The sequence below is a fragment of the Chenopodium quinoa genome, unplaced genomic scaffold (genome assembly GCF_001683475.1).
Source record: "Chenopodium quinoa cultivar QQ74 unplaced genomic scaffold, ASM168347v1, whole genome shotgun sequence".
NCBI lineage: Eukaryota > Viridiplantae > Streptophyta > Magnoliopsida > Caryophyllales > Amaranthaceae > Chenopodium > Chenopodium quinoa.
The window spans coordinates 1784384-1928562 of NW_018744066.1; the positions used below are offsets into that span (position 1 = coordinate 1784384).

Below are 144179 nucleotides of genomic sequence, written 5' to 3' on the forward strand. Positions count from 1 at the left end.
TTAGCTTCATCCTTAGTTTGAACTTGTTCATGAATTACTTGAAATCTTTAATTGCTTTAACCTCCATGGATTGTGAGTAGTCTAAATTCTAGGGTTTGGGTAAACCCTCAATGTAGTCACTAATTACTTGTTGCATGTGTTAATTTGGTTGTTGTGGGATGTTAATTAGTTGAGCTTAAGTGGTTTAAATGCTTAGTTCTTGTATATGGCCATTGCTAGAACTATTTATCCAAGCTTTCTCAACGAAGGATCGAGAGATGAACTTGAGTTAGCTCCCTTATGCTTGATTGACCCGAAATGCCATGAGAATAGGGATTACCGGTCAAGGGAATGTTTATGTCGTCCTGATTATGCTTTAACACTTGTTTTATGCTATGTAACCACGAGAGTAGGTTGTATTCATGATTCAAGTAATCCCTCTAGCTTGAGAGAGTAGTTGGGTGCTTTAGATGACTTCCCCTAATTTATCCCATTAATTTACCTTGATTGATTGCATGCTAATTGTGATTTGTGATGAAATCGAGTGGTATAACCCAAGCCCTAGATTCCTTTTAATTTTGTTAATCTCCTCTTAGCTTTAGTTGAATTGAATTAGAAGAAGTTACTCAAAACCAACCCAATTTAGAATTCATTTAGCTTATTTAAACGGTAGTACTTGGTGGTTGATTCAACGCCTCTCTTGGGTTCGACCCTTTCTTACCCTTACTATTGTTAGTGAGACCAAGATAGGAATCATTATCTTTGGTAGGCTCGACGACGGCCTATCAAATTTTGGCGCCGTTGCCGGGGAGGCAAAGTCACATTGAATGTATTATTGTTGAATGAGACTAGATGTGTGTATATGTATAGTAGTTTTCTTACCTTAATTTTTGTTTATGTGTGTTTAGCTTGCGATAGTCATTGCTAACGTTTTTCTTAGCTTTGTTTGACTTTGCATGACACGAAAGAGTAAGAAATCACCGCTTATTCCCGTTGATCCAGAGCTAAATAGGACTTTGAGAAACGTGAGGAGACTCTTGCAAGGCACACCCGAGTTTTCCATTGTATATTCGGATTCCGATCCGGAAGAGGTTTTTGGAGCTAACGAAGAAGATAACATGGGAGAGAATCCTCCTCAACCATTGTTAACAGACTATGACCACCCCAACGCATTCCAACTTCGTAGTGGCATACGTCTTCCCACCACAAATGCAAACAACTTTGAACTTTCACCTCAACTCATCTGTATGATTCAAAGCGATCAATTCGGAGGTAGTCCTGATGAGTCTCCTTTTGCTCATTTGGATAACTTTCTTGAGTTGTGTACAACCATCAAGCAAAACAACATTTCGGAAGAGTTCATCCGTATGCACATGTTTCAATTCTCCCTCCGGGATAAAGCAAAACATTGGTTGAGAACGGTTGAAGAGGGATCATTGAGTACATGGGACGAAGTCACTAGAGCCTTTCTTGGAAAGTATTGTCCTCCGGAAAAGACCGCCGAATTAAGAAGAAAGATCACCAATTTCAATCAAGACATTGATGAAACATTGAGTGAAGCTTGGGAGCGTTTTAAAGATTACACAAGGAAATGCCCCCACCATGGTTTTACATCATGGATCATTGTACAAAGCTTCTATGACGGTCTTACTCCTATTTCAAGGGCCAACCTTGATTCCGGGGCCGGTGGTAGCCTCAAAAAGCTATCGGTGGACGATGCATACAAGATGATTGAAGAAGTGGCCAAGCATTATGCATATGGAGGTGATAGAAGGCAACCTCAAACAAAGAAGGGCGGAATCCATGATCTTAGTGCAATAGATCTTATTACATCAAAGTTTGATATGCTAGCTCACAAGCTAGATCAAGCCACCCTCACACCCTCAAGCTCTTCCTCGCAAGTCATGTCTTGTGAGACTTGTGGAGGAAATGATCACTTGTCCTCTTATTGCAACTCAACGAATCAAGAGCAAGCGGCGGCAATTGCGCAAAGGAATGAACAATACTCCCAATCCCACAATCAAAGTTAGAAGCCCCAACAAAACACGGGATGGAAGCAATACAACCAAGGCCCCCCACAAATAACTACAACCAAAATCAAACCCAACCTCAAAACCACTACAACCAACCTCAATCTCAAAACCAACAAGCTCCATACCGCCATCCCAACCAAAGGGATCAAAACCACCAAAGATCACAATATAACCAACCCGCTCCTCCTCCTCCACCTCCTCAAAAGACTAGCCTTGAGTCCGTTCTTGAAACTTTCATGACTCAACAAATAAGGAACAATGCGGAGATGAATGCAAACATCCAAAAACTCCAAGCACATAATAAGATAATGGAGGGCCAATTGGCTCAAATTGCACAACAAGTTGGAAGTTCATCCTCCAATCCTAGTGGTCACTTTCCAAGCTCAACGGTAGTGAACCCAAAGGAGCAAGCTAAGGCTATCACTTAGAGATCGGGAAGGGGTTATGAGGGCCCGGTTATGAGTGAAGAGGAGCCACAAAAGAGAGATGAGGGAGTTGTGGTGAGAAGTGAGGATGATTTTGAAAATGAAGTAGTTGAAGTTGAGAGAAAAGAGCAAAAGAGTGATGAGGGAGCCACAAAGAAAGACGAGGGAGATGAAGAAAGAATAGAAAAGCCCCCTATGAGAGTATATAAGCCCCCCATTCCGTTTCCTCATAGAATTGTAGAGAAGAAGTTGAATGAGAAGTTTTCAAAATTTCTTGAAGTCATGAGAGGACTTCAAGTGAACATCCCCTTTCTTCATGCTATGTCACAAATGCCTACCTATGCAAAATTTTTGAAGGATCTTCTATCCAACAAGAGTAGGCTTGAAGAGAGTGCAACCATCTCCCTTCCTAAGGAGGTGAGTGCAATCATCCAAAACAAGCTTCCCCAAAAGCTTGGTGACCCCGGTAGCTATGCAATACCGGTGAAGATTGGAGATTTGGAAGCTATGGATGCTTTATGTGATCTTGGGGCAAGTGTGAGCTTGATGCCCTATTCTATTGCAAAGACCTTGAAAGTTGGATACTTGAAACCAACAAGAATGTCCTTACAACTAGCCGACCGCACGGTTAGGCTACCTTTGGGGATTCTTGAAGATGTGCCAGTTCAAGTTGGAAGAGTATTTATGCCGTGTGATTTTGTAGTAATGGAGATGGAAGAAGATTCAAGAATACCCCTCATTTTGGGGAGACCATTTTTGAACACCGCGGGAGTAGTGATTGATATGAAGGAAGGAAGATTGACTTTGAATGTGGGAGATGAGAAAATTTCATTTTCATTCTCACAAACTTTAAAAAAGCCATTGATTGTTGAAGTTCATAGAATTGACACATTGGAGAGGGACTTAGAAGAGTTCCGAGAAAGATTGTATGAAAGAGATCCTTTACAAGCTACCTTAACGGGAAGCTTTTGAGGAGGGTGAAGAAGCAAAGGGGTATGATCTCTTGCTCAACCAACCTTTGGCCCACGAGGTGATAAAATTTGAAGTGCTTAACGTGAAGGCAAAAGAGGAGAGGACTATGCCTCCTCCTAAGGTTGAACTTAAACCCCTTCCCCCTCTACTTAAATATGCTTTTCTTGATGATAGTGAGAATTATCCCGTTATTGTCAATGCTAAGCTCGATGACACCTCTCTTGAGAAACTCCTAGTTGTTTTAAGGAAGTATAGAGATGTCATTGGGTACAAAATTGATGACATTAAGGGGATAAGTCCCACCATATGCATGCATAAAATTCTACTTGATGATGATCATGCTTCCTCGATTGAGCACCAAAGAAGGCTCAATCCCAATATGAAGGAAGTGGTAAAAAAGGAAGTTTTAAAACTTCTTGAGGCGGGCATAATCTACCCTATCTCCGATAGTAAGTGGGTTAGCCCGGTTCAAGTTGTGCCTAAAAAGGGAGGCATGACCATCATCAAAAATGATAAGGGTGAGACCATTTCTACGAGGTCGGTCACCGGGTGGAGGATGTGCATTGATTATCGAAAATTGAATAAATCCACCCGGAAAGACCACTTCCCACTCCCCTTCATTGATCAAATATTGGAAAGACTAGCATCACATAGTCATTATTGCTTCTTGGATGGATACGCGGGATTCTTTCAAATTCCAATCCACCCCGAGGACCAAGAAAAGACTACATTCACATGTCCTTTTGGCACCTTCGCATATCGAAGAATGCCATTTGGGCTTTGTAATGCACCTTCCACATTTCAAAGGTGTATGATTTCTATTTTTTCCGACATGCTTGAATCATCAATTGAGGTATTCATGGATGACTTTTCTGTTTTTGGTTCATCTTTTGACACTTGTCTTTCAAACTTGATTAAAGTGTTAAAAAGATGTCAAGAGGTGAACTTAGTTTTGAATTGGGAGAAATGTCATTTCATGGTAGAGGAGGGAATTGTTCTTGGTCATGTGATTTTTAGTAGGGGAATTGAGGTAGATCGTGCCAAGATTGAAGTAATTGAGCGCCTCCCACCCCCTACAAATGTGAAGGGGATAAGGAGCTTTCTTGGACATGCGGGTTTTTACCGCTGGTTCATAAAGGATTTTTCAAAAATCGCAAAGCCGCTCACTCAATTGTTGGTAAAAGATGCCCCTTTTGTGTTTACTAATGATTGTTTGCTAGCATTTGATAGGTTGAAGGAGGCCTTGATTTCGGCTCCTATAATTCAACCCCCTAATTGGGAACTTCCTTTCGAGCTTATGTGTGATGCTTCGGATTTTGCCGTTGGGTCTGTTCTTGAACAAAGGAAGGAAAAGAAGCTCCATGCTATCTATTATACTAGCAAAACATTGGATGAGGCACAAAGGAATTACACAACCACGGAAAAGGAGTTTCTAGCCATTGTTCATGCAATTGAGAAGTTTAGGTCCTACTTGTTGGGCTCTAAGGTCATAGTCTTCACCGACCATGCGGCCTTGAAATACCTCTTGTCTAAGAAGGAACCTAAGCCAAGATTGATACGGTGGGTCTTGCTCTTGCAAGATTATGATATTGAGATTAGAGACAAGAAGGGTGCCGAAAATGTTGTGGCCGATCATCTTTCACGGTTGCCTATCTTTGTAGGTGATCTTGATAACTTGCCAATTGATGATTCATTTCCGGATGATCGACTATTTGCTATCCTTCAAGTACCGGCACCATGGTTTGTGGACATTGCAAACTACTTGTCTTGCTCTATTCTTCCTCCCGACCTCACCCATCAACAAAAAAGGAAGTTTCTTCATGATATTCGCCAATACTTTTGGGACGACCCATTGCTCTTTAAACAAGGTGTTGATGACCTTTTTAGAAGGTGTGTCCCGGATGATGAAATTGAAAGTGTTATCACAATGTGTCACTCATCACCTTGTGGAGGACATATGAGTGCTAACAAAACTCTGGTAAAGATCTTACAATGTGGTTTCTATTGGCCTTCCATGTTCAAAGATGTGTGGGGTGTAGTGAAAGCTTGTGACCGGTGTCAAAGAACCGGCAATATTTCAAGAAGAAGTGAAATGCCATTGAACAACATTCTTGAGTTGGAGATTTTTGATGTATGGGGCATAGATTTTATGGGGCCTTTCCCAACCTCTTTTGGGAATAAATTCATTCTTGTGGCCGTCGATTACGTGTCAAAGTGGGTAGAAGCGGTTGCATCTCCTACTAATGATGCTAAGGTGGTGGTCAAACTCTTCAAGAAGGTCATTTTTCCGAGGTTTGGGGTGCCACGTGCCGTCATTAGTGATGGAGGTTCGCATTTTGCAAAGCGGTCCTTCCAAGCTCTTCTTCAGAAGTACGGTGTGAGGCACAAGGTGTCATTGGCTTACCACCCTCAAACAAGTGGTCAAGCCGAAATTTCAAACCGGGAGATAAAGGTGATCTTAGAGAAGACGGTGGATAGGTCTAGAAAGGATTGGTCTACGAAGCTAGATGATTCTCTATGGGCCTACCGCACCGCATTCAAGACTCCCATTGGCACCACCCCTTACAAGCTAGTATATGGGAAATCATGCCATTTACCGGTAGAACTTGAGCATCGTGCTCATTGGGCTATTAAAACGTTGAACTTTGACCTTCAAAGTGCCGGTGAAAAGAGGTTACTTGACCTCCATGCCTTGGAAGAGCTAAGATTGGATTCATATGAGAATGCACGGATCTACAAGGAAAAGACCAAGGCTTGGCATGACAAGCATATCAACAAAAGAGAGTTCAAGGAAGGTGACAAGGTCCTACTATTCAATTCCCGGTTGAAGTTGTTTCCGGGTAAGCTAAAATCAAGATGGAGTGGACCTTTTACCGTCAAGAAGGTGTTCCCATATGGTGCAATCGAAATTGCCAAAGAGAATGGTGAACCGTTCAAAGTAAATGGCCAAAGGCTAAAAGCGTACTTTGACGGTTTTGTGAATGAAGAGGCAAAAGTTGTTCACCTTGATGAGTTCGATATTCCTCACTAACATTTGATCCCGCAATGTCGTCAAGCTAGTGACGTTAAAGAAGCGCTACCGGGAGGCAACCCGAGTTCCTCACTCCCCCTCAATTATTATTTATTCATTTGTTTTATTTTTATTATTATTACCCCTTTTTCTTTTATTTATATATATATATATATTTTTTTTTGTAGGTATCTATAAAAAAAATAAAAAAAAAATAAAAAAAGGGGGGGAAAGAAGAAGAAATCGTGCACCATCAGGTATGCACGGACGTGCAGAACATCGCACGTCCGTGCAGACGAAGGCAGAACCTGACTGGTGAAATCTGAAGCTTCGCACGTCCGTGCCAAAAATAAGCACGTCCGTGCCAACCACTGCACGTCCGTGCACTCGAAGACAGAACAGATTGCCATTCTGCCAGGAATCTGCACGTCCGTGCCAAAATCAGCACGTCCGTGCAGATTCAACCTGCACAGCAATATGACGGTTTCTACTAAAAAATAAAAAAAAATAAAAAAATTATAATAGCAAAGACCCCCCCCCCCATACTCACAATTCTCACTCCTCTTTCACACTCAAACACTCCTTCCTCCTCCATACTCCATACTCCATACTTCATACTACTCCTATTTCTCACCCTTCAAACTCCATTTTTCACTTAAATCCCAGCTCTAAACTACAAATTTCACTCCTCTTTCAACATTCTTCACAAACTACTACCCCTTTTCACCATCAAAACCCCAAAGTACCAAAATTTTCTCAAACCCTAACTTTCAAAATTGATTTGGGGGTTTCTTGAATTTTGATTCTTTAAGCAAATTGGGTGAACAAGGACCATCAATCAACAACAAGGAGTACTAGAAAGGTTCATTTGCGGGTTCTACACCCACGACATTCTTGGTATAATCTTTCCAATCTCAAGCTCTTCCTTTATGGTTTAAATACTTGTTGGTTGATATTATGAGTAGTAATAGTTGAAATTGTTGACATTTTGTTAAGTAATTGTGATTGTTGTTAGTTTAGTAGTATAAAAGAAAAAAAAAATTTGCGTGAATTGTGAGCATTGAAATTTTGGTTGGTGATAGGTTTGTGTGAGTATGGATGCTTTTGGTGTTGGATTGTTGATTTGTTGTCGGTAAATTGTGCACATTGACAATTTTGGTGTTTGATTGTTTGAATTGATAAGATCATTGTTGGTAATTTTCAATTTTCGGGCTTGTTCTTTTTGTGTGTTGGTTAGGTGGAAGACTTAGAGCCTTGTGTGTTCAAATACTTGTTCATTAGGTGTTGTGCTTGCTTGAAGTGTTCTAAGAAAAATTTTGATCATGTCAAGAAGAAACCAACCAAGAAACACCTCATCCGCTAGGCTTAGAAACCCTCCACCTCTATCAACCGTCGAACCACCACAAGTGGACACCTTAGGTATTGTCTTTAATAATTCGGATTTCATGGACAACTACCTAAGAATTAGTAGGAGAAGAATTTGGCCAACGAAATTTTACAACCATGAGGTAGCCGAAGCCTTAGGTGTAGAGAATGATGTGAGACAACTTTTTTTTCAAACCGGTGTCTCAAATTGGTTAGAAATGCATGCTAACACCTATAAACGGCTTACCTTAGAATTCCTCTCCTCACTATATGTCCACCGAGATAACCGCAACAACCCCCGTTACCTGACCTTCCAATTGATGAACACCCATCACAAGATGACCATAGAACAAGTAAATCAAGCATTTGGGTGGCCAACGGATGGCAAATTTGGACCTAAGGATAAGCCTTCCCGAAAACATAACCCGGGATCTTTTTGGAGAAAAATCACCGGCCTATTTACTAGAGATCCTAGGACCGACAAGGCCACGGCCATAGTACACCCCGCCTTTAGACTATCCCAGCGCCTAATAGCTAATACTATTTTTGCTAGGGGGGATAGTTCGGGTGTAGTTTCTAACCGTGAGTTGCTTTTTCTTTGGCACTTGAGTGAGGGTGACGAGAGGTTGAACTTAGGGGCTTGGCTTGTAGACCACCTAGATGATGTATCCTCGGGGAGTGGAGTGATAACAATTGGGGGGATGATCACTATTATTGCTGCTTTTCTTGATCTTAATTTTGCAGATTTGGAAATCATTCCCGGACCAACGACACTTGACATCCTCTCCCTCAAGGCTATGCATTGGTTGGAGGAAGATGAAGAGGGTAGGACCTACACGTGGATGGTAAGTAGGCGCCCCTATGCAACTTTGCCAAATACGGAAGCCACGGTTATTTACGACCCCGAGAATTGGGTCTTTGAGCCGGATTTTGAGTGGATTCCGGGTGGAGAAGATGACCAAGCCCAAGGCGGTGAGGAACAATTCCAACAACAACAACAACAACAACAACAACAGCAACAACATCATCAACAATTTCAACAACATCAACATCATCAACAATTTCAGCAACAGCAATTTCATCAACAACACGAGTTCCAACAAAGGGACCAAGAGGGTTACCAAGATCAAGGTGTGGGTGAAAATAACCCATACCTCTCTTTTGAGCAGCAAGTAGCCAACATGAATGCGAATTTTGCCCGGATGACCACCGAATTCGAGACCTTAAGGAAATCAAACGAAGATATGAGGACTTCTTTTGACAACATGAGAACAAGTTTCGAAGGTCTCAGATCGGAGTTGGGCGATTTCCGCACTATGTACCGGCATCTCTACCCAGGGGGCTCAAGCTCCCAAGGGGGCCCGAACCAATGAGTTAGTTTCTTCCTCCCCTTCTCTTTGTGCTTGCATTGCTTTAACATTGGGGACAATGTTTATGATAGCTTGGGGGGGGAGTGTTCTCTCATGTGTCATTGGTTCGTGTTGTGTTTTCGTGTTTCCATGATTGAGTTTGCATGTTGGTTTTTCCCATTCTCTTCTTCCCTAACATCCAAATCCTTTAAATCCAAATTTGCTCCCTTTGAAATCCAATACCCTAAATCCAAATTTCTTATCTTGTGAATACCTCTCTCATGTGTCATTGGTTCGTGTTGTGTTTTCGTGTTTCCATGATTGAGTTTGCATGTTGGTTTTTCCCATTCTCTTCTTCCCTAACATCCAAATCCTTTAAATCCAAATTTGCTCCCTTTAAAATCCAATACCCTAAATCCAAATTTCTTATCTTGTGAATACCTCTCTTATCTTTTCATTTAGATATATAGTTTTTTTATTATAATTATTTTTATGCTTAGTTTAGCTAGCCTAATGCTGTAATTTTTCATTTCTTACTCAAAAAAAAAAAAATAATCGAAAAACAAAAAAAAATATATTGAAAAATGAAAAAAATTGCCCAAGGATGAAACTCAAATGACGACGCTAATATGTTTTGCTTGATTGACTCTTGAGTGATGAGTAAAAGTTCTTTTAGAAGGGTGTATGCAAGAGTTGGGGTCATTTAGAGGTCTATTAATCCTAGTTGCATTAGTGTATATGAAATGAAAGTCGATGAATGCTCAATTGCACGTCTAGCATAGGATATTGTTAAATTTGCCCAAAGTATGATATGTTTGAGTCAAATTGCGGTCCCTTGTGCCCTTAATGTGCCTCCTCTCCTCCCCGAAATGAAACTCTGATAAGGAATTAGCTCTACTTGTATTATGTGTAATAAGTGGCATAATAAGCCACACGTATTGAATAAAGAAAGAGCCGCTCACAGTTAAAAGAGGCGAGGGCAATAATGTTTAAAAAAAAAATAGAAAAGAAGGGAGAACAAAAAAAACTCCCCCAAAAAATTCTCAAAATTTTGATTTTCTTTTCTTTAGAGGTCAACTTGTGGATGCCTCCCACACATTGTCGAATATGTTGTTTATTGTTTCTTGTGAAATTCCCGAGTTAGAGTGTAATTAAGGGGCCTTGGGTGTGCATTTTGGGAGGTGGACTAGCATTTTGAGATTTTATAACCGAAAGAGGGCTCATTACAACTTTGGAATATCTAGGTGTGCTCTAATGAACTAGTAAAAGGCCAAAGGAAGTATCCTAGTGCAACCTTGTTTAGTTATCCTCTCTACCCCCAACTCATGTGTACATTTGTATGATCGGTAATTCTTGAAAGTCGTTCACTTGTCTTGCTTGTGTCTCATATCCCGATGAGTTGACTTGGGCGAAAAATTGAACTTGTGCGATTTTTGGCGATGTGTTTTGGACTGCGTGAGTTGTGGGGCAAACTCATTGGAAACCCTCACGAGATAAAAACTCGTCCTCTAAGGCGACTTAGAGGTTTAAATTGCTTCTCACTTGTGCTAAAAGTGATGATGGTTGTCACCATGCGGATTTGTTTATGTATGCTTCCCCCTTGTTGCCTCTCCTTGGATTGATGATTAGCAAATTGTTTTCCTCCTTTGGTTTGACATGTTTGTTTTGCTCGAGGACGAGCAAAAGCTTAGCTAGGGGGGATTTGATAACTTGCTATTTGATATGATTTTAGGGTGTTTTGAACCTAGTTTACTTGATAAAAATTGCGTTTTGGTTCATTTTTACTCTATTATTATGCAATTTTTGTGTATCCTATGCTTCACCGGTTGTTGGTGTTTTTGTTGAGATTCTAGGTTCAAAAGAACGACCAAATGGAGCCCATGGATACAAAGCCGAGGTTAGAAGCAAGAAGATGGTTGAAAGAAGCCAAGGAAAGGAGCAATATAGAAGAAAAGATGAAAAAAAGGGCTTAGAAGACCCTGCACGGCCGTGCTAGACCTTGCACGTCCGTGCAGGAGGTTCCAGAAAGTTTCAACAAGCTTCAAAGGCCTGCACGGACGTGCCAAATTAAGCACGTCCGTGCAGATGTAGCTGCACGGCCGTGCCAGACCTTGCACGTCCGTGCAGGAGTGCTCTAGAAACTTAGAACATTCTGCCAAGGCCTGCACGGATGTGCCAAATTAAGCACGTCCGTGCAGATGTAGCTGCACGCCCGTGCCAATATCTGCACGTCCGTGCGGAGCTGCTCGATTCTTAGCAGTACGTTCTGCCCCCTCTGCATTTCCATGCCGAATCTGGCACGACCGTGCTTATGCTTGCACGTCCGTGCCGAATCTAGAACGTCCGTGCAGACCTGCATTCGAACTCCTTCCTTGTTTTCTCCGTCCTTTTTATTTGGGGGTCATATAAATACCCCTTTAGAGCTCATTTGATGGGAGGCAGTTTTTTTTAGAGCTTTCCTCTTAGTTTGTAGTCTTAGAACATTAAATTCTCAAATCATTAGTTAGTTCTCAATTATTAGCTTGGAAACATTCAAATTCAATCATTGTAGAAGACAAATCCACCATTGTTGCTCACCTTGAAGCTTCATAGTAACCATTTCTTACTCATCTTTTCTACTTCTCTTCACTTTGTTGTTAATTATTTGCTAGTTCTTGCATGTTTAGATTGTTAATTAGCTTAATCCTTAGTTTGAACTTGTTCATGAATTGCTTGAAATCTTTAATTGCTTTAACCTCCATGGATTGTGAGTAGTCTAAATTCTAGGGTTTGGGTAAACCCTCAATGTAGTCACTAATTACTTGTTGCATGTGTTAATTTGGTTGTTGTGGGATGTTAATTAGTTGAGCTTAAGTGGTTTAAATGCTTAGTTCTTGTATATGGCCATTGCTAGAACTATTTATCCAAGCTTTCTCAACGAAGGATCGAGAGATGAACTTGAGTTAGCTCCCTTATGCTTGATTGACCCGAAATGCCATGAGAATAGGGATTACCGGTCAAGGGAATGTTTATGTCGTCGTGATTATGCTTTAACACTTGTTTTATGCTATGTAACCACGAGAGTAGGTTGTATTCATGATTCAAGTAATCCCTCTAGCTTGAGAGAGTAGTTGGGTGCTTTAGATGACTTCCCCTAATTTATCCCATTAATTTACCTTGATTGATTGCATGCTAATTGTGATTTGTGATGAAATTGAGTGGTATAACCCAAGCCCTAGATTCCTTTTAATTTTGTTAATCTCCTCTTAGCTTTAGTTGAATTGAATTAGAAGAAGTTACTCAAAACCAACCCAATTTAGAATTCATTTAGCTTATTTAAACGGTAGTACTTGGTGGTTGATTCAACGCCTCTCTTGGGTTCGACCCTTTCTTACCCTTACTATTGTTAGTGAGACCAAGATAGGAATCATTATCTTTGGTAGGCTCGACGACGGCCTATCAGATGTCTTGTTTAGTTCTCTCTTATTGAAAATAAGGTTGAACTAAATGAAGAAGTATGGCTAAAGGAGAAATAAATCTACAAGTTTAGAAGCAAATGTTGCTACTTCACAAGTAGAATCTACAAGTCTGGAAGCAAAAGTTGCAACTTTACAAGTAGAACCTATATTTCACCTTACCTTGTTAGGCTAGAATCAAATAAATGTTATTCATTCTTGCCATCATCAAAACACCATTCAATGTTAGTACTGACTAAGCATCGAAGATTAAAAAACGTGGAATAAATGTTATTCTATGCTTCATTGAGTCATAATGTGTTTTGAGTTGCTAAATAGGTTCAAAGTTCTATATGATAGAAATAATTAAACCATTTCTATATATAAATTGTCTCTAAAATGTCAAAAATTCGAATGAAAATGAACATTGCATGCGGAAGATCCAAAGGGATGGACTTTCAATATCATTGTTATGAATCCATTGATATATGTAAATATCATTCTAATTTGAAAGTATTGAAAAAGTCACCATTTAGAGAAATGATGATGCGAACTCGAGGTCGAATACATATCGATGTAAGAAAACCAAAGGTTCAAAGGCTAGAGACGGAAAATGAAACTTCATTTGTGATACAATCACTACTTGTGCTTAGTTGAAGCATAAGAGTGAAAATTTTGAAAAGTTCAAAATGTTCAGTATGAAGTTCAGTATCAACTTGACAAGATAATAATTGCATTACAATATGATTGTATTGTGAAAATTTGAGTCAAGACATTTACTTAGCAACACATTCAAAATATTGCGATATGATCGTAATAATGAAAATTTAAGCCAAGACCTTAATGAACATCCAAGAGTTATGAAATCGTTTTACGACAAACTCCGAAAGAAAACCTTATGAAGTGTTTATGAAGGGAGCTATCAATCTATATGAGATATATTTTGATAATGGATAAAATTACCTATCTTCCAACCATTATTCAGGGGATATACTTTTAGGATAAGCTACAAAACTAAACAAACTACATAGGTCAAATCAAATTGTATCAAACTTCATATGTGATATGGATAAGAAGAGTTCTATAAAGTCTTTCTACAAAGCAATGAATAAAAGTTGTATTAAATCGTTTAATGCACGATCAATTCCTATACAGAGCACATGGTACTACCACACAAATCATACTTAGCACAAAATGTTTGTTGCTCAAGTAGGTGCCCTTATGGAAATTGTTCTAAAAGGTCAAGTGGGAGTAGTATAAATCTCGAAAGAGTTCGAGAAAAGCAACAAACAAACATGGTTCAAACCATGGTTGGTTCACCCTATGCTAAAAAGTACCTCCTCAAAAAGGCAAGTGGGAGTATAAGAATCTTGAAAAGTTCGAGAGCCTTGAAAGAGTTCAAGAAAAATGATTTCGAAAATCTTGAAGAAATTTGAGAAATAATCGAATCAAAGCAACAATATGAGCATGATTCACCTCATGTTACAAATGACAACGCGTGGTCTCATTAAGTGTAATGGGAATAATAACCATGTGTCGAAGGTAGTACATTCCAAGTGTGCATCCTCAATTGTCGTTTCTCATTGAAAGCTAAACAAAGTTGTTGTATGAGTTTCAATTGTTGCATAAAAACCCACAATGATGACTAGAATATGTAAAACTTAGCCAAAGAAATATGATTTCATATTGACTAAGAGTTCTAAAACATTCGTTTTGGAACATGATGATTATGCAAGTAACAAAGATGATTTGACAAGTTATAACTCCAAGTGGTTTAAAAACCAGGAAATCTGAAATAGATTCTAAATTTGTAATCAAGTGTATGACACTTGAATAATTTGCCTAATTGGGTGAGACCCATTATAAGCAAAACAGACAAGAAAGAAAAAAGTTTTCTAACTAAAGCAAAGACTTATTAAAGGATTCAACTAATTCATAGTATGACTATGACTACGATGAAAACTTTATATTAGTCATGTTGCAAAGATCTATTAAAGATATTTTAGTGATTACTACCTTATAAGATTTGGTAGATGGACTTCAAGACACTTTATTGAAATTCTTCATGAAAGAAGATTTGTATATGATACAATCAAAAGTTTGAAGATTTAATAATCGTAGGGATGCATAGCATCATGGAGTTAGTGTTCTAAATTTTGAGTTAATCAAATTGTTTGATGTTCTCGTAAAATGAAGAAAAAGTCTTGTGTGTACAAGATGTTTAGTGGGAGCTATGAAGTCTTCTTGGTCTAGTATAAAGAGCAAATTATTCATTGCTTGAAGAGTCAAGTGGTGGGTAGTGCATTTTGTATGAAAAACCTTGAAGAGAATGATGAGTACATTTGGGATTCAAAATCTATAGAGATAGGTTTTGATTGATGTTTTAGTTTGGTTAAGAAGCTTATATTGATAAGATTCTTATAAGGTTTAAAATTATATTGAAATGAATTTCAATCCCATGTAACATGGCACATTTCTAAATGATTCAATACTTTGAGAAAGGTTGATGAAACTAAGGTTTTGAGTGCTGATCCTTATGCAATTCGTAAAGGATGCATCATGCATGCCATGGACTATACTCATCTATTTTATTCACGTGTTTTAGAACAAGTGATGATAGATTTCAATCAAAATCCAATATAACGTTGGAATACAAATTAGAAATTCCAAAGTTCCTTGCGAAAGGACGAAGGAAAATTCTTAGTGTATGGAGATGAAAATGGTTATAAAATTTAGAAATTGCAAAATTCATGTTTATGAGAATGTCTCATGAACTCTACTTACTAAACCCCTTCCACTTCCAAAGCATGAGAAACATGCTAATGAAACTGGATTGAGGCAAATGATGTAATTAGAAGTTGCATTTGTTTTTGGAGAAAAACAAGTTACATGTGTAATACATTCATTTGCAGAATTATGTTTATCAATTGAAACAAAGTTTCAACCTTATTTAATCGTGGTTTCAAGATTAAATAAAATGTCCAAAATAATTATGGATTGATGGGCTCATCAGGTTAATTTATTTAAATAACCTGGTGAATGAAACCCCACAGGTGAACAAAATCCATACATTATTCCAGTTCCTAGTCTAGAGTCATTAAAGTGGACATAAATGATCTCTTTAAATGGACTAGCATGTAAGATTGATTGGATAGCGCTGTTTCTTGGGCTATAAAAGCGTAGTGAAGCTCAGTCAATCACATGGGTATGCATGAATGATGCATGATCGAACTACAGACCTACTTTGAAGCTCAAGTATAGAGCTTCCAGATATATTAGTGGATTCCTTTGACATGAGTGGAACATTGATTTCATTCAATAATTGATGTAACTGTGTACATTCAAACGTCTTCCCGTAACTGGAGATTATAAAGGGTGTTTCCTGGTTACCTCATGATTTGAGTGGGAGCCTTGGTTTCCACAAGATTAGATTGAGTCTACCTATTAAATAGGAATGTGTCTTGGCCCCTTGAAGAGGGATAATTCAGAAAATGCATGGCCGTGCTCAAATGGATTACATAGTAATCATTTGTTTTGTAATTCTAACTCAGTTTTCAAGAGAAGATTTGTAGATTAATATGATCACGACATGAGATGCAATCATATTATCAAATCGACACACATTGACTTAAGGAATTTGAATATTGCGCATTTGTCTCAGACAAGTGGGAGATTGAAGGAATTGTGTCTTCGATAAGTGCAATTACTAGATATATCAAGGATCACTATTATGGAGATAATAAGTTCGTTCTTTTGGGTCTTCATTATCTGTTGCTAGACTATGATCAATTATCTTTGGGCTAGTCAAATAGTCCAAAGCCTACTAGAATGGATCCTATGAGGTCACACAACAAGGGTATTGGGTTAAGCAAGTAAGAGGCCCATTAATGGGCCTCATGAGCAACTAACTAATCATGAAATGGATTGGGCTAGCATAGTTAGATGAGAATTAGGTTTTGGGCTTTTGACATGGGCTCTTATTTATAGATGAGATCTATAAATGCCTAGGGTTGCTAGTAAGCAGTCATAATTCACACACAGTGTATTTTGACATCAAGGCAACCAATCCCAAAGATCCTAATTCCTCTCTCTAACTCACGACTTTCTCTCTCCTCCCCTCGTCCGTACGGCCGACCACCTTGGTGGCGCGTGTGGTGGTTCGTTGCTCGCACTTCTCCATAGAAGGTCAATTGAAGGGTTCAATTGCAACTAACTAGCATTAGTGGAGGTCTTAATCTGTGCCCGTGGACCAAGTAGAGGAATCACGCTTGAGGTTCTTTATCTCCCAATGTTCTTGCTCGATCGCACGTGGAATCACGCTTCAAAGGTATGATTATATGTTCTTTATGTGTTATGCATTAGATCTTGGGATTAGGTATTGTATGAATATGATTCATGTTTTTCCGCTGCGTAGTACCTATAATTCCCTACAATAATGGCCAAGAGTTTTGAGTTTGGGGTCGTTCTTTGCACAAAAGGGCATTCTGCATCAGACATCGTGTGTTGACACGACTCAACAAAATGGTAGAGTTGAGCGTAAACATCGTCACATTTTAAATGTGGCTCGTGCTCTTCGGTTTCAGGCAAAGTTGCCGAAGTATTTTTGGGGTGAGTGCGTTATGACTGCGGTCCATCTTATTAATCGCACTTCAACGACGGTTTTGAAAGGTAAAACCCCTCATGAGCTTTTATTTGGTCAGTTACCTTCGTATCATAGTTTGCGGGTTTTTGGTTGTCTAGCTTATGCTGCTAATCGTCCTCGGATTAAGGATAAGTTTGATTCTCGGAGTCGTAAATGCATATTTGTTGGGTATCCTCACGGAAAGAAGGGGTGGCGTCTCTTTGATTTGGAAACTAACGAGTTTTTTGTTAGTCGTGATGTTCAATTTTTCGAGGATAAATTCCCATATTTGGAATCGCTTCCCGATGATCGACGGTTGTTGTGGGAAAAATATTTTTCGACTCCGCCATTGTGGGATGAATTTGATGAGGTTGATGTTGGTATAAATGGGGCGTATGTGGGGGATGAGACACCCGAAACAGCCCACACAACAACCCGGTTGCGGCAGCAGCAAACCAGCTACAACCGGGCTGTGGAGAGGCCTGCCAGCGCCTAGCCAGCGCCCGAGCCAGCAGGGGCTGACATTCCAGCTCGAGCTTCTGGTCAGCCCGCAGGAATGCCAACGCCCGCTGGCTGGCAGCAGCGTGGCAGCGCACAGCTACAGCAGGGCAGCAACACGGAGCACACTGCCCAGCCACCCCCTGCCCAGCGCCAGCTGCGGCAGCCTACTCCGCCACCTGCACAGTCCCTGCAGGTGGCTGCCTTGCCGGAACATTACCCTACCTCGCCGGAAAAAATTCTGGCGACCTCCGGCGAGGTCGATAATCATATTTAAAGAGCAGGAGTTGTTCTAGAGAGAGCATTGGTCGATGAGGATATTTTTATTTCGCCGGAATACTTAAGGGGGAGTTCGTCGGATAATTTGGGTCGTGGACATCGCGAAAACGACCTCCGACGTGGCATCGGAATTATGTCACTCATACTATAATCTCTGAAAATATATACCCCGCTACTTCAATTGTCGACCCTCCTCAGTCACATTCCTCAGGTAAACATTTCCCTATAGCTTGTCATGTTGAGTATAACCGTTTTTCTATGAGACACAGGTGTTTTTTGGCGACAATAACCAAGGGAAAGGAACCGTCTTCTTTCAAAGAAGCGGTTAAAGACGTCGTTGGCGCAAGGCAATGCAAGATGAGATTGATGCTCTAGAACGCAATGGCACATGGACCGTTGAGGACCTTCCTCCCGGCAAAAGAGTGATTGGCAATGATTGGGTGTACAAGATCAAGTACACTGACAAATCAAAGGTGGAACGTCTCAAGGCTCGTTTAGTTGTTTATGGCAATCGACAGGTTGAAGGCGTTGATTATAATGAGACGTTCGTTCCTATTGCTAAGATGGCTACGGTACGTATTTTATTAGCTGTTGCAGTATCTTTGAATTGGGAGTTACATCATATGGATGTTCATAATGCCTTTCTTCATGGTGATTTGGATGAAGAAGTATACATGCAGTTTCCTCCAGGGTACGGTACTCCGACACCTGGCAAAGTTTGCAGGTTGCAGAAGTCTTTATATGGCTTGAAACAAGCCCCGAGACAGTGGTTTTCTAAGTTGTCGAGTGCTCTGCGAGGTTTTGGGTTTAAGAATTCATATGCTGATTACTCAGTTTTCAGTTATGTACAAGGAAGTGTCTCTTTGCATGTTCTTGTATATGTCGATGATTTGATTATTGTCGGCTCCTCACATGATCCTATTGTTCGATTTAAAGCCTATTTATGCAAATGCTTCTATATGAAGGATTTGGGTTTGCTAAAGTATTTCTTAGGCATCGAGGTTGCTCGGAGTCCGGAGGGCATTTTTCTTTCTCAAAGGAAGTATGCTCTAGATATTTTGACTAAGGAAGGAATGTTGGGTTGTAAACCCATTGATACTCCGATGGAGCAGAATCATCGTCTTGCTCATGCTTCCGGGGAGCCGTTCGCTCATCCGGAACAGTATCGTTGTTTGGTCGGTCGTTTGGTTTACTTGTCGGTCACTCGACCGGAGTTGAGTTACTCAGTGCATGTTTTAGCTCAGTTTTTGAGTGTTCCTCAGGTTTCTCATTGGGATGCGGCCATTCGTGTCTTGCGCTATCTTAAGGGTAGTCCGGGACAAGGTATTTTATTGAGACCTACGACAGATTTACGCTTAACGGCGTTTTGTGATAGTGATTGGGCGGCGTGCCCGTTGAGTCGGCGTTCCTTGTCAGGTTATTTTGTTTTCTTAGGTCGTTCCCCTGTTTCTTGGAAGAGTAAGAAACAACCTACTGTCGCCACATCCTCGTCAGAAGCCGAGTACAGGTCTATGGCTCTTACTTCTCGTGAGTTGAAATGGTTGAAAATGTTATTGTTTGTTCTTGGTGTTAAGCATTCAAAGCCTATGCAGTTGTTTTGTGATAATCAGTCGGCTTTGCATATAGCTAAGAATCTGGTATTTCATGAACGTACGAAACATATTGAGGTAAATTGTCATTTTGTTCGTGATGAGTTGGTAAGCGGTAATATCTCTACCTCCTATGTTTCGACAGGTCATCAGTTGGCAGATATTTTGACCAAGGCTCTTGGACGACAACAGTTTGGTTTTCTATTACGCAAGTTGGGCATTCGCGATTTGCGTGCTCCAACTTGAGGGGGAGTATTAGAGTTTGGATTGGTTTATTGGTATATTTATGTTAACTAGCCTTCTGACTCGTACAATGCACGGGTTATTCAGAAAAAATTGCATTGAAAGATGAATTATGAAAATCAATAAGCCACTATGGTTATAATGTGTGATAAAAAATATGATTAAAGAAATTTAATTTTTGGAATTGTAATTGAAAATGGGGATTAATTAAAGGAAGGATTAAAATTAAAGAGAGAAAAGGGTGGAGGGGTTTAAATTAAAGAGAGAAAAGCAAAAGGTTGAATTGAAGAGGGGAGATGAAGATAAAATGTATATGGAAGATGAAGCGAAGTATATAAGTTTAATGAAAGAATTAAATAAATATACTTATATAGTGTAATAAAAAATTAATTAATGATGTAAGAAGACATGTGACATTTGGATTAGAGAAAAAGATATTGAAGTGTAATCGGATGGAGACATGTTTCCTTGGTTATAGTTTTTAAATACTAAGTATAGATATTGTATTTATGTTAAGTTTATCTTTTTGGGAGTTTAAGGCTAATTAGGTTTCCTAATGTATTGAGTATATATATGTGGTTAATATAAATACAAAGTTTAAGCCGTTTTCTCCAAGATTTCATTCAGTTTAACATAAATGCTCAAATTATCCATCCATGATTCTTATAACATACAAAGTAATTAATAATGTATTTATTAATGTAATTAGGAAAGGAAACGTGATTAAGTGATCTTTGCTTTAGTATATAGTAGATACGAAGATAACATCATTTCAAATCCGCGCAATAAATAGCTTGCTATGTGTCTTGGAATAGTTGGCAGCTAAACCTAATATTCAAAGCACCATACAGTAGTTAACATGTAAAGATGAGATAGATTTGATGTTCGATGGTAAATTGGAGTACGTACCATATCATGTTTCTTTTAGCTAGGGAGTATTACAAATGTTTGGGATAAATTAAACCTTGTCTTTTATCATTAATAATGTTCTTTATATATATAGTACAATCTAGAAAATTTTAATCACACGTGGAGTACATACGTAATTCTTGATATTACATACAATGTACTCATTATTTTAAGTGTCCCATTATATGGTACTGTAACATTTTTTGGATCAATGCAACTTATGCAAGTGCCAAGTAGTTGTAGAAAACACATAAAATTTGTTAGTAAACGCTCTTAAGGGTATAAAGTGTTTGAATTTTTTATACGGAATAGTTCATAATTAAGAATATGAATAAGGTATCTTTTAATTACGACAATAAGGTTATTTGATAAATAGAAGTTGGCAAAAAGCTATACAAATAATTGTTGTTTTGTAAAATTGATATAATTTGGGAAAATTAGGGTAACAATCATGTACAATTGATATCCTACAGGACATATTATTTCTAGCGAACTCAAAGACCACCATAGATATTTTTAAGGTGATGACCGATGAGTAAATGCGGAATATAAAGTCATTATTTGCGTCCTAACAACGGTTGTTAACTGAGAAAATTAAATACAAGCAATCTTATCACCTTGATAAACAAATGACAAAAAACAATACATGAAATTTGTTTATCAACTTGATAAATTTGGACTCTCTCCAATTAACCATGTACATATTTAAATTAGTTATGCATTCAATAAACGACTAATATCCCAACTCCAAAACTAACTGAAAAAATGAGCCCATCAAGTTTCATATATAAACCCTTTATAAAAAAAAAAATTGAATCATCCTTTGTCCAAAAAAAAAAAAAAAAGAACAGAAAACAAAAGAATCTATTCCTCTTTACTTGAATAGTTCCTCTAAAATGACCTAGAGTGAGAAGAAAATACAAATGAGATAAGAGCTATAACCCAGATAATTTGGGTTTTAATTGGAAACTTTTGAAATAAGTAAGCTAGCTATTCAAGAAAATGATAAGGGAGCATGAAGGAAATCGTGGAAGACGAAATATAAAATATTAGTTAGTTGGTATAAATCAAGACGAATCCAATAAGATCCTACACAACTATAATTTTATCTTACCAAAAATCATAAAAGTGGTCAAAGAAGAATGTGTGAACTTGTGAATAGTGAAAATATCTATATAATGGAGCGATTAGGGGTGATAATAAGGATGACCTAATTGTGAATAATTTGAGCTTTGCATTGGCTCTGTGAGAGCTCAGTTCGTCAGCTTGGGTTTGAATTCAACTCGAGACCTTATCAAGATTTGATTATTTATTTATATATTTATCCTAGATATTACATAATACTTCGTAATAAGTTTGTAATTTCATCATATACTGTATAAGAAATCAAACTCGTAAAATTAAACATCTTAAAAAGAATACAAATAACCAAAGGATAATAAGTCAAACTTGTTCGTGAACAATTCGATATCTTCTCAGTCAACACTTAGTCAAAACTCGACTCACAAGATTCAAGCTCGGCTCGAGTTCGAAAAACTAACGCACCATACTCTAAGTAGTTCGGGCTTGGCTCATCCCTAGGTGCAAATTTTTCAATCTATGTTTTCAATTTTTTAAAGCCCAACAAATCCTCTTTCAAGCCCAATTCCCATATTTTTATCGTCTAACAACTAAAAAGTAAAAACTAACAACCTATTTTCGAGATTACCATTTCAAATATAACCGCTAGTTTTCTCTCCCATTCAACACTTAAACCTCCAAGAAACCCAGAAATTCAAATTCTCTTCTTCACAATCTCATTTCCGCACAAAATCAAAGCAAGAAATTAAAGAAAAAAGATTATACAACTTGGTATTTCGTTGATTTTTGCTTGGTTTGGAGATAAGTTTGCAGAATATTCTGATTAAGAAGTCAATAAAACAGGGTAATCTCTTATTCTCTGTATTTTTTTCTCTTAGTTCGCATTGATAATCTTTTTAAATTAATAAAATATTGATGTTTTATTAGTGTTCCTGAAAAGGGTTTTAGATTATGGAAAATGGGTTGTAATTACATTTGAATTTGGATGAATTTTGTGGGAGTTTTCGTTCTTATGTTGTTCTGTTTTCACCCTTTTCTTGGTAGCAATTTCACATTTTTGATGAAATTTCTGATATTTGATTAAATATTTCGTTGATATGCTATACATTTCAAGAAATTTTGGTAGAAATTTGATCATGGATGAAAAATATGTTCCTGCCATTTGATTATCACCCAAATTTGATCATAATCATATAATTTTCCCAAGACTTTTCTACCTAATTTCCCTGAATCACACTCTACAGCAACTTTCACCATTCTATTTCCACTCCGGTGGTACGATTATTGGGGCTGTGTATTCATTATTGTTTACTTGCATTTCTGTGAAAATATCACTTTCTTGAGCAATTATTTTGATTGAATTTTTCTGATGTTGTGTTTAATTGCAGGATTATTCTTGCAGTAAGAAATGAAAGAAATTGGACTGAATCATCAACATGTTATCCGAAAAGAGAGGGGTGAAGGGTTACATATTAAGCAGATTGTGCAGTTTACAATCTTGTTTGTTGTTTGCTTCTGGTTGCTGTACCAGATTTACCACTTACTTCATGCAAGGGAAGACTATGGTTACGAAGATGTCGATAAGAAGGTACGAAACCAGCGGATAGTAAAGCTTTTCGGGCGCAAGGGGGGTCTCAGGCCATCTGACAATGCTGAGGGGATAAAGTTGTATGCAGTGGACTATGACATAGGGAAGAATCTCAAAATTGACCGCGGTTGGAAGTTTTTGGGGCGTAAAGGAGGTCTCGAATTATCTCAGAATGCTGAGGGGATTGAGTTGTATGGAATGGACTTGATTGGAGAAGCTGAGAGGATAAAACATGTAGCAGACGATGATGAAGAGAGAAATGTTCTTGATTTTTCTGAAGTAATTGATGAAGAAAATGATGAGTCATCTCAAATGGATGCTAATGAGACCTTAGATTTGAATGAGCTAGGAGAAATTTCAGCTAAAGAGGGTGAAATCCGGGAGGGGATACAGGAGAAAAAGGCGGTCAATTCAACCAGGAACGCGAGTAGAACACTGATGTCAGAGAAAGATGGGATAGTTAAAGGTAGAAATAGAGCTGAGGTTGTGTCTCTAGTCAATCTTGGTGCTGTGATCTTGAAAAAAGATGATAACAATTATGAAGTTTTTCGGTTTAATGATGAGACTGGACCGCCAAAACATGATTCTGCACCATCTAGGAGGATCAATATCCAGGTTGAGGGTTCGATTAAGGGGAACGTTTTAAGGTTGAAAAATCCGAGCAATGGAATTGAATCATGCCAGAAAATTTCTCTACAGAATAGTACTGAAAAACAAAGGTTGAATAAGTATGACAGGAAGACATCTGATCATGAAGAGATGACAGACTCGAGTCACTTGACAGTAGTTGCTGATAAAGGACTAGGAAGCATGCGAGAACTGCTTCAGAGAGAAAGGTAGCTCAGTGACAGTCATCCTGCTTCACAGTCTATATAATGTAATAACTTTTCCATACAACTATACAAGACTACAAGAGTATGGTTTCGTATTATCTCAACTAGAGTTGTGTGTATAGAAGAAGTAATACCATTTTTGTATTCGCGTTTCACTTTGCTTAGACAATCAGCATTCTTTTGTGTAGTTTGGTGAGCCAAATTGGCAATTACAGTTTTACCTTGTGAACCAGAATCACTAATTGCAAATAATTGCTTATTCGAAAAAAAACTAGTCCAATTTTGAATGTTTTGGTGCAATTTGATTTAAGCCATTCTTAGAGATACATATCAAAAATACTGGCTCCATTCAATATCAGGCAAGGTAAATGGGCTGTCAGTTCTTTGAGTCCACTCATTACACATTCTAATCTAACAAAGAACAACAAAATTAGTATCTATATGCATTTTCCGTGCAAGTAGGTATCAAACAGCAACAATATCAGACAACATATATAGGTATCTAGTTGGAAGTAGGGTAACAGCAGGATGTTGACGTACTCGTTTTACACATGTTTAATCTTTGTCTTCCTCATATCAGTGCCATACCATGATGTGTTGCTTCATATGCACCATCGAATTGAAAGATTCTTCAATGAGCATTGACGAGGTCCAATGAGGTATCAACATCATCACATGGATGATTGACTCATTCCATACTAGAAATAATCACGGGGTACATTGCTTCTAGCTCTGTTTGATTTGACGTAAAACATTTTCAATGAAAAATCATGGAAAACCATTTTGCAAATTAGTTTTCCTTTGTTGGGTTCCTTACATGAATTGTTTAAGTGAAATTAAAAATAGGAGCGGAAAGGTGAGGATAGGTGCGAAGAAAGTAAAAAGGGGGTAAATTGGAAAATAATTTAATTTCCACCTTACCACCCCTTCGCAACCAATCAATCTAAAGCCTTAATCCCATAAGCGGGGTCGGCTATATGAACCAAACATGATTATTTGCAACCAAACAAAGGAAAATGAGGGAAATTTGGAAACACGTTTTTTTTTTTTTCATTAAATCAAACACACCCTTTATGAATAACTTGCCTCAGATTCAGGATATCTCAAACTCTTTGAGCTGGTTATATATAGATACTCCAGCACAATCAGCAGGCTCACCTTCAGCTTCAAACTCAGTCTTTTTAACAAAAGAAGTAAGAAGGTGTTATGTTATGGAAACTGTTAGTAATCAACCAAAATGGGAAGGAAAGGCACAGGCAGAGCTAGCCGGTGCTAAGGCTGAAGAAGTCTGGCCTTTCTTGGCAGACTTTAGTGGCCTGAACAAGTGGTTTCCGACTCTGAGCACGTGTATTAGAGTAGAGGGTGTTGAAGGTCAGCCTGGCTGTGTCCGTTACTGTGCTGGGTTTAAGACCCACATAGATCATGCCGATGAGAACCATGTGAACTGGACTAAGCAAAAACTGCTGTCCATTGATCCAGATAGCATGACCTTTAGCTACTCGATCATTGATGGGAATGTCGGGTTCAACTCATATGTGTCTAAGGTGAGAGTGATAAGGCAGGACGATGGGTGTGCTATTGAATGGGGTTACGAGGTTGAGCCTGTGGAAGGGTGGAAACCCGAGAATTTGGATGAGTTTATTGGTAAAGGCTTGAAAGTTATGGCCAAACGGATGGAAGAAGCTCTCAAAGCTGGTGTTATAAACTAGTGGATTAACTCTAGCAATTAGTTAATTATGGTGTTTTATTTTGTTCCTAGCGTTGTAATTGTCGTCTTTGTTTTGTTTTAATCGTCGTTTGATCTATGTACTACAAATATTACTTGGAATAAAAACAACAATCACGGCATTGAAGATGGTTCAAGTCGATCTCATATTACTTACTGCAATATTGGAAGACAATAACTGTATATATCCAGAGAACACATCCCTTCCCATTTGAAATTTTTGTGAAATGTCAAACGACAATCAATTTATAGTGTACAATGAGTTCAGAAGAAAATGGTAACTCTTTCAATTGATACTAATGGTCACAGAACTAAAACCTTGAAGCTTAGCTAATCTTCTCTGTTTCATAATTTCCCTCATCTTTTCAACCTCCTCCCACATATCTCTACTAGCATAGATGTTTGATAAAATAACGTAAACCCCATCATTCCATGGCTCTAGCTCGAGAAAATGCTTCGTTACCCATTCTCCCATTTTAACATCATTATATTTCTCACTTGCTGCCAACAAACACCCCCAAATCACAACATTTGGCTTCATGGGCATGGATTCCACCATATTTCTTGCCTCCTCTAACAATCCTGCTCGACCAAGTAAGTCAGCCATACATCCATAATGCTGCACGTTAGGCTCGATCCCATAACCGTTCTTCATCATATGAAAGCAACGTTTTCCTTCATAGACCATCCCACCATGAACACATGCACTCAACACCCCAACAAAAGTCACATGATTAGGCATCACACCAGCTTCTACCATTGCATGAAAGAACTCCATAGCTTCATTGGCAAGGCCATGTGTGGCATAACCTACTATCATGGAAGTCCACGACGACACATTTCGTTCATCCATTTTCGAGAACACCTCATAAGCCAAGTCCACCCTCCCACATTTCCCATACATATCAATGACTGAATTCATCATCAAAACATTTTCTTTGCCTTTCCATTTCACTTGAAAAACACATTTATGCAATTGTAGTGCTAGCTTAAAATCCCCTAACCCTCCACATGCCGAAACAACACTAATCATTGTCACACCATCCGGCTCAAACCCACTTCTCCTCATCCTCAAAAACACATCTAAAGCATCCCTAGAACGCCCACTTTGGGCTAACCCAGCAATAATGGCATTCCAAGAACCTAACTTTCTCTCAGGACTTTCATCAAACACCTTGTATGCATCCCCAAACTCACCTACTTTCACATACATATTAACCAACCCACTTTGAACAAACTCATCACATTCAATTCCATGAACAATTGCAACCCCATGAAGTTGCTGGCTTGTTTTCAAAGAGTAAGCTTGTCCAACAGCTTTAATGGTGATGGGCAGGGTATAATGATCAGGTAAGACCCCTGCTCTAGACATAGACAAGTAAACATGAAAAGCATAACATGGGGAGTTTAATCTAGTGTAAAATCTTATGAAATTGTTCCAATAAAATGGGGCATTGTTTAATTCTAAGTAGTGGGTTCTAATTACTTGAGCATGAATTTGATGAAGTTGAAGTAAATTTGTGCAATTTGATAACAAGTTTTGAATTTTCTCAGCTGGGTTTTGTTGGGGTTCTTGTAAAAATGTTTGATTGATTGGAAATTGGTCAATTGATTCAGATGAAGTTGCTGCTGCAATGTGAAGAAATATGGTGGATTTTGGCTGTGGCAATTTGTGGAGCCTTAGCGGTAAGAGAGAGAAAGAGATCATGCGTCAAAGTGGCATGTAATTTTGTGAACTTTGGGTAGTAGTAGTGTTGTATGCCCCAATAGAGCTGGGCATGGGACGAGCTAACACTTTGGTCGATCAAGCACAAGTATTAAAACGGTTCGAGTTTGACTCAAGTTTGGCACAATGTTAAAGAACATCATCTTTTTTTTGCCAAGTTTGGCATGAGTTTAATGATCGATTTATGTGTTGGTCTGTTTATTTTTTACCAAATTGCAAAAAATTATGAATCATCAAAAGGATTGTTGACATAAGTCACATAACACCACAATACCAGTGGTTCAAGGCTCGGAGCTATACATGAGCTCTTTTATATAGGACACAAGCTCAACATGATACAACACGACCTTTATCGTACATGGACTTGCACGGTTAGCTCGCTCGTGCACTCTTGCTTTTTATGTTATCGGTTTTTTTTTTTATTTTTATTTTTTTATCCACTTTTCAGTTTCCACTATTACGCTGTACCCCCTTCCCTCCTCTCTCTCTGAGCTTGCTCTCCTCCATTAAAGCGTGCTCTGAGCTTGCTTTCCTCCATTGAAGCTACCCTGAGTTCTTTATTGAAGCTGAGCTTTATTTCCTCCATTGAAGCAGTTCCTGAGGTAATATATAATTTTTTTCAATCAAAGAATTTAGCTTCACACTATCATTGATTTAATAGTTCAGTATAGTCAATTTAGGGTTCTTCTAAGGTGCACTTTTGAACTATTGGTTATATTTACTCAAAATTTGGAAAGTGCAATTACGTTGGTATGCTTAAGCGAGAAGATTTTTATGTGATTTTTTCGAGCCTAATTTGATATTTGAGTCCAATTTGGTTGCTAATGTGTTGCATTTTTAGAGCCTAATTTGAAAATCGAATCCAAATTGGTTGCTAATGTGTTGCATTTTTAGAGCCTAATTTGATAATTGAATCCAAATTGGTTGATAATGTGTTGCATTTTTAGAGCCTAATTTGATAATTCAATCCAAATTGGTTGATAATGTGTTACATTTTTAGAGCCTAATTTGATAATTCAATCCAAATTGGTTGCTAATGTGTTGCATTTTTGAGCCTAATCTAGTCTACAAGGTTTTTCTTCCAGCCTTAATCATATTGAGGCTATTGAGCTCGAGCCGAGCCTAGTCCTATTTGGACTTGGTTTAAAGGTTTAACTCTCCTCTTAAGAGGTTTGATGATTAACTAGGCTTCACTAGAGTCACTACCATTGAACCACTTCAACCATTTAGCCTAATTTCGTAGGCGTTTGTTTATAGCCCTTTCATGTTAAAAATGGAAAAACTACGGAAATGGGCCTTTCTCCCTGGCCAGGGCGGCTGCCCCTCCGTCCTTTGTTCAGGGACAAGCCTGCTTTGTACAACAACAACAACAACATCGAAGCCTAATTCATAAATTATGGAGTGGGTTGCATAACCAATTGACCATGAATTACCTTGCATTTGAGGATATGCATAATTGCATAAACATGTAATCTTTTCACCCCTTGGGTTGAGTTTTTTTTAGTGAAGTCTCTATGTGTATATTTTGTAGTGGATTGCATCAAGTTATCGAAAGTCGAGAACAAGTTGAAGCTGAGTGTATGGCATCTTGGGCTACAGCAACCTTGCCTCTTAAAGAGCTTTCTTTGTTGCCTGTCGTTTCTTCTAGAACAACAGGAGGTACTTCATGCTGCACGACAGGCTACCTTAAACCTTTAAATCTTAGAAGAAATGGAATTGTCCGTCCTTATGTGACTCTAAAGTACTCAAATGGAAGAGCCAGCGTGGTTGGCTCAAGGCAGACTCCTGGCAATTCAAAAGTTGAGGTATGGGAAGATCCTGAGGACGGAAGTGAGAGTGACTATGATGATGAAGAGCAGGAAGCGGAGGAAAATGATTTGGATTTTGAGAGTGACTGGGAAGAAGATAAAGACTCTTCAGTTGAGACAATTACTGGAAAAGATGAAGAAATGAAGTATGAGGATGAACTCGCAAAAGGTTATAAATCTTTGCTCCTTTTGTTTTGTTTTTCTGTAACTAGCCCCGTCCCTAAAAGCAAAGCACTAGGACCACATGTAACATGTTGATGAAAGAGTAAAGCAATGGGAGTACATGATGACTTTAAAGGAAATGAAGCATTTTTTAGGGCATATTCTCAAGAACAATATGGTGCATACTTGTAGGGAATGCTGAATGTATATGTTTTAATTCAATTCTAGTACCCCACTGAGATTCTGTGTAATACAGGATGTAATAAGGAGAGATAGAAGAAAGAATATATGACAGTAAGTTGGAAAAACTTAAGCACTCATCAAGTAAACATTTCACAAGTTAAACAAGTTGGAAAGTTTTGTTTGTATTAAGGGATATCATGATATGTGCAACTTTCATTACTGATGTTATTGCATGTTACAGAGTAAATAAAATAAGTATGTGGGTCACAAAGGATATGATCTATGTGTATGAAGTTAACCAGAACATATGAATAATTTATGGTACATATTAAATTATAATGAGTTCATTACAATTGAGCTTTGCCGCCAGAATTACAATCAGTTAGTAATTCATGTGAGACAAATTATATTGAAACTAAAGTGGATTTATAAACCATCATTTCTGTTGTTGCTGCGGAATAGTCAATAATGGCTTATTCGGTTTGTGAAGTAAGATTAGAAACATCTGACATGAACCATCATGCATGAATTTTGAGGCAGTAGAACTTAACAATCGATTTAATAATTTTGGTTGTTATTAATCAATCTATTTATATGGTACTTTTTCTAATCCCTACTCTACACAAGGTTAGCCTAAAACACGTTTGGATCTTTCCAACCATTGTAGGTATCCATACTGCATTTTTTGTTGGTCTCATGCACCAAATTGTCGTGGATTTCAACTTTTTGCTGCTGTTAAATGAGTGCACTAATAATTACAAGGAATCAACTCTTTCTATTTGTTTGTAGCATTCCTGCTCATTTAAGAGAAGCAAGTATGCTTGTATAATGTGGGTAGACCTTGCACATTCCTGAAAGTATCTTGTAGGCTTGTAGCATATTATGTATATATATTTTGAGACCTAGTTAAAAAAAATGTATGTGGCTGATTCAATAATGTTTCATGATGTCAAACATCTTATGTGTTCGTGTTCTTGTATTCAAAACAATTAGGATAAACAAGTCCCATTTATCTTTGTAGATGGTATGCTTAAGGAAATAGGTTTAGGTATATATGAACCTCCATCTTTGCAATGTTAGTCATTGTTTTAGATTTTGAAGCAGCTTTATATGTTTGATTTATTTGAGTATTTTTTCATGTTTAACATCACCCAGAATTCTTCTTGTGTTGTAAACATTGACAATGACTAGTCTTCAGAGATTGAGCATCTCTTGGAACCAGAGGAGTGGCTAATTTTGCAACAAAATGCAGCTCCAAATCTTGAGAAAATATCAACTGTAAGTATTTGGAAGTATCCAAAGCTATCCCTATGTTGTTCTTTGAATCTGTTTGCTTCCTGGATTGTAGATTAGTTCAAGATTTTCTGAATTTTTAAATACTGTGTAGGCAAAATGGAGTCCTCTTCACAGCCTAGCATTGTCAGGACAAATTCATTTTCTTGACCAGCTACTTGAAAATGGTGTCAAGATTGATCTTCCAGACAAGGTCAGCTTAATTTAACATGTAACATTATCTCTGGCTAGAGTAGCTCTTTCATGGATTAAATTATCAAAGATTTTATGAGCAGGATGGTCTGACTGCTCTACATGTCAGCATTATTGGTAAGAAAGAAGCTGTTATTAGTCATCTCATAAGAAAAGGTGCCAATCCTCATATTAAGGATAAGGTAAATCTTCCCTTGAATGTCTGTCTGTAGACTCTTTAACTTGCAGAAATAACTATATGCTATTTGCTACAGAATGGTGTCACCACTCTTCACTATGCAGTTCAAGTTGGTGCCATACAGACTGTGAAATTACTTATGAAGTACAATGTAGATGTGAATGCCTCCGATGATGTGAGTATGAATTTGTTTCTTGTCCTGCATTGTTTTGCATCTTAACCGAGCTCATTAACTTTGTTTCCAATTCCCAATAACAGGAAGGGTGGACCCCCTTACATGTTGCCATGCAAAGTAGAAACAGAGACATTGCAAAAATCTTGTTAGTAAATGGTGCAGATAAAATGAGGAAAAATAAGGTAAATCTATTGACATTGTATCATTTAAAAATCTAATAGCTTGACACGTATGATGTGATCCACATTCTTGGATTCATTGAACTTCCATGTGTCTGTATATTCTGCATTTTGAAGAGATTGATGTCCACCTAAAATGACCTTAACCTTCATTTACTCTTCTCTACTATACTAAGCTAACTCATGGGAGTTTATTGTCCACATAAAAAACCTCAAATGCCTTTACTTTTTATGTACTCTTTTAATATAGTTGTTGTATGTGTTTTTGAATTTTAAAGCTGGTATCATTTGCATTTTGATCTAAATTAATACTAATGGATCTGCCTGTACTCAATTGTATTATAGGATGGAAGGACACCTTTGGATCTGAGCATAGCTTATGGAAAAGACTTCAAGGCGTATGATCTTACTAAGTTGTTGAAAATGATGACTGCTAACAGAGATCTGTAGCTGGTGAACATGATTCCATAAAGTGTAGTACATGTCAAACATCCTTCAGATATTCAAGGTATTTGATTCTCCCATGGATATCAAGGTTAATTTGTTCATCCTCTACATTATAATTCCAAAAAATAATAGAAGACTAAGGGCAGTTGTAATCTTATATATTTTTTTTATCTATTTATTTTAGTGGGCGGAAGTATTCTTGGATGTGGTTGGGAGACATAGGTCAGTTTTAGACCAACCATTAGGTGCTGGGGTTGCTTTTGATCATCTACTTGGCCAATTTGAATGTATCACAGTTTCCTTTAATCTGTTTATGCATATGCAGTCAGCATTGATAAGCAATCATCACTTGTGCATATCACCAATTTCACTCTGACTGTGTCGAGTTAATAGCTACTTCATGCATTTAGTCTATTTATGTGCTTATTTGGAGCATATAGGATGACCCCTATCCTGCAAAATCCTCTATGATTGCTTGCATGTAAATCAGGAGTGTCATTTGTCCAAGATTCTGTTGAAGATTTACTCTGTATATGTTTTACAAGTGAGTTATCTTTTGCCTGCTTCTTTTTGTGCCATTAAAACTTCAATACCTTTTTATTTAATTTAATAGACACTAAAGCCAATTAGTATAACTTTGAGGAGGTTTGTTACCCTATACTGTAGGCTATAGGTTGTTAGTAATTTGCAGTGTGCTATACTAAGAATCGGAGCAGAAAATGAGGGCTTACTATACATATTCTCGTCTACATTCCTGCTAGAGTAGTTTTATTCTCTCCCTCTATACTCTTGACCTACATGCCAAATAGCAGACACTTACATGATGTAAGTTACATCATATCCAGATGATTTAAAAGTAATTTATTTTACTGGGTTGCCAGGTTGTTGAACTACAGGATTTTCATGTTTCTATTATGCTGGCTTGCTGCTGATAAGGCTGTGCTTTTGGTTTAGAAATGTCTAATGTGTTCAGAATGTTTCTGGAAACTGAAACTGTACGTTGAGAATGTCAATCTTGTGCACCGAATAGCCAGTTGTTAAAGCAGGCGACATGAAGATCATCCTAGTGTACAGCATCTATCTTCTTTCAAGTGTGTACAAAGCCTGCAGCAGCAATGGCCGCCCGTGCAAAGAAAGACTGAATAAGAACATTACTGAGGGCTGAGGCTCCCCAAGATTGTATCTTTAGCATTGTATGCAGAAACTCAGCTAATGTTGCGAGGATATACAGATACTGGGGGTATTGTCAATTATGAAAAGTTATTTTTGTTGTTTGGCAGATGAGATGATTTTTTTTTCTTCTTATTTTTTTTTATTATATAGAAATAAGCACAATATTAAAAATCGCTTATTCGCTTGATATGTAATTGTTTTTTAAGGCATGAACTTAGAGTTTTGGTTTGATTGTATTCAAGTAGACGACTACAGTACACGTTTTGTGATCCGTACATGTTTTATGATCCGTAATTATGACTATGAGAGTGCAAATTAGGGTTCGTTTGACATCACTGTGGTTTTCTGTTTTTTGGTTTTTTGTTTTTTAAAATTATATGATATATATCATGTAATGAATAAAAAATTAGTCAAAGTTATTAAAATTATGATAATTTTGAAAACTGACAACCAAAAAGTGGAAACACCTTTTTCTTGTTTCCTGTTTTTGGTTTTTAGTTTTTTCAAAAACAGAAAACTAAAAACAAAAAACAATGCCAAACAATCCCTAAAGTTATTGGGTTATTGCTAGACAATCTAGTGTTAGGCTTAGAGCTATAATCATTGTCAATATAGTCATTCATTAAGCTCTAGCTTTAGCGAAGCTTAAATACAACCAAATTCCTTGCAAAACAGTTACCTCAAATGCAACTAGCAACGACCTAACAAATAATTTGAAACTGTAATTCAACTAGAAAGAACAACAAAATTGATTGATATTCGAGGACTATATAGTATTTCCTTCGTCCTAAAATAATACGCCCATTTCTAACGGGTCATATAGTTCGCACTTCGGAACATACATAGTAAAATCGCATAAGGAATAAGCATATGCTTCGTTAATCCGCAATCTAATTCCTTACCATTTCTTCCACCATTTCTTCCTTTTTCCAGGTTTATTACAACAAACAACACTCCATCTTTCTCTCTCCTCCAAGCTTTCTTCCATGGAAGATCACCAAACCCTAATTCAACCTCCAGAATCTTCCGACGATCACCGCTCGGTAAACGCCACCTCCGCCACCGCCTCCGACGACGGCGAAGAGGAGGAGACGATCACCTCACTCGATCTAACGAGTTACCAGCTCCATGACCTCGACTCAGTCGAGTTTCCTCCGAGTCTTGTCGAGTTAGACTTGACTGCTAATCGTCTCTCTCAATTGGATCCTCGAATTACTCTTCTCTCTCACCTCAAAAAGCTCTCTCTTCGTCAGAATCTCTTTGATGATGCTGGCATTGAACCTCTCTCTAATTCTCATGCCATTTCTGGGCTCGAGGTAAATTTTGCATTTTCTCTGTTTTTATGTCAATGTCTGTTTTTCTTTGTTGATAATCAATTTATCGATTTTTGATTTGTTTGTGTAAATTTTTGAATTTATGAATTTCCCCCCTTTTTTTGGGTATGAATTTTGTTGATCAAGTATAATTTGTGTAGCATTTTTAAAATTTGTTTGCCTTTGTGTTAAGCCTTAAGCCCCATTAATTTGTGCTTAATTTGGATGATTTGGGAAAACCTCAAATTCTAGGGTCAGTGGATTGTAATAGCTAGGATTGTTTAGTGCTGCGTATTAGTAGTATTACAATTAGAAGAAACTCGGATTTTCCATCTTCTGTCGCGATGTGAGGCAAGTGCATTGGAGAGAAAATGAGAGATTTATTGATTTAAGTTTTGTTGAAGGAGTGAGGCACAGTGTAGAGAATTAGTTTACACTCCATATTTGACAAATGCTGATTACTACCTCTATGACGAAATCATAATATCTTTTTGCTTGGTTTAACTGTTGTTAGATGATAAACCTTACCCCTTCTATATATATAAAGACTTTAGCTTTATGTTTTAGCGTTCACTGTTGTTAAAGCGTTGTTGTTAAAGCATTGCCTCTTCTTTCTATTTGGAAGGCATTCTTTTTCCCCATTCTTTACTATTATAATAGCAAGTAGCAACCATTTATTAGTAGTGTGTTTTTACTTTATTTCAATTTCGGGATTTATATCAAGTCATAATACATGTTATGTTGACTTGGTGATTAGTATACAACTGTACATTGTCAATTTTTATTAGGTATGTCTCTAAAGTTAATAAATTTTTAATATAGAGGGTATAAGGTAATTATCAATTGGGAGTAAAAGACTATAAGCATCTTGTACAATTAGGAGTTATAGGACTATAGGAGCCAGAATTGATGCTACTATGATCGTATGATTTCCAGTCCCTACTTAGAGTAGTATATGGCCACGAGACAATGAGATCTAGCAACACCAATGGATTGGCTTGGCCGTGTGACCCCTCATATTAAGGCGGCTGATGACTGTCAGTTGATCCTTTGCTACTTAGTATAGACTATTAATTATGATGGGGGTGATTTAGAGGAGGATTTTCTTAGTAATGAAATTTTTTGTATTCTTTTCTATTTTGAGGATATTGTAATGGAATTCCATCTTGTCATTCCATCATGTGTGTTTTATAATATGTCACAACTTCTGATTTTGACTGGTGTCACATCAGCTGTTATGATTCTTTGTTAACTTTGTTGAGCATATTGATACGTTTGAATTCACATATTACCTCCGGATCATATTATATGCAACTTTGGAATTTTTTACATCTCACAAATAATACCCCAAAGTTGCATATAATACGATCCGGAGGTAGAATAAGATAATATAACACTCACTGTATTTTCACTATTTGCAACTGCAATTCAGCCTTTTCTGTTATTTTCGTGTATGTAGGAGCTGGTACTTAGAGACAACAAACTTACAAAGATACCTGATGTAAGCATATTTAAGAATCTTCTGGTGTTTGATGTATCTTTCAATGAAATACCCTCTGCAAGTGGGTTGTCAAAGGTCTCAAACACTCTCAGAGAACTTTATGTGTCCAAAAATGAAGTCACTAAGATAGAGGAAATTGAGCATTTTCATGAGCTGCAAATTCTCGAACTTGGCTCCAATAGGTTGCGGGTATGTATCCTAACCATTTTATCAGCTAATAGCTGTGCAATTACTGCAGAGAATTCTAGACTGTTTGCAGATATTTACTATATGTGAATCACAACTTGCCTCCTCAGATTGATGTGAGGGAGTGAGGATTGAGGTTTTCTAACAGTTGTTAATTTGCCCCCAACTTCTGTAACTATAGCTTCATTTCCCAGGTGATGGAGAATCTAGAAACTTTGATTAACCTGCAAGAGTTATGGCTTGGTCGAAATCGGATCAAAACTGTCAACTTATGTGGATTAAAATGCATTAAAAAACTTAGTTTGCAGAGCAACCGCTTGACATCAATGAAAGGATTTGAGGTATGCTTTTTTACCCCTAATCTTTGTAAGATTAGTAGATTGCACTTTGTCCCTTTTCGAGATTCTCGCTTTTCATGTTTTTTCTGTTGCGAAAACAAAATTTGTAGGAATGTGTAGCCCTTGAAGAATTATACTTGAGCCATAATGGAATTACAAAAATGGAAGGGCTATCAACGTTGGCAAACCTCCGTGTCTTGGATATTGCATCAAATAAGTTAACATCAATAGAGGACATTGAAAAGTTGACAAGGTACGTTGATTATCTTAAGTACTAAGTACCAAGCACTATACATGAAACTGGTGGTTGGCCATCTGGCCACTACATAAATATTAATTTGTCAATTGTTTTCAGGTTGGAAGATCTGTGGCTGAATGATAACCAGATTGCCTCTCTGGATGGTATGGCTGAGGCGGTTGCTGGTTCGAGGGAGACACTTACCACTATCTATCTTGAACATAATCCATGTGTATGTGCCTTGTCTTAACCTTGCTCTCCTATTTTGTGTGCTAGAATATGAACAACAAAGATTGTTCTCATATTAGGCACTGTTATGTGGTTTCATTGATAGAGGGGTAGGAAGATGAGGGGGCTGGAGAATTCAGCCCCAGAGAGTAGGCAGCATATATGGCTCTTAATCTTTTATTAATTGCCCTCTTGATGTCAATTCTCTTTTTCATGTGTCTTAGAAAATCTTGTTTGAATAAGTACTTAGTACAACTATTAAGCTTGCAATTCAAATCATCTATGGCCGGAATATTGTTATAGACTCCTGACTGTGTGCTGCTCATCTTTGTGACCCCTGGCTGGTGGAAAAAGTAGACTGTGATAAGACTAAAAAGTTGTCATTAGTTTGGATAATAAATTATTGGCATGATTTTTTGCTTTTTAATTCAGCTCCCTTGTACATTATGTATGTAATTATCTTTCAATTTCGTACATTGTGACTTGGAAATCATCCATAAAAGAAGTTGGACTTCAAGGCAGCTGAATCTTGCTACCCATCCTTTTGAGAGGTGCATAATCTCTGTGATATGTCATTATTTGAATAATTATCATCCAAACATGGAAACTCAGTGAGGTCTGTTCCTAACGGTAGTGATTAAGTTATTGTTTGCAAAGGTCCCAAGTTCTAGTCTTGCAACCCAACTTCATTCGTTTTGTTAGCCTTGTCAAAAAAAAAAATAATAATAAATAAAAATAAAAAATCTGAAACATATCTTTGATCTGTTTTAGCTCTCTCTGGTATAAAGATAGAGGACGGCCACTAGAGCTGTCAATTCGGGTAAACAGGTCAGGTTTGGGTCGGGTAAGATTTGGTCAGGTCAACTCGGGGCGGGTCATTTCGGATTAATCCATAACCTAAGCGGGTCGGGTTTGGGTTGGGTCATGCTTGAGTCGGGTCACGTCGAGTCATACTTCTTGTCGGGTTTGGGTTGGGTTTAGGTCGGGTTAATAACAAGTCGGGTAACATTCGGGTCGGGTGAACAATAGGCCGGGTTTGATTCGGGTTTTCACGGGTTAAAACGGGTTAGGGTAATTCTCGGGTTCGGTTCAAGTCAATAATTTACGGGTTAGAATCAGGTCGGGTCATTCTCGGGTTTGAGTCGGGTTCGGTTCAAGTCAATAATTTGCTGATGATAATCAGGTTGGGTCATTTTCAAGTCGGATCATTCTCGGGTTCAAGTCAGGTTCGGTTCAAGTCAATAATTTGCGGGTTATAATTAGGTTGGGTCATTTATAAGTCGGATCATTCTCGGATTCAAGTCGGGTTATGTTCAAGTCAATAATTTGCAAGTTACAATTAGGTCGGATCATTTCCAAGTCAGGTCACATTCCGGTTCAATTAACTAAATAGATAATTATCATTTTTATCAAGCTAATTATTTCCTTTGACTATAATATATATGGCAATATACTAGGGAATTATAGTCTATAATTTAGGAAGATAATTATCTCCTTTGACCATACAACAAATATATACTATATTTGACTCTTAAATTTGAGGATGATGCTCCTTTCTTTTGTTGGCCTTGACCGACTTGGTCTCCCTAGACAAAATGTTTTGATCAACAATAATAAGGTGGTCTAAATTGCATTTAAGGTGATTTGAAATCGGGTGAGGAATAATTTGGGTTGAATTTAGGTCGGGTAAATAACAAGCTGTGTAACACATCGGGTTGAATTTTTGGGTCGGGTCAATAACAAGTCGGGTTTAATTCGGGTCAGGTCAATAGCAAGTTGGGTTGATTTCGAGTTGGGTTTGTAATAGGTTGGGTTAAATTCGGGCCGGGTTAGGAATGGGTCGGTTTGAATTCAAGTCAGGTAAGTAACAAGTCGTGTTAAATTCGGGTTTTGACGGGTTAAAACGGGTTTGGGTCAATTTCGGTTCTAAGTCGGGTTCGGTGCAAGTTAATTAAATTGGCCGTTGTAAACCTGTAAATTGGCCGTTTAAAGGCAAATTGGATGGTTCCAGATACCCAATTAGACTTCCGGAGGATATTAGAGACCATGATAAAATTTCGGCTATTTTTATTTTGGACCAAAAGAAGTCAAAAATTTCCAAATTGAAGGCTAATGTCCACGCTTTTTGAGAAATTTTGGAGATTTCGGGGCCAAGTGTCGCAAAGTCTTGAGATTTTAGGGAATACATCTGGGGGTCATATAATGCCGTTTGGAACCATAGATGATCATTATATGTTGTCATAGATGTTTGTGGTAGGCTTGAGTTAATGAAATCGGTGTAAGTTGTAAACCGGTAAATTAGCCGTTTAAAGGCAAATTGGAGGGTTCCACCCACCCAATTGGATGCCCGGGGACCATGGTCAACATTTCGGTAATTTTTATTTTCGGGTGATAAAAAGTCAAAAAATTCCAAAATTAAAGGCTAAGATCCACGCTTTTTGAGAAATTTTGAAATTTTCGAGGCCCGGTGTCGAAAAGCCTGGAAATGTTATGGGATACATCTCGGGGTCCTATAATGCCGTTTGGAACTATTTATGATCATTATATGTTGTCATAAATGTTTTCGGTAGGCTTGAGTTAATAAAACCGGTGCAAGTTGTAAATTGGTCGTTTAAAGGCAAATTGAATGGTTCAACCCACCCAATTGGACTCCCAGAGGGTATTAGGGACCATGGTAAACATTTCGGCAATTTTTATTTCCTGGCAAAAAAAAGTCAAAATTTTCTTAAATTAAAGGCTTAATATCCATGTTTTTTTTTTAGACATTTCGAAGGTTTCGGGACCGAGTGTTGAAAAGCAATGAGATTTTAGGGGATACATCTCGGGGTCATATAATGCCGTTTAGAACCATATATGATCATTATATGTTAACATAAATGTTCGTGGTAGGCTTGAATTAATGAAATCGGTGCAAGTTGTAAATCGGTAAATTGGCCGTTTAAAGGCAAATTAGATGGTTCCACCCACCTAGTTGGATTCCCAGAGGGTATTAGGGACCATGGTAAACATTTCAGCAATTTTTATTTCCGGGCGAAAAAAAGTAAAAAATTTCCAAAATTGAAGGCTAATGTCCACTTTTTTTTTTAGACATTTCGGAGGTTTCGGGGCCTGGTGTCGAAAAGAAATGAGATTTTAGGGGATACATCTTGGAGTCATATAATGCCGTTTGAGACCATAAATGACCATTATATGTTGTCATAAATGTTCGTGGTAGGCTTGAGTTAATGAAATCAGTTTAAGTCGTAAATTGGTAAATTGGCCGTTTAAAGGCAAATTGAATGGTTCAACCCACCCAATTGGACTCCCAGAGGGTATTAAGGACCATGGTAAACATTTTGGCAATTTTTATTTTCAGGCGAAAAAAGTCAAAAAAATTCAAAAATTGCAGGCTTATATCCACGTTTTTTGAGAAATGTTGGAGGTTTCGGGGCCCGGTGTTGAAAAGTCTTGAAATCTTGGGATTATATAATGTCATTTGGAATCATATATGATAACTATTTTAGTCATAAATGTTCGTGGTAGGCTTGAGTTAATGAAATCGGTGCAAGCTGTAAACCGGTAAATTGGTCGTTTAAAGGCAAATTGGATAGTTCCACCCACCCAATAGGACTCTTATAGGGTATTAGGGACCATGGTAAACAAAAGGCTAATATCCACGATTTTTGAGAAATTTTGGAGGTTTTAGGCCCGGTGTTGAAAACTCTTGAAATTTTAGGGAATACATCTCGAGATCATGTAGTGTCATTTGGAACCATATATGATCATTATTTGTTGTCATAAGTGTTCGTGGTAGGCTTGAGTTAATGAAATAGATGCAAGTTGTAAACCGGTAAATTGGTCGTTTAAAGGCAAATTGGATGGTTCCACCCATCCAAATGAACTCCCGGAGGGTATTAGGGACCATGATAAACATTTCAGCTATTTTCATTTCCGAGCGAAAAAAAAAACTCAAAAGATTTCTAAATTAAATCCACGCATTTTGCGAAATTTTAGAGGTTTCTGGATTCGGTGTCAAATAGTTTTAAAATTTGAGGGGATACATCTCGCGGTCATATAATGCCGTTTGGAACCACTTATAATCATTATATATTGTCATAAATGTTCGTAATAGGATTGAGTTAATGAAATCTGTGCAATTTGTAATCTGATTAATTGGCCGTTTAAAGGCAAATTGGATAGTTCAACCCACCCAATTGGACTCCCGGAGGGTATTAGGAACCATGGTAAACATTTCGGCAATTTTTATTTCCTGGTGACAAAAAGTCAAAAAATTTCCAAAATTAAAGGCTAATATCCACGTTTTTTTTAAACATTTCGAAGGTTACGGGGCCGAATGTCGAAAAGCAATGAGTATTTAGGGGATACATCTCGGGGTCATATAATGCCGTTTAGAACAATATATGATCATTATATGTTGTCATAAATGTTCGTGGTAGGCTTGAATTAATGAAATCGGTGCAATTTGTAAACCGATAAATTGGCCGTTTAAAGACAAATTGGATAGTTTCACCCATCCAATTGGACTCCCAGAGGGTGTTAGGGACCATGGTAAAAATTTTGGTAATTTTTTTTTCCAGACGAAAATAAGTCGAAAAATTAAAAAATTGAAGGCTAATATCCACGCTTTTTGAGAAATTTTTGAGGTTTCGGAGCCCGATGTTGAAAAGAAATGAGATTTTAGGGGATACATCTTGGGGTCATATATTGATGTTTGAGACCATAAATGAACGTTATATGTTGTCATAAATGTTCGTGGTAGGCATGAGTTAATGAAATCAGTTCAAGTTGAAAATTGGTAAATTGGCCATTTAAAGGCAAATTGGATAGTTCCACCCACCCGATTGGACTCCTAGAGGGTATTAAGGACCATGGTAAACATTTCGGCAATTTTTATTTCCATGCGAAAAAAAGTCGAAAAATTAAAAAATTGAAGGCTAATATCCACGTTTTTTGAGAAATGTAAGAGGTTTCGGGGCCCGGTGTTGAAAAGTCTTGAAATTTTAGGGAATACATCTTGGGATTATATAATGTCATTTGGAATCATATATGATAACTATTTGTGGTCATAAATGTTCGTGGTAGGATTGAGTTGATGAAATCGGTGCAAGTTGTAAACCAGCAAATTGGCCATTTAATGGCAAATTGGACTATCGGAGAGTATTAGGTACCATGGTAAACATTTCGGCAATTTTTATTTCGGGCGAAAAATAGTAAAAAAATTCCAAAATTGAAGTCTAATATCTATGTTATTCGAGAAATTTTTGAGATTTCGGGGCCCAGTGTCGAAAAGCTTTGAGATTTTAGGGGATACATCTCGGGGTCATATAATATTGTTTTAAACCATAAGTGATCATTATTTGTTGCCATAAATGTTCGTGGTATGTTTGAGTTAATGAAATCGGTGCAAGTTGTAAATCGGTAAATTCGCTATTTAAAGGCGAATTGGATGGTTCCTCCCACCTAATCCGACTCCCGGATGGTATTAGAGACCATGGTAAACATTTCGATAATTTTTATTTACAGGCGAAAAAAAGTCAAAAATATCAAAATTTTAGGCTAATATCCATGCTTTTTGAGAAATTTCGAATGTTTGGGGGCCTGGTGTCCAAAAGCATTGAGATTTTAGGGGATACATCTAGGGTCATATAATGCCGTCTGGAACCATATTTGATCATTATATGTTGTCATAAATGTTCGTGGTAGGCTTGAGTAATGAAATCGGTGCAAGTTGTAAACTGGTAAATTGGTTGTTGAAAGGCAAATTGGATGGTTCCACCCACTCAGTTGAACTCCCAAAGGTTATTAGGGACCATGGTAAACATTTCGGAAATTTTATTTCCGTTTTAAAAAAAGTCAAAAATTCTAAAATTAAAGGCTAATATCCACGGTTTTTAAGAAATTTTGGAGGTTTTAGGTAGATCTGTTAATTCGGGTAAACGAGTCGAGTTTGGGTCGGTAAGAGTGGGTTGGGTCAACTTGGGTCGGGTCAATTCGGATTAATTCCATAACCTATGCGGGCCCTTGGGTCATGCTTGAGTCGGGTCACGGTGCCCCATACAACTTATCGGGTTTGGGTCGGGTTTAGGTCGGGTTAATAACATGTTGGGTTACATTAGGGTCGGGTGAACAATAGGTCGGGTTTAATCCGGGTTTTCATGGGTTATAACGGGTTAGGGTAATTCTCGTGTTCGAGTCGGATTCTGTTCAAGTCAATAATTTGCGGGTTAGAATCAGGTCGGGTCATTCTCGGGTTTGAGTCGGGTTCGGTTCAAATCAATAATTTGCGGGTTATAATCAGGTCAGACCATTTTCAAGTCGGGTCATTCTCGGGTTCAAGTCAAGTTCGGTTCAAGTCAATAATTTGCAGGTCATTATCGGGTTGGGTCATTTTCGGATTCAAGTCGGGTTATGTTCAAGTCAATAATTTGCAGGTTACAATCAGGTCGGGTCATTTCCAAGTCAGGTCATATTTGGGTTCAACTAAGTATTAATTGGTAATTATCATTTTTATCAAGCTAATTATTTCCTATGACTATAATATATATGGCAATATACTAGGGAACTATAGTCTATACTCTATAATTTAGGAAGATAATTATCTCTTTTGACCATACAACAAATATATATTATATATAACTCTTAAATTTGAGGGTGATGCTCCTTTCTTTTACTGGCTGGACCGACTTGGTCTCCCTAGACAAAATGCTTTGATCAACAATAATAAGGTGGTCTAAATTGCATTTAAGGTGATTTGAAATCGGGTTAGGAATAATTTGGGTTGAATTTAGGTCGGGTCAATAACAAGTCATATTGATTTCGAGTCGGGTTAGTAACACATCAGGTTGAATTTTTTGGTCGGGTTAGTAATAGGTCTTGTAAAATTTGGGTCGGGTCAATAACAAGTCGGGTTGAATTTGGGTCAGGTTAATAACAAGTCGTGTTGATTTCAGGTTGGGTTAAATTCAGGTCAGGTTAGGAACGGGTTGGGTTGAATTCAGGTTAGGTTAGTAACAAGTCAGGTCAAATTTGGGTTTTAACGGGTTAAAACGGGTTTGGGTCAATTTCGGTTCAAGTCGGGTTTCGTTCAGGTCAATAATTTACGGGTTACATTCGGGTCGGGTCATTTTCAGGTCAGTTCATGTTCGGGTTGTGGGTCTCACATACTCGTATCAACTCGGGTCTAGAGTTGGTTTCAGGCGGGTCAGGTCGGGTTTGGGTCACCATTTTTTTCGGATTCAGATGTTTCGGTTAATAATCGGGTTTGAGTCGGTATTTCGGGTCGGGTCAACTTTTGACAGCTCTAACGGCCACCCCAAGCTACTCCCTTTAACCCATGATTTCCATGAATGGGGGAAAGGAAGAAATACATCAGTAATAGAGAGTTTTTTTCTTGTACTACCTCCAATTATTTTTAGTTGCAACTTTGGGGTATTATTTGAGAGATATAAAATATTCTGAAGTTACAACTAAAAAAAATCGGAGGTAGTATTTGATTTTAAATGGGTTAAGAAGGAAAACTTCTAGAGTAGTGTACTAATGTGCCTTATCCGTCCCAAAATTTCTTCCTATCAATTAAGATGTAAAATACCCCTCCCTCCTTTCTGTATTTAGAGCTGAGGTTCTCTATATACTGTTTTTTCCTCTTCATCACATCAATCATTTTTTACTCTCATAATTCAAGGCTTCAAGCATTTTTATCTTACTATTTTTCCTCTTTATCCCCTTACAATTATTTATTATTATCTACATTCCTGAGGGCCTGCCCCTACTATTTTCCTGAATCTCCGTTCTGAAGACTAGCAGGGAGATCAGTTAAGAATTGAGTGGGTGATATACTACGTATGTTTTTAATTACTTTGGCATCCTTTCACCTGAATGAGCCTCTTTGCTGGGTGGTTTTGTATGTTGTTGGGTAACTTCTGCGCTCCTTACAACCTTACTAGATATCTTATTGAGCCTTATTGCCCTCTAGAGCAAATGGGAGTTTAATTAATTGGTTCAGAGTTGTTGACAAAGAATGTCTGAATTGACATTAGAAATTTGACAAGGGGGTGGTTGTGATCCACTATGATTGACTAGTAAATGTGCTAGCCCCTCGTTTAGATTAATTGTTGCAGTTTAAAATGAAACGAATATGAATCTTGATACAAATTATGGGTTACCTAGCACAATGCTTCTGATTGGACCTTGACCAAAAGTGGCATCTACTTGTGATAAACTCAAGGTTATTTGTGCTCTTAATCTGCTCTATGTGGCTTTATTTTGTTTGTTTCAATGATATTATCTTGCTGCAGTAATTGCCTTACTAATCTTCATTCTGTTACCTGTCAGGTAAAATCTCCCAACTACACGGACACCTTGAGACAAATCTTCTCAAAAATCCAGCAGATTGATTCTCAAGTTTTTGTTTATTAAGACAGTTTTGATCACCTAAGAGTGTATACTTTTTATGAAAGTTCCAGAAATTACAGTTCTGATTATCCTGGGACAAATTATGAAGACGAAATGTAGATTGAGTACAGCATAGGACCAAAGTGCATATCCACTATAATTACCGAGACGATGACAATCTAGTAGCTTTTATTTTTGTGATGACCTTTTCCATGAGGCTTTTTCTTGTGACAAGGTACTTCAGCTACAGTCCTTGTACTAAGGTGTCATTTTAAAGAAGTATTTGAACAAAAGCATGTGGATTTGACTTGAATCATAACATTATGTATGCTCAATTTTTTAACGATGTACTAACTCAAGATCAAGATTTTTGAGGGTTGTAATTGTAATATTTATATACTTTTTCTTAATTAAGTCTTTTATGGGGTATGCGTATGCCTTGTGATCTATTATTAGGCTCTTAAACACACGTTTCCATATTGTAGTACCATTTGTATTCTCAATAACTTTGTCTACATTGGTGTTATGTGATTAGCTAAGCCGCTCATGTATTGAATTTTAATGCAATGGCATTTGGGGTCTGAACTCTGAAGTTCTGAACACTAAACCCTGAGTTTGATAATTTGGTGTTGGGATGTGATGCCTGTTGGGAAGTGGTAGTACTATTTTCAGGGGCAGTTTGTATCTAACAATCGAACCAGTCGCTCACTACATATTCAGACAACATGACTAATGACTAGCTTTCGAAAATCTACTCATGAATGAAGAATGATTCAAGTGCATATGATAATTCGACTGGGATGGTGCATCATTGCATCTTGTGGTATTGTACCATGTTGACAGTTTGACACCATACGGACATGGAACCACACTGTACCGAGTATTACTCGTATTAGTATTGTACCATATTGACAATTTGACACCATATGGACTTGGAACCACTGTACCGTGCATTACACGCGTAATCATGCACACCTTCAACGAGTGTAATACAAAGTTTGGTCTCAAGGATCCATTATGGTAATCCTTTTGTAATTTCCAAGGAACAAGATGAACTGATACAAAGTATGGACTCAAGGATCCATTATCTTACATCTTTGGTAATCCTTTTCTAATTTCCAAGGAACAAGATGAACTGAGAAAACATACCGTGTTCGACTAATATTCCTCTTAAAAAGCAGAAGTGGTGTGGTCACACGGCTCACACCACAGCCTAAAACCACCACGCTCCCTGGTCATGATTCTCTAGTTTATGTTCGAATGCATCCATTAATTCAATGAAATTAGCAAAATAACAGGGAAATTTTAATGAAACTACGAGCCCTCTTCATCTTACTAAATCTGTCTTAGGAATTAAAAGCATGCTAATCAGATGAAATCAGATCCCCCCAAGTTATCAACTACAAGTCTACAACAAATAATTCAATTATTAGCGGTAATTATTAGAAGTAGAATATAAAAACATTTACAAGGGAAAGAGTTGCATCTCCCACATTCTATAAGTTATTATTATGGAAGTCAAGTCCAAGGTTAACACCAAAATATACCATCACCATGGTTGATCTAACACTAAATATATGAGAATTTACAAGGCCTGTAATAATCAAAACCCAAAGATCTTTAGCATCACCATAAAAAACAATCAAATGATTATTCCCAAAATCAACCTCAGCACGGCCTGTAATAATCAAAACCCAAAGATCTACCTTTCAGCAACATTTAGAGAACTTCAGCAACATAAAGAAACTCGAGTACAAGATCTACCTTTATGCACACCTTCGAGCTCTAGCTGTTTTATCACTCAGACTAATAACACAAAGGTATTTATTAAGTGGCTTCTTTCACAGCGATAAGCTTGTGGGTGATCAAATCGCTGTTGCTAAAGAAAGACAAAGCTATGAAAGTTTTCTAGATTAACAAACTTTTAGCTTCTTAAAATATACCTTTAATTGCTCTAAAATGAACACAAACACAATTAACAAAGTGACTTAACAGCAATAAAAGATTCTAATGTTGTATAGTTTCCATGTGCCAAAGATTCTAATGTAGTATATTTTCCAAGAGCAACTTAGCTAGTGCATGAGTAGTTTGCTTGCATTCCTAGGATGTTCCACAGATTGATTAAAAACATCCTTCTGCATGATCTGATTTACCTCTTTTGCTTACATGATCGAGAAAGTGTTGGCCCTAAACAAATTATTTAACTGTACAAGTAGACTAATTTACGATTGATAAGCAAAAACTCCCCAAATAATGCAAAAAATCACGATCATACATAGAAAAACACTATCATAATATCAATCTCATTCAAGCAATTTAAAAGAGGAGTCTACTATTCCAACTATTTAGGTTTTTAGGGGTATCAAGATCACACTGTAATTCAACTAACTTATAAGAAGCAATAAAATCATTCAAAATACATTGTAAACAGAATCTCATTCTATTTCTCCTTACCTTTTTCATCTTTCATTTCTTTTAGCCCCAATAAAAACAACAAAGAATATTAGAATAGAAGCTCACCAACTTATGGACTAGGCCAGGCTGCTCATCAAATAGATCAGCAAAACAAAAAATGTGAAAAGATCAGATACGAATTCTAAAATATAGATAGCAGCAGTGCCTATTCTTCAACATTAAAATCGACAAATGGCATCAAACTTACTACCTTAGAAGGATTTATTCTAACTTCTGTATTGATCTTCATGTACTTATATGAACATTATCTATTTTTATTTTTTTTTGAAAAAAAAAAAAAGAAAAATAGAAGCTTACAAGGGCAAAAACAGGATCAGCTAATAGAAGAAAAAATTATACAAATGCAGAATTAACACCCCTTGTCAAAGTCAATCCTGCTTCTCCTGGAGCCACCATCATAGCCTTCTCGAGTAGACCCAGCGCTTGCTTTCATTGTACCTCCCCCACCAATTTCCATGGCTTTCTTACCCTTCTTCACTTCAGTGAAAAACTGATCCAAACCGAATAAATCAGCCTTCTCAGCAACTTGCTCAAACTCAACAGGCCTCTCTCTCTCTTATTACTCTTCTCTGCAGTTCCAGTGAATCCCTTGTCGGGTTTGAACCTCTTGGTGTTCCTAATCTTCTCAAGCTGTTCATCAGCTCCGCCATACATGTCATTATCCATATCTTTCTTCGGCTGGTATAGAGTGGAAAGTGTAGCTTGGGCGGTGAATAAGCCTTTGTCATATACATTGTACTGGTCATCAGCAGCAAAACCAGATTCCATCCCCTTCTCTTGGTTGAACAATCGCTGATCATACATGACTTCACCTCTTCCAGACCCAACAGACGCCATACCAAGAGCAACCTTCTCACTAATATCACGATCCCTATCTCTTGTAATCTTACTCCTCCTTCCCGTAGCAGCATCTTTGGCCTCCAACCTTCTCTCCCTCTCCCTCTCTTGTCGCCTCTCCTCACGAATTTTATCACGCCCCAACCTCGCTTCCCTCTCCTCTTTTACCTCCCTTGTAACTTCTCTATCTCCTCTACCAACATAATCAGATCTCATGTCATCCTCATCCATATCCATATTTCTAGCAGGTGCAGCCACAGGAGCTGCAATACTACTCCTCTCAGAACGTGCTTTAGCAGCCAAAGCACAGTGCTTCAGCTCCCTCTTTTCATTTTCCTTCATCTTCATCTCCTTTAGCACCTTTGATCTCATTGCCAAAGCTTCTCTCGCCTTCTCCTCTGCAACATACAGGGATTCAGTAAGCTTTGAAAAATCGTCACTGATCTGAACATCTTGAAGACCCCTTCCATCAGCTGCAAGCCGCTTATCCAATGGAATGGCAAACCCCTTAGGATTCTTCCAGTTCGAAATGCAAGGTGGAATCTTCCAGTCTTGCTGATCTTTCACAGTCACAGGACGAGGTGGTGAATGCATGACCATCACAGGTGGTGACCCCGAGGCCCTAGGAACCCTCTTATGCTTGAACTTGGGAGGTTCAAGAGGGTCCACCGGCATCTCTACCAACCTGATAACTCTCTCTTTCGCACCAGAATTAAAAGCCTGAGCTTGCTGCAACGGCTTATACTTAATAAACTTCGAATCAGATGAATGCTTAGGCACATTCTTGGGCTGAACAGCACTCAACCTCACACTAACTATCCTCTCAATCGCAGCTTTAGTAGCTTCAGTAGTCTCTTCAATCTCCTTTTGCAGCTCTTCTAATTCTTCCTTCGAATCAGACTCCTCCCCCCTCAAAATTTTCGGCACAAGATCCCTATATTGCGAATAAACAATTTTCGACGCATTTTCATTCTGCTTCACTACATTATCAAATGCCACATTCCCTTTACTATCCACAGTAACAGGCAATATCCTACAAATTGGTGTCTTATCCCTGCCCATTCCCATTCCCAAAGGATACTGAACAATATAAATCTCAGGGAACGCCCCACCATCACCAAAATCTTCGGGTTTTCGAGGTTTAAACCCGGCCCGATTTAAATAGGGAGGCACATTATATCCCTTATCAGCCAAACCCTTTTCACCCTCTTGAGCACTAAATCGGTTCTTGAACCACGGATCATTAGTGTGATCGTATGGCGGCATTTTTCAATCAATCAAACAAAGAAAATACTCCAGAAAACTTCAGATTTATGTCTAGATTCCAAGAAATTCACTGCCAATCAACAAAAACGAAAGAAAATCAATCTAATGAATGAAACACCGAATTATAAAAGAAAATATGAATGAATCAAAATCACCAAATTATAAAAGAAAATATGACTTAATTACCAAACTATGATCGTTAAAGTGTTCGAGTATTTATAACCTAAATTCTTTCCAAAAATAAGTATTTATAACCTAAAAAAGTTGAATAATCCGAACCCTAATAAAACTATACCGACAATTAAATTAACCGAAGTGCGGAAATAAGCCCTAAATATTGAAAAATATTCAATGATTAAAAGAAATATCTTACGTTGGAAGCTGCACCAATGGAGGAGGAAAACGAAGAATACAGAGCCCGCTTCAATGGAGGAGAGAGAGCAGCGCAGAAAGCGAACAAAAAATTCAAATCGGGGCAAATATAAGGGATTTGTTAAACATCGCCCACAAATTACTACATAAAGCCCACAAAATTCACTTAGTTTCCCAAAATTGCCCTTGACCTTAAAAAAAAAACACTCACACTCTCATCACTCACACTCTCATCACTCACACTCTCATTGATCATCTTCTTTCAACCTCTCTAAAAAAAAAAAAAAATTCAAAATAACGGCAATGTCGAGGCGGCAAGGCAAGGAAGTGGCGGCGGCGGCGGAGGGAAGGATGTCCCAAGGAGGAAAGGTATATTTTGTTTAAAAAAAAAAAGGGGGGGGGGAACCGCCGTGAACGCGGTGGGGCGCCCTGGCTGGACGCCCAGCCAGCGGTGGTGGCGCCAGATGCAGACGCCGCCACCAGTTGGCTGGCGCCTGGGCTGGACGCCACAGCCACGGTTGTGGCGTTTATTCTAGGCGCCGCAGCCGTGGCTATGGCGTCCAGCCCAGGCGCCAGCCAACTGGTGGCGGCGTCTGCATCTGGCGCCACCACCGCCGGCTGGGCGTCCAGCCAGGGCGCCCCCCCCATTTTTTTTTTTTTTTTTTTTAATTTTTTTAAAAAATTGTTTTTAATTTATTTATTTATTTTTTATTGTAATATAATTTTGAATTGTTTTTATGTTTTGTTGTTTATTTTTATAAATTTTTTCAATTTCGTTGTATTTTTTCTACGTTTATATTTTGTTTACAATTATTTGTATGTTTTTAGTTTATTTGATTTGCGATGATGATTATTTATCGTATAAATTTTTGTATGTTTATATATTTTAAAATTTTGTGTAGGGTCGTCATGGTGCGGGGAAGAATATAGAGCTTCTTAGTAGAAGTTATTCAGTGGAGAGGTCGGGGCATAGACATGTCAGATCCCGTGGTATTTCGGCCTCAGTTCGTAGAGAACGGATCCACCGTCGGGATGAGGATGACGATGACGATGATGATGCTGAGGAGGGTGACCAGGAGGAGGGGCAGGAGGAGGGCGCAGATGAGGATGAGGATGTGGACGATGGCAGTGGACCGTATGATGATTACGGTCCATTCAGTCAGAGGGTTGATGACATGTACGAGACGCATATGGTGGAGGTGCGTAAGGGTAGGGGTGGTAGGTTTGTTAGTAGATCTGGCACATCATCTGCGTCCACTGTATCTGGGGCAAGCAGGAAACGGTCGAGGGCCGGTAATGATTCTTGGGTTGTTAGGAGTGAGGTGTCCGGTGGGCCTGTTGACGGGAGTGTGATTCCTAGCTTTCTAGGACACATAGCTGCCCGTATTTGGGAGGACCAGGAGAGGCCTTCAGTTACGGGGTTGTTGAAATGTCATACCCGGGAAAAGACTTGTAGCTTTTTGCGTACATGGGCTGAGGCCTGGCCGGCGGAGAGCGAGATGTTCGAGCGACTGGAGGGCACTGGGGTGAAGCACGTTCCTGCCACCATGCACGATAAGATTGACAGTACGCTGATCACGGCTTTCATTGAGCGATGGCAGCCGGATACAAACTCTTTCCACCTTCCGTTCGGTGAGATGACGATCATGTTACATGACGTCGAGGCCATTCTGGGGATTCGTGTTGAGGGTAAACGACTTTGTGCTGTGGCTGATGCGGATCAGGCAGATTCGCTGGCGGAGTTGTTGGCGGTGGACAGGGCTGCACTGTACACCGAGGCGCTAGGTGTTTGGGAACACGGAGGTGTGAAGATCAGCGGTGTTTGTACCCGAGTGCACGTAGGACGCCCGACGCACAGCTGAGTGCTTATGTTTTTCTACTCCTCGGATGTACCTTGTTTCCGGATAAGAGCGGCGGAAACAAGCTCAGGCCACGCGACATCGTAGAGGCGTGTGACCCCGACAGTGTAGGCCAGTTTTCCTGGGGATCGACTACGTTGGCGTATTTGTATCGCCAACTAGGATTTGCGAGTCGGGCTGACGCGGCAGGTATCACTGGGTGTCTGACTCTATTGCAGACCTGGATATACGAGTACTTTCCTGCATTGCGACCACATCGTGACCCAGTTCCTATTGATGAGGGGATGCCGCGTGCTTGTGCGTGGAGTCCGCGCTCGGAGAAGAAGTCCGTTGACCGCCTCCGATCGATACGGTTATTGCTGGACAGGCTGTCCCCCTTAGAGGTAACGTTTATTTATAGAGTCTACATTTTATTATTTGCACATATTATATTCATGTTATTAAATTTTATATGTTGTTATTGTACAGGTGAACTGGATGCCTTTCGGCCCGAACCCTAGTGTTAGGGTACCCAGGACCCTGTACACGGGACTCATTCGGTATCGTGACATCGTCGAGGCGTACATGCCCCAGCGTTGTCTTCGCCAGCTTGGATTTGTCCAAGTTGTCCCTCCTCCCCCGGCGTGCCCGATGAAGGCGGTCCGACCTGCATCGTCGAGGGAGTACGTCGTGGAATGGCCGGATATCATGACCGGGACGTGGGACCAGTTTCCGATGGTGGCCCGCTTATGGACAGCGGAGTTGCAGCGGCCACCCTCTGGGGTTACTCCCATGTGTGACCATTACTACATGGAATGGTTCAACCGGTATTCGCACCCGAGGTTGATCGCTGATCTCGACCACAGCGATGATGATTATGTGCCACCGCCTACTGCCACGGAAGCGATATGTCTTTTATTATATTTATCGTTGTCTTTTAATTAAGTTTTATTTGTTGTTATTGTATTTCATCTTCTGTTTTTTGTTGTATGCAGTGGATGGGAAAGATAATGCAAGACGTACAGAAACTCTCTCTTGAGAAGGACAGCATGAGTGCAACAGGGAGAGCTGTTGTTGATAGTCTGGAACAGACCCTTGCGAAGTGGGAGTCGTCGTCGAGGAGGGATTACTGATGGTTATTGTATTTTATTTATAGAGCATTATGTTGGACATTATGTTGTAAAATTGTAACATTTTAGATTGTTCTTTTAGCTTCCAACTTAAACATATTATCAGTGCTGTTTTTAAATTTTGATATAACCGTTCGTGGATCCGCGCAACTTACCCATGCAACATATAGAATGCAGTAAGCAATACAATATAAAATATTAATGTTCTCATTAAAAGAGCAACGTACAAATAAGATTACAAATAAAGAATGTAAACATGAAAAACTAAAATGCAGCTAGGGTGTTCCATTCGTGGATCCGGTCATTATATAGCGCATCCCAACCCTCTACGCTCGTTGTGCGAATGTTGTACCACCGAGGTATAATCGGTGGCACCGGAAAATCGGTTGACATGTCTAGTCGGATGAAATGTCTGTATGACGACCCAAGAAACGCAATAGCTAGCTCTCTGACCGGTGTGGTGACAGTCTCACGCGACCGCCAAGGGAGAACCGTGGTACAAGGATAATAAGCTTGACTATGCACTCCCAGGCCGAAATGCATGACTGCGCATTTGTAAATGTTTGCAACGGCAAACAGATCTAGGGGCGTGTCAAAATAATGATTTTCGCCGCAAGGTCCACCTCCCCACCGGATACGCCGCAGAGCGTCATCCAAGTCATCCTGGTACACATGACGATAAACATTTCGGTTAGAGGCAATTTCGCTGTACATCAACTCACGCACCAAACCGTAGTTGTCTTCGCCCATTTGAAAAACATCAGCCACGACCCGAAATCCGCAGTTACCATCTCCGATTACATCATTCCACCCTTCCAAGTACGACATGATGATCGCAGGTATCCTTTCCTTGTACGGAAACTGATCAACATCGTTTCTTCCTATTCACCAAATAATTAATTATAGACAGTTAAGAAGGCAAGAGTAACACTTTAAAACTATGTGCAATAAAAACAACCAAAACGTACCAGTTCTCAGGGGCATATTCACAGACGATGAAGATTGACTACGACTAGATGACGATGTCCGACCACGAGAACGACCACGACCAAGACCACGGATATACTCAAACGCACTCCTGTTCCGCCGTTGTCGACCTCGAGGACGGTCAACTCCTTCGGGTTCCTCATAATCTAAGTTAGACGGGTGGAACATGTCATGAAGCACATGAGTAGCGTCACGAATAATAGAAGGATGGCTGGAGGACACTCGGTCGTACATTGAACGGAACTGCTCCAACTCTTCCTGTTCACGGTCGGCCGTTTGATTGTCTGCATGCTCACCAATAACAAGCGTCCTCCAGAATGAATAGACCTGATCAACATGTAACGACGCCCTTTCTTCTGTAATAACGCGATGAATGGTGCATGCGCAAGGTAATCCATGAGTTACTGAAATAGTACACCCACACCGAGTATACACTTCGTCAGCCAAGTCCCTCACCCTGTTCAGCTCAGTGAGAATCAACCCCAAGCAGTAGTGCGACACACGACCATGGAGAATCTTAAATATAAAATGGCTATACATCGTACCATGTCGTCGTCTGGAGTCCTCTAGAGAGTTCCTGATGTCGTTCTTCTGAGTTTCAATTGACTTGTTCAGTCTAGCGAACAGTGTATCCAAAGCAGCGGTCGATGAATCAATCCAGTCCTTGGTAGCTCTATGAGCGCTCTCAACTCTACATGTTGTAGTGTTCCCAAAATGAAGTACCTGGTTTGTCCAATATCTGACAAACTTTTCCCTGTGAGGGACCCATTGATGCATCACATAGTCCACCAGTGCCGGACACCACTGGTACGAATCCCTGAAGTTAGCCAATGCTCGCTCATACGCTTCCTCTGTGGTAGCCTGTAGGATCTTCCGCCACTTACCATTCACCAATCTCTCTGCCATTTCCAAATTCTTCTTGAAAAGGTTGTAGGCTTTCACTTTCACGCAGTTGTTGATGTGCCATGTGCACAATAAGTGGTTCGATTCGGGAAACAGCTCTGCTATGGGGGCAAAGAGACCTCCCTCACAGTCGCTGACGATGGCTGCTGGATGAACATTAGGCCCGATGTAGTTTCTCAGCTTCTCCAAAACCCAATAATAACTTGGAGCCGTCTCATCCCTGATGATTGCATGACCAATCAGAAAGTTCTGGTTCGTTGGAGCCATCCCAACCATCTCAACCAGAGGGAACTTGTACTTGTTTGTCTTGTACGTTGAGTCGATCAAAATCACAAATGGCCAAGACTTGATCATATCAGCACAATCAGGATGCACAAGGAAAAGATGAGTCACCTCCACTGTATCTTCATCAGAATCAAACCAGAACAGGTAACCACGTGATTGTGCCTGGTGTAGCAGCTGCTGTATAGGGTTCCTTCCCTCTGACCGTTCAAACCTGAGTTGCTGTCTGACGTTGTAGATGTGTCTTCGGTTTGGATGGTCTTCTGGAAATTTCTGTAACACAGATGCTAATATTTTAGCAGGCTTCACTTGAGCATCACTCATTTCTTTCACAACTAGTTTCGCAGCAGGACTTAAGCCGCTCAGTTGTCGATGACCCTCTTCATATACTATCATCTCATGGTTGTGATACCCCCATTTAGAGTAACCTATCACTTCCCAACCGTCACGACTCCGTAGTTGTCGAACCTTTACTCTGAACTCACACCCACAACCTTTCCGCTTTGTGTCAAACCGAGTGGCTGTACGAAAATCTCTTTCTTCTCTTTTGCGATAACGGTCACATCTCAAAATGCGATCCATTCTACCATCCCGTTGAGATTTATGAGTTGCTACTACCAAGCAAAATCCAGCTGCAATTGCAACTTGTTTTGCCCAATCAATCGCCTGTTGAGCTTCTTCGAATGGACCATCATGTCCAAATATCCCACTGTAATCATTTCCGTCTCCACCATATTCCTGCATCAATTATATATTACAATAAATACATTTAACGGATAATACATTTAATTTCTATATTTCCACATAATTAACACAAAAAAAAACATAATTATATATAATCAAACTTAATTTTTATAAAAACCCAATTCGAATTTTCAAACTAAATTTAAAAATATACCATTTCGAATTTTCAAATTTAATTTTAAAAAAACCTATTTCGAATTTTCAAATTTAATTTACAAAAAACCCATTTCGAATTTTTTTAAAAAATCATTTTCGATTTTTTTTTTACAAAAAAGTTAAATAAAAAACAACAACAAAATCAAAAAAGAAAAAAAAAAAATTAATTATTAAAGGTGGCGTCTGCCAGGGCTGCCACAGCCACTGGACTGGCGCCTGGCAGGGCCGCCTCACCCAGTGGAGTGGCGTCTGCCCAGGACGCCAGTCTGGTGGTCTGGGCGTCTGGGCTGGACGCCACTCTGGTGGTCTGGGCTGGACGCCACTCTGGTGGTTCTGGCGTCCGGCTTGGACGTCCAGGCTACGGTTTTGGCGTCCACCCTAGGCGTCGGATCCACTCCGACGGTAAACCGTGAATTTTAACGGTGACTTACCTCGTTTTCCGTCGACGACGACGTACCTCCGGCGTCCCCCGCATCTCCGGCCTGCCATCCGGTCTCCCCCGGCGAGCCAGTACGGCTCCACATTTTTTACACCGAGATTATTTCTATTTTAGAAAAAGGGCATAATGGTCAAATCATAACATATTTGTGGGCTTTATATGGTAAATTGCGGGCGATGTTTAGCGTTTCACAAATATAAACGAATTAGTTTTTTTTTTTTTTTTCGGGGGCTTTTTCCCCTTTAAACAATTTTTTTTTTAATTTTTTAATTAACCTTTGAACAATCTTAAATATTTTAAGGAAATTATACCATGTATAGGAATTTACAAAAATTATAAATAAAAAAAAATGTAATATATACCCGTATATTGATTTTCTTTTGCACAAATAGCCCTTCCAAAAATAGGCTAGCAAATTAAAAATAAGTTCTATGTATATTAAATCTCAAAGACAAGCATTGTAATCTTCATCAATGTTTCCACACAAAAATTAATAATTTGTGAGCAATAGTATTTGAACCCATGACCTCATCTTCATTAAAGTTAAACTCTAACCATTACTCCAACAACAAATCTTATGATAATAAAGTTGTAGTAAAAGAGTTATTCATGTTCATAAATACAAAAATTTTAATAGCCAACTTATATGTGTATATTTTGACAACAATATAATTATAAAATTAATTTCATTTTTTTCCATTACTCAACCTTTAGTATAAGTTATACACTTATATTTAAGTATTAAAATGTGTAACCCAAATTTAAATAAAGGTTTTTTTTTTAACTAAGAAATTTGTTACTAGAAGGAATTTTAATGATACGATATAATATTTAGTTACTTCATATTAATTAATAATTAACAAATGGTCGATATTGTTTTTATAAAACCACCAATGTATGTAGGTGGCTGGCATGGGCGGTTGCCGGATTGGCTAGGTGGTTGGGCTTTGGCTGGTGGGTTTTGTTCTTAATTTGTTTTAAAAAAAAATTTAAATTTTTTTTAGCCAATTGATTCGTGACACGTGTCACTTTAATAAAATAAATAAATAACCCATTCAACCGGTAACCGGTATTTGGGATTGAAGAAAAAGAAGACACCCCAAAGTTCGGATTATTCCAGAATAAATGAAAGTTGGGATTATTTTTTCTAAATTTTCCTTTTTAATATAGTATTTTTATATGCATACAATGACCCGGGGCAGCGCCCGGGCCAAAAAACTAGTTAGATAACAAAAGATAAAAACCATCCTAGAAAAGATGGGGCAAATACAATTTTATCTTGGTGAATCATCCAATGCGACTTGTATTTAGGAAATTACACATATACCCCTCAACTAGTACATGAAAAGACGCATGTAATCCTCCTTTGGTATTTGAAAAGACGATTATATCCCATATAAACAAATTTTGTATATCTGGAAGATAAACCGGGTTTAACTCAGAGAATAAAATTGAAGAATAATACTTGTTCTCTAAAAGACACTGCTTAAAACATAATTCAACAAAGAAAATAAATCTAACATACTTTTAAAAATAAAGAAAAATAAAATAAATAAAAAAAACCTTGTAAGCCAAATCTAAATCCTGTTAGATTTTTTTATTTTTTTTAAAAAAAAGTCTCCAAGAAACACTTCAAATCTAAAAAAACATTAAAAAAAATGGTTCAATAATCCTCGATATGCATCAAAAGGCTCAAGAAAGTTAAATTGTGGCCGAACTAAGGTCCTACTCACTTCACCTTAAAAAAATGTTTAGTAAAACCGATTTCAATCAAGTAAAAATCAAATAATTTCAGTTCAGTTAAATGATTTTAATACAATAAAATTTATTTCAATTCATTAAAAATAATTTAATTTCAGAAAAATAGTTTAGCAAAAATAACATAAATAAACCCTAGCCTAAATAAATATCAAATAAGCATTGTGCCATGTTCAATTTTACCTTATTTTTGCTAAACTTATATTACTACTACGAATTTTTGTTAATTTTGTGTTCTTATGCCATTTGTCATATTTTTTATTGATCCATAATAGTTATTTATGACGAGATGTGATAATTTTGTGTACGGTAATTTTTATTTATTTTTTTTAACGTGATGAACCGGCCTTATTTGGGGTTTTATTTGGAGGTCTTGAAGTCTACTCATCGAGTCTTCCGATGAAAATCATCAACTACTAGTCAGTAGTGAGTCACCCAAAACCCCTGCGCAAAATCCCTCTCTCGACCTTCACTCCTCTCTCCAATGGCGGACACTGAAACCGCCAATGGATCTTCTCTACGAAACGCCTTCGGAAATGTGCTTGCTGTCTTCATCCTCATCTTGATCGGAGTTCTCGCTTTCTCGATCCGTCTTTTCTCTGTAATTTCTTCTTCCTCTATTTAGATCTAATCCATAATTTAGGTCATTCTAATTCGCTTTTTTTCAATCATAGATTTGGTAATTTCTGGTTTAATTTCATTCTATGTTAATCTCAAATGCAATTTGGTATAATGTGTTTATGTGTATTGCAGGTTATCAAATATGAAAGCGTCATTCATGAGTTTGATCCTTATTTCAATTATCGAGTTACTCAGGTTTTTGATCTTTCTTTTGTGTTGATTTTCATGGCATTATAATGTTTTTGTAGATTTCTGACATTTTTTTAGTGGTATTTTTTGAATTGGATATGCGACTTGTTGGATCTCTCTTGGTTTATGCATTTATAAGCTCAATGAATCATTGAAGAGGCTTAAATTATGCAATTTAGGTCATTCGTTGCTCGATTTTGATAGCTATTAGGAAGTGTATAATGCATGTGTGCTTCTAAAATATATCAGTTCAGGGAGTATTTGACATTTTATTGAGATGATTAGTGGGAATAAGGCTGTAGTAATTATACAAATTGTGTTTTAATCAATGCTGAATTTTGCAAGTTAGGTTACTAGACTAGATGACCAGATTTACCGCTGATAGCAATTAAAAATTGTACTCCGTATTATGCATTTACGCGACTAATAGGTTAATAGTAATGCCTTGGTGGAAGCTAGGCATTAGTAATGCTAAATTGTGATTCTTTCTTGCTGAGGGTTGAGCCTTTACAGAAACTATTATTCTAAGTGCTTACATGACTGAGATTCTTCATGTTATCAATGTGGATACTGAATTCCTCATCATCTTGCTCTGCAGCAGATTTTGTTGCTGTAGTTGCTTTTAGTGCGGACGTTATTTGTCTACCTTTTTTTTTCTTGACTAGTATAGGTTATTTGAAATACAAATTGGCTGCCAAGCTTTAGTGCTTTCAGGAATATCATGATATCCTCTATAGATAAATAATCTTTAGTTAATACACAATCTTTGTTTCTATGGTCGTTATATTTGCCAAGCTCCCCTGTTAACCGAAGCAGTGAACTAATGGATTCAATCTTAACTGTAAAGCCCCAGTGTGTGTGATGAAAGACTCATTAAGTGAGGTTAGAAATATGTATGACATGATATACTTAATTGTTCCAAGTCTCAGCAACCTACAAACTTACATTTTGGAAGGACTGTAACAATGACAAATAAAATATCCAATAGTATAATAATTTGTGAACCTTTACTGTTTTATTGAGTAGAAGAGCATCTGTCTCCCTTGAAATCTATTATGTGGACACTTATATACAGACATATAGTGCAATATATGAATTTTGTTTTGTTGTTATTTGTACATTTTATATAATTCAAATATGTTAGATTTGACTTTGGGGGTACTTACTTATATATCTTAGCAGAATTTTTTTTTTAACTTCTGGTTGCCCATTTATTTTAAGTTATTAAAGCCTTTGTATTGTTTGTGGGTTGTGAGAAATGAACTAATCATATGTTTATGAAAAAAATGAGGAGATGGGACGATGTTTTAACTAATCATATGATCACTGATTTTTTGCTGAGAATCTAGTCGTTTTTTCAATTGAATGAAAGTAGAATATTTTCAATGGATAGTACATTTTCTAATAATGCATAATGCATTTCAGTTCTATCAACTTAACCTTGTTTGTCTAAGGTAGTGCAATATCACTGTAGTCTACACCTTGTTTGTTAATCTATATGCTCTAGACCTCTCATATAGTTTCCTTTTTTTTTTTCACAATCTTTTATTGTATTTAATATTGTGAATGGCTGAAAGCTGATGTCTTACACTGTCAATGAATGGCAAATTTTCAGTTTCTCACAAAGAATGGCATATATGACTTTTGGAACTGGTTTGACGACAGAACCTGGTAATTGTTTTTACAATTGGCTAACCAATATATATAAATTCATTTATTTAGTTGCCTTTTCCTTTTGGATTTGTACTGGATGTTTTAAAATATTTAGTGTGATTATTCCCCTTTCAGGTACCCACTGGGTCGTGTGATTGGTGGAACCGTTTATCCTGGATTAACACTGACGGCAGGTACCATGTGGTGGTAAGTTTTCCATACTTTAATCAAACTGATTTGTCCCAACTCTGATCTGTATCTTATCGTGTGCTTCACTGATTAATGTGATCTCTGTTTATATTCTACTATTTCCTTTTCTTGTAATTTTTTTTAGTTCTTGACCTGAGAGAAAAGGAAATAACATTGTTTTGTGTTGATAGGTTGCTGCATTCTGTGAACATCCCTTTGTCTGTGGAGACTGTCTGTGTGTTTACTGCACCAGTATTTTCTGCTTTTGCATCATGGGCAACCTATTTTCTCACAAAGGTCAGTTTTTTTTTCATTATCCTTAACTAATATATATATACTGTTGTGCCTCCTTCTTCTACCCTAATATAAGTGAGAGGACCTTTTTATTTATTTAACTGATTAACATTGAATAATTTGATTTTTCAGGAAGTGAAGGGCCCGGGTGCAGGTTTAACAGCTGCATTACTATTGGGCATGGTAAGCCTAGGATTTTTATGTCTAATTTTTTTCATATGGCAATTATATCTACTTCATCTATTGCTTTCTTATTTTTGTACATTTTTCTATACTTGTATCATTCTTATGTGCATATTAGTATGTTGTTTACCATTTGATTTTGTTTAAGGAATTTGAATAGCTCCAACATACGGACTCTTAATATGCATAAAATTCGTAAAGCAACTGTCATTTCTCTATTTTTTTTTTAAAAAAGTTCATGTTTTTGTTCAATGTTCCTAATTTTGCTTAGTTGGTAATGGGAAACTTTCTTCAAATTCTCAAAAAAGTGAACCCAATATTGGTATAACCAAATTCAGAATTGCTTAGGACAATGCAATGAACTATGAATATGTAAATGGCATAGGCCCCTCTTGATTTATACATTGAGAAAACAATTTTGGTGAAAATATATATTTTTCTGTTATTGATTTGTAATCAGCACTTATGAATTCTTTACGCTTTTATGTTTTGAGAAAACTTCTTGAAACCATAGGTGTCTGAAAGAGAGACTCTAAGGCTTTGTTCTTTTCACCTGGTTTCTTTATCGATTAGACTGATTGGAACTACTATGTTTTATGTCAATTTTGCTAAGTAAAACTGATTGGAACTACAATGTTTTAGTCTTCAAAACTCAAAAGGTAGGTTTCAACATAAATTTGCTCCCAGGAATTGAAACTTTTAGAATACCCTGTCTTTGTTAAGAGTTCAGACAATTTACTTCTTTGAAATCAGGAATTCTAGCTCAGACTACTGGAAGAATTGGATACATTCTTTTCATTTCTTAAGGGCAGAGTTTTAAGTAGGTAATGTGTAGAAATATAGAGGAAACCCTTGTTCATCTTATGTTGATTTATTCAATTACTCGTAACCAAAAAGTGAATTATAGTTTCTAGCCTAGAAACCCAGAACAGAAAGGTACAGGTTTAGCTCGAGGCTGCATTGTCCTGTATGAAATGTATATTTGTTTAACTATTCCTAAGTTTCTTTGTACCTTACACATGTCCAAGCATATGATGAATTTCAATTGTTGTTTTTTCATTGCTACTTCTGTTTCTGTTAAAGCCTTATTCACTCTGTTCTTTTGCAGGTTCCATCCTATATATCTCGATCTGTGGCTGGCAGCTATGACAATGAAGCCGTAGCTATTTTTGCATTGATTTTTACCTTCTATCTTTATGTCAAAGTAAGTTTTGAGCCCAACTTCTGCTCGTGATTTTTTTTTAAAAAAAAAAAATTCTATCTGGATTTCTCTTCTTTAATTAGTTAAGGCTTCAAACTCATCTAGCTTGGCAATCTCTGTATTTTATTTATTTTATTTTTTAGTTTTATATTATTATTATTAACATTGGCCAACTTTTTGAGTGCAGACTTTGAACACCGGCTCTCTGTTTTATGCAACTTTGAATGCCATAGCATACTTCTATATGGTAGGTTTCCTGTGACCTGTCTTGATCGTTTACCTTTTCAATCGAGCTCTTTGATGTAAGTTATACTCTGTTTCTTTAGGTTTGCTCGTGGGGAGGATACACCTTCATAATTAATCTTATTCCCATGCACGTGCTCCTTTGCATTGTTACTGGTCGATATTCTAACAGACTGTATATTGCATATGCTCCTCTGGTAAGCATCTCTAACATTGTTGCTTTTGTTTGTGTAATACCTATAATTTAACTTGCAAAGTTTAAAAGTTGCCAGTTTGCAACTGTTTTCTGATGGAATGATGTGCTGGATTTTTTATTCTGTTTTGTGTGAAAAGAAAGAATGTTGATTTTGTATGAAGTATTATTATGGCCCTGCTGAGAAGTGAAGAAGGTACTTGAGTAGAAAATAAAGACTTGTAACATCATTGTACGGATAAGGAAGGCTGCTTCTATTTATTTACAATTCTTTGCTAATAGACTGACATTTGTTTTGTTCATTCTGTGTTTCTGTCTGTATACTTGCATTTAATTACTCTTTATTTGTTGTTCTTGTAAAATTGCATAAATAGTTTATTTTGCACAAATCATGTGACAAACAACTGAGAAGAACTTGAATATTCTTTTAGCATCAAGTAGCGTATCAACCAAGCCAATCAGTTTATACTCTAAAACCATTTTATTAGATTTCCTTACTGTCTAAATTTAAGTCCATCTCCAACAGAGCAAATGATTCTCTACATTTTGACCATGAAAAGGGCTTAATTAAAATAGCTTATTAAAAGGACTGCGCTTTTAATTTGTTGTGAAGTAGCAGATTCTTGTTGATATCATAGTAAGGGTGAGTTAGAAATAGCCTTTAAGGCTGTGTATATTTAACCCCTTTAATTCATTAAGACGGGAGCCTCTTTTGAGTCATTTGGTTGATGTTGCATTTTTTATCTTAAATTCTGTTCGTGTGTATTATTTTAGATTAAATTGGTTGTTTGAATCATCATGAATGCAGGTTGTGTTGGGCACATTGTTAGCTGCATTGGTTCCTGTTGTTGGTTTCAATGCCGTCTTGACATCAGAACATTTTGCATCATTTTTGGTAAGCTTTATATTGATGCTTACTCTGTGGTTTCTTTTTCTGGTATACAGCACAGCATACCAAGTGAAGGTCCATCAGGTCTATAATTACTTCAAGCAATTAGCAGATGTTTATATGAATTATTTCTTTCAGAAAGTGATATGGTTTTCGTTTATATTTTTGGGGACTTCCTTTTGCCTATCGATGTTGACAAACTCCCCCTGTGTCGAACCCACTTGAATAATGGCTGGGCAGGTGAGGACTTACTCAGAAGTCAGAACCCAACTAGGCAACTACCCCAAGGCTCTATCTTGTGACGCTTTTAGTTTGAACTGCCAACTGTGAAGAAAATTTAGAAATTTGCACAACTAAGTACTACCTACAGCAGTCAAGTAGAATAACTATTAATATAGTTTGGTAGTGGAGAAAAAAAAAAGACAATATCGCCTAGTACAGGTCTCACCTAAGCAGGATATGAGATGTTTGAGTTGTATGCAAATTCAGTACAAGTCTCACCTTAACAGGACGTTAAGTGGTTGAGTATTAAGCATTAATTTCCTATGAAGTTGAAACTAGGATATTTCTTGCTATCAATAATTTCTAATGCATACGCATCAATCATCAATTATCTAAGATTATTGTATGAAGTGGTAAAAAAAAATTGATATGTATGACGGTATGGGTTGAAATGTTATTCATAGGCTTGTTTATCATAGAAAACCAGTCTTCTAGACTCATACCTCTACTTTCTTTTGGGATGTCTGATTCATGAAAGATGACTGCAGGTGTTCATTATTATCCATGTGGTCGCACTTGTGTATTACATCAAGGGAATCCTTTCTCCTCAGATGTTCAAAGTTGCTGTAACTCTTGTAGTAACTGGTGGCCTGTAAGCAATCCTTTTTTTTTTTTATGCTTGTTATGTTCACCAAGTTATAAACTTAAATTATGAGCTTCCTTCAACACTTGTTTTAGTCACAGAAAAGAGGGGATCTGACACAATAAAGTTTCAGCTCTACTATGTTAATTCTTTTTAGTTGGTTTCTTAAGGGGAAACCATTACCCTCTTTTTTCATAATCTTCTAGATTGAATCACGAGAAATTCATGCTGAATTGCTGGTATTCTTTCTTTGTGTATTTTTCCTCCCTCTCTAGCTAGGGAACCCCTCAATGAATCCGATTATAATCATTATATACCCTTTTTTAAGCTTCTTGAGTCTATTTCTTAGTTCAAGATCCCTCTTACCAACTGGAATTAGAGAATTAGTAGATCTGTTCCGCCTCGAATGAGAATTGGCTAGAGTTATGAAATTATAATTTAGAATCTGTTGATCGAGTCGATTCCATGATTATAAGTTCATATACCACTAGCAACCACGATATTCTCTAGGAACAACTAAGCCTCAACTCTGGTATTTTAGGGAGTTGGCCAGCATTAAATTTGGAATTCTTGGGGGTTGGCCTGTCTCATGTATTCAGTAGGAGCTTTGGCCTGTGCGCTACCCAGGAAGATCAAGCTTTACCGTTGAATAAAAAAAAACGTTTCTTGGCATTGATTGAACTACTTGTCAAGCTTGTTGTAAAAGAGTGAGTAGACCTGTTTACCTCTGTTTACCCATCACTGTAATTACTTGAAAACCAAACCACCACTTCATATACACGAACAGATTAGCTGGTATTTATTTTAGTATCAACATGTAATGCGTGCTAAATTGCTAGTGACAACCTTGCATGTTCTAATGACCAAGTAGTAGTATACTTTTCCACTCATCATCCTGCATCTGTAACACGGAAGCCCCGTAGATGGTGTCATTGTACCAAATAACACATATTTTTCCCATTTTAATAAAACTTTCAAACCTTTATGCTATTTTGTTTTATCTTTTAACTGATTGAACAAGTATATTTGCTGTTTCAGGGCAGTTTGTTTTGCTGTAGCAGCTATACTTATTGCGCTCGTGGCTTCTAGCCCAACGATGGGATGGAGTGGGCGAAGTCTTAGTCTCCTTGATCCGTATGCAACTATCCCTGCTATATTCTTTTATAGTTTAACTGATAGTTCCTTGAACATTATATGCAGATGTTTTTCTCTCCACTACCTTTTTTTTTATGGTTTGTGTAATTAGCCAATAACTGAAGAAAATATTAATTAAATGGGGGCTAGTGAAGGAAAAATAAATAAATAAAAGAAAGAGGGGTTCTAAACAAGGATGAAAAAAAGGAGTGTGTAGGTAAATTGAGTATCTTTTCTTGACGTGTTTCTTCATCCTAAATATGAAAAGGATAATAATGGATTTAGGATATTTTGGACTAATTTGTGGGATACATTCTTCTTCTCTTTTCCTCCATCCTTGAACCTGTATATTTAAAAAGTGCCTTATTCCTGCTGAACTTTTAACATGACGTCTGCACTGAAGCGTGAACCCCTAATGGTGTGGTAGTTATACATACTAGACTGCTAAAGTGGAGGGAGGGAAACCCTTTGTCTTTTAAGATTGGTAATATATACACCCAAGGGATTAAATCAGGAATCTTTCCATAAAAAATCTTTTCACTTTTAAATCCTCCATAAGTCTGAAGTCTTTTTTAGTGTGGAGAACTAACTCTTGTCAGTCATATCTATGCATGATCATTCTATTAGGATGATGGCTCTATCACTTCTCCTCGTATAATAGAATGATCCTATACCCACATTGGCCACATACTTGTCATATGATGGCTCTATGGATGATCATTTGTTGTTTATGATTGGTAATATATACATCACAAGAAGTATATATGACCTGTGGAACCCACATGTCATGAAGTATTTAGATATTGGACACTCTCAAATATGGCCTATTGCTTTTTAATGTTGTGATGTTTCCATTTTAATGGAGTCCAGATTTTCTTCTGAGCATAGACAATTGTTCACTTAATGCTTCTTCTCTCTAAGTTTTCTGGTTATAAATGCTGATTATGACATTCGTTCTGTTTTTGCTTTGTTCTTGGGGGTTGGGCGGAATACTACAGAACTTACGCAAGCAAATACATACCGATCATTGCTAGTGTTAGTGAACATCAACCGCCTACATGGCCATCTTACTTCATGGACATCAATGTATTGGCATTCTTGGTTCCCGCTGGAATTATTGTAAGTTGTATTTGTATTATTTTTTTCTGCAGTTAATTCTTAGTGATCCCCTTTAGCTCTCTCTCTCACTCATCATTGTGAAATCATCCACTTTTCTGTAATGGTCTATGTTTCTTGTAGGCTTGTTTTTCACCACTGTCTGATGCAAGCTCGTTTGTAGTCCTGTACATTGTGATGTCAGTATACTTTTCAGGTGTTATGGTGAGAAAATTAGCAAGAAGTTTGACTCTGCTTTTTCATTGGTAATTGTTTTAATCCCTGATTGCTCACATTTTTTTATCTGGATATAGGTGCGGCTTATGCTAGTACTTGCTCCGGCAGCGTGCATAATGTCTGGAATTGCTCTGTCGGAAGCTTTTGATGTTTTTGCTCGGTCCATCAAATTTCAGTTGCCCTCATTGTTAGAAACTCCCTCTGATGAGGTAGCTATGAGAATTTTAAAACATTCAAACCATTTGAATTACTTTTTATTCATCTGCAGGCTAAACTTAATTGTTTTGTGTTAACTGTCAAGGCAGGAGAAGTGAGTTCTGGCAATGCTGAGATACAAAAAATTGTGGCAAAAACTGATAAAAATGAGGATGCCATAAAAGAGCGGCCTTCGAAAAAGGGAAAGAAGAAGGAAAAGCTAAAGGAAAAAGAAAAGGAAGTTCCTGAGAGGGCTCCCGTGAGGTCCCGTGTTGGGAGAAGGCTTCTTGTTTTACCCTTTGAAGCATCTCTAATTGCCTTGTTCTTAACTGTCTTGCTGGGTGGTTTTTATGTGGTATGGTTACTTTCCTTATCCATGCTATTGATTATCATCTGCATCTTCAGCACAATTCTTTTTACTGCCAGAAAATATGTTTGCAACTTGTGTCACTGACTTCATTACCTAAATTAATGACACATTTGGTAATCTTATATTTTGGGTTTCATCATTACCCTTCCATCCAAGTTAATTCTTAATAAAAGGAACCTTATTTCTTTTCCCCTAGCTCTTGCCATAACAAAAATTATTGATTACTTTTTGGTGGCTGTGAAAAACTGAAAATTAGTTTAACACATCACATAACTTACAGTAAATTTTTATTTAGGGAGTTTAGCTTTAGCTTTGAGGCAATTTTTTAGAGAGGCTCCAGAACGAGAGATGGTTAGCATGAAATTCTTTTGTATTCTGAACCAGACATTGCAAATAGGTTTGTGGAATTTAAAAATGGGCTCATATGGTCATGGATGCATCTGCTGCATTGCATTTCAGTTTTATTCTGTTTACCAACCTCTGATGGCTTTATCATGATTATTTTTACCCATTCTCCAGCATCTTTCTGTTTTGTTTTGATCTGTTTGAGTTGGTCTAGTGTATTGCTGATTAAATGTTTGAGTGCTTTGTAGGTACACTGTGTTTGGGCAGCAGCAGAGGCATACTCAGCGCCATCTATTGTTTTGACATCTCATACACATGATGGTCTGCATGTTTTTGATGATTTCAGGGAGGCATATGCTTGGTTAAGCCACAACACTGAGGTGGATGATAAAGTAAGTGGTGTATTGTATCCATATGATCTTTGATTACTTTGATTTTACCTTCATATTCTACACTTATAAACTCGTGTTGTATGGAAAGGAATTCAATTATTATAACATATATGATCTATGTGATATTAGGTTTGATCTTTTGCATGTGCTTGTTAAAGTTTGTTATACTGATGCTGTTGATTTATGGTCTCTTATCAGCTTCTTGTGGTCTCTTCCGTTATTACTTCATAACTTTTAAGCTTTGATCAAACCAATACTATCTTAGAAACCTACATCATACATATTCCAAGTAGTTTGTCAGCCTTTGGTGGAAGATGAATAGTAGTTTATGCAAATGTCTTTTATCTGAATCAAATGCTGGTAATCACTAAAATATAAGAGAGGCCATTCATTGCTGTATTTTAGTTATCTTAATAATCCCATGTACATTTTCTAGATATGGGGATAAAATCCTAATAGACATATCCTTCACGACCCCTCAATTATTCACGACCAATTGTTTGTTATTCACACGTTTCAAATTGATTGCAGTAGTGCTTGGAAGACTTCATGAATTTTGTTAGCAAAATTTGTGAGATTGTGTTTGCTCATATGTATGATCCCTCCTCTTCTGTAGTTGATTAATATTTAACAAGGGAAGTATGTAAATTATATCATATCTTGGATTCCAATTGTTAGAAGAAACAAAATCCTAACAAGAACTTCTCTGCAGGTGGCATCTTGGTGGGACTATGGATACCAAACAACAGCCATGGCCAACCGTACTGTCATTGTTGATAATAACACCTGGAATAATACTCACATTGCCACTGTTGGAACAGCTATGTCTTCTCCGGAAAAGGCAGCATGGGAAATTTATAACTCTCTGGATGTTAAATATGTCCTCGTTGTATTTGGAGGTTAGTTTGCCACTTACTGCTGTTTCTTTAATGATATTTTTTCGGTCATTGAAAATAGAATGTGGGACATAGAATTGAGATTTTATTGTGCATAGGTCTTGTGGGCTACCCCAGTGACGATATCAATAAATTCTTGTGGATGGTTCGAATAGGAGGTGGTGTATTTCCTCATATTAAGGAACCTGATTATCTGGTAAGAACTTTACATTACTTCTAGCAATTAGTAAGTTTAACCTAGCTAGTCTTTAACTTTATATTGTCTTCTATACGATGATCTCTCTTTTTGGGTTATTCATCCATCCTCGTTATCTGAGTAAGATGCATATGCTCTATTGTTCGTTGTTGCTTACTTTTTTTGTCATTAACATTTCTCGTCTCGCTAAATATAAAAATTGTGCTGCTGTACAGAGAGATGGTCAGTATCGGATTGACTCTCAGGCAACACCAACGATGCTTAATAGTTTAATGTACAAGCTTTCATACTACAGGTTAGGGTGAAGTTGATCTGGAATAATTTTCTGATATCTCTGTTGCCTTTAACCTTTTCTATATCATTTCTACAATCTTAAAACTTATTTTGCCTGATTCAGATTTGTAGAAACAGATGGGAAAGGATATGATAGAGTTAGGAGGACTGAAATTGGAAAGAAGCATTTCAAGCTTACTCATTTTGAGGAGGTACTGTAATCTTATGCTATTGTACACCCTATATTTTAGGGAGTACTGTAATTGAGTGACAAGGGTACCAAGTACCCCCTCGTATGACCACAAAAGCTACATAATAGAAACAGATTAAGAATTGTACAATAAAAACAGATTTTTCTGGCCATATTATCGATTATTTCTGATTGTCCAATCCTTCAAAACTGAGGATGCTGTCTGGGTATTTTTTGTGTCCTCTAGGCATTTACATCTCATCACTGGATGGTAAGGATTTATAAATTGAAGCCTCCAAAGAACAGATTAAGAGGAAAGATCAAGAAATCAAAATCGGTAATTTCATTCAACCGTTACTTTCTTTTTACCTTGCTGGCCAACCAATATTTAGTTCTCACTAACGGTATTCTTGCTTTTGTCAGAAAACAAGCTCAGCTAGCTCAAAAAGAAGCAGCACTGTGAAAAGGAATCCATGGCAGTAACTTCTTCTTCCATTCCTTGTTGCATATTTATAGAGTAGGGAAGTCTTAGGTCACTCAATTGTAACCCATAGGGCTTCTAGAGAGAAATCATAGAGCATTGATTGAATCAAAGAAATAGTTACCTACGACGCTTAGTCCTCCCCCCTCACTTTTACCAGTTAGTTATTTACTTCATGGGGAGAGAAGGCTGCTCCAATTTTCTACTCTGGTTGCGTGATGTGGTGTTTTTGGCATGTTAATGGAAATGCGTAAGCCTGTACTAAATATTAGACCATTGAGAGATATTCTAAGTAATTTACACAGAGTTGTTTTTTGCAGCCAAAATGATTCTCCAATTTTGAATTTCAGTTGCACAGCTAATTTTCACTCGTTTGTATGAGCTCATTGACGCAGGACAAGAATTCTATTCTATTTCAAGTTACAGAGCTTCAGCTGAATAAATCAAATTCGAGATTGATTAGGTTTGGAGTCCTTAATTTCCCTTAACTTCACCCACTTACTTGCATCCGGTCAGGCTGTTTGGGTATATTTTAGTTGTAGAACCATGGTACAAAAGTGAATTTCAGAAACTGCAGTTCTAATACGATAAACTTTATCCCATATTATAGTCCAATCTGACTTAAATTTTCACATTTTACAGAAACAATGGTGTGGTTAAGTCTAATGCTGTGTTTCACCTAGAGCTGTCAAAAATTGACCCGACTCGAAATATCGACTTAAATCCGATTATCAACTGACCCGTCTGATTCCGAAAAAATGGTGACCCAAACCCGACCTGACCCGACCTGAAACCAACCCTAGACCCGAGTTGACCCGAGTATGTGAGTCCCGAACCCGAACATGAACTGACATGGAGATGACCCAATCCGAATGTAGCCCGTAAATTATTGACCTGAACCGAACTCAACTTGAATCGAAATTGACCCAAACCCTTTTTAACACGTCAAAACCTGTTACAAACCTAACCCGAAATCAACCCGACTTGTTATTGACCTGACCTAAATTCAACCCCACTTATTATTGACACGGCACTAATTTTACCAGACCTATTACTTACTCGACCCAAAAATTCAACCCGATCTGTTACTAACCCGACTCGAAATTAACACGACTTGTTATTGACTTTACCTAAGTTCAACCCATATTGTTCCTGACCTGATTTAGAATCACCTTAAATGCAATTTAGACCATCTTATTATTGTTGATCAAAGCATTTTGTCTAGGGAGACCAAGTCGGTCCAGGCCAGCAAAAGAAAGGAGCATCATCCTCAAATTTAAGAGTTAAATATAGTATATATTTGTTGTATGGTCAAAGTAGATAATTATCTTCCTAAATTATAGACTATAGTTCCCTAGTATATTGCCATATATATTATATTCAAAGAAAATAATTAGCTTGATAAAAATGATAATTATCTATTTATAGTTAGTTGAACCCGAATGTGACCTGACTTGCAAATGACCCAACCTGATTGTAACCTGTAAATTATTGACTTGAACATAACCCGACTTGACTCCGAGAATGACCCGACTTGAAAATGACCCAACCTGATTATAACCCCCAAATTATTGACTTGAACCGGACCCGACTTGAAAATGACCCGACCTGATTATAACCTGCAAATTATTGATTTAAATCGAACCCGAATCAAACCCGAGAATGACCCAACCTGATTCTAACCCGCCAATTATTAACTTTAACCGAACCCGACTCGAACCCGAGAATTACCCTAACCGGTTTTAACAAGTGAAAACCCGAATTAAACTCGACCTATTGTTCACCCGACCCGAATGTAACCTAGCCTAAACCCGACCCAAACTCGATAAGAAGTATGACCCGACGTGACCTGACTCAAGCATGACCCAACTCTAACCCGACCCGCATAGGTTATAGAATTAATCCGAATTGACCCGACCCGAGTTGACCCGACCCACTCTTACCGACCCAAACATGACCTGTTACCGAATTGAGAGCTCTACCCGAAACTTCCAAAATTTCTCAAAAAGCGTGGATAGCAGCATTCAATTTTGGAAATTTTTTTACTTTTTTTCACCCGGAAATAAAAATTGCCGAAATGTTTACCATGGTCCCAAATATCCTCCGGGAGTCCAATTGGGTGGGTGGAACCATCCAATTTGCCTTTAAACGACCAATTTACCGGTTTACAACTTACATTGATTTCATTAATTCAAGCCTACCACGAACATTTATGACAACAAATATTGATCATATATGGTTCCAAACGACATTATATGACTCCGAGATATACCCTATAATTTCAAGACTTTTGACACCGGACCAAGAAGACTCCAAAAATTCTCAAAAGGCGTGGATAATAGCCTTCAATTTTTGAATTTTTTGACTTTTTTCGCCCGGAAACAAAAAAATTTGCCGAAATGTTTACCATGGTCTCTAATACCCTCCTGGAGTCCAATTGAGTGGGTGGAACCATCCAATTTGCCTTTAAGCGACCAATTTACCAGTTTACAACTTACGCCGATTTCATTAACTCAAGCCTATCACAAACATTTATGACAACATAAAATGATCATATATGGTTCCAAATGGCATTATATGAACCCGACATATATCCGCTAGAATTTAAAGACTTTTCGACACCGGTCCCCGAAACCTCTAAAATTTCTCAAAAAGTGTGGATATTAGCCTTCAATTATGGAATTTTTTGATTTTATTTTACCCGAAAATAAAAATTACCAGAATGTTAACCATGGTCCCTAATACCCATAAGAGTCCAATTAGTTGGGAGGAACCATCCAATTTTCCTTTAAACGTCCAATTTACCGATATATAACTTGCACTAATTTCATTAATTCAATCCTACCACGAACATTTATGACAACATATAACGATCATATATAGTTCAAAACGGCATTATATTCATCCGAGATGTATCCCCTAAAATCTCAAGCCTTTTCGACACCGGGCCAGAAACATCCAAAATTTCTCAAAAAGTGTGGATATTAGCCTTTCATTTTGGAATTTTTTGCCATTTTTTGCCCGGAAATAAAATTTGCCGAAATGTTTACCATGGTCTCTAATATCCTCTGGGATTCAATTTTGGTGGGTGGAACCATCTAATTTGCCTTTAAACGGCCAATTTATCGATTTACATTTTGCATTGATTTCATCAACTCAAACTTACCACGAATATTTATGACAACATATAATGACCATTTATGATTTTAACTGGTATTATATGACCTCGAAACGTATCCCCTAAAATCTCATTTCTTTTCGACACAAGCCCCGGAACATTCGAAATTTCTAAAAAAAGCATGAATATTAGCCTTCAATTTTGGAATTTTTTTACTTTTTTTCGCCCGAAATAAAAATTGCTAAGATGTTTACCATGTTCCCTATTACCCTCTGGAAGACCAATTGGGAGGGTGGAACCATCATAATCTCCTTTAAACAGCCAATTTACCGGTTTACTTTGCACCAATTTAATTAACTCAAGCCTACTACAAACATTTATGACAACATATAATGATCTTATATTGTTTCAACCGGAATTATATGACCCTAAGATATATCCCCTAAATCTCAAAACTTTTCGACACCAAACAGGTAAATTTATTCCCCTACAACGAACATTTAAGACACCAATATGATCATCATATATGGTTCCAAACGACATTATATGAATCCGAAATGTTCCCTAAAATTCCAAAAAAATTCGACACCGGGCCGTGAAACCTCTATAATTTCTCAAAAATCGTGGATCACTTCAATTTTGAAATTTTTTGACTTTTTTCGCCCGAAAATAAAAATTGCCGAAATTTTTACCATGGTCCCAAATACCCTCCGGGAGTCCAATTGGGTGGGTGGAATCATCCAATTTGCCTTTAAACGAACAATTTACTGATTTACAACTTGCACCGATTTCATTAACTCAAGCCTACCACGAACATTTATAACAACATATAATGATCATATATGGTTCCAAACGACATTATATGACCCCGAAATGTATCCCCTAAAGTCTTAAGGCTTTACGACAATGGGCCCTGAAACTTCTAAAATTTCTCAAAAAGCGTGGATATTAGCCTTTAATTTTGGAATTTTTTTACTTTTTTCGCCTGGAAATAAAAATTGACGAAATATTTACCATTGTCCCTAATACCTTGGATGTTTCTACAGCGGTCGTTTGAAATATGGCTACCTTATTATTTTAATGATAAACAATATGAGCAATCCATTTATTCACACTATAAATTGGACACAATTAGTGTGAATAAATGATAAACAATATGAGCAATCCATGGTCCCTAATATTCCCTGGGAGTCCAATTGGGTTGGTAGAACCATCCTATTTGCCTTTAAACGACCAATTTAATTACCAGTTTACAACTTGCACGGATTTCATTAACTCAAGCCTATAACGAACATTTATGACAACATATAATGATCTTATATAGTTCCAAACGGAATTATATGACCCCGAGATGTATCCCCTGAAATATTAATACTTTTCTACACCAGACCCCAAAACCTCCAAAAATTCTCAAAAAACGTGGATATTAGCCTTTCATTTTGGAATTTTTTGGACTTTTTTTCGTCCGGAACTAAAAATTGTCGAATTGTTTACAATGGTCCCTAATTCCCTTCGGGAGTCCAATTGGGTGTGTGGAAACTTCCAATTTGCCTTTAAACGACCAATTTACCGGTTTACAACTTGCATCGATTTCATTAATTCAAGTCTACCACGAACATTTATGACAACAAATAATAATCATATATGGTTCCAAACGGCATTATATGACCCCAAGATGTATCCCATAGAATTTCAAGACTTTTCGACATCGGGCCCCGAAACCTCCAAAATTTTTCAAAAAGCGTGGATATTAGCCTTCAATTTTGGAATTTTTTTGACTTTTTTTCGCCCGGAATTAAAAACTGCTGAAATGTTTACCATGGTCCCTAATACCCTCCAGGAGTCCAATTGGGTGTGTGGAACCATTCAATTTGCTTTTAAAGGCCAATTTACCGGTTTACAACTTTCACCGATTTACCGGTTTACAACGACCAATTTAATTAACTTGCACCAAACCCGACTTGAACTGAAATTGACCTAAACATGTTTTAACCTGTAAAAATCTGAATTTAACCCGATTTGTTACTAACCTGACTTGAATTCAATCCGACCCGTTCCTAACCCAACCCGAATTTAACCCAACCTGTTACAAACCTGACCCGAGATTAACCCGGCTTGTTATTGACCTGACCCAAATTCAACCCGACTTGTTATTGACCCGACCCGAATTTTACCATACCTATTACTTACCCAACCCAAAAATTCAACCCGATCTGTTACTAACCCGACTCAAAATTAACACGACTTGTTATTGACCTGACCTAAATTCAACCCGAATTGTTCCTGACTCGATTTCAAATCACCTCAAATGTAATATAGACCACCTTATTATTGTTGATCAAAGCATTTAGTCTAGGGAGACCAAATCGGTCCAGGCCAGCAAAAGAAAGGAGCATCATCCGCAAATTTAAGAGTTAAATATAGTATATATTTGTTGTATGGTCAAATGAGATAATTATCTTCCTAAATTACAGACTATAGTTCCCTAGTATATTGCCATCATATATATTATAGTCAAAGGAAATAATTAGCTTGATAAAAATGATAATTATTTATTTATAGTTAGTTGAACCGAATATGAACTGATTTGGAAATGACTCGACCTGATTGTAACCAGCAAATTATTGACTTGAACATAACCCGACTTGAATCCAAGAATGACTCGAATTGGAAATGATCCAACTTGATTATAACCCGCAAATTATTGACTTGAATCGAACCCGACTTGAATCCGAGAATGACCCGACTTGAAAATGACCCGACCTTATTATAACCAGCAAATTATTGACTTAAACTGAACCCGACTCAAACCCGAGAATGACCCGACCCGATTCTAACCCGCAAATTATTGACTTGAACCGAACCCGACTCGAACCCGAGAATTACCCTAACCCATTTTAACCCGTGAAAACACGAATTAAACCCGACCTATTGTTCACCCGACCCGAATGTAACCCGATTCAAACCCAATAAGAAGTATGATCCGACGTGACCCGACACAAGCATGACCCATCCCAAACTCGACCCGCATAGGTTATGGAATTAATCTGAATTGACCCGACTCGAGCTGACCCGACCCGTTTACCCGACCCAAACCCAACCCGTTTACTCGAATTGACAACTCTAGTTTCACCTCTGGGAATCGAAACAATTTATTCAAGCAGTGGAACTCAAAAAATGACAATTTGTATATATATCATGTCATAAACTACACTTGAACAAATATCTTCAGGACAAAAATACATGAATACAAACATTTATTTTAAGCCACCCCACTTAAGAAAAAAATAGAGCTATAATTATTTACATGTGTCAATAAATAATAAAATAAATAATCAACGAACATTATTGCACAAAATTATCTCAACTGTGTATCCTCGGCAACTTACTGTAAGCTCTGATTAGCAATGCAGGATCACTTGTATAATGTAAGAATTAAGCTTCTGCCCATAACGATAGAAAAAATATACAAGGCAAACCCAGATTCTGCAGTCAACAGCGCTTTAACTCAGTTTTGTGGGCAAACCATAGGTTTTCTTGAGAAACTTTGCTGCCACTTCATCATCTCGGTGACAAAGTATTCTTAGAAGTGTATTCGGCTCGCTTACATCCCATTCCCCAGTAGTTGGGGGCATAGGTAGTCTGGATTTGGCAGAAGGGCCATAGGTCTCTGCAACTGCTTGCTTGAATTGCTCAATCAAGGACTCAGTGTCCATGCGGAGGAGAGGAAGGGTAGTTTTCAAGGTTGTTGCAAACCTGTCGATCACTTCAGAAGGCAAACCATCCCCATTGGACCAAAACAAATCACGGAGGGACTTGAAATCCTCTTCAATTATGGCGGAGTCTTGTAGAGTGAAAGCGCGAGAAGGTCCTCCAGCAAGCAAAACCAACAAAAATCCTTCATATGAAGCTTTCATAACCTCGGTGATGAGACGGGTTCTTACTCTATCATGCACCGTTGTTGCAATAGTTTCTAAGTACTGCTCGAGTTCCTGAAGGAAAGGCTCGATTCTAGAAGATGAAGCCTCACCAGCATATAAACTGTCCCACAAAACATGGTTCAGCTCATGGAAAACAATTTTGTAGCTGGTTATTTCGCAAAGCTGATGGATCGCTTCAAAAGAAGCAGCGATGGAAAGTTCAAACTTTGTCCCTAACCCTTTATAGTCAGTAGATCCTGAATTTTTTAGATAAGTAATGGTCTTTTTCTCCAAAGCATCAACTCCAGAGCGGATACACTGCATTGAGTTGATGCGGACACATAACTGTGATACCCCACAAAGATCTCCCACATCTGTACTACCAACCTGTGCTCTTCTCATGGGAATTTGGGACTTTTCCTTCTTCTTGAAAAACTTAGAACCAGCTGAACACCTCGTTAAGCCAGGCAAGGTAGGCATGAAATTTTTCCGAGTCCCTGCAGGTGAAAATGGAAATAAGAAGTCTGGGTTGCAGATAGTTATAAAAATGATCACTACACAAGCATAAGAGGACTATAATTCTTTATGACTTACCACAACCAGATTTGGTCTTCAGTATGTAATGCTGTAGGCATCTGTCCAGACTAATAGTCAGGTCAGTAATCAGGGCAGGCTGCATAGGTATGGGTAACAGGAAGAATGCTTCCAAAGTTTCATCCACAATACGGAGAACTTCAATAACAGAGGGGGCAACTCGATCCTTATTTGCTTGTACATTCCACACCTATAGAAAAGAATAAGCCAATAAGGTCAATTTAACACGAGAATTTGAAAATGAGAACTTTTGGAGAAAAAAAAAAGAGAGAGGGGGGGGGGGGTCATGTACCTCCTGTTTAAGATAGTTGTCAACCCATTCTTTCAGCCGGTCAACTCTGGTCCTTATCCATGATTTAACCAATGTCCCTATAACAGCTTCCGTGTCGTAGGGAGGCATTTCCTTTATTATTGACTTCCCACCATCGTCACTTTCCACAGCATCTTCCACTGCAACCTGTACAAGTTGCTTTTCCAGCCTATCAGCAGCTAAGAGAACTTGAACAGCATCAGGTGTTAACTCATTGATACGAGCAACAAATTGCTTTAGCTCATTGGCAAAGCAACCATGAAGAGTTGCAACAGCTATACCAGCTGAAAGAGGGTTCCATCTTTTAAATATAGGGCTGTAAATCTCCTTTTCATTTAGTGCCAAATCAGTGACTTCTTGTGCAAGGAGTGAAAGAACAGGTATTGGATTTTGCTGGTTTTTCTTAGATGACTGCTTGCTCAAGTTGATCTTCTCCATTTTCTGTGTCACAGAATAACACACTCTATGAGTGTAATGGAATGCAAATATATAAAGAAAAGAAATAGAAGAGTTAAAAGACCTAGCCTAAAACATGGCAAGATTTAAGTATTTAATGTACCGGTAGCTACAGGTTAAGACTCGCCTGATGCGAGACAAAAACCATAGGAGAAATTCATTACTTAGACCACCAACAGATGAGAGATGCAAAATAAACAAATTAAGTTGAATTTTTTCTGCAGACAATTACATCTTCAAAAATTGTAATCACAAATGTTCACTTACATAGTTCAGTTTAAATTTAAGCCCAGGCTTCCCAACAACTCAATATCTCAAGACTAATTGGTTGGCGGCAATTGACTAGGTCAGGCAAGAATGTATGCAGATAAGCTGACTTTATGTCAGATATATATAAAAAGTTCTAAGGGTTAACCTGAGCGAAAGCAGTCCGAATAGATGATCTGATGTATGTTTCAACCCTATCACGAGCCACATTAACTTCTTTCTTCTTCTTCTTGCGATACTCATGAGAGATATCCTCTACCAGTATTTTAGCTGAAATTACCGCCAAAGTAGCAACACTTTGCATCAACTCAATGTTATTACTTCCAAAAGTATCATGGTAAGTCAGCAACTGCTTCTCTGCCCAACCCAAAATCGCACTTAATGAAGAACTCAAAACCTTGGAATAGTCGAGATCTTTCATACTCTTGGCATCATTTTCAACTTCTATTAAAAGATTGCTCGCCGCAAACAAGAGGTCATCCTCAATTTCACCTGTCTCCACATAGCGATGAAACAGAACCCACAAAAAGCAAATGTTATGCAGCTCTTGATTCATGCCAAGAATCACCCAAGTCTTCTTGATCAGTTCCAAAACCTCGTCTACATCTTCAATAATAGAAGTCTCATCATCTACATCAAAACAAGCCTCTAAAAGCACCTGATATATCTGAAGATTCAACGGAAATCCATCTGCCCAATGGCACATATTTGAAGCCTGATCATCAAAGGATCTGCATGCAAGAGTCATTACAACATTTCGAAGTACTTGCATAAACTCGCTATTCTTTCCCGTTTCTAAAGGCTTCTCCGAGGCCCCTCTGATTATCTGCCTAAGCCGCTGGGCAGAAGTGTCCAACTTATCCAAGGGAACATAAGGATGCAGAAGAAGCCCAGCTTCAAGTAACTTCAAGTTTCTCTTCTGAAATGTCTCAAACTCTTGCTGATTCGGAAAATCAGACGGTTTCAATTGCTGCAATAGCTCCAATGGCACCACAATCGACTCTAACCGTCTTCCTAGCTGATCAATACAATTAACAAGACCAAGAGAGAAAATCATAATTAAACACCTAATCAGTCACTGCATCAGTAATCAGCACACTGTACTACCATAACTCAACTAAATATTACTACTTTCACACATTATCTCAAACATTAATTCTTCACAAATATAGTGTAATCCAATAAACAAACAATTAAATGCAAATATTTCAAAACTCTGATCATAGTAAACCCAAACTCGAACAATTCTTATCAAGCTTAACTCGAACAGACTAAACTCGACTCATTAACATCCCTACATCTAAAACAACTCACTATCATAATTCAAATTCCATCAAAAAAATTCAATAAAAAAAAAAAAAAAAAAAAAAAAACAAACAAACTTCAAAGTTTCCAAATTAATTAACATACCTGACCAGCAGCAATTCTAAGAAAAGCCCTACGAACCCTAGAATCAGTCTGCTCAGAAACCTTCATTTGAACCCTAATCAACTCTCCAACAGTTCCCCCAGATTTTCTCTCTCCTCTTTTCTTACTACTACTGCTACTTATCCCAAGTGCCTTCTTCACTTTACTCGCCGCAGCTGACGTCACTGACCGTTGCAACGACGGCGATGACGTCAACGATGACGTACTCCTATCTCTCTCCGTTGACGAACTTCGCTCCGATTGAGGGATATAAGTCAAGGGCTTTGACCCAGTTGAGCTCCGGCAAGCTCCGATTAAGATCTCATACGCCGTTTCTCGGAGCTCCGATTGTGTAATTCCAGCACCCAATTCTCCAATTGGACTCCAGAGAATTTCCATTTCATTTACCATTAATTTATCTTTCTATTTTGTGGGATTTTTGGTAGTGAAATTGGGTTAATTGAAATGGGGTTTCTTATTTTGGATTGAATTTTTCTGGGTTGATTGGAAATCGACGAATGAGTGGGAAAATTCGATGCTTTGCTTTGAAGAAATGGGAGTTTGATAATGGAGATTTGGTGGGGAAGAGAGAGAGAGAGAGAGAAAAGAAAGAGTGTTGAAAGAGAAATAGGGGGGTTTAAGGAGGAAAGTGATGAAGAAGGAGAGAGTGGAAAAGGAAAAACAGAGGAATTTTGAATTATTCCAAATTTAACACCTGGATTTTCTCAAGGATGTACTGTCTTTCTGGCTCTAGTTTGATTTGTATTTGTATTTTTTCAAAAGTCCACCTTCAATTTAATATTTAGTCCGTACCTATCTTTAAATTTAAAAAAATAAATTTAAATTATACTCTGTAAAATCAAAATATAAATGGTCAAATTAATACACCATTAACTACTCCATAGTAAGTGTGGGAATGCTACTATAAATAAATAAATAAAACGGAAAAAAAAGACACATTATGTATAAACATAGATTAAGAATAAGTTTAGAATTTTGGCGATCTAAGTACATAAGTTCAAGTTAATATAAGTTTAAATAAATTGGTTTGAAAACATAGAGTGTTTGTGACTTTTTTAAATAGGTTTTCTACGCGACGTGTTTGTTGGATGGGATTTTACAAAAATTTACACATAGTGTATATCCTTAGGCTTCATCCAAAAACCAAAATAATAATGATAATAATAATAATAATAATCCTTAGGTGTATTAAGAGAGTAAACAAAATAACAAATTAATCATTAGCTTAAGCATCAAGTTACTAAGTAAAATCACTTCAAAAAATAAAAGTAAAGATACTAATTTTCTATTACAATTAGTCTATATGTATATTGTCAAATTATTATATAGGGTAATAAAGCTGCACCAAAAATCATCTATCGTAATAAAGAGATGGAATGTGTTACGCTATTGATTTTCTATATTAATCAAACCGCTAATAATGAGTAAACATGCTACTTTAGTAAAACTAGTGTTTTATCTAATACATTCCCTCTCTTGAATATTTAGTTTTAAAGGGGGGAAGAAAAAATTGGAAAATGAATTTAATTTTATTCCAAAAAACTTGTAATCATTGAAATACCACAAATAGGTAAATCATCAATCGTGCAAAATCTACATCTCTTGTATTGATTTTGTCCAAGTCTCAAATGTGATGCAAGGCTAAGCAATTTAATGGATTAGATAGGATAAGAAGACTTTAAAGATTGCTTTTGATGTTTTTATTTAGATTTTTGTTTAGGTTATGTTGCTTGCTGATTCATAAAGAATCTGCAGCCAATGTTTAAATAAAGATTTTGAAAATACCCTTTCATTCCGTGCCAATTATGTTTTCAAGTGGGAGACAACCCCAAAGGCCAAAGCTGACCATTGCTTCATTTTACTTCCTAACCTGTTTCGTTTATCACGCTTGTCAATGCAAAACTTTAACAATCAATAACTTAAATGTTTCGTAAGTAAAAATTATAAAAGTTAAATATTATGATAGTACTTATTGAGATGAATCCAAAAAATCATACATGAATATTTTTTTTCCTTACATAATTCACAAAATAAGGTCAAATGAGGGATGATAAATAGTGTAAAAGTCAAAGCTGGTCAAGTAATTAAGAACGGAGGGAGTATTTATTTATTTAGTGTGAGAATGTTGACAATTGTACAGGATTATTTATTTATTTATTTATTGCATGTGAAAAAAATTCATGAAAAAACGAAGGAATTTGTTATTGAAAAGGAAGAAATTGCTAAAATTAGCAAAGACAGTGGTTGAATTTTTAGGGAAATATAAGGAATTTTGTAACTGGTAAAAATTTTCATCCTTATCATATATGCATGACCAATTGTGGTTCTTAAGTGGATCGGAAAATTTATTTATCTTCCTCTCTCAATTGGATTAGATTGCCTATCTACGTAATTAAATTAGTTTGCCTGCAAGAGATCAAGATCCATTACACACATACAACTTATTACTCCGAATAAAGATGATACTCATGAAAAGCAATTATAATTGTTATAACTTATACACTAAGGAACTTAAGCACCAACATACGTGATAAAGTTTGTACATCCATAATAAGACCATAACGACCACTAAACATTCTTACTTCATTATATATTTAGTGTTGTAGAAAAAGAATGTTATGTGACGTATGAATTATGATTAGGAATTTCTAAAAAAATGTTTTATGGTATAATAACAATTTCCCCCCACATAATTAACCAACTAGCAATAAAGTAGTTTGACATTATCTTAAGTATGCCAAAATATACCATGTCTTGAGTAGATAGCATGACTAGGCACATCACCAACTTACTTGACTGTATCATCATATGACTAACCAGCTGCATGATAATATATTATACTTAGCTAGCTTAGGTTTTGATTGGATTCTTGTAACCACCCAATTAACTAATTAAAATTTAACACGATATTATACAAATGATTATGATTATACATTTTATATTATAGAGTTACTAATTAAATAATAATTCCTAACTTTAATTGTTTTATATTATTTTAATAGTTTAATTTGGCCGATTTTGTGAATCTATAAGCTATATCGTTTTAATGGTTGTCACATGCTCCGAACTAATTAGTATTGTTATTAACACTAGTTTGGTGCAAAATTTCTTGCATATTTTGAATAACCACAAATAATTATAAATAATTAAGCCAGATAAATCCAACTGTATCCTAATAATGAAAGCTTTTAATTTGTTGCCCAATCTAATCATCATTAAATTACTTTTTGTGATGAACCAAGAATCTTGAACTTTGCTAGCGTAATTTATATTCTTTTACTAAAGTTATATAGAATAATATAACATACTTAGATGAAGGACGAAGTGTTAATCTATAACTAACCATTATAAAATATGCAAAAGAATTTACTGTAGCTGGTGAATAGTACTTTGTGGTGCTATTACAGTCTTGCCCCTAAAATTAAAGAATTGCCAATTTTGCCCCTTTTACTTGTCCCTTACTCTCTCACCGACTTCCTCACCTTCTTCCTCACAGACTTCCTTCTCTTTCCTCCTCATCTCAAAAAAAAAAAAGCTCGGAATTCTTAATGGAAAACAAGGAGAGAGAAACCTAGAGAGAGAAAATATGTCCTCCTTCAACAATGATGGCGATGAGCTCAAAATCACCGATCATCCTTGAAAAACCATGGCGATGGGATTCGCTTCTTCTCAGTGTTTCAATTTCATCAGTTTTGGCAACGCGGTTGCTAAGGTTCATTTATCTTTCTTGTTCTAATTGGTTCGATACTTTGATGTTCATCTCCTCGATTAGATTTTTACCTTTTATATGAAGGTTGTTTTATTTATTTCTAGGCTTTTCATGTAGTTTTTTTTTTTTTTTTTATTGAATTTGATTTCAAATGGTTTCCTAAAGCAAAGATGTTCGGAGGAATGTTCTAGAAGAAACCAAGCAAGGAAGAAGCTCTGCCGCAGCTTCGATCCCACGGATTGATGTTCGGAGCATGGGTTGTTGCTATTCGGGTCACTCCTTATGTTCTTCAGTATTTTTCCAGAAAGAGGAGATTACTTTGGATCTTTGATTCAACCCCACCAAAATTAAGGTATTAGTCTTATAAGTTTTCAAGATATTGACTTTATTTGATTATTAATTTCACTATTTTACGTTATATGGGTGTTTTAGATGTTAAAAATTTAATTTTTACAAGGAGGAAGATGGACCCAGGTTTGGTGGATTCGAGTTTGAGGTGAAGATACTCAGGTATTATTGGATGTTTGTTCTTTTTTTTTTTTTTATATTATTTTGAAACATGTTTTGATATTATATTATAGAGGACTAACAGTTTGATGTATCTGAAAGTTTAAAGTTTCGGTCATATTCAGGTTAGCAGTGCGAGGCATGAGATTCTTTTCGAAACAATCCAAACCCTCACCGATTTTACTTTCATATTGACTAGAGCTTATGTTTCAGGCGAAGATGGATGTTTCATGGATGGTGAGTAAATACCTAGATTGTTTAATTAGCAATCAATTTTCAGGGTTTATGATGCCTTCTGAATATACTTCTGATTTACCAGTCTTTCATGTCATGGATGTGTATGTCCAGAAAATTCAAGGTGAAGGACTTATTGACCATTTATGCTAGGCAAGATTCTAAACATTCAATTTTTGCTACAAATTTGCTTCTTAAGATTAATATAATGATAATCTGTTGTAAGATAATATGATTCATTTCTGGAAGTAATTTGGTGAAATCTGAAGTAAAAAAAAATATGTTTTATTACATTGTAATTTATCGAGTAAAATAATATAGGCATAGTGGATTGTTGAGTCGATTCAATTGCTAAAGATTTGCTTGGTGTATTTCTTAATGGGGTTTTGTTATTTTTTACTTCTGTTTTTATGATAGTGTGATTTCTTGGGATCTGATATTGTGATTGCAATTTTTAGTTGGGTATTTGTTAAGCTTTGATTTTTGTTGTAATCTACTTTGAAGTTGATTTAGTAGTGCTACCATTTTTGATATGAGGTTTGAACTGTAAGGTGAAAGATTGATTTGTTAAGGGTTACTTAATTTCGAATTTTTTGATTGGAGATTGATTTTTAAAATTTTTAACATTTATTAATATTGAATTTTATGAACTAGGTATTAATAAAAATGGGGGTTATAGGTGACATTCCGGTAGCAGCTATTGAGGATGTAGAGCGCTGCTAAGTACTTATGTGATGTCTTTGCAAAGGTATGAATTTCAGTGGCCTGTTTGATCTGGTTTGACAATATGATCATGTTTTGATAAATTTGTGTGGTTGGAGTCCCTAATACAATTTATACCACAAATTAAGATACATCCTAAATACATAGTATTTAGATTTCCGTTCAGCACCTATTTTACACTTGCAAATTGGATCTTGTTCATTTGTATAGTTAATATGTTGCATAACATATTTAAAATTGAGCAAGCTTTGTGTGTGCTCGCTTGCAATGTTGTTTTTCAATTTATATTAGAAAAGAATAAGCATATATAATTACTTTATCTCCTTTGCACAATCATACAATTTCCCTATTCTGTTTGAAGGTCATGGAGTCTTGAAAGCAGTCTCTCTGTTAGTTGCGTAACCTATATTTTCCCGACCCTGATTTCATAATAGTGTAGCATGTTATTGATACTGCACGTTTATGTATGTTATAGACTTCATAGTTTTATTTGTAGTCTTTTACTTATGTACTAAGTCCTAGCTCTGAATTTATGAAAAAGAAAAGAGTATATGTTGAATATTAATGCGAATTTGGCGTACTATACAGTAAGCGTCTTCTTTTCTTTCTTTTGCAGTTTTATCATCAGTTTCAGGGCTTCAAGTTGCGGAAACGAAACTAAATGAGGGTTAGTTGCTGTACTGACCTTCTATTCTTTGTAAACGCTGAAATTCTTAGTTATGCAGCTCATGTTGGAGCATCCAAATATATTGTTAGTAACATTATTGTCTGATTTGTAACAGAATTGTTGATCTACAGGTACAATTCTATCTCCCCTTTCTCTTTCTTGTTCTAATTGGTTCAATTTTCACCTAACCTTTAATATGAACAGCTTACTTGTTATTTTTTTCCATATCTTTTCATTTTCTCCCAATATTTTATCTTTTTAATATGCTTATATGCATATGGTGTTTGCTGCCAAAATTTATGCTGTCAAGTTAGATATTGCTGTTGTGAGTGACTATAGAGGGTAGCTGTTGTTTCACGCTGTTGCCGCTGCTATTCTGGTGCTGCCCTGTTACTGCTATTCTGTTCGTCCAAAAATCATCGACCTGAAGTTGTTTTTAGCTCATAGTCCCTTCATCAATGTTTTAGATCTCGAAAAGTTATTCAATCTAGGCTCAAGAATTTCTCGATTTGGAGTTTTGTGCTAGGAATTATGCCTTCTGGAATTTACTACGGTCTGCTACCCTGGTTCTATCGCAGCGGGTTGTTATTGCTCATTTGATGCCTATGTGGTGTTGTTGTGTTGAGTTGGTTGGGGTGCTAAAATGAATGCTTGGGCTTCTCTTATTTATTTTGTCTTCCCTTCTTCCTTTATTTACACATTAGTTATAAAGTTAAAATGTGGGCAATTTTGATTAATGACTATTTGGATAATGACTAATTGATAATTTGCCAAAGTGATGAGGGATTAATGTGTATGTTAAATTTTCAAATGTGTGAGTGACTAAAGTCAATTAGTTTAAATGTATTGAAGGGTTTAAATGTTTATAAAATAGATTTGATGAACGAACACTAATCTCCCCAAGTTTATTCATCACTCTTAATTAACTTCTTATTTCGTATTACATGAGCCTTTTGTTGTTTTTATTAAATGAGGTGAGAAAATATATATGTAAAGGTTTGTACATGTGGTATGTCTAGATAAGGGTTGTGTTCTACTTATATGAATGTAATAACTTATCAAGTGAGTTTGGGAAGTATTAAGGAGTCAACAAGGAAGTCATGTTCGATATGATAGTCTCCTTATAATTTATTATTATATACGTGAGAGTAATTTACACCATACAACTGATAACTTGAGAATCCTTTATCTTTTCTACTGTAATATTTGCAGCAATTGCAGGTTGGTGCAAAATAACGCAGTGCTTGAAGTTAGTCTTGTGCTTCTATAACAAAAAAGAAAATTCAACTGCGTGGCCCTCCTTGATTTCATATCAACTTAACTACCGAGAAAGCAGTCTGGACATCCTTGTTAGAGTAAAGAGGTTAGTCTTTCAAATATATTCACTCTTATCTCCTATTTTTGTATGGCAACTATGTGTGCCGTTTCCTGCTTAAATTTAATGATGGTGAGCAGGATCGTGATCCTTTGTATCTGAAGTAATAATTAGTTTTTATTCAAAAGATGTGCAAAGTTAGATCATTGTTAGACCTTGCATTTCTATGAATCTCCATGAGTTTGTGAGGTGATGGATTCTAAAAGTATATCAAGCTATTATGTTTGAGATTATTACAATATACTACTCTTCTAGACTTCTTGTTCTTGAGCACTTCAGTTATTTTACATCTCTGCTTGCTTACTTTATTTTCTTGATTGTATTTATTAAAAGCCTGCCAATGGCCCAATACTCATTAAAGCTTAGAGAGTAGTCATTACTTTAGGAAAATACAACTCATCACGATCACCAAACAACGTAGTCATGACACGAAATTGAATATTGTTTATGTCATTTGTCATTTATGACTTTATCGATCCTATAACACATAATGTGTGCTACAAAACTGACACAAGTTTCTGAAGTGCACATAAGGAAATAGATGACTTAATGTTCCGAAGATTCCTCTTACTTGTAATCTTGTGAAGAAGACGGGTTCCATGTTCTTAAAGTATTTGAAAAGGAGGCAGACTTTTCTGCCTAAAGTTTGTCATAAGATAAGATCGAGAAACATTATGACCTTTCCCATAACAAAGTTAATCTAGGAGGCATAGATAAAAAAAAAAAAAAAAAAAAAAAAGGACACCCTACTATGATTGCGTGATTGCGTTCTCAGGTGGGCATTACCTAAATTCCAAATCTGGTCGGAGGTCTTGATGAGTTTAAGCGTACGTCTCTTCCTGTTTCTTTGATTATTTAGATTGCTCACTTATACTTCAGTTGCAACTATCTACATCAATGTTTCTGCTATTCATACTTGTTTTGTGTGTTTTTATACAGGTCTTCTTGTATAAAATCTTGATGATCTGTGAGCAATAATGTACCCCTCGAATCTGTCAGCTAGCCCTGATACAACAACTGAGTTGTAGTAACTCTAAAGTTACTGTAGTTCTCACTCGCTCGCTCTGCTTTGTTGAGTTCCAGGGGGAAAAGAAGAGAAGATCGAGAGGAAGACAATCTCAGAGAAGTTCTCAATCACTGTGCTCAAATGCTTTTGGAGCTCCGAACCTCATAATAAGTATCTGTGAGTGACTTCTTGCTTTTATGGATTTTTGCAGGGTTTTTTTTTTTCTTTGTTGTGCTTGTATGAATTTAACTGTATTTTATAACTATCCTTATTAATCTTTAAAGAAAGATTTTGTTGACCTACAAATTTCTGAACATTTAGGCTTTGTTATTATAAATAGAGAAAAAAAAAATCAATTCTTTATTTTGTATAATGTAGCCAGCAAGCTTACACTCTCTTTTTCTAGCAGCTCACTAAATTGTTGCTTCTTCGTGTTTCTTCTGCACATCCTGTATGCCTTGTTCTTGAGTAGGCTTGGGATGAAGGCATCATTGGCATTCCAGAATTATGGTGCTGAATGAATAGTGGGTTCTATGAATTGTTTTTGGGTTTATTTCTTAATATATACTGCTTTGGTAAAACCTCTCATCTTCTTATGATGCTTTGCCTTATACAGTACATTTATATTTAGATTAGAGAAATTGGCAACACATTATTCTTTTCGTCAAACATGATAGACAATGAACTTGGTTATTGCTTATATATATTAAGCATTTTTGGTTAATGGCTGCTCGTAAAGGCTCTCATGGGAAGACCCACAATTTTCTATGGAATGCTTATTGTGAGATTTCTTATATTTGATTTCTGATCGGACGTGTATGCAGCTTAGTGTTTTTTTTTTCTTTTTTTTTCGCATTATATATTTATATTGTGCCTTGTGGATATAAGTCTAGACCATGTTTTTCCTCATAGATCTATCGCAGATTAAGTGTATAAGCTGTTAAAGGCAGCTAGAATAATAGAATTAAGTATCTTGAATTTAAAGTATCAGCTTTTGCATATGCCTTCATCATCATTTAGATATCTTAAATATTTGTCGGCAAGTTAATACATTTGTTCTTTTTTGTTTGCTTATCTATGTAACTGATATATCTGCAGGTTAATTATTTGGTGGTTACAAATATCTCTTAATATGGGTGACATTCAGAATGCTCCTCGTTCAGAAGAGGAAACTACTTGTAGGTTTCTTTTGTATGAACTTTAGGTATATATATGAACTTCACGTAAAATACAAGCTAATTGTTTATCGTGTTATCATATGTGATTAGCTCTATTTTTTATTCTACTGTTTTATGCAGATAATTTTGGGATGAAGTGAGCAAGCCTGAAATATTAGGGCCAAGATGTTACTTGTAGCAGTGGAGCACGTGCTTAAAGGCGCCAAGAAGACAAGGATACAACCAGATGAAGCATGTGTGAGATGGTGATAGTGTTATAGGTTGAGGTTATGGGATTTAATTTCATTTGTAGTATAAGTAGTATTTAATTTATATTTTTAAATGGTAGAAATGGGATGAATTAGATACGTAAATGATGAAGTAATGCAAGAGCATATAAGTGAATATATGAGCATAATGTGTACTTGTTTTCAACTTCAATATGTGTATTGTGATTTTAGTAGAGAAATTATATCTTTGTTCTTGAGGCTAGGTATCAAGTTGGTGCTTTTTTTTTTTTTTTTTTTAATTTATTTATTTTGAGAAAAAGAGGTTAATATCAAGTTGATTAATAATACATTTAATACAAAAGAAAAAAAAAAAATAAACACAAATTTATAAGGTATAATGAGATAGTTTGCGTAGAAATTCAAGTTGATTGTAGTAGTTAGTAGAAATTATATCTTTGTATACCTATTTGATTTAAAATCAACTAAGTTTTAAGATTTACAAGGTATTGAGATGCTTTATGTAGAAATTCAAATTGATTAGTTAATACTACATTTTAAACAAAAAATCAACATCTTTCTCTTTATTATTATGTGAGGAATAAATGCTCAAAAGATGCATTGTATTAAAGGACGGAGGGAGTAATATATTTTTTTAAGAATCTTTAAATTATAGCAAATTCTAGATAACTTCACTTATAACAATTGTTTTTCATACATATTTCCCCATAGACACTTATAAATTCATGTATCCTTGCTATTACAAAACCCGAACACAACCACGAATATCACAACAACCGAACACAACCACGAATTTACTTATCTTGCCATCGGGGGGGCACGCGCAACGCGCGTGCTCCAACGACTAGTCATAATAAAGTAACCGATTAAGGCATTCTAAACCAAGCATGCATGCTTGATGGAGATGTTAATGTTGAATTCACATTGTGACTTTGTTGTCATAAGTTCGAGCTTATTGTCCATTTTAACGTGGTCGATTTAGTTTAGCAACGAAAATCAAAGAAAAGTAAAAGTGGGAATTCTACATACCTATGTGAGTATGTTTACTTTTTTTTTTTTTTTTTTTTTGACGGGATGTGAGTATGTTTACTTAATGAGGAGAAAGATAGAGTAATGTGAGATTTATTGTACCTCCTTCGTGTTATTAGATGACATATTATGGGGTAAACCCAAGTTGTTCTTCTTGTGAAACAACTTTTGTTTCTCAAGAGGGCGAAATGGGAATTTCAACGTGAAGAGTCCAAATATGGTCCACTTGGCATTTGACAGCCGTTAGGCTGGCGTTTTCTTAATAAGATAACGGAAGAAACCCTAAAGTTAGGCTGTCGTTATGTAACTGTTTATTTTACTCTTCTTGATGTTTTTTTACCCTTTGGGAGTGCTTTAATTGAACGGAGGCAAGCAATACGACGGAGGTACGCGGCGACGAAATATAGAAGGTGTATATCTATTATCGATTCGAAGTGATCTTTGTGAAAGGTGAGCTACCCGTCGATTGTGTTTGCTATTTGATTATGCAGTGAATTTTGAATTTGAGTGATTGAGTTTGTATTATCTATGGATTCGGATTTGGGTATGAATGCTTTGAAATTGATATGATTTTGTGAATATTTGATTTTGGTATGAGTTTTATGGAGGATTGAATATTTGATTTTGAAGTAACTGTTTATTATCGAGTTTTCGGTGGATAAATTATTCAATTTTAGTTGTTAATTGTGTTAATAAGATATTTGATTTTGTAAAAATATAATTGGTATGAGTTTTATGGAGGATTGAATAAGCTGAAAATAACTGTCTATTTTTGTGTTTTTGGTGGATAAATTATTCAACTTAAGCTGGTAATTGTATTAATAAGAGAATGTTTTGTTCGTAATGAAAATATTTGACGACTGAATCAGCGTTCTGAAGATGTCAAATGGTAATGTCTCTATTGAAGCCAAGGTCAGTGAAGGTCCCCGTTTTTGCTGGTTAAATTATAAAGTTAATGCAAGGTTTAGTTGTGAAATTATTTATGTGGTGTAGGTATGTGATGATGGTGAGAGCAATGGTGTGATGAAGAACAAGGTATGGTTTATGGTTGTCCTTTGTTATGGTTCTCCTTGTATGGTTTGTTGTTTAATGTTTGTTTTCCCGGCTAATATATGCAGCAAGTGACTGAAGTCTCGATGCGTAAGACAATTAATTTGTACCCTGAACTGTTTAAGGACAATAGTTCAAGTGTTGGTGGATGTGCTAAAGGTAGATCAGAGGTTAATGCTTTGCATAGGAAGGCTTGTAGTAGAGTAAGTGAATGGTTGATGATCACAGGTGCCTTGATTTATTTTTTAATAGGTTATAATTTGTATGCTGAAATGTGTTATTCCCTGTCTATGCAGCCCCCTAACATGAACTGCCGAATAGAGTCATTTGGACGAATATATCAAAAATTTGATGAGAGAAGAAAACGGTGGGTTACTGAAATGGGTTTTTGTGGTCTGTTACACATGTCTTTTGGTATTCATTTACCCAGACAACTGGCTTATTGGGTAATGACCTGGATTGACCCGTTAAGTGGTAAAATGATAACCCCCAGCGGTGTTGAGTTTAAGTTCTCAAAGAACCAAGTTAGGTGGGTGTTAGGGATCCCAAATGGTGCTAGATCTGTGCCATCCACCAAAACTATGACTGAAGAGGGCAGATTGAAAGTGCAGAAAATACTTTTGCGTTATGGGAAGTCATGAGAATCTAAGTCTAGCAAACCCCGCAGTGGTACAGTGTACACCTCTGTAGGGATACCTGTTACAGCTGCAATGTTGGATCGTTTGGAAGGATATTTTGAGGAATCACAGGAAGAAGAGTTTAAAACTCTGTTCTTGATTGTGGCCTTGGAGATGGTATTATGTCCCACACAATCTCCTAGACTTGCGGCTAATCTTTTACCTTCACTAAGTTGTGCAATGGATGCTGTTGAATATGGCTGGTGTGGTTTGGTTCTTTCAAAATTCATGGATAGTGTTAGTAGTTTTGCGCGAAGGTTTTATGCAAATGGGTTTGCAGGAGGATGTGGTGGTTGTACAATTTTAGCTGTTGTAGGTGTTTTAGCCTTGTATTCTTTCTTTATAGGTAAATCATCTTTTTTTTTGGAAAACGTTAATTTATTTCCCATTATGTGCAGATATTTTATTTGGACCGATTGGATAGAGATCCTGTACAATGGGATGCATTTCCCAAGATTAAGGTATGGGACATGCAGCAGATTGGCATAGCGTCAAAGTTGGACAAGTTATGTACCGGTGACTTTGGCAAACTAGGGGTAACTATTATGTAACCCCCATGGCCTAGTTATGTGTTGTTTGTATGTAATATGATATTTTGATATATTATGATATATTAGTAATGACTGGGGCAGTTTGTATGTAATATGTGTGTGTAGTCGTTGGATGTTGCGTATGGTGAAAGACATCCTAGGGAAGCCAGGGATACAGAAGTCCCTTCAGACCATCGAATAGTCATCGTGAGTCTCTATTTATGGGTTAAATATCGAATATTCAGTTGTTTGTGGGTGATTAAATAGTAACCAATTGTTTGTGTGTAAATACAGGATGTTCCACAAGCAGATGTTGGGTTTAACTCAAAGAAAAGGAGGGGTCGTTCTACAACTCGATCTGACTATAAGCGGTTGAAGTGAGTGAAGTTGAATAAGTGTTCAAATAAGTCGTCTGTGTTATCCAGTTTTCCTAGTGTGTCTGTTTGTTTTCGCATCAAAGGACTTGGTGAATTTTATGAATTCCTGTTTGAGTTGTAACAACAATTGTAACAGTTTTCCTACTTGCCCTTGTAATCTTGTATTCATTACAATTCCATAGGACCTTGTCCATGTATTCTTGCATTCTTTACAATTCCGTGTGTAATTTTTTTCAATTACAATTCCATGTTATATAGTTGCTTTAAATGTAATTTTATTCATTGTGTATTATATTCATAAATGAATGCAAAGAGTCATTTGGAATGGGCAAATGAACTATAAAATATTAATTGGGCCTTTGTTGGCCATATATTATAATTTAAAGAAAACGACACATTGTTAGCCCAAAAAAGGAGAACTAAAGTGGCCCACAACTTCACCTTAAATCTAGTGCAACCATTTGAAACTGAATAACCACAAACAAAACATCAATTTGGTGGTTGTGCAATTGGGCCTTTGTTGGCCATACATCAATTTTTAATACAAACTAAAACCGCAAACAAAACATCAATTAATTTTGCTGATAACCCATGTTGATCCCATGTCATCTTGCTGCTGTAGGTGAATACCAATATTCCTACTAAAGATGATAACAGCATAACCACCTATAACTCCACACCGAGATCTCCCCTTGATAACCCGAGTTAATTGAAACCCTGGTCTCGGTAAGAATCAGAATGTGTGGGTAGTGAAGTGAAATTACATGCTGTAAATTCTGTGAAAATGTCTTTCGTGCCATGTCTCGGCAATTCCATGTAACTATTCTAAACGACGCTGTTGTTGTTGCTCTTGTATTTTAAAGTAACTTCAAATTTAGTGGTAATCTTTCGTCCATCTAAGGGGTTCTTACTTGTCCATCTTGAAAGAAGCGACAACTTCTTCCACAAGAAATCACCACCCACACTTATTATCTTGATGTCGTTGGGGTCACTGTTTGTATGCATAACATGTTCTCCTTCCCTCAGTACACAACTTTCCCTTATGCGTGGTAACACCGAACATGGGTTTATTATATGTTTAATTGACTTTGGAATGACATGCTCGTATCCATCTCCCTTAGTACCACCTTCTTCCAGCAGGATACTTCGTATTGCGATTTTGATAGGCATTGGTAGCGTAGCTAGGTCCGACAGATCAGGAATATGCGCAGGAGAAACCTTATTCCCCTTGCGTATTACAACAAGGTCACCCTTGAACTGACCACCGGTGGCTATTGTAGTTGCCACATTGCGAGCTGATAATAGTTGTGTTGGAACGGTTTCACCATCACTGATCAGTAAAGACTTGATCTCCCCCAAGAAACCTCTTCCATTAAAGTGTCTCCGCCAATTGGCTGCGGAAGCCTTCTCTAAAGGGCTAGTGTTTCGGTGTGTTTAATCAGCAATGGAAGTGGTTGGTTTGTGTTGCATACAAATAATTTGCTATTTGCGTATAAGGCTATTGGTGTTTTTGAATCTACACTCTTAATACTCCTTACCGGGACTGGTATTTCCTCTAAATCTGGTATTTCGTGTAAATCCATGAGCGCGTGTATGGTGGTGGTTGAACTAAAGCAATTTGGGTTGGTTTATCTCTCCCATATGAAAAGTGTCTATGGAACAAGTACTTAGTTCCATTTACCAAGATTTTTATTCGCCACAACTTCCCGCCAAATCAGGTCAACAACATTCAGTCAACACGATTCTCTTGTTATTATAATGGGTTTGGGCCCATAACATTTTAACATCGTTATCCTATTTGCACGGATAATGTAATCCAAAAAACTCCACCAATACCGAATACAAATAGTAATCCTATATATCTCCATTGCCAAAGGGTTATAGATATTGGAATTACAATGAACCAAAAATGTATCAGCATTTGCAATCCAATTGATTTGATTTTTGATGGCGGCATACAAATTGGAGAGGTGACTGAAATATTTGGAGATAGTGGGGTAGGTAAGACCCAAACATGCTTGCAGATTTTGCTTACATGCTTGTTAGAGCCGAAAGATGGAGGGTTGTATGGGTCATCAATATACATACAAGCTTGTCCGGTGTTCCCGGCTGAAAGACTCAACCAAGTGAGTTTACATATATTGCGTAATAAGTTGGCAGGTGAAAATCCACTTAGTTTGGTGCATGTTAAAAAAATAAAGGTGGCTGACCAAATATTTTTGGTGTTGAACCAAGTGGAGTTGATGGTGTTGAATTCTCTTGAAGGATGTAGGCACACCAGGGTTATCGTTCTTAATTCAATAGCGTATTTATTCAGGCATGAGCACGACAACACATGCAAACGGTTCAGTGAGCGTAATAGAATGCTATTGGTTGTTGGGAAGAAAATGAAATGTATTGCACCCATATATACAGATAAAAAGTAGAATTTCTCTTCACTTCTTCTTCTTCCTTCTTCTACTTGCCATCTTTACTTTTATTTTTTGTTAATATTTTGTTTCCCTCTTTGCAGAATCTCTCTATCTTCTTCTTCTTCTTCTTCTTCTTCTTTTCCTAATCTCTTTTTATTTCTTTCTCGATTTTAATTCATTCTTTTTTTTCAAATTCTTATTTTTCTCTCTCCTCTGTAATTTTTTTTCCATTGACTTTTGCATTTAACGTGATGGAAATTGTTGATATTTTTGAAGAGATTAATCCAGGTTAGTTAATTATTATAAATTCATTGTGACCAATATTAATTTATTTTTTATTTTGGGATGAATTTGTGGATGAAGTTATTGTTTTAATATTTATTGAATTGTTAAAACTAATCTGATCGATTTCAATTCGTAATTCATTATGATCGATTTTAATTCATAATTCATTATGATTGATTAATTGATATTTTTTATTGTTCTTATTAATTTGATCGATTAATTTAGTAAAAAATTCGAACGTCACAAATTTTGAACATTTAGTAAAAAATTCTGAACAATTGCGAATTTTGAACATTTAGTAAAAAATTCTGAACAATTGCGAATTTTGAACATTTAGTAAATAAAATCCGAACTGAACATTGAAATTTTTGAATATTTATTAAAAATATCTATACAATCGCAATGTACCACGCCTATGCATTTGAACATTAAGTAAATAAAAAAAAATCAACTATTGCAAATTTTGAACATTTAGTAAAAAAGATCCGAACTAAACATCGAAAATTTAGAACATTTAGTAAAAATATATGAACAATCGCAATGTACCACGCCTATGCATTTGAACATTAAGTAAATAAAAAAAATCAACTATTGCAAATTTTGAACATTTAGTAAAAAAGATCCGAGCTGAACATCGACAATTTTGAACATTTAGTAAAAATACTACATCACAATGTACCACATTTAAACTTTTGAACATTTAGTAAAAAAACTTGAACGATTGCAAATTTTGAACATTTAGTAAAAAATCCGAACATCGAAAATTTTGAACATTTAGTAAAAATATATGAACAATCGCAATGTATCACGCCTTTACTTTTGAACATTTAGTAAAAAAATCTGAACAATTGCAAATTTTGAACATTTAGTAAAAAAAATCTGAACAATTGCAAATTTTGAACATTTAGTAAAAAAAATCCGAACATTGCAAATTTTGAACATTTAGTAAAAACATCTGAACAATCGCAATATACCACTACACTCCTTGAAATCGATCAGATTAGCTTCAACAATTCATCATCATCACTACATGTAGAATAATTTGTCGAGTCTCTATAAATTTCAGTGAAGGTAGACAAATTACTACTCTTAACTCAAATCATAACTCTTAAATTTAATTGTATTTGTAAGAAACTTAAGAAATTTGCATAAATTTACGTACTTTGTACGAAATTTAAACGAATTTAAGTGTTGTTTACACAAATTACCTTTTTTTTCCGGAGAATCTTGTTGAGCATGAGCTTCCATGGTTGATTTTAGTTTTTATTGAGAGAAAAAATAGAGAGATGAAAGAGAAGGGATATGTTGCCTTGAGGTGAAATGTTGCAGTTTTTTGGGTAAATCAAGTACGTGGGTTAGTATCTGATGTAATCATGTGGGCTGTTTTCAAGCGTGTTGGGCCTGGTCCAGCTATTGTAGCTGCACCAGGGTCCATAGTAGACTAATTGGCTCAATAGCCCATATATAATGAACTACATTTGGGCCGATCTAGCTAGCCAAAGTAAGGCTAAGCCCATAAGGAGTGTTTAATATCCCTAAAACACATGAAATACTTCGTATTTCATATGAGACTGAAGAATGCAATGAAATCATTAGTATCATGTATTTCCTCCATTCTTTATAAGTTGACTTGTTTCGTCCATTACATTTCACAATGCACAACTTAAATATTTGACCATAATTAGTTATTTATATTTTTTTTTATTATTATTCTCTTAGGGAAGTTCATATATATTCTCCTAGTCGTTGTATTAAGCCTAGTAATATGAGATTCAATTTCATTAGTTAACCTATTTTTAATTTTTATAAACAAACTTTGAATTTGATTCCATCTTTTTGTTTGATGGTTCACTGGTTATTTGGTTAATGTAGGACTTGCAAGTATTTTTTTAAGATCGAAGCTCCGAATGCCTGTGTCAAATTATCTTTACAGAAGTTAAGATTTGTTTGGTTAGATATTTGAATGTAGAAATGTCTAATTTTATGAAAAGTTTTACTTTATATAGAAATATAACTTTCACTTGCAAGAATTTTCAATTTGTGAAATTTAAAATTTTCCATAAAGTTTCATTTCTCATGTTCGCTGATTAAATAAGAGCTAAAGGGCACACCGCACACATACAACCATCTATTTCCTAGCAAATTCAACTTCCCGTATTTACGTCCGAAATTTAATAAATAAAAATATACTATGTTCCTAATTTCAAGACCTTATCGACCGGCTTATCCTCATTCCTCAACAATTATACACGCCCGCAAGGAAACAAATCTCATGTTTCATAGTTAAGTGCCACCTCTTACTATGAACAAAATAAATAAACATAACAGCACATTAGTATGCAAAGAATTTCATCCATATTTTCATAGAAAGGAAGAAATTAATAGGAAAATAATCTAATAAATCAAATTAAATTCATTATTTGCAATTAATTTAGGATGAGCAACAAGGAGAAAAAGGTGGAAAGCAAAAATAATGAAGTAATAAGGGATAAAAATGAAGAAGTATCAATGTTTACAACCAATAATTCTATGAAACAAATTTGGTGAACCTATACATGGTCTTCCTCATCAAGAAGTTCCACAGCCTGGTGATTTGTCTACTGAGGCCCTTGAGAAGCTTGTGGCCGCAAACACTTCTTTGAAGGGGGCATCTTTATATGAAGCAACTCATAGTTGATCTCTGCTCTGGAATCAACAAAACAGTTTAATACTGTAACTTTTATGGTACGTTTATTTTTTTAAAAGGTAAGATGAATGACTTTATCGAGCTGACAACTTTCACAGGGTTAGTCAGCCCAATTCCGTAGGTCATCGCTTGAGAGTAGAGGGGTAGGTAAGGGAATCCCCCTACTCCCAAGCATTTTGTAATTAGTGAGGCTTAAATTCGTGAGCTCAGAATCACAAGGTAAATTCCCCACCAACCTAGCTATCAAGCAAAGCTTGGTGGTATGTTTAATTATTGGTTAGAGTTGTTACGATGGAAGTACGTGATTGTTGTGTTGTGTTATGTTATGTAACTTTCAGGTGTATGATGACTTGAGTTGTATCTTTCAAATTTTTCTTTAAGTTTTTTTTTATAATCTTTTTATTTTATTTTTGTTTTTCGGCCTGTCTTTTTCTCCTTTATATGATGACATGCAAGAATTAGTTACATACTTTAGGATTTTGATCTTATCTCTAGTTAACACCTTGTGATAGAATGTTCTAATTTGCATTTTTTATTACTTTTATAAAGGTGAATTGAAGAATCGAAGTTAATTTAATCAATAACGTTATATTATTGGTGCAACTTTAATGCTTTGAGATTGAATGAATTAAGAAGAAAGTGGTAATTTATGATTGGATCTTTTATAAAAGTGTCTTTACAGATCTAAAATAAGATAATCTCTTTTATTTAGAAGTTGTAATAAACCTTAATAACAAATGTATCCGAAAGAAGCATATTAATAACTTAAAACATTTGGCTTTAAGACATTTAACACAAATCACAAAATAAACTTAAAAATTAGTCATTACATAATATATCAAATTAGTCATAGATATTTGATTTATTTATTTATTTTTTTTCAAATCGGTTTTCTAACTAAAAAATATACAAAGTATTACAAACGTTAACTCGCAATAATAACGAACAAGCTCTTAGCTATGACGTGATCTGGTGGTACCAAATAAAAAACCTAGGGTACTCTATAAGACCAACAACCTCACATATATAGTGTCACAAATATAATTATTCATGGCTGATAATCGGCCATCTACATTTGCAAGTAGGAAAGGCAATGTTTGTATCATATCCATTATACAACCTAGCTTCCAACAAAGCTTATAAATTTGGGTCAACCTCCTTAATTAATAGGCAAGATACTTAAGATTGTCTATGAAGCTAGGAGCCACAAATAAGTGTATTTTTGTGGACCAAAATGTTTATTTTTATTGGTGCAAACCTAAGTAATTAATTGAGACAATGTTTATACAAATGTATTCATCACTTGGTTTATATTAAACTTGGCCATGTTTATTTATTAGCTCTATGACCATACATTTTGGTATGAGAAGAAATTAAAGATCTACAATTGATCTTGTCTCTAATAATAGAAGACTTTAAGATCGATTTTAAAGCATATGAATGTAGAATGAAGAAATGATATACTTGTGTATTGGTGTATCCGGCGGCCTTAAAGGAAGACACACTTAGGGCCTGTTGTTTTCAGATTATTTTCAGTTCACTTCAGTTTCAATAAGTTCAGTTCATTTCAGTTCTTAATTTCCTTCTCTCATAAAATATTCGGTTCAGTTCATTTCAGTCCAATTCAACTCAGAACGGTCAATTAAACACAAGCCCTTGATTGGTAGAGGAACATATATATGTTAATCAAAAGCTCGCTCGATCTTGCACGAGTTGTATACTTGTATGTGGTCTCTATGTAAATGAATATACGACGTCACATGTTGGAAGAGTATATGTGGAATTGAAGCTAAGATGAGTTGGGAAGGTCTTCCATTTATGATTATATATACTAAGCTCAAAATAAGCAAATTTTATTAAAAAAACTTGGCCATGTCTATTTTTAGTCCTCTATCGATCCTATCTTGATCTTGTCTCTAATATAAGACGACTTAAAATTTTAAAACATATGAGTGTATATATACTTTGTACAATAATTGGTCATACACTTAATTGGCAAAGGAACATATATATGTTAATCACAAGTTCTGATTACACAACTTGGTTGTATGTCGTTATGTGCATGAATATACGACCCTCACATGTTCGAGGTGTATGGAAGCTAGCTAAGATTGGAAGGTCATCTATCTATGATTAAATAAAATTAAAAGCTCAAAAGTAGTAAATTGTTTGTTTTCGCTTGAATAATCAAATATTTGGATGCAATTCTAGAGAATATAGTATGGAATGATGATTGAGAAAGTGTCAAGAACCCACTCAACTAATAGCTTAAGTTGATGGCTAGAGTTACACGATTAATTTTATATATTCTTTTATAACATAATTTAGAACTAGTCTTAGGAATCCAAAACCATCAATTTAGACTTTTGATTGAATTGATACTTTAAAAGTATGATACATAGTAGAATTTAAAACCAATCTTAAGACTCCAACATCATAAACTTAAAATTTTGGTTGAATTAATCCTTATGACGGTATGAAATTTTACACTCTTCACAAAATATTAATTGTTAAAATTTTAACTTTTGGTACACAGACTATCTCATTTCAAGCTTAGTATAACACCTGGTGATGCGATTAATCCAATAAAAAAAAAAAAAAAAAAAAAGAGTAAGTGCACTGATATTTCGCAAAATAGTTCCTCCGTGTTTTTTTTTTAGTAATATGAATGGCTACCAAAACATGGGAGAATTTTGATTAATGGTCAAACTTGTTGGTAATATCTAGTAGGCTAATTTTGGAACATAGAAGCAAGGAGCATATTATACAAGGATTACAAGTATAGTCTTAGGGATGTGGCGGTGTTTGTCTTGGTCAGTCTGCCAGCCCAACCCAACAACCGGCAATTTACCTTGTTATTGTCCACTTTTTTTTTATAAAGAGACAAATTTGACTACCCATTTACAATAATTTGCAGGAAAAATCAGAAAATAAATATGTACGTAAATTATTAACGATGGCAATACTATTTTTTTTAAATTTTTTTAAAATTTATTTATATTTATACAGCAATAAATTCTGGTATTATTACAAGCTTAACAGTAAAGTATGAAAGACTACTTTTTTGGCTGATTTGCTAAGAAGATAATAATGTGGATTGATATTGACTTGCGTGAGCTGGCCTCATAAGAAAATGCGTGTTGTGCGGTGAAAATGCGTGTTGTGCGTTTCCTACATTGGAGAAGAAGATGGATAATATAACTTTTAGTTTAGGAGATACGAACTAATCCTAATGTTATTTAGTTCTAGAATGCAACAAACTTTTAGATTCAACGAACATTTCAACTTTTATTGAACAAAAGTAATTAACATTAAGCACGTATAAATCTTAACATATCAACTATTACTTGCTAAAGAAAACTCATCTCTCATCGAATGAACAAACTAATACCCTTAGGTGTACCGTACACCCGGGTGTATGAAACTACTATCCATGAATATTCCTTCTGGATCAAATTACTTAACCAAATTCACAAGCACGTGCAAGTCTTTTTGTAACAAAGTCCTAGTGAAGTGTTGTGTTAGGCACTTCGGCTACCAACGAGCCCGGCCCCTACAAAAATTTTATGAATTACGGAGTAAATTTATCGTATGTAAATCAAAAAAAAAAAACATGATGGTAAGCAAACTCGCCCATTGTACTCATGTAGAGCTCGTGCCAAACATAAATAAAGATTTTAATTATGCAACCGACAAGCAATAGCCCACTGGTGTGCCTTGCTCTCGGGTTATGTCGGACTTATGATGGCTTGGTTTTGGACCTAAATTTTCTTGATGTACCTAATTGGCTATGATGTCGACCCGCCATGTACACTCAACAATTACTCCCCCTCTCTCAATTATCTTAGAGCCTGTTCTGTTCAGCTTAATTTCAATTCAGTTCATTTCATTTCAGCTCCAACTAGTTTAGTTCATTTTCTAATTATTTTCTCTCATAAACAATTTATTTCATCTTTATTCAAATTAGTTTAGTAAATCAGAACAGGCCCTTAGAGGTGGTCAAGATGACCCCAACATGATTTTGAGTGAGCTATAGACATAAAGGCCTTGTTTGGCAATTGGATGCTGGTTATTGGCTGTCAGTGGTTTGATTGGCTGGTTTAACTAGCAATTTGTATTGACTTTTTAATTAGTCTAAAAACATATTTGGTAAAATTGGTTGTTATTAGTAAATTAGGTAGCCAAAAGTCAAAAGCAAAAGTAGCTTTTTCATTTTGGCTTAAAAGCTAGCTTTGCAGCTAGCTGAAAAAGCCATTTACCAAACATAAATATTGGATGTTTGACCAAATGAAAAAGCCAAAATCCTATCAAAAAGCCAGTGAAAAGTCATTTACCAAACAAGCCCAAAATCTGGCCCGACATGAATTTTTTTTTTTTTATTTTCATACATGTCACTGACAAAAATTTTAAGCTATTTTTTGGCCCTACAAAAGGCCAAAAACCCAATCCATTTACGAGTTTCAACAAGGGAAATTGATTTTGGCACGCCCTTTATTGATTTTGGCACACCCCTATGTGAGAAGAGCATAGAAAACTGTGCTCTCACATAGGGGTGTGCCAAAATCAATTGGAGGTGTGCCAAAATCATTTCCCAACAAGTATTATTTTGACCCAAATCTTGATCCGATCTGACCCAATCCAATTAATTAGGCTGACTTTTTACTCGCCCTGACCTTTGATCATCTCTAATGATCTCAAAACCTTTGGCATCACTAATTCACTATTCTTTTTACCTTGGACTGTTATCATTGACTGCGACTGTCAAATCATTTCTATATCTTGATCAAATATATTTCTTGTCGGAATGATTAGTCTCTTGACAGTACGTACAAGATTAAACTTTTTTTCTTTCTTATTTTTGAGGGACAATAGTAAAAGTACATACAGTATTATTGATATCATCATATGATCATCCTAGTATTTATGAGTTTTGTATTCTAATAATCCAAAATGAACTTTATAATAGTAGCTTGTACTCTGTATTTTCACTAACGTTAAATTAACTAAATAAATTCAACTTTTGAGTATTTTTTTTTTTAAAAAAATCTTAAAGTTCTAGACTTCATATATAATATTGTATACGTCATTCATTTTTAGCAAACCATATATTGGGGCCAAATAATAATGATAGAAAAGGATTGTCAAGTTTGTCATATATATATTTCGTACTTTGTATAAAGAGTTTTGCCGACTTTTGTTACTATCACTAACTATTGACTTAAATACCTTGGCCTATGGCCGGGCCACCCGGCCTCGTAAAAATAAGTAATATTTAAAACTACGTTGTAACTTATAATAAGTATAACAACGATAAGTTACTAGAAATTAAAATTGTAAATGTGATGAATAACTTATAATATATGTGTTTTATCGTATTTGCAAAACTTATTTTTAAGAAAGCATATTGGATTAGTCTTTATTTTATCGATTTTGCAACAAAATATATCTCTTACAATAAGTTTAAAACATCTAAAGCAAAACGTTGATTATATGTTTTGGACGTACACTTGTTGACACGCACGTAAGGTACACATGTCGTACACAACTACACGGGCTAATATGTGATGAATGATGATCGTGTGTTTGTCACCACATGTATGTATGCCACACGTAGTAGACTATAGCGAGTTGATTGGATTAGGAGACTCAATTAAGCTAAGTGATTTATCAAATAAATAAATAATGCTCTGTAAAAAGTTTTTAAAACTAGGTGAAATATATCTTATCTCCCTTTAATTTCACATGGCCAGGCCATAGGTTAAGCTAATTGATGTTATCCTACTTGCACCTAACCATATCTTAAATGCATTGATCAAACCCTACAAATCAAATGTATTATTCTGTACCACTATTGATATATAAGCTAACTATATATTGATGCAATATAAGCCAAGTCATTTTGTGTCATATTTGTATTCATGTTGTTACTTAATTAATTTATATTTGCTTAAATCATTATTGACACTAATTAACTTGTTCATCTAATTAATTGAGTCGAACTCTTGACATTCATCCGACTTAATAATTAATTAATTGATAAGGAATGTTATCACATTTAATTCTTGTACGACTTTAAATATTATTTCAAGAGAATAATGATAGATTATTTCTATGTTGTATAAATTCAAGCTAAGCTTGCCCAAACATGTTTCACGTATTGTCAATGTATTAAATAGTTAAATTAAAAAATAAAATCATATTATGGTACGTCATGCATTTTTATATTTAAGCTAAGCGAGCATATAAAGTTATATCACTTTATAATTTGCATAATAGACGATCATTATGAACACTCTTGAGAAATATTATTACTATATAGGAGACACAAAAAGTCTGAAAGAACAAAGGGGTCGGACCACAAAAGTTGGTCCGAAAATTGGTAAAATTGCCGAGTAAATTAGAAAATGAAAGCTAAGGGCCAAAAGAGACTCCATAGTTAAAGATTGATAGCTAAACAGATCGAAAATGAAATGACATTGCTTTTCAATGCATATAATTGATGTACGTACGGCTTGCAATTGCATGCATGCCGACCATGGGGATATGTAGGAGTATACGGAGTGAATAATTATTAATAGCTTAAATAAATAAATAAATAAATATCTAACTGGAAGTGGTTAAATAATTGAATATTCTTATAGAAAGCAAAATTTGACAATCATACAAGTTTATGGATCAAATTTATCTAGCTCTATGACTCTATGTAATGCATATGGTTCATAAAGTGGTATAAATTTGGAAATGATTTTTATTATTGTATCAGCAGGTGATTCGACGATTCTAAAATGAATAGGTTTTTTCTTTTCCGTGTTATTTAAGGCTTGAAGTATTGATACTTTTTAATTTTTATAACATACTAATAAGGTTTTAGATCAATAACAATCATCAATTCCAATATAAATATATATGTATATACTCTAATGAGTTTAATTAAGTGTAAACTTAGGTTAAATTAGATAGTACTTTTAATATTGTTTGACTTTTAGACTTGGAGCATTCTACTGATTAACAAAGCAATTTTTATGACGCCTCAACTACCATCTAGTAACAATAAGAAGGTTAGCACGAACGTTAGATTAATCGAAGATCTCATCTTCATGTTTCCATCAATCAATATGCATGCACTTTCAGCACTTCAATCACTTCATAATGTGAATGTTATGTACTTATTTTTTATAAAAAAAATGTGAATATAAGTTACTTCGTATTCATTAAAGGCGTAAAGTGCTTAATTAAGTTAAGTATCTTAATTAGCTAAGAGTGAGCCATCATTATGGATACATAGAAAAGAAAAAATGTGCAATAGTTTTTCAAGGATAAGAGGGTTGTGCTTACGCTATTTATATACTCAAATTACATGGTTGCAGTTTGAAAAACGACAATCATAATTTTTAGAAACGAACGGTTAAAATTTCATGATTTTTGAATTATTTTTAAATGTTTATATTAATTTGAAATCAATTTCATAATTTCATATATATTTTATATTTTTAATTTTAATACTAATATCATAAATAAAAAATAAATTTCTAAAATAAGGAAAATTAATTAAAGCATTAAAAAAAAATTAAAAATCATTTGATAAAGCACACAAGAGAGGAGATAGTAATCTTCATTTGATTTTTGATGATATTTATCATGTAATTCAGTCGTTTGATTTTGTTTCGTGGAAGTTTACTCGTAGGGAGGGGAATAAAGTGGCACACGAGTTAGCTCATTGCTTTCCGTGGGAGTTGGGTAGTAGAGTTTGGGTGTCGAATTTTCCTAGCTGTATTGTTCCTTTGTTGGATTTTGATCTCCCTACTAATGAATGAGTAGCCTTAGAGGCTTTGCTTCAAAAAAAAAAAAAAAAAAAAAAAAAAAAAAAAAATCATTAACTCATAGCTATCCAATATTTAAAATGTGGTATTCATTTTCAAATGACTACAGTAGAATTTTCACCAAAAGGAAGGTGAAAATTTCCTTGTCTTCCCCTCCTTTCCTCAAAATCCTAAACACCCAAAAATTTAGGGCAATAATTTTGTGTCACAGTAAAAAAGGTTACGAGTAATTAATCAACAAAAACATTAGTCCAATATCTCATCACCATCAATAATCAATAATAAGCACATCTAAAATGTCAATAAAATTATTAATTAAAGTGCATGGCTAAGCAATGGATCTTAATTAGCTAAAAACAAGCTAAGAGAAGAGAGTGAGGGATAGCTCAAGTGGTTAGAGCTTCCCTCCCGATTTCAGAAGATCCTGGGATCGATTCTCACCCCGCCCTTGTGGCTCTTTAAACACCAAAAAAAAAAAAAAAAACAAGCTAAGAGAAGAGACATCATCATTATAGAAAAGAAAGACGTACCATGTAATAGTTCTTATATGAGGGTTACGTTACTAATAACTTTTATAGTCTTATTTGAATATGATTGAAATTAAGAAGGTGAATGCTTTTGTACACCATCAAATTATAATGACGATAATTCTATTTATTTTTAATATGGTAATTGACACAGACAAAAGCACCTAAGTCTTTACCAAAAGCATGATCTTTAACCATCATACGTTTCATATCCTTTTCCATACACTATTACCTTTTTTTTTTATCTTAGTCATATTTCCACACACCAAATAATTACAATAATGATAATTTCAGTGATGTCTTTGTCACTCTGCTAAATTGGTCGAACACAAAGCTTAAGAATGAAAAATTATTTATTACTTGTATAGTTGTATACGCGAATTCCAAAAACTCACCTTGTGACTATGAGATGTGAAAAATGTTTAAATTTTGATAGATATTACATACTCTTCATTAATGAAACCTCAAATTCTGCTTCCTCTCTTTTCGTTCATTAGGGTTCTTAAAATTTTGATATGAAAAATGTTGTACATACGCTCCATTAGGGTTCTTAAAATTTACAGTGTTTGATATGTATATTGGGTGAATTGGAAGCTATAGCTAGGATACATTTTATAATCATTTCATATCTCATTGGAATCAAATGAATTTTTGAATGTCTCAAACATATACATAATGAGGTTAAACTCAAATGATACCTTAATAATATTTAAAGAAAAATTAAGGTATATTAATTGAAATCAGAAAAGGTTTAAGTGAATAATAACTTAACATGTAGACAGTAAAAATTGACTCACCCAATTCTATTTCTTATGTACGCGTTGGCTATCTTTTAATCGCAACTAGCCTCAAAACAACAACAATAACAACAACAACAACAAAAACTTTGAAAAAGTACTTTGTATAAATTTTATTTATTTTTTGTTTTTGAAAGATTTTTCTTGCTAAAACTTGAAATAACTTTTCATCATATGCAACACTATCCGTTTCCCTAAAATTAGACTTGGCTTATAGCATTACTCAAAAAAGAAACACACAACCCAAAGTGAATTTAGGAGATGCAATCAACTTCCCAAATATACCTAAACATGCACTCCAATATTCATTAGAAAGTCCCTATTCAATTGACATCAACAACACTAATAATGAAACCACCATAGATTCCATTATCATGATTTCATCAAAAGTGAAATTGATAATATTATATCTCCATTTCCATTTGATTGCTGCCTTTTAGAAAAAAGATTTATTTTTTTCAAAAAAAGGTAATGGGCCGGGCCAAGTCGGGCCATTCAAGAAGTCATGCAAAGTTGGTGTTTATTTTATGATTTATTTTAACCACCTTAGTCTAATGGTCTAATAATGATGATGCATGACTATATGTTTAAACCATCTTTTTGGGGTTAAATGTACGTGGCTTAACCGGAGAACACTAATCAAGAGTTCTATGCTTGAAAAGTTATTAAGTAAAAGATTTTAAGAGATATGAAAGAGACTACCATCTCTTCATGCAATAACATGTAGGCCCTAAAGAATTGAACATAACTTCAACATGGTTTGATTTTTTGTGTAGTTTTTCTTTTACTTCCGTACTTTTGGGTGGCTCTATGGCTAGCCACCACGTACTTTTTGTGTATTTTTCCTTGGTTGGACCATTTTGTGTATGTATAAATTATACTGTAAATGTTTTAGAAATAGCGGGCATGATATTGGTATCCATTTCATTAGAAAGCGAAATTTAATTAAACTGCTCTATTTTCGATTACATGTCATTATAAATTGAGTCGACAAAAGTTGACTAAATAACACTAATGTGCAGATATACTCATAGTGCATAAACTTTACAAACTCCTGTATACGTATACTCATTTCTAAAAAGTTACATACGTGAATATAACAGCTAATATATTAATAAGTAAAAGTTTTTAAACTAAAGGGTTGAAAGATTGAACATAATTTTTGTCATTGTTGACACTTACAAAGAAAAAAAGCCCCTTGCTTGGATTAGTTGGGTTGCATGGGTGACAACTTGAAGTCGCAAACCGAACTCGTTAGTATCATATATCCTATTTACATACAATTATGAACCAATTGAACCCTTAGCCTAAACTTATATTAATTACTATGCAGTATTTTTAATTTCATCATCATATGGTTAATTTCCGCAACTTCCTTTAAAAAAAAAGAAAAAGAAAAATCCGCAACTTAAAATGATTAAATTAAATGTCCCCAGCTAGCAAATAAAATTCGATGCCTTTTCGTGTAGCTAGGATTACTTATTTAATTAGGGGTTACTTAGTCGGTCATGGCCGAATTACATGTTATGGGGTTAGTCAGTTATGAGTTATCGCGTTTTCAGTGTGAGAGTAACCTCTGACCGACTGAGTAACCTCTAACCGACCGAGTTACATACCCCTGAATAAGTAACCCTGATCGAGTATTCCCTGCCCGATCAAGTAATTCCTGAACAAGTAACCTATGACTGACCCCTTGAATAAGTATCCCCTGGATAAGTAACACACTAACACTTAAATAAGTAATCCGCCCCGGCCATACGGTATATCCGACGCAGCCACATATGTTCGATAATTTTATCATAGTACATTAAACTCAAATGAAAACCTAGCTACTTCACCGACTATTAATTAAACTTACCAAGAACATTCTCCTCCTTACTTTTCCGGACACTCATTGTACTAATCAAAAGAAGAACAAAATCTACCCAATATCCCCACTTAGATTATCTTGCTTTCAATTTAATTTGTTCTTCAAATTTCCTTTTTTTCAAGTATAAATTAACCAAATTATCCTGTCGACAGCCGCAAATCTTGAAAATAAAAAACTTGGAACATGTTAAATTGACGTACCATGAAATAATCTAATCAATATGCATCATAACATTATACAAAAATTAAAATCCCCTTTTTAATTTGGTAAAGGGTCTTAATAAATAAATCATCTAAGGGGGGCCTAAAATCTAAAAGTTGCCTTTTCATGTTAGGTTCTAGCCAATCAGATTGCAGTGTTAATTCCAAGTAATTGCGTTGACTTTTGACTAGAAGGGAAAACATGCATCACTTCCAACTGTCCTCATATATATGCCGACTGTCTTACTTTCTATTTTCTCTTAGTAGGAAAATGGAAGATTGGTAAAAAGTTCATATTCATTTCGACATGTGTTACTCCCCGGATTCATAATGAATCAAAATATAGTTTTATTCAAAAATATCATTAATACGGAATACAAGCGAGTATATAAATAAAAATTAAGTCATGTGACATATTTTTTTTATATACTCCGTAGTTGTGTGCAGTAAACACCTATCATAAGGATTACTTCGTTAGTGTGGGGTTATTTGGTCAGTGTTAAAAGGGTTCCTCTGTTAGAGCTAAAAGAGTTATCTATTAGAGTTAAAAGGGTTACCCAGTCAGTATTACATGGGTTACTTGTCAGTATTATAGAGGATACTTTATTATTTTATAAGTGGTCACACGATGTGACCAACCACACACAAGACGGACTGTTAAATATATAGCTTATGTATAACCTTTGTTCATACATATTTAAAGATATAGATAGTTAGAGGTAAGTTTTGATCTAAGCAGTGTAAAATAAGATAAACTTATATCATGGGATGGACAGAGGGAGTACTTCGTAAGTTCATATATGGAGGTGTTCAGATCTAAGTAGGATTCGGTGAGATTGAGTCGGGTCGGGTCGAGCTGAGACTATTTTAAATTTGAGTCATATATAATATGCTAAATTATGTAGTATCTATATTAGTATTTGCCCATGATTTCTCTAGAATTATTTACTTGACCGCTCTAGATAAATACTTGTGATTGGAATTTGGAAGCAACTAGAATATATGGTTTGTGAACATTTTAATACAATATGGCTACTAGAATGATGCATCAAGCCGGCCATTAAATATTAATATTAGTCATGGGCATTAAATCACGATATATACACGAGAAGTCATACCTATACACAACTACATAAGCCTTCTTAACTTTCTAATATATACTTGTATTAATCCACCTTCTCTAGATGAATTTTTCATTATTTCCTTTTTGTACTACTCTTTTGTGAGTTCTTATATTAAGAGTTTTCTCATATTTCTTACCCTTTTTAAGGGTTATTGACATTGTACCCTCCTATTTTCATATAGTGGATTATTTTTTTATGGTCGTCATTGTGGGTTTTTTTTTTCCTCTATTAAGGATTTTATCCACGTTAAATATTGTATGTTTTCTAAACTATTTGTCTTGCATTTATTTATCTTCTATTGTGAGAGCTTGTTTGTACTACCCACCATTTTAAGGGTTCTTATACTCTTATATTTCAAGCAGTGTATTACTTTTCAGATGCTCTTTCGGCCTATATTGAGAAAATTTTCCTTTCTCAATCTCTATATCTTCAATTTTCTTCTACTATGCACTCACCAACCCTAACAATATTCATCATCATAGAAGACGTAAGTCTCCAAACTAACCATTAACTTTTTTTTGAAGGCAACTAACCAACTAACCATTAACTTGAGTTAGATTGACGAGGCTGATAGAACAATTTAGTATTCGTATCTAGAGCTGTCAAAACTTGACCCGACTCAAAATACCGACTCAAGTCCATTATTAACCGACCCATCTAAACCCAAAAAAATGGTGACCCAAACTTGACCTGATCCGACCAGAAACCAACCCTAGACCCGAGTTGACCCGAGTATGTAAGACCCGAACATGAACTGACTTGCAGATGACCCAGCCTGAATTTAACCCAATAACCAGTAAATTATTGACCTGAACCTAACTCGACTTTACAAACCCGTTTTAACCCGTCAAAACCTGAATTTAACCCGACTTGATACAAACCTAACATGAATTCAACCCCACCGTTCCTAACCAGACCCGAAGTTAACCCAATCTGTTACAAACCCAAACCGAAATCAACCCACCTTGTTATTGACATGACCTAAATTCATCCCGACTTGTTATTGACCCGACCCGAATTTTACCAGACCTATAACTAACCCGATCCAAAAATTCAACATGATTTGTTACTAACCCGACTCAAAATCAACACGCACTAGTAGAAAATATGTTATGGGAAGCGGTTCAAATTCCCTAATGGGAAGCGGTTCTGAACCGCATGGGTTTAGGGGGCTTGCCAATTGCCATGTAAATGGCAAGCGGTTCAGACCTAAATTCAATCTGAATTGTTCCTGACCCGATTTTAAATCACCTTAAATGCAATTTAGACCACCTTATTAGTGTTGATCAAAGCATTTTGTCTAGGGAGACTAAGTCGGTCCAGGCCAGCAAAAGAAAGGAGCATCATCCTCAAATTTAAGAGTTAAATATAATATTTATTTGTTGTATGGCCAAAGGAGATAATTATCTTCCTAAATTATAGACTATAGTTCCCTAGTATATTGCCATATATATTATAGTCAAAGGAAATAATTAGCTTGATAAAAATGATAATTATCTATTTATAGTTAGCTGAACCCGAATATGACCTCACTTGGAAATGACTCGACCTAATTGTAACTTGCAAATTATTGACGTGAACATAACCCGACTTGAATCCAAGAATGACCCGACTTGAAAATGATCCAACTTGATTATAACCCGCAATTATTGACTTGAACCGAACCTGACTTGAACCCGAGAATGACTCGACTTGAAAATGACCCGAGCTGATTATAACCCTCAAATTATTGATTTGAATCGAACCTGACTCAAACCCGAGAATAGCCCGACCTGATTATAACCCGCAAATTATTGACTTGAATCGAACCTGACTCGAACCTGAGATTTACCCTAACCCGTGAAAACCCGAATTAAACCCGACATCTTTGTTCACCCGACCCGAATGTAACCTGACTTGTTATTAACCCGAGCCAAACTCGATAAGAAGTATGACCTGACGTGACCTGAATAAAGCATAACCCAACCCAAACTCAACCAGCATAGATTATGGAAATAATCCGAATTGACTCGACCCGAGTTGACTCAACCCACTCTTACCGACCCAAACCCGACCCGTTTACTCGAATTTACAACTCTACCCGAAACCTCCAAGCGTGGATAAAAGTCTTCAATTGTGGAATTTTTTGACTTTTTTTCACCTCGGAAATAAAAATTGCCGACATGCTTACCATGGTCCCTAATACCTCTGGTAGTCCAATTGATTGGGTGGAACCATCCATTTTGCCTTTAAACAACCAATTTATCGGTTTACAAATTGCAACGTTTTCATTAACTCAAGCCTACCATGAACATTTATGACAACTAACATATAATGATCATATATTGTTCCAAACGACATTATATGACCCCAAGATGTATCCCCTAAAATCTCAATGCTTTTCGACATTAGGCCCCGAAACATTCGAAATTCTCAAAAAAACGTGGATATTAGCCTTTATTTTTGGAATTTTTTGACTTTTTTTTTCGCCTAGATATAAAATTTGCCGAAATTTTTACCATGGTCCCTAATACCCTACGGGAGTCCAATTGGGTGCGTGGAACCATCCAATTTGCCTTTAAACGACCAATTTAGGTACCATTTTACAACTTGCACCGATTTCATCAATTCAAGCCTACCACAAACATTAATAACAAATAAAGATCATATATGGTGTCAAACGACATTATATGACTCCGAGATATATTCCCAAGAATTTCAAAACTTTTCGACACCGGCCCCGAATACTCCAAAAAATTTCAAAAAACGTGGATCTAGCCTTCATTTATGGATTTTTTTTTTTACTTTTTTCGCCCGAAAATAAAAATTTCCGAAATGTTTACCATGGTCCCTAATACCCTATGGGAGTCCAATTAGGTGGGTGGAACCATCCTATTTGCCTTTAAATGGCCAGTTTACCGGTTCACAACTTGCACCAATTTCATTAATTCAAGCTTACCACCCACATTAATGACTACACATAATGATCATATATAGTTCCAAAAGACATTATATGACCCCAAGATGTATTCTCTGTAATTTCAAAACTTTTCGACACCTGGCCCCGAAAACTCCAAAATTTCTCAAAAAGCGTGGATATTAGCCTCAATTTATGGATTTTTTTTTACTTTTTTTCGCCCAAGAATAAAAATCGCCCTATTTACCATGGTCTCTAAGACCCTCCGGGATTCCAATTGGGTGGGTGGAACCATCCAATTTGCCTTTAAACAGCCAATTTACCAGTTTACAACATGGTCGATTTCATTAACTCGAGTCTACCACAAACATTTATGACAACATATAATGATAATATATGGTTCCAAAGGGCATTATATGACCCCAAAATGTATCCCCTATAATCTAAAAGCATTTCAACATCGGACCCCGAAACCTCAAAAATTTCTCAAAAAGCGTGGATATGAGACTTCAATTTTGGAGTTTTTTTACTTTTTTTTCGCCCGGAAATTGCCATAATGTTTATCATGGTCCCTAATATCCTACAGGAGTCCAATTGGGTGGGTGGAACATCCTATTTGCCTTTAAACGGCCAATTTACGAGTATACAACTTGCACCGATTTCATTAACTCAAATTTAACCACGATTATTTATGACAACATATAATGATTATATATGATTCCAAACTTCATTATATGACCCCGATATGTATCCCTTAAATTTTCGAGGCATTTCGACACCAGGCCTTGAAATCTCCAAATTTCTTAAAAAGCGTGGATATTAGCTTTCAATTTTAGAATTTTTCGACTTTTTCTCGCCCAGAAATAAAAATTGGCGAAATGTTTACCATGGTCACTAATACTCTCCAATATTCCAATTGGGTGGGTGGAACTATCCAATTTGCTTTTAAAAGGCCAATTTACTGATTTACAACTTGCACCGATTTTATTAACTTATCACGAACATTTGTGACAACGTATAATGATCATATATGTTTCCAAACGTCATGATATGACCCCGAGATGCATTCCCTAAAATCTCAATGCTTTCTGACACTATGACCTGAAATCTTCAAACTCAAAAGGGGTGGATATATAAGCCTTCAATTTTTGAATTTTTTTGACTTTTTTTCGCCCGCAAATAAAAATTACTGAAATTTTTTTATGGTTCCTGGTACCCTCCAGGAGTCCAATTGGGTGGGTTGAACTATCCAATTTGCCTTTAAACGACCAATTTACCGGCTTATAACTTGCACCGATTTTATTAAATCAAGCCTACCCCGGACAATTATGACAACATATAATGATCATAATTGGCTTCAAACGGAATTACATGTCCCCGAGATGTATCCCCTAAAATTTAAAGGCTTTTCAACCCCGGGCCTCGAAACCTGTATAATTTCTAAAAATCATGGATCTTAGCCTTCAATTTAGGAATTTTTTTTACTTTTTTCGCCTGAAAATATAAATTTCCAAAATGTTTACCATGGTCCCTAATAACCTCAAGAAATCCAATTGGGTGGGTGGAACTATCCAATTTGTCTTCTAACGGCCAATTTACCGGTTTACAACTTGTGCGATTTCATTAACTCAAGCCTACCACGAACATCTATGACAACATATAATGATCATATATGGTTCCAAACGGCATTATATGACCCCCATATGTATTCCCCAAATTCTCAAGACTTTTCGACACCGAGACCCGAAACCTCCAAAATTTCTCAAAAAGCGTGGACATTAGCCTTCAATTTTGGAAATTTTTTACTTTTTTCGCCTGAAAATAAAAATTGTCGGAATGTATTCCATGGTTCTTAATACCCTCCGGTAGTCCAATTGGGTTTGTGAAACCATCCAATTTGCCTTTAAACGGCCAATTAACTGATTTACAACTAGCACCGATTTTATCAATTCAAGCCTACCACGAACATTTATGACAACAAATAATAATCATATATGAGATATATTCCCTAGAATTTCAAAGATTTTCGATACCAGGTCTCGAAACCTCCAAAATTTCTCAAAAAGCGTGGATATTAGCCTTTATTTTTGAAATTTTTAGACTTTTTTCGCTCGAAAATAAAAAATGCTAAAATTTACCATGGTCCCTACCCTTCGGCAGTCCAATTGGTTGGGTGGAACCATCCAATTTTTCTTTAAACGGCCTATTTACTGGTTTATAATTTGCACCGATTTCATTATATCAAGCCTACCACAAACATTTTTGACAACATATAATGATCATATATGGTTCCAAACATCATTATATGACCTCGGCCGAGATGTATTCTCTAAAATCTCAATACTTTTCGACACCGTACCCCGAAACCTCCAAAATTTCTCAAAAAGTGTGGATATAAACCTTCAATTTTGGAATTTTTTGATTTTTTTTCGCTCGAAAATAAAATTGCCCAAATTTTTGCCAGGTCCATAATACCCTCTAGGAGTCCAATTGGGTAGGTTGAACTATCCAATTTGCCTTTAAAAAACCAATTTACCGGTTTAAATTTTTCATCGATTTCATTAAATCAAGCCTACCACAAACATTTATGACAACATATTATGATCATAAATGGCTCCAAACGGCATTATATGACCTCGAGTTGTATCCCTTAGAATTTCAAGAATTTTCGACACCAGGTCCTGAATCCTCTAAAATTTCTCAAAAAGTGTTGGGTATTTATACCCTAGACACGTGGACCAATGAGAGGACGCCACGTGTCTAGCTCAGGATGGCCCATGTGGCTCAACATCCTCATGACACTTGGCACATTCTCCAACGACCCTATAAATAGGGAGATATTTCCCCACTTTGGGGACATATTCAATCATTTATTACACTTGTATTCTCTTACATCAGAGAAAGACCTGAGCTTGGAATCCGAGCAGATACCCACCTAAATTTCCGTTCTCTTTATTCCGTTTCAAGTTACTAACTTGACCGTCGGAGGCGGAGCTCCAACCACCCGGAGTCTCTGTTATTTTGCAGATACAGCTCAGCCGGATCAGACTTCGTGACGTAACTCTCCCAAGGGATAAAAACACCCAAAACATTTGGCGCCGTCTGTGGGAGAGTACCTCGAAGATGGTTCAAGAGTCTGCATCACCCCCTATCCGTCTGGGCGAAGACCCAGAAGTCTTTACAGACCATGAGGATGAAGATCCTCAAGTCAAAACCTTTACTGCCAAAGATGGCTCTCTCAGAATCAAGCGCATCCGGCCCAGAGACACTCTGGAGCGGGGTGCCTCCCAGGCGGGTACAAGCCGACCCTCTGGGCAGCCGGAAGGGGAAACCCAAACGGTCGCAGGATCAGCCCCTGTCACCCGAGACAAACTCATGAGATTCATGACAAGTTTCAAGGGTGAAATTAAAAAGCTGATCACCCAAAGCCGGGCTGGCCCAAGTAAAGGTCAATCGGCAGAGAAGACTCCTCCTGAGAAGGGGAAGTCAGTCAGAGACCGACAGCCCATTCCTCATCCAAAGGAGAAGGCAGTCGGGACCATTGATTGGTCAAAAATTCTCCTTCCTAAGAGGAACAACAACAACACCCGCCGGACTCAGCAGCCGGGGGGAAGCAAAAAATCAACTCTTGATGCCCGGGATATCATCAACCGGAAGAGAAACTAATCGTTTTCTGAGTCGGCTTCAACGTCGAACTTTTCAGATAGCTTCAACAACATTTCTGCAGGGAGTGCACCCTCCTTGCATGAGATCCAGACAGAGTGTAATACCATCCATTCTGGCCCCCACATGATTGGAGTTGTACCGTATGTGCCTACTCAGGTTTACGGCCAGTATCCTCCTCACTTCAAGCAGCCGGCTCTCTTTGGAGGTCAGGCGGCATATCCAAATGTCCAGCCATTGGACTGGCAGCTTCGTCTGCTGCGCCTGGGTAAACAGCCTTCCGCGTTCACCTGGGAGATAACCGAGGCGGCCCAACCGACCAAGGTTAAGAATGTATTGGTTGGTACCTATGATGGTACCACCAATCCGGAAGACCAACTCGCGGCTTACACCAACCTCATGTATCTGCAGGGGTTGGATGATGCCACTTGGTGTCGGTGCTTCCCGGCTACATTAAAGGGCATTCCCAACAATGGTTTGGTAATCTGTCAGTCGGGTCCATCGATAGTTTCAGGAAGCTCGCCTTCCTGTTTGCTTCCAACTTCTCAGTGAACATCCCTGCTAAGAAAACAAGCCTTGATTTGAGCACTGTTAAGCAGGGAGAGAGAGAAGGGCTGCGCTCATATGTCAGGCGGTTCAATCTGATTAGAATTCAGATTCAGGGACTGTCTGATGAGGTAGCTTTTACAGACTTTTTCAAGGGTCTGAGAGACGGGTCGACCTTTAAGTTTGACCTAGTCAGAAAAGGGGCTTTCACCCTACAGGTGGCCCTGAGGGAGGCGGAAAGCTACATTCAAGCTACCGACCTCTGCTCGCCTGGTAGCCAGTCGGACTCTAAGAAGTCTGACAAGCAGAAAGACAACCGGCTTGCTCAGCCGGCTAAAAAGAAAGAAGAGAGCAAAAAGAGAAAAGAAATCTGGGCGGTTAGTGATTCTGACCAGCCGTCCCAGAAGAAGAAGAAAGAGTTTAAACCGTACGTCCCCAAGTACGAGTTTAACAAGGACTGCAATTCCATCCTCATGGAAATTAAGGACCGGCTGTCCCTAGAGAAGCCGAATCCAATGAAAAGTTCCATTCAATCAAGGAACAAAAATAAATTTTGTCAATACCATGAGGAAGTTGGCCATGACACCAACGACTGTTTCAGCCTTCAAAGGGCGTTGGATCGTCTGGCTAATAAAGGAATGCTGAAGTCCTATATTTCTAAGTCCCCAGCCGGGGCAAAGAAGAAGAATAAGGGTCAGTCCTCTAAGACTACCCCCCAGCCTGCTAGTAGCTCGGATACCGACAAGGAGCCAGTCTACACAATAGCAGGCGGGTTCTCCTGTGGTGGCCCTACCATCCGGGGCACCAAGAGCCATCATCGAAAGATGGACAAGGATGATGATGAGCAGGCGTCTGCAAGCACCTCCTTCCCAGACGTCTTGATCACTGAGAAGGACAGGGGCAGCGTCCGCCGTCCGCATGATGACCCGGTCGTCATTGAATGTAAGGTTGCCAACCAACTGGTTGGAAGAATCCTTATTGACACCGGCAGCTCATCAGACATCATCAGCCTCCGGTGCTTGCAAAAGCTGAAATACAATGTCAGCAGCATGCATCCGGTCACCCACCCCTTAGTTGGTTTTGGGGGTGGGATGGTCTACCCAGCCGGAAGAATTGACTTACCCATCCGGCTGGGAGAGAAGGGCCAAGGACGACATATTGTCGTCAGGTTCTTGGTCGTTGAGGAGACCGCCTACAACATTATCCTTAGCCGGCCAACCCTCAATGTAGCCAAGGCAGTAATCATCCCGTCCCTCATGCTCATCAAGTATGAGAGGGGTGACGGCACTGTTGGTTCCCTGAATGGGGATCAGAAGACGGCCCGAGAGTGCTATCTCTCAGCCGTCAGAGACACTGTAACCCCAGGCGGCCAGGAACCAATAGACCTTGACAATGTCAAGGATGCTGACCCAGCGCCTGCCCCACCAGCAGCCGGAAAGAAAAGAAAGACACCTATGCTGGTGGAGGTGAAGAAGGAGAAAAAATAGCAATCACTGACCGGTGAACGGTCAGATGAGCTCCGTCCCCAACCGGCTGGTGAACATATTGACATACCTCTGGACGACAGCCGTCCAGAGCGTACTGTGAAGGTTGGGACGGTTGCCTTTGCTAAGTTAGGTGCAGACTTGCACCTTCTGCTGAAAGAATTCAAATACATTTTTGCCTTTGAATTGGAAGAGATGTCAGGCGTCAGCCCAGATCTTGCTGTCCACAAACTCGCCGTGGACCCTAAAAAGAAGCCCATCCGGCAAAAGAAAAGAAATCACGGCGAGGAAAGAAGTCAGGCGGCAGCTGCCGAAGTAAAAAAGCTGTTGGATGTTGGGTTCATTCGGCCATGTAATTTCCCCGACTGGGTGGCGAATGTTGTGCTTGTAAAGAAGCCGAATGGTACCTGGCGGATGTGTGTTGATTACACAGATCTCAACAAGGCATGTCCCAAGGACAGTTATCCGCTTCCTAAGATCGACAGTCTGGTCGATTCAACAGCCGGGCATGCCTTGATGAGTTTTATGGATGCCTACTCCGGCTTCCATCAGATACCCCTGTGAAAGAAAGATCAAGAAAAGACGGCCTTCGTCACTGATCAGGGGCTATTCTGTTACACGGTGATGCCGTTTGACTTGAAAAATGCGCCGGCTACGTTCCAACGGATGATTAATACTGTCTTTATTAATCAAATTGGGAGGAATGTAGAGGCATACATTGATGACATGATAGTCAAATCCAAACAGCAGGCGGATCACCTTGTTGATCTCCGAGAAACCTTCACCACACTCAGGCGGCATAAGGTCATGTTGAATCCTAAGAAATGCGTCTTTGGTGTTGAGTCTGGGAAGTTTCTCGGATTCCTGATTGATCAAAGGGGGATAGAGGCTAACCCTGAGAAGATACAAGCGGTGATTGACATGAAGTCACCCCGCACTGTTAAGGAAGCACAGAGACTAACCGGTTGCTTGGCTGCTCTGGGAAGATTCCTCAGCCGGTCAGGTGACAAATGCCTTTACTTCTTCCAAGCAATCAGGAAGAAGACCAGATTTGAATGGGGGGATGAGGATGAGGCGGCCTTTCAACGGCTGAAAGAACACCTCCACTCTTTGCCAAGACTTGTTAGTCCACTGCCTAGGGAGGTGTTATACATGTACTTAGCCGTCTCAGATCATGCCCTCAGTGTCGTTCTCCTTGCTGAGAGAGACGGTGTTCAGCTTCCGGTCTATTTCATTAGCCATTTCTTAAAAAATGCTGAGCTCCGGTACCCCACGGTAGAAAAGTTTGGCCTTGCCCTGTATATGACTTTCAAGAAATTAAAACCGTATTTCCTGGCTCATCCGGTGGTAATTTACACCGACCAGCCCCTCAAGCGGCCAATGTCTACTTTGGAGTCATCTGGCAGAATGTTGAAATGGGCTATTGAAATGCAAAGTCTTGAAATCACTTTTGAACCTAGAAAAGCAGTGAAAGGTCAGGCGTTTTCCGACTTCATTGTTGAAATGACACGACCGGTGCAACTGGATAATGTTGACCAGGTTTGGAAAGTGTATGTAGACGGAAGCTCAACAAAGAACGGCTGAGGTGCAGGAATTATATATGAGTCCCCTGAGGGGGACAAATTTGAATATGCACTGTGGTTTAAGTTTCAAGCCTCAAATAACTAGGCGGAATATGAAGCCCTACTAGCTGGAATCCGCATGTGTAAGGCAGCAGGGGCAACTAAAATTGACGCCTATTCTGATTCACAGTTGGTCGTTAGCCAGTATGAGGGAGCATATGAGGCAACTCATCCGGCTATGATCAAATATCTTCAGGCAGTCAAAGAAGAGATTAAGGCGCTTGAGGAATTCCGTCTGAATCAAGTGCCTAGGTCAGATAACAACCAGGCAGATGCATTGTCTAAATTGGCTTCTTCCGCCTGCTGTGATACTCTTCGGTCGGTCTTTTGGGAAGTTCTTGAAAAGAGAAGCATACATGAAGAGCCCATTTGAACCTTAGACCGAAGCTCTACCTCGATGGATGGCATCCGGGCATATTTAGCAGACGGAACGCTTCCTGATTCATCACAGGAGGCAGCCGTCCTGAAAAAGCGAGCAGCAAACTTCGAGTTGAGAAATGGAGAACTCTTCAAGGCAGGTTTCCTCAAACCTTTATTGAAGTGTGTTACCCAAGAAAAGGGGAAAGAAATTCTCGAAGAATTGCATGTCGGATATTGCGCCTCTCATATAGGCGGCATGTCTTTAGCCGTCAGAGCCAGGAGGCATCACTTTTGGCCTACTCTTGAAGCAGACGCCAAAGAGTTAGTCAAAATATGCGACAAGTGCCAAAGGTTTGGCCCAGTGATTCGCCGCCCTGCTACTGATCTGACGGCAATCCACATCCCAGTCCCATTTGCCAAATGGGGCATGGATATCTTGGGTCCTTATACGCATGCTCCAGGCAGAAAGCGCTACATTTTGATGGCTGTGGATTATTTCACCAAATGGGTAGAAGCTGAGCCGGTTAAGAACATCAAGACAAAGGATGTCATCTCCTTCATCTAGAAGAACATCATCACCCGGTTTGGGGTACCTATGTCTATGGTGTTTTATAATGGCCCTCAGTTTGAGACCCCCCAGCTCAAGACTTGGTTGGGAGGTCAGGGTATCTCACATTGTTTTGCATCAGTCGGCCGACCCCAAGCAAACGGCCAAGTTGAAGCCTTCAAAAAATTCATCTCAGACGGCATAAAAAAGAAAATTGAAAGAGGCGGTGGTTTATGGGCAGAAGAATTAATTCATGTCATGTGGGCCATCCGGACTACTGCTAAAGGGGCAACCGGAGAAACCCCATTTCTTATGGTATACGGTGCTGAAGCCGTCTTGCCCATTGAGCATTATGAGCCGACTCTCAGAGTTATGCTCTATGATGAAGAGGCAAATTGGGAGGCCATGCGGCTGGCATTGGACTCCCTCCCAGAACGTAGGGGCAACGCTGCCCTACGCCATGAGATATACTGTCTAAGAATGACTAGAGCTTATAACAAGAGAGTGCACAAGCGTCCCCTGAAAGTGGATGACTTTGTGTTACGAAAAATGGAGGCAACCGGTAGGGCCAATGAGGCTGGGAAGCTAACCCCTAATTGGGAAAGCCCCTATCGGATTTATGAAGAAGTCAGGAACGGCACCTACCGTCTGGAAACCCCGGACGGCCGCCGCCTGCCTAGAACTTGGAATGTAGACAATCTAAAAAAGTACTACTTCTGAGAATGTATAATTTTTGTAAACAGTAAGTCAATTAATGAAAATTCGGGCTTTGTTTGAAGACTTATTTTGTCATTTTTATTGTTCGTCCGCCTGGCAATACCCAGACGGACCCTGTGTTTAAATTACTAAGTTTGATACTTGGTTTGGTTGAATATTATAACCGTTTGTCCGCCTGGGTAAAACTCAGACGGACTCTTTGTTTGAATAGCTAAGTTTGATACTAAGCGCCATCTAATAATTGCTGGTCCACCTAGGAAAATCAGACGGACTCTTTGTTTAATTAATTACGTTTGATAGTGTAATTTAATAAATTTCTTGATCGCCTGGGTAATACTCAAACGGACTACTCGTTCAACCAACTAAGTTCGATATTTAGTGTAAATCCAATGTTGTAATAACGCTCGGCCAACGATCCGATTAAAAACTAAGCACAAAAACGCTTAGTGGCTATACAACCGGTCTCAAACAAGATCAAAGGCCAATACGGCCGGATAGTTGCTTATTTTATAAAACCGCCTGTCCCAATATGGACAAAGGCGTCCGGCGACACCCCTCCGGGTGCAATCGTCGCAGAGAACAAACTATTCGTCGGTTCTATGTACAAATGCAGATGGCAAAAACTGAACGACCAAATTGGTCCATTCATAGCTGTCTGACCAGAATAATCTATGAAGAACGATTAAGTTACCAAGTACCGGATGCCCTAAGGCATCAGTCGGTCATCGGTTGAAATTCTTACTTGGGTTATTTATTCCAAAGTTGCACTCACTTCCCCTATTGGGGCAAAAGATTGTGTAATGGCTACGCGTTAACCCCAGGCGGAATATAACCGCCTGGGTAAGAGGCTCAAAGCACCCGCTTTTATGGACGGTTGTGCACTTGGTTTGACGCAATCACCATTGTGATTGATTGGCCTAAAAACACTCCATACTTCTCCTAGTATCAAGTGTTTTCAAGCCAATCAATCAGCTTGAAATAAAACCAACCACACAGCCGCCTAGGGGCAAGAGCACTCAGATTGCAAATTGCCGCATGCTTTTTTAAGTTAGGAAAAATATTAAAGAATTGCAAACAGATGCAAAATTCAAATTGAAAAACTCAAACACAAACAAGTATAAACAACCGGCTGAGCCGGAATACTTCATTAAATATTTAAACTGGCTCAAAGGCCAGAAGATGTTTAAACCGGAGTTACATCCGGCGAAGAAACAAAAAATAAAATGTTAATCCAACCCCATGGTTGGTAAAGATACAACAAAACACGGCATACAAGCCGGTAAAGAACATGGTTGGCATACTGCCGCAGAAATTGGAGAGGCCCGCCTAAGGCTGAGGTGGATGCTGCTCCGGCTGAGTCTGGCTGGCTTGGCCCTCGTTATGATCATCCGCCGCCGGCTACTCATCATCAGAGACTTTATATCCCTGCTCAGCAGCTTAGTCTTTGAAGCGAGGCGGTGGAGCATCACCCAGTTGCTGGGCATCATACACCTAATCATACCTCAGCTTATAGACCTCAAAGTCTATCTCTGGGTAAAGGAGGCTCCAGGTGATCTTCAGTCGGGCCAAGTTTTCTCGCTCATTTTCCTCAGTCAGCCGGCTTTGCTCTTGGGCCAGCTCGTCCGACTGCTTGTTGCGCAGATTGATGAGCTCGACCCTCAGGCGGTTATTGTCTGTTCGGAGTTGGGCATTCTCCTTGTCAGCATCTTCTAATGCCTTGAGATCTAATTTGGCATCTTTCAGCTGCTTATCAAGGTCATCAGCCCGGCTGTTAGCTTCATCGTTTGCAGCCGTCAAACTCCGGATCAACTCCTCCTGTTTCAACTCTACTGCTTTAATCTTTAAATTACACATATAATCAGAATGTTCAGCAAAGTTGAGGTTTTCTAGGGCCCTTCGTTTAGCATCATTTACCTCTTCTTGCTTCCGCCTGAAGGGGCCCCGGAGACTGTCCACTCTCAGCATAGCCTGAGACAATAACAGTCGGTTTATGAGTTACTTAGCCAAATTAAAGATAAAAGATATCAGGGTAGAGGGATTTTTTACCTCAGCCAGAGAACCCATTATCCGGTCGAAGTATACAACCTGCAGATCAGGTATGGAGTTCTTCTCAGACTGGGTGAGGGTCCTCACCATCCGTTTTGCAAAGCTTGCAAGATCCGGCTCGTCAGAAGTCAGATCTGCACCAAAAGTAGTGCTTTGTGAGATAGAAGCAGCGTAGTTGGCATTCATCAGTTGCCGGCTGCTTACTGACCCTTTTGAAGGATCAACCTTGGTCTTGATTCTCACAAAATCAAGTGGCCAAGGTATTTCAGTTCGTTCCTTACCTTGGGCTTCCGGATGGGTCTCCGGCTTCTTCTCCTCCCCAGTGGTTGTCGCACCACTTGCAACCTCAGGTGGCTCGCCACCCTTTGATGCCGTAGAGACATCCGGCGCCTTCTGCTGTCAGCGTTCTGAGCTTTCGCTCAGTTTTCTCAGTACAGCAGGAGATTTGCCCCCAGTCGTTGGACGACCAGATTGGGCAGATGTTTGCTTCTGGGTTGAAGGGGGGTTCTTCTTGGCGGCTTTTGCAGCCGGAGCCTTCTCCAGATCATCTCCTTGCCTTTTGAGCAACTTGGAGAATGATCGTGGAATTCTCTTAACGGACTCCTGAGAGATAAACAAAGGGTAAGTATACCCAACCGGTAAAAAAAAATGCAAACACATAAATTCAGGCGGTCTTACCCCGCCTTTCTTCAAATCTTTAGCCTCGACGGCTGCCTTTTTGGCAAGTGCCGCCTCCTTGCGCAGCAGCGCCGCAGACTTAGCCGGAGTTTTTTCCTGATCTACCATCCTCAAGGCTTCGTCTGCAAGAACAAGAATTTAAAGTTAGAGAAAATTAAGGCAAGTTCGCAATTAAAATAAAATAACAATCATTCCGGATGAGAAGTGTTCTACCCCTTGGAAACATGGTACTTAGCCCGCAGGCGGACAAGAAGCACTCGTCCTTGAAGAAGTCCGGATGGGGAATCCAGTTTTTGGGTACAATAATATGAGTCCCATCCCCCATGGGCTCAGTTGTTGTTTTAAAGAATCCCGACTCCATTATTTGCTCCCGGGCCTTAGTAGATAGTGTCGGGAGAGGGCATTTGCGTCCAAGGAGAGCCGGTTCAGCACTATACCGGCGCAGTGTCCGGTTGTGTCTTAGGGTGGGGGAGAAAATCAAATAAAACTTGTCCTTCCACCCGGACCATTTGGACACTTTGTCCAAAGTCATTAAATATTGGGGCGAGATAGTCAGAGTATACCATGCCCCATGGCCGCCTGGAGCCTTGCTCAAATAGTGCATGTGAGCGAAGGCAGAGAAACTGGGGTTCAAGTTCTGAAACTCGCAGGCGGCGATGTAACTTAAGATATTCACCCACGAGTTAGGGGTGAGCTGCCAAACCCCCAGATCGTACCCCTTGAGGATTTTCCTAATCCCGGGGTGGAGAGGGAACTGGAGGCTGGCTTCGATGACCGTCTCGTAGCAGATGAAGTAATCATCTGCATGATCAATGTCGTCACTCCAGGCCATTTCAGCATCAACCGGAGGGACAATAATCTCCCAACCCCTTCCAAATGGGTGCTTCTCTTTAAAGGCCCTGAACGCGCTATTAAGTAGGGTGATATTACTCGGAAGCATCCGGGTCTTTTTGGGGTTGGGGTTGTCAGCAACCTTGGGCGGTTGCTGATAGTCAGCCGCAAAATCATTCTGGTCGGAGCCGGAAGATTCGGCTCTTGATCCTTGGCCGGCCTCAGCACCGCCGACTTCATTAGAGGAGGCGGCTCCCTCGCCGCCTACCTCTCTTATCCCAGAGCTCCCGGAGGTAGAGGGAGCCTCTTCGTCAGATCCGCTCTCCTCCCAATCCCTCTGTTCCCCTTCCGGGAAAACCTCATCGGCTGGCACTCTCATAGTGCGCCGGCTCTTAGACCGCCTGGTCGTCTGTTTCGTTCTGGCCATTGTGTCCTGCACAGACACAGAGAGGGAGGAATTCGGAGATGAGCATATTGGTTCCGACAGTCCAGAAGAGGCACCCCTGTTCTAGACTCAGCCGTTCCGGGGGATCGGCTGAGTGTCCTAGGTAGTGCCGAGTGGGTGGATTGGGAACTCATTTATATTTTCTAAAAAAGCCGGGTATACAGGCGGAAAAAATGGTATACAAATTGAAAGGGAGGAAAGCTAAAATAGTACAGGCGGTTACCTCGCTTTTACTCTGGAAAAATCTGAAAACCGCTACAGCCGGTGAACCAGGTGATGAACTGCTAGCACTCGGAAGCTTGAAACTTGTTGTGACGCAGACGGGAGCAGAGAAATCTCTCTCTAGAATCTCTCTTTTTCTCTCTCTAAAAAGTCAATGTGAACGTAAGGTGTGAAAAGGAGGGGGGTAACTTTCTATTTATAGAAAGTGAAAGTGGGGGGAAAATTTTTGATTTGAAATTCAAAAATTTTACCCGTTACTGTTCACCTATGAAAGGTGGACACGTGTCACAGGCCCCGCGTGATATGCACGTGCGACCTGTGAGGGGAAAATGTTTAGGGTATTTATACCCTAGACACGTGGACGCCACGTGTCTAGCTCAAGATGGCCCATGTGGCTCAACATCCTCATGACACTTGGCACCCTAATATATGCCTCTGAAATGGCGGCCTTCAAGGGCCCAAAACCCTAGGAGCGCCGTAAAACGGCGCAACCCACTAAAATCTAGGTCAAGTGACCTAGGTAGGGGCACATTCTCCAATGACCCTATAAATAGGGAGATATTTCCCCACTTTGGGGACACATTCAATCATTTATTACACCTGTATTCTCTTACATCAGAGAAAGACCTGAGCTTGGAATCCGAGCAGATACCCACCTAAATTTCCGTTCTCTTTATTCCGTTTTAAGTTACTAACTTGACCGTCGGAGGCGGAGCTCCAACCACCCAGAGTCTCCGTTATTTTGCAGGTACAGCTCAGCTGGATCAGACTTCGTGACGTAACTCTCCCAAGGGACAAAAACACCCAAAACAGATATTAGCCTTCATTTTTGTAATTTTTGACTTTTTTTCGCCCGAAAATTAAAAATTGCCGAAATGTTTACCATGTTCCTAATATTCTTCGGTAGTCCTATTGGGTTGGTGGAACCATTTAATTTGCCTTTAGACGGCCAATTTACTGGTTTACATTTTACACGGATTTCATTAACTCAAGCATACTACGAACATTTATGACAACATATAATGATCATATATGGTTTCAAACGGAATTATATGACCTTGAGATGTATCCCCTAAAATATCAAGACTTTTCTACATTGGGCCCCGAAACCTCCAAAATTTTTCAAAAAACATGGATATTAGCTTTCAATTTTGGAATTTTTTGACTTTTTTTTCGCCCGAAAATAATAATTGCCGAAATGTTTAACATGGTCCCTAATACATTCCGGGAGTCCAATTGGGTATGTGGATTCATCCAAATTTCCGTTAAGCGACCAATTTACCGGTTTACAACTTGCACTGATTTCATTAATTTAGGCCTACAACGAACATTTATGACAACAAATAATGATCATATATGGTTCCAAATGGCATTATATGACCCCGAGATGTATCTTATAGAATTTCAAGACTTTTCGACACCGGGCCCTGAAACCTTCAAAATTACTCAAAAAGCATGGATATTAGCCTTCAATTTTGGAATTTTTTGACTTTTTTTTGCTCGGAAATAAATATTGCCGAAATGTTTACTATGGTCCTCAATACCCTACTGTGTGGAACCATCCAATTTGCAATTAAACGACCAATTTATCAGTTTACAACTTGTACCGATTTACCGGTTTACAACGGCCAATTTAATTAACTTGCACCGAAGCCGACTTGAACCGAAATTGACCCTAACCCATTTTAACCCGTCAAAACTCAAATTTATCCCGACTTGTTACTAACCTGACGTGAATTTAGCCCGACCCGTTCCTAACCCGACCCGAATTTAATTTAACCCAACCTGTTACAAACTCGACCCTAAATCAACCCGACTTGTTATTGACCTGACCCAAATTCAATCCGACTTGTCATTGACCCGAACCGAATTTTACAAGACCTATTACTTACCCGACCCAAAAATTTAACCCAATCTGTTACTAATCTGACTTGAAATTAACACGACTTGTTATTGACCCGACCTAAATTCAACCCAAATTGTTCCTAACCCGGTTTCAAATCACCTTAAATGTAATTTAGACCACTTTATTGTTGTTGATCAAAGTATTTTGTCTAGGGAGACCAAGTCGGTCCAGGCCAGCAAAATAAAGGAGCATCATCCTCAAATTTAAGAGTTAAATAAAGTATATATTTGTTGTATGGTCAAAGAATAAAATTATTTTCCTAAATTACAGACTATAGTTCCCTAGTATATTGTCGTATATATTATAGTCAAAGGAAATAATTAACTTGATAAAATGATAATTATTTATTTATAGTTAGTTGAACCTGAATATGAACTGACTTAAAAATGACCCGATTTGATTGTAACATGCAAATTATTGGCTTGAACATAACCCGACTTGAATCCGAGAATGACCCATTGGAAATGACCCAACCTGATTATAACCCGCAAATTATTGACTAGAACCAAACCCGACTCGAACCCGAGAATTACCCTAACCCGTTTTAACCCGAATTAAACCCGACCTATTTTTCATCCGACCCGAATGTAACATGACCTAACCTCGACAAGAAATATGACCGGACGTGACCCGACTAAAGCATTACCCAACCCAAACCCGACCCGCATAGGTTATGAAATGAATCCGAATTGACCCGACCCACTCTTATCCGACCCGAACTCGAGCCATTTACCTGAATTGACAGTTGTATTCATATCTATCTATTAAAGAATTTGTACACTTATATGTGGTAAAGGCCAATCATAATAATCATATAACAAATAGATTATAACAGACATATTGTTTAAATAATATACACTAAAATGCTTGTAACATACGGAATAATATTGATTGTATTTGTTGGCTACTATTAGAAAGATTTGCACATTTAATTCAACATTTTCATGAATAAATTCTTCTCTAAATTTTCCACAATTGTACAATTTAAATTTGTATTTACCAGACAAGAATGGCCCTTATAAATAGTCAAATTGAAGTTGATTTTTCATTTTAAGTCCAAATACATACATACATACACATGTTAATTACTTTGTACACTTATATGTGGTAAAGGCCTGTTTTTGGGTAACTTTAAACATAATACAATTTTATATAAATAGACAACAAGAAAAGTTTTATAAAGGTAATTTAATTACATTCAATCACTAATAATTGATTTTTAGTCATTTAAAATGTGATTCTTAACTAATAAAGTGTAGATAATTTTTATTTGAATTGGGTTACTTTTACCCATATTGGGGTAACTTTTATTCATTTCAGAGGTAACTTTTAATCACTTTTAGCTATCTTTATAATGGATGTACAATAATTATTGTAAACCGGATTTTTTTAAAAGTTTGTGCTTTCATAATGGTCAACTCTTCGCATTGGATATCGGGTTGAAACAAAGGAAATACTTCCGCCGCCCATAATTATGTGCAACAAAGAGGTATTATTTGTGAGATGTAAAATATTTCTTAGTTGCACATAATTGTGGGCGGTGGAAGTATACTTTACAAAAGTTTATTTTTGAAGGGAGTATATATACTTAGGCACTGTTTGATTCACCTTAATTTTGCTGAACTGAAATTATTTTTACTGAACTGAACTTATTTTTACTGAACTGAACTTAATTTTACTGAACTGAAATTATTTTTACTGAACTTAAATTATTTTTACTGAACTTAAATTATTTTTTACTGATTTTCTATTATAATTCTTCTTTAAGAAAACTGAATTTTACTGAACTGAAATTATTTAAACTGAACTGAAATTAATTTTACTGAACAAAACTTATTTTTACTAAAATGAAATTATTTTTACTTAATATTATTTTTACTTAATATTATTTTTACTTAATATTATTTTTACTTAATATTATTTTTACTTAATATTATTTTTACTTAATATTATTTTTACTTAATATTATTTTTACTTAATATTATTTTTTTAAGGTGAAGAGAACAGGGCCTTACAAGTATATTATGAATAGTAGTACAAATCCTGGCCTTATTTTTGAAATTATAGTGATTAATGCTTAAAATATTTGTACACATAAAAGCCAAATACTTGTATAGTATATTCGTATGTTATGTATGGTGTAGCTGTATGGTTTTCTATCTCAATCTCAGGGGACTTGTGAGATTTCTATATCTTCCCCCTCAAGTAAGTCTTTTTCTCATTACCTTAATATACAAGTAAGTCCATTTACATGATACTAACATAGTATTCCGTATTTTTTAATGAAATCTTATGTCTTAAATTATACTCGTATTACATTAAATTAATTCTTGATATTTGTGAGTAGTGAACATATACAACATATTTGAGATGGTGCAAGTACTAAGTACGGATTATAAGGGACTAATTAATAGAAGGAAAAAGATATTTGTAACCTTCAGGGTTGTATATAGGAAGCTAAAAGTGAAGAGAATAGACAATAAATAAACATTTATTACACCAATTTACTCGTGAATTGTCGATAAATTCCCTACTTAATACTAAAAAATGAAGTATATTAAATGCTTATATACAGCTAGCCCTAGCAGCCCTTAGGGCTGCATATAACATTACCCTTAATAGAAATATATATGAGAATTAATCACATGATTAGAGCCATATAAGTAGCCTTCAAACAAGCTTCTTCATGAGATTTGGTTTATTACGTACAAACATGAACTAATAACATGGAACTAATAACTTGATTACAGTACATTTTCTAATTTTATTGTCTGTATTTTACTTGGAATGTACTCTTAATGTCTAATAGAAAAGTTGACAATATTGTTTCATTCTTTTCTAGGTTATAATTTAATATGGAGTACTAATTAATTACATATTACTATACAAAACATATTCATGAGCCTCAACCATCAGCTTAATCTTTTAGTTGAGTTGGTTCTTTAAAAATTAAACATTAATTAATTAAAACAATATCCTTTGAATTTAACTATTACCTCGTCACTATTTAACTATTACGAGTGTCTTTTTATGTTTGTGCCCTAGGATTAAACTAAATAATTGCAACATAGCAAAGTTTTAATTGTTGGTCAATTTCAAGTCAAGTTTGAATGAGTTTTGAGCCTAGTCTAAACTCGCAATTTTAATGCCTAATTAAGTAGTTTGTTTTGGTTCAACTCTTTAATACCCCTATATGATGATTTAAAAAAAAAATAAAAAATACTTGTATAATAAATTAATATTAAGATTTTTTTTTTTTGAAAATGTTTAACTATTTGATAATTTAAAAATAGGAATACTATGTATTACTTATATCTTGTTACATTCAACTACAAACTATGTTTTACCATCCGAACTTAATAAACTTATTTATATGAACTCTTATATGGCACTCATTAATAATGATAAGTTACCTTTAAAAATTTCTAATTATGGCATGAAGTATCAATAATTTTGAAATAATTCAAAAAAAGAAAAAAGAAAAAAAAAACTCCGTCATCATATTCATATCGATCACATGAAGAAGTCGAGAAGATGCGACATAAACGGAGAATGGTATCTTGTAGATCTCAATAATAATGTAATAATAATAATAATACAAAGACAGAGATTGATTAATACGATTTTAATTGTTAAAATAAAATAAAATTGAGTTATTAGTATTGAAGCTATAGACTAATGCTGTTGATTTTTTGGTGGTCGATGCGTTGAAATAAATTTTTTTTAAAAAAGGTCAACGTATAAGTGAAGTGCACGTGAGACAGATCAAAGTATGTACTACACATTTGGAGGGTCAATCGAGGTCACCTGGTTTTCACATTATTCAAATTGTTCTCCCTTAATTAGTCTTAGGAAGCTTCCATTATATTTGCCAACTAGATATTAGCTAGCTTAGCCACTTATCTACCAATATATGAGTTGGCATATCAAGTACAACTAGGACACATGACATGTCAAGGGTATGGAGATAATCGAGTTAGGGTCTGTTCTCATATGTTTATTTTCAGTTCAGTTCAGTTCATCAGTTTAGCTCCTAATTTCCTTCTCTTATAAAATATTAATTTCAGTTCAGTTCAGTTCAGTTCAGTTCAGTTCAGTCAATGAAAACAGACCCTTAATTAGTCGATCACAGATTCACAATAGTATGTATAATCGAAAACTTTGACTCATCTCTGATCATATATTGTCATGAAATTAAACTGATCAACTCGTATTTAAATATATAGTCATATTGTAAATATATAGTCATATTGTGTATTATTATCTTAAAATTAAGCTCAACTCGTATTTAAACAGTTGCTTGCATCCACGCCAAAGGAACTAAAAGGGTGAAAGTGATGAAGCTAATTCAATAAGAAATTAAATACAACGTTACTACAACCAGAAAAATGGTACCATGTATTTAGACTAGGAAATGTACTAATTGTCGTGCATCTATCATAATGGACCCTTAGAGAAAGGGGAGGTCGGCCATTTCTTCCTCTATTTTTTGTACTTATTTATTATCTATCATAATGGAGTATTTAGTTATTTTATTTTGTTGTGTAATTCTATAGTGTTGTAAACTTGTAATCCTTAAAAAATAAATGATTTCACATTTTATGCGTGACACTTACAAAATATGAAAACAAAATACACGGTAATTTATGCGAAGTATAAGCTTGTATTTACTTGTATGTACTTAATTAATTAGGGTTTGTTTGGTCATGTGTGTTGGGAGAATGCTAAGCTAGAACTCTTTACCCACTAATTCACGTAAGACAAACAATTTTTTTTTATATACGTAGTATATTATTTATATAATGCAAAAAAAATTACACAGACGGTACAAATTACAAATAGGGGAGAGAATTCAAACCTACAAGGTTGCAACCAATTGTACACAAGTTCGATCCCCACTCTTTATTGTTAGGTCAAAACATCTAATATAATGTAGTAGACTCACTTAGATTGTACTAATCTTTTTTTGAATGTGCAATGTATAGAAAAAACTATATTCAGTATGTTGCTAGTATATGAGCCCATGCTCTGTTGAATTAGTTAATCATAACTCTTAGCTTGCTTAATGAAGCACAAGAGTTTTGGAGTGCTTATAAAAATGATGAATGTAAAAAGGGTAATGGAGATAACTAATTATTTAATTAATGTTTTGACTTAATCCATTCAAACCTAATTTTATATGTTGTCAAATAGGTTATGTTTTAATTTCTCAATCTGGTGTGTGGGTGTGTTTTTCCCTCCTACATGATTTTCTTTTCGTTGAAAAAAGGCAAAATAGAAATAATTGAACAGAATAGAAGATTAAAAATCTACTATAATGATTCTAATATGAAGAATCATATCAATTGAAAGAGTGATCAAGTGACCATGTTCTTAGCTCCCCATAATTCATGCATCTGACTTTAATTTCAGATATTTATGTTATATTGCCCCAACAACTCTTCAACCCTAATTTAGAAAGAAAAATGGAAGAAAGACATGATAGAGTGCCATATAAAGAATATATGTAAAATAATAAATCAGAGCATGGGATAACCTATATTTTTTTCAATATTTTATTTTTCAATTATTTTAGCATGTAGCTACAATATCAGAAAGATACAATTATGAGAATTCAGAAAATAGAAGTACTATCCTTTGTCAAAAAAAAAAAATAAAAAAAAAATAGAAGTACTAATTAATATTTTGATGGGCAATGAATTTTGTACATTTGGCTAGCCATTAATTAACAAATATATAAAGACAAGCTAGCAGCTTTTTAAGGATTTGACTAGCTAACAAACTTAGATATATTTGGAAGCCTATAACCATGTACGTTTATTCATTGACCCTTTCACATGGTGACTTGGCTTTATTTATTTATTTATTTATTTATTGTTAGTATATATACTTTGTACACTTCGATACTTAGGGTATGGTCTGATTTACTGAAATGAGTTGAATTGAACTGATTGGAGGTAAAGTGAAATGAATATTTTATGAGAGAAAGAAGTTAAGAACTGAACTGAATATTTTATGAGAGAAGGAAATTAAGAACTGAACCGAACTGAATGAAGCTGAACTGAATTGAAATTAAGCTGAAGAGAATAGGCCCTAAATTGGTATATATGGGTTTGTTCTCTTCAGTTTAATTTCAATTCAGTTCAGTTCCTAATTTCCTTCTCTCATAAACAATTCATTTCAGTTCAATTTAGCTCCAATCAGTTTAGTTCAGTTCAGTTTATCAGAACAGACCCATACAGCTACAATGGAAAATGATATTTAATAAGCAAGAAAATGTATTAACATATAATTATATTATTATAACATCATGATGAATTAATATTAGCTTGATTACTTGATGAATCTCCTTAAAACGATGTTTTAGAAGCATATGACGAGAATTGAAGTTTAGAAATTGAATATGCTCATATATAATCACATTTTTTTACAATGTTTATATCCTACTAGAATTGGTAAAAAAAAAATTTAAGAATTGTTTACAAGTATAAATTTTTACATGCATTTATATATACTTAAAGAATGAAACTTCATTTTTTCATTTGCTCTTCTCGCTTAAGCCACACGATAGACTAATGTTGTTGTAAGAAATATGTCTAAACTACATCGATTGCATGTACAACTACGTATAATTACGGAGTATTTAATAACAATTTAACTTTTTTAATCGACAAATTTCTGATTAATTATCTCTAACTCCAAGGCAAAAGCCAACTGTTTAGTTTAGTATGTTTACACTCTTTTAGACAGATCAAATAAATCTGTCAAATTAAGTAAACTAATCTTTGACTTTATTGTCAGAAAATTCCGGAGCATTTCCTTAATCCTAATTAAGTATTCTGTTAATTAAATTAATTTCAGCTATAAGTCACAATAACATCATATTTTTCTACTCTATTTAAAGGATTACTGTACTAAGTAGGACTATCTTATTTAATGCGCACATTAATTATTACTGAAATATTAATGACTCAATGAGTAATTTTTAATGACTAAATAAAATAAAAATAAATAAGTAAAACAAAAACATTAATGGAGTTCATAAAATTTGTTGCCAATTTGACTGATAAAATAATTTTTGGTCGTTGAAAGGCAAATGTCGAGAAAATCCACCGAATTCTTAACCGACCAAATAAGTTTTCTGGAAAATTGATGAAATATAATTAAATATTTATTACAGGACTTATTATGACATACCAGTAGACTTTGCCATTGGTGTTAATTAACTATTCTGTCCATACTTGACGGGTGTATGGAGAAAATCGTTACGTACATTCCCGAAACAATAGATTGAGATTGTATATATTTACGAGTAGATTATACGAGTTCTTTTTTTTTTTTTTACACAAAAAGTATGAGATATGCAAACAACTGAACAACGCGTGTTAGCCTGGTGGTAAGAAAAGAACCTTCTAAATTTGAGGTGTGGGAGTAGATCTCCACTAGCCAAGGACACTTTGAGGATGTAAGTATATTCTTTAAAATAGTCTACGCTGCTAACTCGAATCAGGTTCACTTGTGAACAGTTTTGAACTGGTAAAACAAGTTTTTTTTATCCTGTTATCGGAATTGGTTTCATGTAGTGACTGATCCCCTCGATCAATTCAACTAGATATAATCATGAAACCTAGAACAAATTAAATGTTTTTCCTCTTTTAACTTGTAACTTAAGTTATACAAAGTAGGTTTTTTTTTTTTTTTTAAAAAAAAAAAATCCCTTCTCACTAGTATATTCATGCTTATCCATCACTTGTATATACATTAAAACTCGTTGAAAGATTTTTATTTTATTTTATCATCAACAAAATAAATTAAAGGCTTTTAACTTTGAAATAATGATTACTTGTTTTTCCCGATTTGGAATTGGAAGCACATATAGTTGCATTCTTAAATGATGTAACAAAACGACTAAGTCACGTCATTATTTTGGTGCAAGATGATTGGCTTTGGGGACCCATATATATTATATATACTTAGTATATATTTTATCTTTACAAAAAAGAAAATAAAATAAAATAAAATATAGATTTATATAAATAAATTAAATGGAGTGTGCATGGCACCTTGGATTTGCATTGATCTCCACATGTGGAAAAAACAATAGCATGGGTGCCCAATATTTGTCAACCTACACCATCATGCACAACGTGTAACTTGTTCTAATTAATAAATTAAGGGTTTGGTTAGTGAGTTTGACTCTTAATTAATATTGTTACCTATAAACCTATTTTAATACTAGAATAGTACGTGAATATTATTGTTGATGAATTAGGTATTCTAAATATGAAAGTGTTGTTATTGTGGAATCAATTTGGATTTGGTTGATGGGGGAATAAGGAGATTAAGTTAATTGATGTTGATTTGAAATTAAATAAGTGAATGAAGAAATGAAGGAGACCAGTTAATCAAAGTTTCTAGAGATATATTCATTGATAATTCCACTCAAGAATATTCGTCATGTATATGAGTATACAATTATTATATACCTAATGTATAATGCACCTTGTATGATTCCATGAAATGCATAACTAATTTCGAAAACAAATACTTATTTATAATTAAGCGTGTATATCCTAATATCGTCGTTCAAGTTAATTAGACTCGATGGTGACAGGATAATCGGAGAACTTTTTTCAATGAAATGTTAGACTAATTAATTAAAAGAAGTGAGATATATAATTCCAAAAAATTGAACCTTTTTCCTATGCTTTAGAAATACCAAGTTGCAACAAGAAAATTAGTTTCAATGATATATATGGTGTGCCCTTCAAGAGGCACCATCCAAACTTTTATCATACTATATAAAAAGTAAATGGAGGAAAGCATAATTATTAAGTTGAATATAACTAATTAAAGTGGCCACCTTTTTTGTGCTGCTACAGCCATTTACTAGCCATAATGTCAAAAGAGCTGAGATACATATTATGTAACCTTGATGATCACAAAATAATTATGATCTATTTGAATTGAATTGTGTAACACAATAGCAAATTTGACTTCTGTAAAAAAAGCCTAGATATATTTATTATGCAATACTACTTTTTTTATGTGATGGATAATATTTTTTCTATGCCATTGATGGTTTTGGGTCTCCACTCCTGCATATTAATTAATTATATCAAAAGATATTATGAGTAGAGGACCATACAATGAATTCGACCTACAAATAAAATTGTTTTATAATGTGTTCATAGTTGATATGATATGTTTCTATAGGTATGATATAATTTATTGCAAATAGTCAATTTTCCTATGTTGCTTTCCGGTATATTTACATAGAAAGGTATCGAGCAGCAGACTATGTAAGATTACTTCACTAGCTGGGTTATTCAAATAGATTAGGATGTACAAAGTATAGCTTGTAACTATTACGGAGTATTGTTTTTTATCATTTTTATGATATTTTAATATAATAATTTGTATTATTTTATGCACAAAGTAAGGTGTATAACAATTAATTCCGAATAGTGAAAGTACTATAGATTTTCCTTAATTAGCCAAAGACGCAAGTACTCACTTGGATGTACTCTAATCTAGCATTGAACCATTTTCACGAAAAAAAAAAAGAAGCTGCAAGTACTCCATTATAAAAGAGTATATGTGCATGATTATGAGATTTCTGTCAATAATAACAAGCTAAGCTGTTTTTCTTTGTCTCTTTTATATATTTGGTGCATAATTTTGTGATAATTGTACTGAATATTCTCTGTGCTCCAAATTGATAGTGATTGTTTGCGTGATCAATATGTAATCCATTGGCTTAATAAGCCTAAAAGTATATATATAGTTGCTTATATTAAATGATTAAATGATAGCAAGCAATCATGTATGAAGTATATATTAGTATTATATACTTTCACCAATTAGCTAACATCTTTACCTTGAAACTAATTAATTCACAAATCTCCTTTATATGTCAAAAACTAGTTATTGTTTGTTAAAAGCCTGTTTTGATTTACTGAACTGAACTGAATGGAGTTGAATTGAACTGAAATGAATTTTTTATGAGAAGGATATTAGGAACCGAACTGAAATGAACTAAACTGATTGAAGTTGAACTGAACATAAATTAAAGTGAAGAGAACAAGCCCTAAGACAGTTATGTTTGGTAACACAAATTAAAATAAAATAGAGTCAAAACTAATATTCGTCCGTAATAAGTAAGTAAATAAAATAAAATGAAATGAAAATAAAAATACGTGAAATTGGTAAACTAATAAGACATCTTATATGTATGACTGAATGTAATTCTTTTGTAGAATTAATTGCTTATGGAAAAAAAAAACTTATGAGTAATGAGTGGGGGCTCAGATGGTTTCTTGGCTGCCCGCTAAATTTTATGTAAATCTTTTGAGTTTATACTAAAATTCTTTTTTAAAAAAAAACAACAATAATAATATACACAAAATTTCATATATAGCTACATTGTGGGGCTAGGGTTATTTGGTAAGGGGCTACTCGATTAGGATTACTCGATCGGTTAGAGGTTACTCGGCCAAGGTTACTCGATCGTTCATCGATGATTCAGTCGGTGAGGAGTTATTCAGTCAATGTAGTTTTTTTATGCATATGTGTCAGCTGCCCACACGGTAAACATGTTGTTTTAATAATAATAATATATAACATGAAAGTTTGCTTATTTTTTGTTCTCTACCTACTTGTAAATTTTTTCAAATTCATCATTAAACCTAAATTTAAACTACTTAATTAATTCATCATATCATCTTACCCCCTCGTACTATTATACCTTGAAATTAATCCTTTTTGACTTTATTTTTATCCACTTCTATTTTGTTCCATTTTCTACACTCACTAATTAGCAAAACTTATCAACTAAACAAATAGCTTTTATTATTGCAAAGGAACATTATTGGCATATTCTTGATTAGTTATGTTGAGTGCATAAACCTTCCATATATAAAAGCATGTTCAACCTACATCCAAAATACACTCAACAACACATACTAAAAAACAGGCTAGTAAATTAAATAACTAATAAGCTATCTATTGATCCACATTCACCCAACAAGGTGCGATCTGCATCAGTTCATCCCCTTTCTTTTGAGACATTAAATTCTCCTATTACATCACCTTTCATATTTTTTTTGCAAATCAAATCAACTATCTATTCTGAATTCCTTCTTTTCAAAAAGTTTTGTTCATGGCCTGATTTTCATTTCTCATACTAGATTACACATCATCGCTAGGAAAAAAAAAGTCCAAAACCCATTTATTTTCCGACATTGTACAATCTTCATTTTGTAGATATGGTACCATGCATTTGCGCTTTTACATAGTTCACACACTCCACTTTAACTATATGAAAGGAAAATCATAGTTTATCATTTGAACTTTTGTTACATTATTCCCTATTGTAAAATGTGAATCACGAAACTCTACATGTCAAGATATTTATGAAACAAATAGAAATCGGAGAGGAACCGGACCCTAAAAAACCATTTTTTTTTCCACTACACATCATATCTTATAAATGAAGTAGGATGAGTAAGTAATTAATCAAATACCACCATTATATTAAATATATGTATAATACACCAACCACCTAATAACTTAAAGAGAAGATGCAAAAATTTGGAGAAGGAATAGATGTTAGAGATGATATAAAATGGGCCCTTTGAAAATTAAAATAAAGAAACCAATAATTCAAAATCCTGTAGTTACCACTTATACGTGTAACACTATCATGTGCCACTATTTAATTGACGTGTTTGTTGTGACCATTAATAGTGAAATATTCAGCAGCCATTTAATTTAACGCTCTCTTAACACTTTGTTTACATATATTCTGTGATATAATTATAATATTTCTAGCTGTCTACCACTCTAATATTATCTGTCTCATTTTATGGTAGCCAAGTAAAATAAGCTATGACATAAAAATCAACATTAATTAGCTTCTTTTAGATTTTTTTTTTTAAAACTAAATTAAATTTATGGAGTACATACAATTAAAATGGTGTACGGAAAGACGATTAATTAATCTAGTAGGAGTATTAGTTAATTTGGGTTGTTGCTTAAGAGGTGGTATGAAGTAACATTATGTGTATTAATTTAATTATTTATAATTTATTCCATTTTTCCAATAGTAGTTTGGAGATTTTATTTAAAAACTATCATTCAAGTAGCTAGTCTAGGTTATTAGTTACATATGGGATTAGATATTTGCCTATATGTATTCCTTTACAAACTTGGATTGGACATATTGGCGTATATTTCGGAGTATAGGTGACTATTTAGTCCTGCCATCAACTTTAGTATCCGAAATTAATATTAATTGACCGTGAAAATTATTAAATCGGAGTATGGTGGAGCCAAAGAACATTACCTTTACGGTGGAACCGTATCGAACAATTATTGTTTGTATTATTGTCGTCGTCATTGTTGGTTCATAACAGGTACAAAGGGCTATGATAAAAATTGACATCGACCAAACTCTAGTTATAAAAACTTTGAGAAAATGGTTAAGATCTTTGGCTCATTAATTGATGTAGTCCTATACATATATGGAGTAAATTTTAATCAAAAGTGAAATTGTAAAGTTATCTAGTTAAAAAAATGTAAGATCAATTCAAATTTTAGAAATTGATGTGTTCCAACAAAATTAACTAAGCTACCAACCTTGTCCCTCCTAACACCTATATCAAGTTCTATATATTCTAAAAGAGATCAAACACATGAAATTTACATGCATCGACCAAGAATAAAAAGACAAAATTACCCCTAACAAAATGGAACAATCACAAACGTAAATTGATTTTTTACAAAGATTGAGTTCCGAGGTTAAGGGTAATTTAATAATTTACTTCGGCATTTATTATTTTTTCCCCTACACAACAATTACAATTATGTTTGTGCAAGTAATTAAGCAAACAGTTTTTGACAGACATGACAGTTCTATAAAATGAACCTCCACATGAATTTTATTGCATTTTTTTCTTTCTATAGTAATTTTGTATTCAATTTTTAATTTCTTTTTTTCAGTTTTTAGTTACTACTACGGAGTAATGTAATTTCACATGGTTAAATTCAAACAAATGTACACGAGTAAAAGATATGGAAAATACGGTAAAATGATCCTCATTTTAATACTCTACCACTATTAATGAAGCAAGAGAAGTAAATACTTTTTGCCATTCATTTATTCAATACAAATGCAATAATATGGTACAAGTACTCTGCATCTATTAAAATCATAACAGACTATATCACCTTTATATGTAAGCTACTTTCTTCATCACCTTATGTACACTATTGGTAAATTGATAGTGCATTGTAATAACAACATGTTGTCCTTACCTTTCAAGTTTTGGTCAAAATGTGTAGCAAAAGAGGGATGGTAGGAGAATGGAGATGATTAATAAATGATGGTGTCAACCCATATCAAACCTACTTAGTCAGGCCAGTGCTAGCTATTACTCGCTCTGTTTTTATATATTTGCCTGTTTTAGAATCTATAACTTACCGAACCTAAAGTCTTTTGATATTGGAATAGTCAAATATATATCTCGAAATTAGGCCGGCCGTTGAGTAACATAATGTAAGTTTTTAAGTTGATATGAGAAAAGATATATACTAGAAATAATAATGTGTCATCACAAATTGCATTATGAAATATAAGTAATTGCATACATACATACACTAGACTATTGAGCAGTTGAGACTTGGTAAACTTCGTGTTTAAAAAAACTCATCGATAATCACAATCACTAAAAAATTTCCCTGGAAAAATGGTGGGAAGGGAAAAATTTATAAAATAAAAAGAAAAATTAAAAAAAAAAAAAAAAAGTATCTCTATTTAATTCCCTAAATATATATATATATCTGCCATCACTTAAAGGCAATTTAAGGAGGAGGGAAGAACATGTCTCTCTTTTTTTTACTTTTTTTTTAGAAAAAAAAAAAATTATAAGAAAAAAAAAAATGCTTTTGCATTTAATG

At 36.4% G+C, this 144179-nt stretch overlaps 9 protein-coding genes and 2 pseudogenes across 13 annotated transcripts in view; 7 read left to right on the plus strand and 4 right to left on the minus strand.

The window, feature by feature from the left end:
* Positions 1-2470: 2470 nt before the first annotated feature.
* Positions 2471-3409, plus strand: LOC110691087 (DNA damage-inducible protein 1-like). Its single transcript, XM_021868020.1, has 2 exons — positions 2471-2638; positions 2795-3409. The coding sequence occupies exons 1-2, from the start codon at positions 2471-2473 to the stop codon at positions 3407-3409; spliced, it is 783 nt and encodes a 260-aa protein (XP_021723712.1).
* Positions 3410-25063: 21654 nt separating this feature from the next.
* LOC110690958 (lachrymatory-factor synthase-like) lies at positions 25064-26070 on the plus strand. The gene has a single exon (XM_021867881.1). It carries the CDS (start codon positions 25224-25226, stop codon positions 25914-25916), a length of 693 nt encoding a protein of 230 aa, XP_021723573.1. The 5' UTR covers positions 25064-25223; the 3' UTR covers positions 25917-26070.
* Positions 26071-26118: 48 nt separating this feature from the next.
* Positions 26119-27791, minus strand: LOC110690956 (pentatricopeptide repeat-containing protein At1g77170-like). Its single transcript, XM_021867878.1, has one exon. It carries the CDS (start codon positions 27639-27641, stop codon positions 26220-26222), a length of 1422 nt encoding a protein of 473 aa, XP_021723570.1. The 5' UTR covers positions 27642-27791; the 3' UTR covers positions 26119-26219.
* Positions 27792-28088: 297 nt separating this feature from the next.
* Positions 28089-33690, plus strand: LOC110690957 (ankyrin repeat domain-containing protein EMB506, chloroplastic-like). The gene is made up of 9 exons (XM_021867880.1): positions 28089-28261; positions 29191-29636; positions 31011-31090; positions 31200-31298; positions 31381-31479; positions 31552-31650; positions 31734-31832; positions 32175-32337; positions 33158-33690. The coding sequence occupies exons 2-8, from the start codon at positions 29240-29242 to the stop codon at positions 32277-32279; spliced, it is 978 nt and encodes a 325-aa protein (XP_021723572.1). The 5' UTR covers positions 28089-28261; positions 29191-29239; the 3' UTR covers positions 32280-32337; positions 33158-33690.
* Positions 33691-34248: 558 nt separating this feature from the next.
* On the plus strand, positions 34249-46093 carry LOC110690959 (protein phosphatase 1 regulatory subunit pprA-like). The gene is made up of 6 exons (XM_021867882.1): positions 34249-34765; positions 36222-36452; positions 36644-36790; positions 36898-37040; positions 37143-37257; positions 45585-46093. The coding sequence occupies exons 1-6, from the start codon at positions 34436-34438 to the stop codon at positions 45666-45668; spliced, it is 1050 nt and encodes a 349-aa protein (XP_021723574.1). The 5' UTR covers positions 34249-34435; the 3' UTR covers positions 45669-46093.
* Positions 46094-48306: 2213 nt separating this feature from the next.
* LOC110690960 lies at positions 48307-50776 on the minus strand (annotated as a pseudogene).
* Positions 50777-59190: 8414 nt separating this feature from the next.
* On the plus strand, positions 59191-71499 carry LOC110690961 (dolichyl-diphosphooligosaccharide--protein glycosyltransferase subunit STT3A). The gene is made up of 23 exons (XM_021867883.1): positions 59191-59432; positions 59585-59647; positions 61257-61312; positions 61430-61501; positions 61675-61780; positions 61910-61960; positions 63069-63164; positions 63349-63408; positions 63488-63601; positions 64406-64492; positions 65257-65360; positions 66390-66485; positions 67484-67604; positions 67725-67805; positions 67895-68026; positions 68119-68367; positions 68976-69119; positions 69832-70018; positions 70114-70211; positions 70427-70506; positions 70609-70696; positions 70922-71011; positions 71098-71499. The coding sequence occupies exons 1-23, from the start codon at positions 59316-59318 to the stop codon at positions 71155-71157; spliced, it is 2352 nt and encodes a 783-aa protein (XP_021723575.1). The 5' UTR covers positions 59191-59315; the 3' UTR covers positions 71158-71499.
* A 5938-nt stretch (positions 71500-77437) lies between these two features.
* LOC110690962 lies at positions 77438-81969 on the minus strand. Its single transcript, XM_021867884.1, has 5 exons — positions 81231-81969; positions 79969-80838; positions 79080-79538; positions 78788-78977; positions 77438-78690 (listed from the first exon to the last, which is right to left on the minus strand). The coding sequence occupies exons 1-5, from the start codon at positions 81636-81638 to the stop codon at positions 77777-77779; spliced, it is 2841 nt and encodes a 946-aa protein (XP_021723576.1). The 5' UTR covers positions 81639-81969; the 3' UTR covers positions 77438-77776.
* A 3158-nt stretch (positions 81970-85127) lies between these two features.
* LOC110690963 lies at positions 85128-91122 on the plus strand (annotated as a pseudogene).
* Positions 91123-91783: 661 nt separating this feature from the next.
* On the plus strand, positions 91784-94829 carry LOC110690964. Of its 5 annotated transcripts, XM_021867886.1 has the most exons (8): positions 91785-92353; positions 92773-92815; positions 92897-92938; positions 93022-93156; positions 93250-93942; positions 94029-94166; positions 94287-94367; positions 94455-94829. In XM_021867886.1, the coding sequence occupies exons 5-8, from the start codon at positions 93664-93666 to the stop codon at positions 94539-94541; spliced, it is 585 nt and encodes a 194-aa protein (XP_021723578.1). In that variant the 5' UTR covers positions 91785-92353; positions 92773-92815; positions 92897-92938; positions 93022-93156; positions 93250-93663; the 3' UTR covers positions 94542-94829. The 5 variants fall into 5 exon arrangements, 2 of the variants coding, with proteins under 2 accessions (XP_021723578.1, XP_021723579.1); XR_002505183.1 differs by having other exon boundaries at positions 91784-92353; positions 93250-93320; positions 94029-94367; XM_021867887.1 differs by lacking the exon at positions 92773-92815.
* Positions 94830-144031: 49202 nt separating this feature from the next.
* The window catches only part of LOC110690965 (ethylene-responsive transcription factor TINY-like), a 1448-nt gene continuing 1300 nt past the window's right edge, over positions 144032-144179 (minus strand). The window contains exon 1 of the mRNA XM_021867888.1: positions 144032-144179. This exon is cut by the window's right edge and continues 1300 nt beyond it. Within this exon, the coding sequence (XP_021723580.1) occupies positions 144174-144179 (6 nt within the window). The 3' untranslated portion in view covers positions 144032-144173.

Bases quoted from the DNA above. Each gene is read 5' to 3' on its own strand.
- LOC110690959 (XM_021867882.1), top strand. From the start codon at position 34,436: ATGGAAGATCACCAAACCCTAATTCAACCTCCAGAATCTTCCGACGAT. The intron at 34,766-36,221 runs GTAAATTTTGCA...TCGTGTATGTAG, and splicing joins ATGCCATTTCTGGGCTCGAG to GAGCTGGTACTTAGAGACAA. The intron at 37,258-45,584 runs GTATGTGCCTTG...GTTACCTGTCAG, and splicing joins ATCTTGAACATAATCCATGT to GTAAAATCTCCCAACTACAC.
- LOC110690961 (XM_021867883.1), top strand. From the start codon at position 59,316: ATGGCGGACACTGAAACCGCCAATGGATCTTCTCTACGAAACGCCTTC. The intron at 59,648-61,256 runs GTTTTTGATCTT...GCAAATTTTCAG, and splicing joins TCAATTATCGAGTTACTCAG to TTTCTCACAAAGAATGGCAT. The intron at 65,361-66,389 runs GTAAGCAATCCT...TTGCTGTTTCAG, and splicing joins CTTGTAGTAACTGGTGGCCT to GGCAGTTTGTTTTGCTGTAG.
- LOC110691087 (XM_021868020.1), top strand. From the start codon at position 2,471: ATGAGTGAAGAGGAGCCACAAAAGAGAGATGAGGGAGTTGTGGTGAGA. The intron at 2,639-2,794 runs GTATATAAGCCC...AAATTTTTGAAG, and splicing joins TAGAAAAGCCCCCTATGAGA to GATCTTCTATCCAACAAGAG.
- LOC110690957 (XM_021867880.1), top strand. From the start codon at position 29,240: ATGGCATCTTGGGCTACAGCAACCTTGCCTCTTAAAGAGCTTTCTTTG. The intron at 31,299-31,380 runs GTCAGCTTAATT...TTTTATGAGCAG, and splicing joins AGATTGATCTTCCAGACAAG to GATGGTCTGACTGCTCTACA. The intron at 31,651-31,733 runs GTGAGTATGAAT...TCCCAATAACAG, and splicing joins ATGTGAATGCCTCCGATGAT to GAAGGGTGGACCCCCTTACA.
- LOC110690964 (XM_021867886.1), top strand. From the start codon at position 93,664: ATGTTGGATCGTTTGGAAGGATATTTTGAGGAATCACAGGAAGAAGAG. The intron at 93,943-94,028 runs GTAGGTGTTTTA...CATTATGTGCAG, and splicing joins GTTGTACAATTTTAGCTGTT to ATATTTTATTTGGACCGATT. The intron at 94,167-94,286 runs GTAACTATTATG...ATGTGTGTGTAG, and splicing joins GTGACTTTGGCAAACTAGGG to TCGTTGGATGTTGCGTATGG.
- LOC110690958 (XM_021867881.1), top strand. From the start codon at position 25,224: ATGAGGGAAATTTGGAAACACGTTTTTTTTTTTTTCATTAAATCAAAC.
- LOC110690962 (XM_021867884.1), bottom strand. From the start codon at position 81,638: ATGGTAAATGAAATGGAAATTCTCTGGAGTCCAATTGGAGAATTGGGT. The intron at 80,839-81,230 runs GTATGTTAATTA...TGTATTGATCAG, and splicing joins TTAGAATTGCTGCTGGTCAG to CTAGGAAGACGGTTAGAGTC. The intron at 79,539-79,968 runs GTTAACCCTTAG...TCTGTGACACAG, and splicing joins TTCGGACTGCTTTCGCTCAG to AAAATGGAGAAGATCAACTT.
- LOC110690956 (XM_021867878.1), bottom strand. From the start codon at position 27,641: ATGATCTCTTTCTCTCTCTTACCGCTAAGGCTCCACAAATTGCCACAG.